Source organism: Bufo bufo, chromosome 2, assembly GCF_905171765.1.
Source record: "Bufo bufo chromosome 2, aBufBuf1.1, whole genome shotgun sequence".
In the NCBI taxonomy this organism is placed as follows: domain Eukaryota; kingdom Metazoa; phylum Chordata; class Amphibia; order Anura; family Bufonidae; genus Bufo; species Bufo bufo.
Window position 1 is genome coordinate 663,152,343 of NC_053390.1, and position 144,179 is coordinate 663,296,521.

General features: G+C 43.5%; 1 protein-coding gene across 2 annotated transcripts; it reads left to right on the plus strand.

The window, feature by feature from the left end:
* The first annotated feature begins 7,535 nt into the window (after nucleotides 1–7,535).
* Nucleotides 7,536–117,250, plus strand: GUCY1A1 (guanylate cyclase 1 soluble subunit alpha 1). Of its 2 annotated transcripts, XM_040418578.1 has the most exons (8): nucleotides 7,536–7,970; nucleotides 43,874–43,941; nucleotides 57,183–57,286; nucleotides 64,082–64,785; nucleotides 80,886–81,377; nucleotides 104,487–104,630; nucleotides 110,011–110,165; nucleotides 116,587–117,250. In XM_040418578.1, exons 1-8 carry the CDS (start codon nucleotides 7,716–7,718, stop codon nucleotides 116,768–116,770), a joined length of 2,106 nt encoding a protein of 701 aa, XP_040274512.1. In that variant the 5' UTR covers nucleotides 7,536–7,715; the 3' UTR covers nucleotides 116,771–117,250. The 2 variants fall into 2 exon arrangements, with proteins under 2 accessions (XP_040274512.1, XP_040274513.1); XM_040418579.1 differs by lacking the exon at nucleotides 110,011–110,165 and having other exon boundaries at nucleotides 116,587–116,703.
* Nucleotides 117,251–144,179: the final 26,929 nt, after the last annotated feature.

Consider the following 144,179-nt stretch of genomic DNA (forward strand, 5'->3'; position numbering starts at 1 on the left):
TAAAAAAAAAGGAAGGAAGGCAGCAAAATGTTGTACATGCTGGTTACAGTGCATTTCTCTCTGAACATGGGTCGTTCCAGACATTGTTCAGAAGAACAGCGTACCTTGATTAAAAAGTTGATTGGAGAGGGGAAAACATATAAAGAAGTGCAGAAAATGATAGGCTGCTCAGCTAAAATGATCGCAAATGCTATAAATTGGCAACCAAAACCTGAAAGACATGGAAGAAAGCTAAAAACTACCATTCAAATGGATAGAAGAATAGCCAAAATAGCAAGGACTCAGCTCCAGGAAGATCAAAGAAGGTCTAAAGTTACCTGTGAGTACTGTTACAATTAGAAGACGCCTATGTGAAGCCAAGCTATCTGCAAGAAGCCCCCGCAGAGTCCCACTGTTGAAAAAAAGACATGTGCTGAAGAGGTTACAATTTGCCAAAGAGCACATTGACTGGTCTAAAGAGACATTTTGTAGACTGATGAAAGTAAGATTGTTCTTTTTGGGTCCAGTGGTCGGAGACAGTTTGTCAGATGACCCCCAAACACTGAATTCAAGCCACAGTACACTGTGAAGACAGTGAAGCATGGTGGCGCAAGCATCATGCTATGGGGATGTTTCTCATACTACGGTGTTGGGCCTATTTATCGCAACCCAGGGATCATGGATCAGTTTGAATACATCAGAATGCTTGAAGAGGTCATGCTGCCTTATGCTGAAGAGGAAATGCCCTTGAAATGGGTGTTCCAACAAGACAACGACCCCAAATACACCAGTAAACGTGCAACATCTTGGTTCCAGACCAACAAGATTGACGTTATGGAGTGGTCAGCCCAATCCCCGGATCTTAATCCAATAGAAGACTTGTGGAGTGACATCAAAAATGCAGTTTCTTAAGGCAAAACCAAGAAATAGAGAAGAACTGTGGAATGTAGTCCAATCATCCTGGGCTGGAATACCTGTTCACAGGTGCCAGAAGTTGGTTGACTCCATGCAACACAGATGTCCAGCAGTTCTCAGAAACAGTGCTTATACAACTAAATATTAGTTAAGTGATTCAAAGGAAAGCAAAATCTTCAAACATTTATCAGTTTATATAGTGAATGTCTGAGTCTGTAAAGAAGAATACAAACACTGCTATTTTTTTTGAACAGTCTAATATTCACTTTTCTTCAATTTTTTTTAGAGGAACATCACAAATTTGATATATTTTTCTTCATGTTTTGATTTGGAATAGAATGTGTAGTGTTCCCAATGCATTTGTATGTATGGAAATAAACGCTATTAGAAGGATTTTAAGCTTTATTCACTTTTTCAAACACTCTGATATTATTTTCAACACAACTGTATTTATGGATCCTACCTGCCCTGCATTCATTTAGGAGGGCTAAGCCCAAGAGAGGTGAGCCTGTTTAATCAAAACGTGCCTCACATTTGCATGTATAGGAAATAAAGCAGTAATGCAATTTAAAATACTCCATATATTCCATTTTCACATATGTCTTTGTGCTCACAGTGTGCTGCTGCATTTTTTTTTGTTTGCTCCTGCATTCTTGCCACATCAGACTGCACATGCATATTTGCAGTGTCGGACTGGGATGCCTAGGGCCCACCAGTAAACTTCATTCTGGGGGCCCACTGTACAGCGACATGCAAATATTACCTGCCCACACAGAAGCAGACAGAAACAAGATGCTACAAGATGATTGATTTTGGGGTTCTCTGCAACAACTTCAAAAGGTGGATCCCAGGGAAGAGAAGATACTGGCTGGCCTGCCTCTATTCCTAGAGGCCCTCCTAACCTTCCCATGCATCTATAATAATAAACTGGATAGTCTACCCAGTTTTTTATATTGATGTAGGTTATTTCAGATGCTGTGCTGGTGGTCTGGGGGCCCAACGTGTGAATGGAGCCTTACACTGCTCAGTTGAGCAGACGATTGTTGGGAAGGACGTGTCACCTGCTCGTCAGTGAAGGAGACTGCTGCATTTACATGCAGTGATCTCCACAGTTCTTTGCCGTTAGCAGTGCTGTTTAGATGGCACGATATGCTGCTGGCAAACGATAATTTAGGTCAGGGGCGTTGCTAGAGTCTGAAGAGATCTGGGGCACAAGCCCATGTGAAACCACGCCCCCACCCCATGAAGCCACGCCCTCATCACCACCGGGGAAGGGTGGCCTTCACAGTAGTTATTAACCCCTTTCAGAAGTCCCCCCTTCAGTGAATGGGGGACTGCTGAATGGGGTTAATAACTACAGTGAAGGGCCTAGCCGTCTGGGCAACCCCACAGATCATCCATAACAGTGCCATCCACAGATCCCCCATAAGTGTCATCCACAGATTCCCCATACATGCCATCCACAGATCCCCATAAGTGTCATCCACAGATCCCCCATAAGTGTCATCCACAGATCCCCCATAAATGTCATCCACACATCCCCCATACATGTCATCCACAGATCCCCACAAGTGCCATCCACAGATCCCCCATAAGTGTCATCCACAGATCCTCATAAGTGCCATCCACAGATCCCCCATAAGTGTCATCCACAGATCCCCCATAAGTGTCATGCACAGATCCCCCATAAATGTCATCCACACATCCCCCATAAATGTCATCCACACATCCCCCATAAATGTCATCCACACATCCCCCATACATGTCATCCACAGATCCCCCATAAGTGCCATCCACAGATCCCCCATAAGTGTCATCCACAGATCCCCCATAAGTGCCATCCACAGATCCCCCATAAGTGCCATCCACAGATCCCCCATAAGTGTCATCCACAGATCCTCATAAGTGCCATCCACAGATCCCCCATAAGTGTCATCCACAGATCCTCATAAGTGCCATCCACAGATCCCCCATAAGTGTCATCCACAGAACCCCATAAATGCCATCCGCAGATACCCTCCCCGCCCAGCGCCGCCTCCTAGCTATTTTATTTACTTCACTTGCCTCTGTGTAATCTCGCACAGGCACACTGGCAGAGGCATCATCGAACGAGGTGCGCTGGAAGACGACGCATGCGCATTTCGCTCGACGATGCAGCGTTGTACTGTCTGGCGTTTCAATTGGGCGCTTTTTTGCAGTGTAATTCAAGTGAATGGTTCTGCATACAGGCAGCAAAAAATAAAATAAAATGGAACACGAGAAAAAATATGTTCGGGTGCATGAGCCCTTATAGAGGCGCTAGTGAAACACCTGAAAAAACCAAAATGGCAAGAGCTAGAACATGCTGTGTTTTTTAAAAGAAACAATTAAGACAAAAAACACGTGTCCTGCGTTTCATATTTCTCGTGTCACCTGCTCGTCAGTGAAGGAGACTGCTGCATTTACATGCAGTGATCTCCACAGTTCTTTGCCGTTAGCAGTGCTGTTTAGATGGCACGATATGCTGCTGGCAAACGATAATTTAGGTCAGGGGCGTTGCTAGAGTCTGAAGAGATCTGGGGCACAAGCCCATGTGAAACCACGCCCCCACCCCATGAAGCCACGCCCTCATCACCACCGGGGAAGGGTGGCCTTCACAGTAGTTATTAACCCCTTTCAGAAGTCCCCCCTTCAGTGAATGGGGGACTGCTGAATGGGGTTAATAACTACAGTGAAGGGCCTAGCCGTCTGGGCAACCCCACAGATCATCCATAACAGTGCCATCCACAGATCCCCCATAAGTGTCATCCACAGATTCCCCATACATGCCATCCACAGATCCCCATAAGTGTCATCCACAGATCCCCCATAAGTGTCATCCACAGATCCCCCATAAATGTCATCCACACATCCCCCATACATGTCATCCACAGATCCCCACAAGTGCCATCCACAGATCCCCCATAAGTGTCATCCACAGATCCTCATAAGTGCCATCCACAGATCCCCCATAAGTGTCATCCACAGATCCCCCATAAGTGTCATGCACAGATCCCCCATAAATGTCATCCACACATCCCCCATAAATGTCATCCACACATCCCCCATAAATGTCATCCACACATCCCCCATACATGTCATCCACAGATCCCCCATAAGTGCCATCCACAGATCCCCCATAAGTGTCATCCACAGATCCCCCATAAGTGCCATCCACAGATCCCCCATAAGTGCCATCCACAGATCCCCCATAAGTGTCATCCACAGATCCTCATAAGTGCCATCCACAGATCCCCCATAAGTGTCATCCACAGATCCTCATAAGTGCCATCCACAGATCCCCCATAAGTGTCATCCACAGATCCCCCATACATGTCATCCACACATCCCCCATACATGTCATCCACACATCCCCCATACATGTCATCCACAGATCCCCATAAGTGTCATCCACAGATCCCCCATAAGTGCCATCCACAGATCCCCCATAAGTGTCATCCACAGATCCTCATAAGTGTCATCCACAGATCCCCATAAGTGTCATCTACAGATCCCCATAAGTGTCATCCACAGATCCCCATAAGTGTCATCCACAGATCCCCATAAGTGTCATCCACAGATCCCCCATAAGTGTCATCCACAGAACCCCATAAATGCCATCCGCAGATACCCTCCCCGCCCAGCGCCGCCTCCTAGCTATTTTATTTACTTCACTTGCCTCTGTGTAATCTCGCACAGGCACACTGGCAGAGGCATCATCGAACGAGGTGCGCTGGAAGACGACGCATGCGCATTTCGCTCGACGATGCAGCGTTGTACTGTCCGGCGTTTCAATTGGGCGCTTTTTTGCAGTGTAATTCAAGTGAATGGTTCTGCATACAGGCAGCAAAAAATAAAATAAAATGGAACACGAGAAAAAATATGTTCGGGTGCATGAGCCCTTATAGAGGCGCTAGTGAAACACCTGAAAAAACCAAAATGGCAAGAGCTAGAACATGCTGTGTTTTTTAAAAGAAACAATTAAGACAAAAAACACGTGTCCTGCGTTTCATATTTCTCAAAGACCTTAAGCTAACATCTAGGGGGAGATTAATCAAAACTGGTGTGAAGGAAAATTGGCTTAGTTGGCAATAGCAACCAATCAGATTCCACCTTTCAATTTCCAAAGGAGCTCTGAAAAATGAAAGGTGGAATCTGATTGGTTGCTATGGACCAGTTTTCCTTTACACCAACTTTGATAAATCTCCCCCCTGGAGTGGGTATTTTTACTACAAAAAGTGCACCGAAAATTGCAGGAGCAAAAAGTGCCAGAAACCTGCACAAACCCTTTGTACCCAAGGCCAGTATTCACCTTCCGGACCAGGCAATTTTTTGCAAATCTGACAATTTTGGAACACTTTTACTTATCCAAGCCATTCTGAGATAGTTTTTTTTTGTGACACATTGTACTTCATGACAGGGGCCCACCGGCAGATTCCCCTGTTGACGATGCAAAGAAAATTTTGATTGATTCAAAGTTTTTTTTTTTTTTTTTTAAGTAGTAAAACAAAAAAAACTTATACAACTTTGGTATCACCGTATGCGTATTGAGCCCCAGGATAAGAATGTCATATAATTTTTATGCTGAATGCTGTGATGTCAAAACCCCAAAAACCTTCCAATAACAGACATGGTAAATTAAATGGTGCCCTTAAAAAATACAACTTATCCCACAAAAAAATAAGCCCTCATATGGCTATATGAATGGAAAATGAAAAAAGGTATGCCTATTGAAATGTGGGGGAGACAAAAACCAAAATGCAAAGCCAAAAATGGGCCCGGTACTAAAAGGGGTTATCCAACCCCTAAAATGCCTCCCCAAACACCCAGGTCCCTCACACAGGTTATACTCACCGCCGCATCCACGTCGCTTCTGAATCTCCTCGTCGTGCGGATAAAAACATCTGGTGTCGGGTGGGGGGCAGCCAATAGCAGGCCACGATGCTAGGGAAGCTCGTCCCTGTCGCGGCCTGCTTTGACTGCAATTTTTCTCCCCCCTCCCTATGTTCATCCGTGCGACGGAGAGATGTAACAGTGGCCGTGCGGGCGTCAGAAGCGAAACAGGTGACGGGGAGCCAGGTAAGTATAACCTATGTGAGGGGCCCTGGCGTATGGGGAGGCATTATAAGGGATGGATAACCCCTTTAAGGGGTTAAATGTAGGACAAAAATGTGATGTGAACCTAGCCTAAGGGTGCATTCACACAACCGTATGTATTTTGTGGTCCGCAAAACAAGGATACGCAAAAAATATACTTTAAGTTGGTGTTGCACCTGATTTTTTTGTGGACCGATTGTAACAATAGCTTTTTATGTCCACAAAATGCACACAAATCTTTTTTTGCAGGGCTGCGGAAGAGACATACGAATGCGGAAATTTTTTGTGGCCCCATCAAAATGAATGGGTCCGCACTTGATTCACCAAAAAATCAGGATTGGATGTGGACTGAAAATACGGTCATGTGAATGGGACCTAATAGTGTTTTTTACTAGAAAAAAAAGCGTCAGAGCCAAATTCATGCACAAAACCCAAGACCTGTATGTATTTTGCAGTCTGCAAACCATGGCTCCACAAAATACGGATACAGGTCATAGGCATCCCACGCTTTCCTTGGTCTCTATGACAGAAATGGCTATTTGGACAAGAATACATGTTTTTGAATTTGTGGAATGGCCACACGGACGTGGACCAAAAATACAATAGTGTTCATGAGCAGTGATGGCCAGTTCGCATTGTTCGCCCGCGAACACATGAGGGCTGCCATCTTTTCTCACAAGTCTGGCAAGGCACAGGTAAGTCCTTACCTGTGCGTGAGCCGGTCTGAAACAAATGCGGTCAGCGGGAGCAGGCAGTTCTGAGAATAGCCCGATGAAGGCCCCCGGCGTCTGTTCTCGGAACTGCCTGCTTCCGCTGACAGCATTTGTTTCAGATTGGCTCCCGGCACAGGTAAGGGCTTACCTGTGCCTCGCGGAACTTGTGAGAAAAGATGGCAGCTCGCATGTGTTTGCGGGCGAACAATGCGAACTGGCCATCACTGTTCATGAGGCCTAAGGGCCATGCGGACACGGAATGCACACAGCCGGCCATGCGGACACGGAATGCACACAGCCGGCCATGCGGACACGGAATGCACACAGCCGGCCATGCGGACACGGAATGCACACAGCCGGCCATGCGGACACGGAATGCACACAGCCGGCCATGCGGACACGGAATGCACACAGCCGGCCATGCGGACACGGAATGCACACAGCCGGCCATGCGGACACGGAATGCACACAGCCGGCCATGCGGACACGGAATGCACAGCCGGCCATGCGGACACGGAATGCACACAGCCGGCCATGCGGACACGGAATGCACACAGCCGCATTGAAGAGAATGGTTCTGCATACGGGCCGCAAAAAAAAAAATGGAAATAGGTTTGTGTGCATGATGAGCCCCTATGAGAATTAGGACCCAGCTTTCCCAGACTCTGACCTACAGCAGCAGCCATGTAATAAGAGAGAGTCCGGCTGTGTCAGGAAGGTGTGAGCCCCACAGCCTGTGGTGGCAGCTATCCAGCCTGTGTCTGGTGACACCAGCCAGTCCCCCACAGAAAGTGCAGAGGGTGGTGTGTGGCTGCTGCAGCCTCCCCGGTGCCTCCTCCTCTCCCAGTCCTCTCCTCCCCGCCACATCCAGCAGCCGTTCATATGAAACCCTTCCTGAGCCTGTCATGGGGTCCGGCTCCCGCTAGTCCTGCGGTTCCTCCAGAGGAGAAGAGCGCCTGAAGCCCGGGGAGGTGCGGCACCGCAGCCGCCAGCATGTTCTGCACCAAGCTCAAGGAGCTGAAGCTGTCTGGAGAATGTCCCTTCTCTAAGCTGACACAGACTAGCCAGGGCTCGGAGGACGACGAGGTGCCCGCCAGTGCCGCGGCCGCCGGACCGCCACCTATCTGCACGGACACCACTGTCCGGCAGCGGAGACCGCAGGAGGAGCCGCCGCAGAGGAAGAGCAGCCGCACCAGGGTCTATCTGCACACTTTAGCCGAGAGCCTCCGCAAGTTGATGTTCCCTGAGGTAAAAGGCGCACACTGTGGGGGGGAGGACGCGTCCACAAATTGTCCTCTGGAAGTTGCTTTGAGTCTGAAGGAATGGCGCGACTTGGAGAATTGTGTCGCCCCTGGGTGCCCTGTCTGTGATTCAGGTGACAGATCAGGTGTGCTTGTGGTGTACCACTAAAACGTCGCACGGCTCTTTGCTCACTTTCCGGTACCTGAACATGTCACAGGTAGCACAGGGAAGGACATTTTTTTTGGTCAGGTGTCAGAACAGCCTCTTGCTGTGTGGGGCTACCTAACCATGGCATCTTCCCTGGCACTGCCAGTAGGGCAGGGCACTAAGCAAATAGTAATATACAGTAGTCCTGTGTCCTTCCTTATGGTGCCACTCTGCGTTAAAAAATGGGACCGTGAAATAATCGTCTACCGTATTGCGCCTTGACTATTAGGAAGGGGTGCGGTTTATACGGCGCCCTCGTAGTAATAATCGCACTATTGTGATAAGCGCCATAGAAGTAAGTAAAATAAAGAACTGGCACATCCCACGTACATGATCTGCCTGCCATCCAGCTGGGCATCATGTCTGTGGATGGGCAGGGTGTGACCAACCATGGGCACCGCTCCTGTTTATTTATATGTCGTCTTTACATTGGATATTTGTACTGTAAACACACGGAGATTTGTTACATTGTTGCGCCCGCAGCAGTGCCAGGACTGACGCAACTAGTGACGCACTGCTGTTGGCATACGTGGTATTTGACGTTATTCTGCAGCCCCGCAGTCATGTCATTAGCATTTTTACGGTGCGACACGCAGCATGGAAACGTAGGCTGTTTATTTCTCTTCTCCATGCCAGGTACGGTATGTGCTGGCGTCTAATGCCAGCTCAGCTCTATCTTCTCTACCTGGGTTACACTTTGTTTCTCCACCATACACCCAGGGATTTTTCCGTATGTTTTTCCTGTCGGCTGTGACATACATTACACACTGCCGTGCAGTCGTCGGGGGAAGGAGTAGTCCGGGTCTGAAGATTGGCAGCTTCTGATAAAGGTTGGCATTTCATGCGCTAGTGATGAGAGGACGTGGAGGCTGGCACTTTGCTATAGGTAAACCCATTCAAGCTGCAAAATAATGAGCAAAAAAGAGAACAGTCACCAGTAAATATGAGCCAATCTATCAAATTATGAAAAGAATTGTATTCAGCGATTGTTTTTGGTATATAGGGTGCGATACAAAGCAATGTGGCTGCCATTGCCATTATTAGGGGAGGGGGGCGCTATACCATACTTCATCATATTTCTGAATGTTCAATCTGTTATACGCCCCTCATCCTATATTGTTTGATAACTCAATGCAAAAGATGGGCATCAACCCCTGGAAGAGGCTAAGATGGCAGCTATAATGCTCGTCGTCCAACTTTTCCAGTTGTGGATAAGATAAATAAGAAAGTACCGGAAAATAGTTTTTATTTTTGTTTGATTTTTAATAATTTTGCAGATAAATGAAGGACTGAAAGTGGACGTTTAGTGAAGACTCTGATATTATAAAGAGCAAATACCAAACCACCTGTAATTCCGATATCTGAGCTGATATCACTGCTGTGACAGAACATTGGGAATATACAACATACCGTACAACGTGCTGTGTGTAGTAACAGGGTGGTGTCACTTTCCTATAGATACACTGCACAGTCGCAGTATATATACCATATACAACGTGCTGTGTGTATTAACAGGGTGGTGTCACTTTCCTATAGATACACTGCACAGTCACAGTATATATACCATATACAACGTGTTGTGTGTAGTAACAGGGTGGTGTCACTTTCCTATAGATACACTGCACAGTCACAGTATATACCATATACAACGCGTTGTGTGTAGTAACAGGGTGGTGTCACTTTACTATAGATACACTGAACAGTCGCAGTATATATACCATATACAACGTGTTGTGTGTAGTAACAAGGTGGTGTCACTTTCCTATAGATACACTGCACAGTCACAGTATATATACCATATACAACGCGTTGTGTGTAGTAACAGAGTTGTGTCACTTTCCTATAGATACACTGCACAGTCGCAGTATATATACACCATATACAACGTGCTGTGTGTAGTAACAGGGTGGTGTCACTTTCCTATAGATACACTGCACAGTCACAGTATATACCATATACAACGCGTTGTGTGTAGTAACAGGGTGGTGTCACTTTCCTATAGATACACTGAACAGTCACAGTATATATACCATATACAACGTGTTGTGTGTAGTAACAGGGTGGTGTCACTTTCCTATAGATACACTGCACAGTCGCAGTATATATACCATATACAACGCGTTGTGTGTAGTAACAGGGTGGTGTCACTTTCCTATAGATACACTGCACAGTCACAGTATATATACCATATACAACATGTTGTGTATAGTAACAGGGTGGTGTCACTTTCCTATAGATACACTGCACAGTCACAGTATATACCATATACAACGTGTTGTGTGTAGTAACAGGGTGGTGTCACTTTCCTATAGATACACTGCACAGTCACAGTATATATACCATATACAACGCGTTGTGTGTAGTAACAGGGTGGTGTCACTTTACTATAGATACACTGCACAGTCACAGTATATATACCATATACAACGTGCTGTGTGTATTAACAGGGTTGTGTCACTTTCCTATAGATACACTGCACAGTCACAGTATATATACCATATACAACGTGCTGTGTGTAGTAACAGGGTGGTGTCACTTTCCTATAGATACACTGCACAGTCACAGTATATATACCATATACAGCGTGTTGTGTGTAGTAACAGGGTGGTGTCACTTTCCTATAGATACACTGAACAGTCGCAGTATATATACCATATACAGCGTGTTGTGTGTAGTAACAGGGTGGTGTCACTTTCCTATAGATACACTGAACAGTCGCAGTATATATACCATATACAACGTGTTGTGTGTAGTAACAGGGTGGTGTCACTTTCCTATAGATACACTGCACAGTCACAGTATATATACCATATACAACGCGTTGTGTGTAGTAACAGGGTGGTGTCACTTTACTATAGATACACTGCACAGTCACAGTATATATACCATATACAACGTGCTGTGTGTATTAACAGGGTTGTGTCACTTTCCTATAGATACACTGCACAGTCACAGTATATATACCATATACAACGTGCTGTGTGTAGTAACAGGGTGGTGTCACTTTCCTATAGATACACTGCACAGTCACAGTATATATACCATATACAGCGTGTTGTGTGTAGTAACAGGGTGGTGTCACTTTCCTATAGATACACTGAACAGTCGCAGTATATATACCATATACAACGCGTTGTGTGTAGTAACAGGGTGGTGTCACTTTCCTATAGATACACTGAACAGTCGCAGTATATATACCATATACAACATGTTGTGTGTAGTAACAGGGTGGTGTCACTTTCCTATAGATACACTGAACAGTCGCAGTATATATACCATATACAACGTGTTGTGTATAGTAACAGGGTGGTGTCACTTTCCTATAGATACACTGCACAGTCACAGTATATACCATATACAACGTGTTGTGTATAGTAACAGGGTTGTGTTACTTTCTTATAGATACACTGCACAGTCGCAGTATATATACCATATACAACGTGTTGTGTGTAGTAACAGGGTGGTGTCACTTTCCTATAGATACACTGCACAGTCGCAGTATATATACCATATACAACGCGTTGTGTGTAGTAACAGGGTGGTGTCACTTTCCTATAGATACACTGCACAGTCACAGTATATACCATATACAACGTGTTGTGTGTAGTAACAGGGTGGTGTCACTTTCCTATAGATACACTGCACAGTCACAGTATATATACCATATACAACGTGCTGTGTGTATTAACAGGGTTGTGTCACTTTCCTATAGATACACTGCACAGTCACAGTATATATACCATATACAACGTGTTGTGTATAGTAACAGGGTGGTGTCACTTTCCTATAGATACACTGCACAGTCACAGTATATACCATATACAACGTGCTGTGTGTAGTAACAGGGTGGTGTCACTTTCCTATAGATACACTGCACAGTCACAGTATATATACCATATACAGCGTGTTGTGTGTAGTAACAGGGTGGTGTCACTTTCCTATAGATACACTGAACAGTCGCAGTATATATACCATATACAGCGTGTTGTGTGTAGTAACAGGGTGGTGTCACTTTCCTATAGATACACTGAACAGTCGCAGTATATATACCATATACAACGCGTTGTGTGTAGTAACAGGGTTGTGTCACTTTCCTATAGATACACTGCACAGTCACAGTATATATACCATATACAACGTGCTGTGTGTAGTAACAGGGTGGTGTCACTTTCCTATAGATACACTGCACAGTCACAGTATATATACCATATACAGCGTGTTGTGTGTAGTAACAGGGTGGTGTCACTTTCCTATAGATACACTGAACAGTCGCAGTATATATACCATATACAGCGTGTTGTGTGTAGTAACAGGGTGGTGTCACTTTCCTATAGATACACTGAACAGTCGCAGTATATACCATATACAACGCGTTGTGTGTAGTAACAGGGTTGTGTCACTTTCTTATAGATACACTGCACAGTCGCAGTATATATACCATATACAACGTGTTGTGTATAGTAACAGGGTGGTGTCACTTTCCTATAGATACACTGCACAGTCACAGTATATACCATATACAACGCGTTGTGTGTAGTAACAGGGTGGTGTCACTTTACTATAGATACACTGCACAGTCACAGTATATATACCATATACAACGTGCTGTGTGTAGTAACAAGGTGGTGTCACTTTCCTATAGATGCACTGCACAGTCACAGTATATATACCATATACAACGTGCTGTGTGTAGTAACAGGGTGGTGTCACTTTCCTATAGATACTCTGCACAGTATATACCATATACAACGTGTTGTGTGTAGTAACAGGGTGGTGTCACTTTCCTATAGATACACTGCACAGTCACAGTATATATACCATATACAACGTGTTGTGTGTAGTAACAGGGTGGTGTCACTTTCCTATAGATACACTGCACAGTCACAGTATATATACCATATACAACGCGTTGTGTGTAGTAACAGGGTGGTGTCACTTTCCTATAGATACACTGCACAGTCACAGTATATATACCATATACAACGTGTTGTGTGTGTAGTAACAGGGTGGTGTCACTTTCCTATAGATACTCTGCACAGTATATACCATATACAACGTGTTGTGTGTATTAACAGGGTGGTGTCACTTTCCTATAGATACACTGCACAGTCACAGTATATATACCATATACAACGTGTTGTGTGTAGTAACAGGGTGGTGTCACTTTCCTATAGATACACTGCACAGTCACAGTATATATACCATATACAGCGTGTTGTGTGTAGTAACAGGGTGGTGTCACTTTCCTATAGATACACTGAACAGTTGCAGTATATATACCATATACAACGCGTTGTGTGTAGTAACAGGGTTGTGTCACTTTCCTATAGATACACTGCACAGTCACAGTATATATACCATATACAACGTGCTGTGTGTAGTAACAGGGTGGTGTCACTTTCCTATAGATACACTGCACAGTCACAGTATATATACCATATACAGCGTGTTGTGTGTAGTAACAGGGTGGTGTCACTTTCCTATAGATACACTGAACAGTCGCAGTATATATACCATATACAGCGTGTTGTGTGTAGTAACAGGGTGGTGTCACTTTCCTATAGATACACTGAACAGTCGCAGTATATACCATATACAACGCGTTGTGTGTAGTAACAGGGTTGTGTCACTTTCTTATAGATACACTGCACAGTCGCAGTATATATACCATATACAACGTGTTGTGTATAGTAACAGGGTGGTGTCACTTTCCTATAGATACACTGCACAGTCACAGTATATACCATATACAACGCGTTGTGTGTAGTAACAGGGTGGTGTCACTTTACTATAGATACACTGCACAGTCACAGTATATATACCATATACAACGCGTTGTGTGTAGTAACAGGGTGGTGTCACTTTACTATAGATACACTGCACAGTCACAGTATATACCATATACAACGTGCTGTGTGTAGTAACAAGGTGGTGTCACTTTCCTATAGATACACTGAACAGTATATACCATATACAACGTGTTGTGTGTATTAACAGGGTGGTGTCACTTTCCTATAGATACACTGCACAGTCACAGTATATATACCATATACAACGTGTTGTGTGTGTAGTAACAGAGTTGTGTCACTTTCCTATAGATACACTGCACAGTCACAGTATATATACCATATACAACGTGTTGTGTGTATAGTAACAGGGTGGTGTCACTTTCCTATAGATACACTGCACAGTCACAGTATATATAAGATATACAGCGTGTGTTGTGTGTAGTAACAGAGTTGTGTCACTTTCCTATAGATACACTGCACAGTCACAGTATATATAAGATATACAGCGTGTGTTGTGTGTAGTAACAGGGTTGTGTTACTTTCCTATAGATACACTGCACAGTCACAGTATATATACCATATACAGCGTGTTCTGTGTGTAGTAACAGGTAAGCAGAGAGGAAGTAAAGGTGTGCTCATACCCCGTCACACCAAGCACGGACCACGCCGAGAACCACAGCATTACTTAAATTGAAGAGAAAAAGGTCCAGCTCGGTTAAAAAATGTTACCTTTATTTTTCAGTGCAGATAAAAGCCAGTTACATGGGAGAGAAGAACAGAACTGGATCGCACATCCACAATGCTATGCTTTGATCTAACTCGCTTCTCAGCGCTATATTAAAGTGTACAGCCCCCCATACTGCATGCTGTACAAGAGGCATTAGTGCATGTTTTGATCAAAAGGCATAAGCCCACTCACCACGCCAAGGTCGCCTCTTTGAGTGGGACCTACTCTGACAAAAAGGCGCAGCGACAATGCGGTGACGAGGCGGCACTGCCCTAGTAGGCGGCGGGACCCAGGAGTCAAACAGCACCTCTGCTGTCTGACAATGCCACCCATGGCACTGGGTCCCACCAACCCACCAGCACAGCACCACAAAAACAAAGGCCACCACGCAGTACTGCACCATGTGAACAGTTGTCTAACACAACATGTCCATGCTATCAGGAGCTACAGGTCAATGACCACTTATGTGCAGACTTCTGTGATTAAAACCACCTGTGCCGAATGGGAGGAGTGCTGATACCAGTAATAAAGAATAAAGATTCAAATACCGTATATACTCGAGTATAAGCCGAGGCCCCTAATTTTACCCCAAAAAAATGGGAAAAATGATTGACTCGAGTATAAGACTAGGGTGGGAAATGCAGCTATAATGCAGAGTGTATGTGTATATAATGCACACACTCTACATTATATACACACATCTGCAAGAGGGTGACTCAGATTGATGGGAGTCTGACTCTGACTCCCTGTATTTAATGCAGAGTGTGTGCATTATATACATACACACTCTGCATTAAATACAGGGAGCCATCCACAGATCTCCCCCCTAAACAGTGCCATCCACAGATCTCCCCCTAAACAGTGCCATCCACAGATCCCCCCTAAACAGTGCCATCCACAGATCCCCCTAAACAGTGCCATCCACAGATCCCCCTCCCCTAAACAGTGCCATGATAGCACTGTTTAGGGGAGGGGGGATCTGTGGATGGCACTGTAGGGGGATCTGTGGATGGCACTGCCATCCACAGATCCCCCTACAGTGCCATCCACAGATCCCCCTCCCCGACGCTCACAGCAGTATATTTATAAACTACCGTAATCAGTAACTACTTTAATCATCGCTCATTGCTGAGCTCTTTACTCTGATTATTTGGATATCTTACCAGTACTTTGTCTTAGCTCCCGGTAATAGCAGGCAGTGCGGGGGGCGGCGCTCACTTACTGACGTCACGCGCCTGCTCCCACTAGGCGGCGCAGGCGCGTGACGTCAGTGAGTGAGCGCCACCCCCCGCACTGCCTGCTATTACCGGAGCTAAGACAGACCTAGACTCGAGTATAAGACGAGGGGGCTTTTTGAGCACAAAAATATGTGCCAAAAAACTCGTCTTATACTCGAGTATATACGGTAGTTATCTGGGGGAGAAGAACAGAACTGGATCGCACATCCACAATGCTATGCTTTGATCTAACTCGCTTCTCGGCGCTATATTAAAGTGTACAGCCCCCCATACTGCATGCTGTACAAGAGGCATTAGTGTGCATTTTGATAAAAAGGCATAAGCCCACTCACCACGCCAAGGTCCCACCGCCTACTAGGGCAGTGCCGCTTTGTCACCGCATTGTCGCTGCGCCTTTTTGTCAGAGTAGGTCCCACTCAAAGAGGCGACCTTGGCGTGGTGAGTGGGCTTATGCCTTTTGATCAAAATGTACACTAATGCCTCTTGTACAGCATGCAGTATGGGGGGCTGTACACTTTAATATAGCGCCGAGAAGCGAGTTAGATCAAAGCATAGCATTGTGGATGTGCGATCCAGTTCTGTTCTTCTCCCCCAGAAAGCCAGTTACAGTCATGAGCAAGGATCGCTACTGTCTCTGATCCGAAACGCGTAGACTGGACTGTAACTGGCTTTTATCTGCACTGAAAAATAAAGGTAACATTGTTTAACCGATGTGTGTAGTAACAGGGTGGTGTCACTTTCCTATAGATACACTGCACAGTCACAGTATTATACCTGTATTGATAAAGACCCTATAGTGTTCCCAGAAAGGGTGCTTCCGATAATTATAATACTCCCATAGAGCACACAGCAATTGTAATGCACCTAGTAACTTATATGCCCCTCACAGAGCCCCCAGTAGTTTAAACGCTCACCTATAGTGCCCTAGTAGTTTAAATGGTCCCCTATTTTTTCCTCAATATTTCAAATGGCCCCCTATAGTGCCCCCAGTAGTATAACTGGCCCCCTATGGTGCTCCCAGTAGAATAACTGGCCCCCTATAGTGCCCGCAGCAGTATAAATGTTCCCCTATAGTACCCCCAGTAGTTTATATGATGCCTGTAGTGGCCCCAGTAGTGTTAATAGTTCCCTATATGGCCCCCTTGGTCTGTATATCTATGCTGAAAAAAAGAGGAGAAAAAAAGAAATACTTACCTGATTCCTGCTCTCTGACGTGTCTCCATGATGTAGGGTACACATCTCTTCCAGGCCAGCCTGCAGCCAAAGTTACTTATCCTGGCGCAGGCGGTGTGAGATGATGTCATCACGCGGTACGCCGCCTGTGTCGGGATAGAGCTGCACCAGGAAGTAACTCAGGCTAAAGGCTGGGCTGGAAGAGGCAGCAACAAATCCGCATGCGCCGTGAATACGTGAGGTAATTCACGGACGACAGAAAAAAATACCCTATTTTTGCGGACTGTCTGTAAATCTACGGGCGGTTGGCAATTCTGGTGAGTAGTAACACAGGATCAGGTTTCTGTCCTACAGTTACTTTGCACAGTCACAGGTTCATTCCTTGCTGGACTATATATCTGATCAGTTTGACAGATGAATGAAGAGCTTTAGATACTGGACATCTATGGTGAACCTTGCCATCCTTTACCTCTGCTCTCTTGCTTTCAGACAATCTAGAATACCTTTTCTCATGGTCTTCTCTCCTCTGGTCGTCAGGCAGCAGGCAATGAGATGTTCAGATGGAAATGTAGTTTTGGGAGAAACGTCAGCTTAATGTCTAAGGGTACTTTCACACTAGCGTATTTACTGGATCCGGCAGGGTTCAGCAAAAACGCTTCCGTTACTGATAATACAACCATCTGCATCCTTTATGAACGTATCCTGTTGTATTATCTTTAATATTGCAAGGACGGATCCGTCGTGAACTCCATTGAAAGTCAATAGGAGATGGATCCGTTTTCTATTGTGTCAGAGAAAACGGATCCGTCCCCATTGACTTGCATTGGGGCTCATGCCGGATCTGATTTGCTCTACATCCCATGAAGGAAAGAATAATGCAGCATGCTGCCTTTTGCTCTCCGGTCTGGGAACGCAACCAAACGGAACGAAATGCATTTTGGAGCATTCCGTTCTGTTCAGTTTTGTCCCCCTTGACGATGAATGGGGACAAAACAGCGTTTTTTCCGGTATTGAGACCCTATGACGGATCTCCATACCGGAAAATAGAAACGCTAGTGTGAAAGTAGCCTAAGCTATGTATTCAGATATAGCTGCTTACTGTCAGCATGTAAATGCAGTGGGCAGAGTAACTCTGACTGACACCCCGTTATTGGTGTGCTCAAATAGATGTTACAGGAGTACTCTCACTTCAGCAAATGGTAGAGAACTTGAATACAAGGCACTTACTAATGTATTGTGATTGTCCATATTGCCTCCTTTGCCGGCTTGGTTAATTTTTCTATCACATTGTACACTGCTCATTTCCATGGTTACGACCACCCTGTAATCCATCAGTGGTGGTCATGCTTGCTCACTATTGGAAAAAGCATCAGCCTCTCTAGTGGCCGGGACAGTGGGAGTGCACATAGGCTGGTGCTTCTTCCTGTAGTGTGCAAGCATGACCACCACTGATGGATTACAGGGTGAGCTGTTTGAGGAGACCGCTGCATTTTGGTATCACATCTATGTTTGGTATCACAACTCAGTGCCATCCTGAATAGGACTGAGCTGCGTCTAGGGCAGTGATGGCGAACCTTTTACAGACCGAGTGCCCAAACTGCAAAAACAAACCTCACTTATTTATCACAAAGTGCCAGCATGGCAAGTTACCCTGAATACCACAGTCCAATATAGTATATCTTCCATGTACTTTATCATTTAGATATAACCACCTTCCCGCACTCAATGTGCTGCCTGCGCTGTTCATAGTGCGCCTTGCACTGATGAATGGCAGGAAAAGTTTAAGGCATATTGGTACGCCATAGACTTTTTCCAGGGTGCGGGTGCCCACAGAGGGGGCTCTGAGTGTTACCTCTGGCACACATGCCATAGGTTCGCCACCACTGGTTATGGACATGTGACCAATGAACCTAACGCCACTGGCCTAGGAAGACACCGCAGTGCACATTGGAGCTATGGTCTCTTCAAACAGCTGATCTGAGGATGAGTCATTAAAATCTCATACACGTTCTTAGTACACGTCTTTATGTTATTATTAAAGTGATACGATCCACATTCTAGTGACATTCTCTGCTAAAGGGTTGTCTCATCAGGACACTTCCCGAAGTCATGCAGTTCCCTTCATGTGAATTTGAATTGATAGAGGGAGGCTGTTATGGACACGAGACACCACGTTATGGGCATGTGTTGGAAGTAATGACATCCCCAACTACTTGGTGCTTTCTAGGCAGACATGATAGGTATCTGAATTTTCATGCAGAGCATGCTTTAAATCTGCACTCTGGGAACTTGAGGCACCACAAGGTCCCATTGACACTTCCTTTAAAAAAGCCCTGTAATCAGTTTTAAAATCAGCATGGCTTACATACCATGATTCCCACTGGCCCCCTGATCATTGCAGTGTTTGTTTGTACAGTCTGTCCCCTTGTTCTATATTTACGGCCCCCAATAACTTTTGGAGCTATCTATGCTAATGGAGCGCCAAGGTCCAAAGGGACATAGACCGCTCTCTGTTCCGTGGACATATGATATAGGACAGCGATACAGAAGCACAGTGTGATATCACGAGGTGTAACTAATATTGCAAAACCAGACTGTGGGAAAACCAAGTTCCAGTATTCAATGGCATTTGAAGCAGAGGAGCAAGAACTGGATTTCCCACAGCCTGATTTTGCCCCCATAGACCCTGGCTCTCTGTTAGCACATAGAGTGCCAAAAGGTATTGGTGGTCATAACTTTGGAGCAATGGGGGATGGATTGTAAAAAAAAAAAGATCAGGGGACCAGTGGGAATCATGTTATGCAAGCCATGTTGACCTCAAAACTGATTACAGGCCTCTTTTAAAGGGGTTGTCCAGGTTCAGAGCTGATCTGATGCTCTCCCGTGTCCTGCGCTAAATCGCGCAGGGTAAGGGCTTTTTCTGCAGATCCGGTGACGTACCGGGCCTCTGCTAGGCAGCATAGGTAACTTAACCGGCACTAATGGACGGGCTTTAACGTTGCCCTAGTCTGTAAAACGGCAGCATCCTGCTGGTTACCATGGCAACCGTAGGCCTTCACAGGCATCCAGGCTTGCCATGGTATCTAAGCCTGATAGGTCCTTCCAGAGGCAGGAGCCTGATCAGGCTTAGTGTGACTCACAATACACTGCAATACACTACAGTGTACTGCAGTGTATTGTAGAGGCATCAGACCCACTGGATCTTGAAAAAAATTTAAGTGTAAACAAAAATAAAACAAATGTCAAACTTTTTCCTATATTTGCACATTTCTAACGGGTTAAAAAAGAAAATAAAATAGAATACACTACACATGTTTGGTATCGCTGCGTCAGTACCGACCTGATCTATAACCAGTTCATGTTTGTCCATGTCACTTCCCAAAAATGGTATAAAAAGTGATGAAAAAAGTCATATGTACCCCAAAATAGTACCAATCAAACCATCACCTCATCTCGCAAAAAATAAGACCCTACCTAAGACAATCACCCAAAAATATGGCTTTCAGAAAATGGAGACACCAAAATATTTTATTGTTTCATTTAAAACTGAAATAAACAGAAAAAATTTAGGTATTAGGTATTGTCATGTCCGTAACGACCTTCTCTATAAAAATATCACATGATCTACCCCCAAAACAACCAATTTTTTGGTCAACTTGTCCCATAAAGTTAATATTAAATTATCAAAAAATCTTATGTACCCAAAATTGGTACCAATAAAAATGTCAACTCTTCCTGTAAAAACGAGACCCTGCACAAGACGATCAGCAGAAAAAAATAAATAAAAATGGCTTGATTTGTTTTCAAAAATGCTTTATTGTGTAAAACTGAAACAAACAAAAACGTTGACATATTTGATATGGTCGCATCCGTAACAACCTGCTCTATAAAAATAGCACATGATCTAACCTGTCAAATGAACATTGTAAAAAAACCAAAAATAAAAACTGTGCCAGAACAGCCATTTTTGGTAACCTTGCCTCACAAAAAATGTAATATAAAGTGATCAAAAATAGTATCAATAAAACTGTTACCTTATCCCATATTTTCCAAAATGGGTTCACTTGTTGGTTGTTTCTACTGTACGGTGTATCAGGGGGCTTCAAACGGGACATGGTATCTAAAAACCAGTCCAGCAAAATCAGCCTTCCAAAAACCATGCAGCGCTCCATTCCTTCTGTGACCTGCTGTGCGCCTGTACAGAAGTTTACCACCACATATGGGGTGTTTCTGTGAACTGCAGAATCAGGGTAATAGATATTGAGTTTTGTTTGCTGTTAACCCTTCCTATGTTACAGGGAAAATATTGTAAAATCAGTTTTAAATAACTTGAGGGGTGTAGTTTCTAAAATGGTGTCATTTATGGGTGGTTTCTATTATATAAGCCCCACAAAGTGACTTCATAACTGAACTGGTCCTTAAAAAGTGGGTTTTGGAAATTTTCTTAAAAATGTTAAGAATTGCTTCTACAATTAAAAGCCTTCTAACATCCCAAAAAAATGAAATGACATCTAAAAAATGGTGCCAACATAAAATAGACAAATAGGAAATGTAAAGTCATAACTTTTTTGTGGGGTATCACTATCTTTTTAAAAAACTGAGAAATAACATTTTTTCCAATTTTTTTGTAAATTTGGGATTTTTTTTATTTTTTTATAAAAAAAGGTGATTTATATAGAGTCAAATTTACCACTGTCATGAAGTACAATGTGTCACGAGAAAACAATCTCAGAATGGCTTAGATAAGTAAGTGTTCCAAAGTTATTACCACATAAAGTGACACATGTCAGATTTCCAAAATGTGGCCTGGTCCTTAAAGGGTTTGTCTCACTTCAGCAAATAGCATTTATTATGTACAGTAGGTTAATGCAAGCCACTTACTAATATATTTTTATTATTCATATTGCCTCCTTTGCTGTCTGGATTAATTTTTCCATTGCATTATACACTGCTTGTTTCCATGGTTACAGACCACCCTGCAATCCTTCAGTGGTGGTCATGATTGCACACTATAGGAAAAATTGCTGGCCTATGCACTCTCCCATGGTCTCTGCCATCAGTGAGGACAGTCCTCAGTGAGGACCTATAGTGTGCAAGCACGACCACTGCTGCTGGATTACAGGGTGGTCGTAACCATGGAAACGAGCAGTGTATAATGCAATGGAAAAATGAATCCAGCTAGTAAGGCAATATGGACAATCACAATACATTAGTAAGTGCCTTGTATTAACTTTTTCTACATGATAAGTGCCATTTGCTGAAGTGAGACAACCCCTTTAAGGTGAAAAATGGCAATGTCCTTAATGGGTTTTACAAATATTACATTCCTTACATAATATAAAACAGCAAGTTAAAATAACATACAAAACAATCAAAACAGTTATAAAATGAAAGGGCATTGTCCAGATGTATAAAAGATGGTTCTGCTATCTGGAAACAGTGGTGCCCCCGTCCTTGGGTTGTGTCTGCTATTGCACTGCCATTCTCCTTATTGGGAATGAGCTATAATACCAAAGACAAGCAATGGACAGAGGTGGTGGAGTTTCTGGAAAACAGCAGATCCATTCATCTAAAGCTATGATTCATTTACAGTATGTAGTTGAGTTTATGTGATAATTGGACATTTGTCTATATGTTCCAAGTGACTCCTATATACCGTGTTTTTCTTATTTTCTTCTGCCTTCTCTTCTTCTTTTTTTTGAAAGCTTTTGATGGAAAAACAATTAAAGATCTGTATATAAAAAGATATGAAATGACCTCCTTTGCTGTCTTCCTTGTCTACAATACTAATTACCTACCTCTTGTTTGGTTCTCTGTCCTTCTGATGTGTAACACTAGACAGCAGATTATGCAATTTGGTAATTACATTGCCTCTCTTGTTAAGAAAGTAATGATGTTAATATTTGCCACATTACCCTCCTGAACAACATGCTTGACTGTAGAGATTAAGCAAAACACATATTTATTAGTGCCATGATGTTCTGTATTAGGCTTCATTCACATCACCATTCATCCTTTCTGTTCTCCTGCTCCGTTATTGCAGCAGGAGAACGGAAAGGACGGATTCTGCACATAACTGAGCCCAACGGATCCTAAGGACCCCATAGACAATAATGGGGTCCGTTAGGTTTCCGCTCAGAAGATGATTTTGGAGCAGAGACAAAAGTAGCGCATGCAAGACTTTTATCTCTGCTTCAAAGATCTTCCTCTGAGCGGAGCAGGAGAACGGAAAGGCTGAACGGTGATGTGAACAAAGCCCTAACAGTTAATTCCATTCTTACAAAATCTATATTTAAAAAATAAGGGTACTTCCACATTAGCGGAAGGGGAGTCCGGCAGGCTGTTCCGGCGGGTGAACAGCCTGTCGGATCCATCCTGCCGCTTGGTCATGTGTGCCCCCGGACTGCCGCTCCGTCCCCATTGACTTTACATGGGAGCGGGGGCGGAGTTCCGGCGGCAGCACAGCAGCACACGTCGAGAGGCAGCCGGACTAAAAGTACGACATGCAGTACTTTTAGTCCGGCTACCTCTCGCCGTGCGCTGCCGGAACTCCGCCCCCGCCACAGGGAGAACCAGCTGCGGCAGTGCAGGGACCAGAAGCGGCACAGAAAGCGGGGAGCCAGGTAAGTAGATTCAGTGTGAGGGGCCTGGCATATGGGGTTGCTAGGGATGAGCGAATCGCATAGAACTTTGTTTCAATCCTGTACGTAGCGAGCGCTCCGTACTGTATTAGAATGTATCGGCTCTGAGGAGCCGAAGTTTATAAATTGATTTCTACTGTAAAGAACCATTTCCCAAACTCGGGTTTGGTACCTCTAGTAGTGTAGTGGTAGTGTTTTCAGAAATACTACCAGTGCCACAAGTGTCACCAGAGAGACAACAGGAGCTTAGGGAGTTAAATAAGTGGCTCAGAAGCTGGTGCAGGAAGGAAGGGTTTGGGTTCATGGAGAACTGGGCCGACTTTTTCAGAATTGGGGTTGTATGTTAATAGAATAAATTCCAAGTACTGAATTCAGCAGTGCTTTAATTTTATGATTGGTGACAGCGGGCCTGACTATGGGGCTAACAGTAGTTTAGAATCCAACTGAACAAAGGAGAGATCTCTACCTTACACGGATATCACCTTATTTCTCTTGCTTGGACTGTCACCACGGATTACACACCTAGAGAAACTGGGTTTAGTAAGGCCTCTTACACATGCAGATATGTGCGCAGAAGACGGTGGAGACACTGAGGGGCAGAATTATTAAAGTCTTTTGTTCCGTAAAAAAGGTTGCATATAATGGCTCATGCCATATTTGTGTCTTAATTTGAGACTTTTTGTGTTTGTCTTGACACTTTTCCGGTTAGCGAGAAAGAGAAAAGTGAAAGAAGTTAGGGGGAGGAGTACATGAACTTGCACAGTATTTACTATAATTTGCGCCAGAAACATGCATAATAGGTGAAATCTACTCCAGCTGATAGCTAGCATAGATTTCAAATTCCAGTGCATGGATTGGCAGAATATTTATGCCAACAGACTTTAGACTAAGACTGGTGTATGTAACACCAGTCTTACTATATCTGCGTGCTCTGTCAGGTGCTATATATCTACGAGAAATTCTCACCAAGATGCAATGTTTCTTGGCTTTGTTCAACAAAACTATCATTTGCATGAACACCAAGACCCAGAGACCTTAGGGCTTGTGCACACGACCGTATCTGTTTTCCAGCCCACAAATTTCTGGGCAGAGGGCATGCCAACATTTATTTTTGAAGAATAGGACATGTTCTATTTTTTTTTGGCGAGGCCATGGAACAGACATACGGATGCAGACGGCACAGGATGTGCCATCTGCATCTTTTATGGCCCTATTGAAATGAATGGGTCTGTATCCCATTTGCAAAAAATGCAGATGCAAACGTTTGGTCATGTGCATGAGGCCTAAGAGAGATTTCTTGGATTCTTATATTCCTTACCATTAAAATAAAACAAACATGTTAACATATAAACAATACAGATATATTTAGAGGATTTTCTTTTGTGACTTATGCAACGGATAGGTGATAAATGTTGATTGGTGGAGGTCCGACTGCAGGTATACCTGTGTCACTGGAGCAGTAGTGTCATGCAAAACCACCTCTCTTTTCAATACTATGGAAGATAACCTAGCACGTTACTCAGCAGTTGTATATATAAACAAATGGAGTGGTGGGGGCTTAGTGGTCAGACCCCGAGCAATCATGCATTTATCACCTATCCATAGGAATAAATGGTGGTTATGGGAAAGCCACTAGAGAATCTGTTAGCAGTTTTGAACATGCTAAACTGCTGACAGCACTAGGTAATACTGGGGAGAGCAGTAGAAACATAACTTTTGTGTACTTTTTATTATCAGGAGTAGTGTAAATATGAAACTTTAAACTGCCAGATTCTGCTCCTTAATGGGCCTCAGATTTGTACCTATAAAAATGGCTGAACTGTTGCTTGTACACTTGGCAGTTGAAGGCATCTATGTTGGTTCCATGTTCATATATGCCCGCTAAAAAGAATTATGTTTTAATATATGCAAATTTGCCTCTAGGAGCAATGAGGCTCTCATTTCTCTGCAACTGCCACATCCTCTCCGCTTAGGTTGACAGGGCCAGGTGTGATGATGTTCTACTGCCTGGTCCTTTCAATCAAAATGCAGCGGGCGCGGTAGTTTCAAAGAAAGCAGCGCCTCTAGGTGTAATGGCAACACCACCGTTGCTCCTAGAGGCTCATTTGCATATATAATTTTTCTTAGCAATGCAGGCACATATGAACATAGGACCAACACAGATGCCATCAGCTGCCAAATGCACATGCAACAGGATGCCAGTTTCATAGGTACAAATCTGCTGACAGATGCTGTTTAAAAGGTTTGTCCAGTTTCCCTATGCCCTGGACAGCGCTGTACAGAACAGAAAAGGCCCTCACTTGCTGCTCTGTTCCAGCACCAAGGGTTCAGTCTTATTCCTTGCAGTCCCCTACAGATAAACTGTCAGATGAGTTTACGTTTACTGCTGCAATCAATCAAAGGCCTCACTGGTGACATGTCCCCAACTAGCACTGCTGGGTCATATGCCACTTAGGGACATGTCACCACTCTATGCAAATTAGGGCTTCAATGCACTGCGGAGTGTGGCCAGCACTGGAAACCTGAGTAGCTGAGGTGTTCCGAGAGGCTAGGCCTCTACCTTAGGTGCACCAATGCCCTTATTTGCATAAAGAATAAAAGTCATTTTTTCTCGGGAACGCCGTAACCTGTTTTCACAAGACAGGTATCATTTTATTCAGCAGGATTAACCCTACAAGACACTGTGCCTGGTTTAACAGGCTTGAACCTGCTGACAGGTGCTCATCAAAGGCTATGTTCACCTTTATTGACCATTTTTTAAATTGGTCTTTATTACAAATATGGAACCCTTTTTACTTTACAGGGCTGAGATGCTCTAATAGAGGGATCTGAATTTTCTCTCTGCTCAGTCAGCCAGCTAATCTGACTCCTTATCTCTGCTCTCTAATATTATAAACACTCATTATAGCTCAGCTGTTATCTTAATGATAAGAATGTGGCTCCAGTGTTTATGACCTCTTAGTAAATTAGAGAAAAGGGTTATTAGATGACCGGCACAAAGTGAAAGTAAAATGTACGATTCATATAGCTAGATAAACAGTTAACCCATTGTGAGAGAACGGCTCAATATTTTTTATAAAAACCAATTGAAAAAATGATTTTTAACCACCAAACATGAGCAGCATGCAATCATAAAGAAAATTGCCTCTAAGGCTCAGTTCAGACCTGAGCGTTTTACAGCGCGTTCCTACGCGCTGTAAAACGCTCAACAAGGAGAAACCAATGCTTCCCTATGGGAATGGTTCTCACCTGGGCGTTTTACAGCGCGTACGATCGCGCTGTAAAACGCCCGACGCTCAAACAAGTACAGGAGCGTTTTTTTGGGCGCTTGTCGCGCGTTCCCGTACATAGACTTTCGGGAACGCGCGACACTGTGTGTACGCTTGTCTCTGTATGCGCGATTGTAAACGCCCGTACAATCGCGCATACAGAGCGCTCCTTTCAGAACGCTCAGGTCTGAACTGAGCCTAAAGGTTTACATAGCCTTTAAGTGCACTAGAGGTGGAACTTCACTGTAAAGCGCTCTCTCCATTGAACGGCTTCACTACCAATTAGAGTTGTTGCGATACCAAAAATTTTGATTCGGTTTCGATACCATAAAATAGTATTGCGATACTCGATACCATTCGATACCACGCGAAAAAAAATAAAACAAAAAAGCCACGTGCATTCCGCATTTTTATGGCGATGTTTATTTATTTATTGTTTATATATTTTATATGTAAAATTGGGAAAGGGGGCAGTGCCCCAGACTAAAAAAAATACCTAGTAGCCATTGGCTCCTGAACTGAAAAATTTAGGAGCCAAATTAAATATTTAGTCACCAAATTGAAACCGAATCAGATCGGCGTAGGGTTGTTTCGATACCAAAAAAAAAGCCGCGTGCATTTCGCATTTTATGAAACGTTTGGCCCATAATAGAACAGTCCTATCCTATTTTTTGGGGTGACAAGGTGACTAAAAAATGGCTAATCGCATGGTTTTTATTTATTTATTTCTGTTACGGCGCTCACCGAATAGGAGATATTTTTTAATAACTTAATAGTTTGGACTTTTCGGATGCAGCGCTATGTAATATGTTTATTTATTTATTGTTTATATATTTTATATGTAAAATTGGGAAAGGGGGGATTTAAATTTAATATTTTAGGGTACTTTCACACTAGCGTTTTTCTTTTCTGGCATAGAGTTCCGTCACAGGGGCTCTATACCGGAAAAGAACTGATCAGGCATATCCCCATGCATTCTGAATGGAGAGCATTCCGTTCAGGATGCATCAGGATGTCTTCAGTTCAGTCTTTTTGACTAATCAGGCAAAAGATAAAACCGCAGCATGCTACGGTTTTATCTCCGGTGAAAAAAACTGAAGACTTTCCCATAGGAATGTATTAGTTCTGGCATTCAAAATACCGGAATGCCGGATCTGTCCTTCCGATCTGTGCATGCGCAGACCGGTAAAAATGTGTAAAAAGATACAAGACGGATCCGTCTGTCCGCATGACAAGCGGAGAGACGGGTCCGTTCTTGCAATGCATTTGTGAGATGGATCCGCAGGCCTCTTTCAGACGGGCGTCACGTTTTGGCTCCGGATGCGTCCCGGTGCATTGCGGCAAACCCGCGCGGGTAGGTACGCAATTGCAGTCAGTTTCGACTACGATTCCGTTCCGTTGTTCAGTTTTTATCGCGCGGGTGCAATGTGTTTTGAAGTTCAGGTTTGGGTTCAAGGTTGTGTAGATGTAATTATTTTCTGTTATAACATGGTTATAAGGGAAAATAATAGCATTCTTAAAACAGAATGCTAAGTAAAATAGGGCTGGAGGGGTTAAAAAAATTAATTAATTAATTTAATTCGCCTTAATCCACATGTTCGCGCAGCCCGGCTTCTCTTCTGTCTTCATCTGTGAGGAAAAGGACCGGTGGTGATGTCACTGCGCTCATCACATGGTCCATCACCATGGTAATGGACCATGTGATGAGCTCAGTGACATCACCACAGGTCCTTTGACAGGTCCTGAAGAAAGAACAGGAGATCGGCAGCTACACGATCAATTAGAGGAGGTGAGTTAATTTATTTTTATTTATTTTTAACCTTCATTGGCACTGCGCCACCAATGTTTATTATACTGGGGTGTTGGGGGGGGGGGTGCACTGCGCCACCAATGAAGATAACTGACCTGTTAATACAAATACAGAATCAAATAGCCGGCACCCGACCTCTATGACAGGGAGCTGCGATCCGCTGATCACAGCTCCCTGTCAAAGGCAGGATGCCGGCTATGCGATTCTGCTGCCGGCACCTGCCTCCTGTATTAAAAGTTAAAGACGACCTTCTATGGGTTCGGACTTTGTTAAGCAGCAGGCTACACAGAGCGGCGCTATGCGCCTGTGCCCCATTACAGTCTCCTGCAGTCCTGCTCCATATGCTAATTACTATCGGAGCAATGGGGAGGAGACAGCAGCTTCTCTAGTGGGCGTCCCTTCTCCCTGTGCTGCGATTGGACAGCGCTACAGCCAGGGGAGAAGGAACGCCCACTAGAGAAGCTGCTGTCTCCTCCCCATTGCTCCGATAGTAATTAGCATATGGAGCAGGACTGCAGGAGACTGTAATGGGGCACAGGCGCACAGCGGGCGAACGGAGCGGCGCCCAGGAATAATAGTAAGTGCTATCATTGGGGGCGCAGTGCGCCCTCCGCTCCTCTCTCCCCATTGGTGGCAGTGGCAGCACAGGGGGGAGGGAGAGATTGCTTCCTTCTCCCCTGTGCTGCTGAGGGAACATGAGCGCGCTGACAGCAGCGCGCTCATGTTGAGAGATACTAGACTGCGCAGAAGCGCAGGCCAGTATCGAAAAAAATGGAAATCCCGGTATCGTATCGATACGGGGACAAAAGTATCGATTGGGTATCGAAATTTCGATACCTGCAACAACCCTACTACCAATTGCCTCTGCTCTGAATGACAGCTATACACTGCGTGCAGAATTATTAGGCAAATGAGTATTTTGACCACATCATCCTCTTTATGCATGTTGTCTTACTCCAAGCTGTATAGGCTCGAAAGCCTACTACCAATTAAGCATATTAGGTGATGTGCATCTCTGTAATGAGAAGGGGTGTGGTCTAATGACATCAACACCCTATATTAGGTGTGCATAATTATTAGGCAACTTCCTTTCCTTTGGCAAAATGGGTCAAAAGAAGGACTTGACAGGCTCAGAAAAGTCAAAAATAGTGAGATATCTTGCAGAGGGATGCAGCACTCTTAAAATTGCAAAGCTTCTGAAGCGTGATCATCGAACAATCAAGTGTTTCATTCAAAATAGTCAACAGGGTCCCAAGAAGCGTGTGGAAAAACCAAGGCGCAAAATATTTGCCCATGAACTGAGAAAAGTCAAGCGTGCAGCTGCCAAGATGCCACTTGCCACCAGTTTGGCCATATTTCAGAGCTGCAACATCACTGGAGTGCCCAAAAGCACAAGGTGTGCAATACTCAGAGACATGGCCAAGGTAAGAAAGGCTGAAAGACGACCACCACTGAACAAGACACACAAGCTGAAACGTCAAGACTGGGCCAAGAAATATCTCAAGACTGATTTTTCTAAGGTTTTATGGACTGATGAAATGAGAGTGAGTCTTGATGGGCCAGATGGATGGGCCCGTGGCTGGATTGGTAAAGGGCAGAGAGCTCCAGTCCGACTTAGACGCCAGCAAGGTGGAGGTGGAGTACTGGTTTGGGCTGGTATCATCAAAGATGAGCTTGTGGGGCCTTTTCGGGTTGAGGATGGAGTCAAGCTCAACTTCCAGTCCTACTGCCAGTTTCTGGAAGACAACTTCTTCAAGCAGTGGTACAGGAAGAAGTCTGCATCCTTCAAGAAAAACATGATTTTCATGCAGGACAATGCTCCATCACACGCGTCCAAGTACTCCACAGCGTGGCTGGCAAGAAAGGGTATAAAAGAAGAAAATCTAATGACATGGCCTCCTTGTTCACCTGATCTGAACCCCATTGAGAACCTGTGGTCCATCATCAAATGTGAGATTTACAAGGAGGGAAAACAGTACACCTCTCTGAACAGTGTCTGGGAGGCTGTGGTTGCTGCTGCACGCAATGTTGATGGTGAACAGATCAAAACACTGACAGAATCCATGGATGGCAGGCTTTTGAGTGTCCTTGCAAAGAAAGGTGGCTATATTGGTCACTGATTTGTTTTTGTTTTGTATTTGAATGTCAGAAATGTATATTTGTGAATGTTGAGATGTTATATTGGTTTCACTGGTAAAAATAAATAATTGAAATGGGTATATATTTGTTTTTTGTTAAGTTGCCTAATAATTATGCACAGTAATAGTCACCTGCACACACAGATATCCCCCTAAAATAGCTAAAACTAAAAGCAAACTAAAAACTACTTCCAAAAATATTCAGCTTTGATATTAATGAGTTTTTTGGGTTCATTGAGAACATGGTTGTTGTTCAATAATAAAATTAATCCTCAAAAATACAACTTGCCTAATAATTCTGCACTCCCTGTATTGGTCTCTTGATTGGATGCTATATCTGACACACAGAGCAGATGTAGGGTCTGTGAAGCAGCTCAGTGCACGTTACAATGAAGCTCCACCTCCAGTGCACTTGCATGAGTAGAATCTGACAGAATAAAAGTTCATGTTCTCACTACTCTTCATGATAAAAGCATCACAATAGTTGGATCAGCCCTCTCCATCCACTAATTAGTGCCATTAACAGTTAACAATGGTCAAAACTGCTGACAGATTCCCTTTAAGTATCACCCAAAAGCATATTACAGTTAGATATGTGCCCATGTAGCGAGTCCGTCTCAGAAATCCAGAAGTGGGTTTCTCTTAAATCATGCAAGGGTTATGTGCTGGGGCGTAGCTCTAGGGAAAGCAGGGGAAGCGGCTGCTTTAGGGCCCAGACCAACAAGGGGCCCCCTCAGAAGGAGGACTAAAAGATTTGCTTGTCAGGGCCCCCTCAACTGCATTATAATATGACATTATATACAGTAACACTGTGGGAAACGGACGGAGCAGCTGCCGGGCCTCGTCTGAGAGCTCAATCTTGAGTAGCCACAGAAGTGGAGGTTGCACATGAGTTGGGGTTGCGAAGAAGTTGCTGAGGCGAGACGGGACCCATTCAAAAATTTGCTGTGGGGCCCGGTCAGTTGTAGTTACGCCACCTGGTTACATGTATAATCGTTAGAAATTATTTAAAAAAAGTATTGCAAAATAACACGTATGTCTCATACAGTAGTTTGTAAGAACATATCATTATTCCACTTTCTTTTTAAATTCTGAAAATGCAAAAATATCTTCACTGCTGTATAGCATCATGTAAATCTACCTGTCATAATATATTACTTCTTGTTTAACGGGTTTTTAAAGTGACAGTTTACATAAGGGAATACATAAACATTTTTATAAATGAATTAATTTCTTAATCTGCACCTGTCATCATAAATTATATTAAAAGTCACTTGCACAGTTTATTACAGTTGCATTGGTATTTAATTATGGTAAATATATTTACTGTAAAAAATAAAATAATAAAATCTTTTTATCTCTTTTATCCAACTAGATATAGCTTTATTTTTTAACTTCAGTGCACATTATTCTATGTAATAAGTACATATGCAGTTGTAGAAAGCTCTGGGTCCCTCCCTTGACCCTGGGCTGTCTGACCATATAAAGTATGGACACCATTTGTGTCACAGGGATGGAGTATGAAGCAAAGTGGGGCCATTGTATACATATTTGCTTTTATCTTGCCATACAAGAGTTGGCACTGGATATCAGAAGATACTATGATCTCCAAACGTTGCCCTTAAAGCTGGAGTCGGGCTCCAGTCCATTCATTGGTTGCAGCCATTTTCTTAACAGTTCCACTTATTCCTGCCCAAGAAGTACATTTTCATGAAGAGGTGTTCGTTCAAGTAAACAAGCCCTGCTTTTGATGTCACCAGATAGCTATTTTATAAGTCCATGTTTGTGATAATTGGCAATGACATTGTTTGTATCGTTTTGGGTCATTTTCCCTCCTGAAGAATAAATTTGGAGTCAATCAGAAGACTCTGTGATGATGGATATGTATCTGCCTGTATTTGTCAGCAATAAGGGCACCATTAATCCTGACCACATTGAGGACACAGTGGTTGACCAAGGAAACTTAGTGCAGCAAATAAAAGACACATCATGCTCACTTCTCTTCGAAATCAGACAATGACAAAGTTAGAGGTAGGTGGAGCGTCCTTAAAAATGATTTTAGGGATTTAGGTCAAAAGCTTAGGGCAAGGACCTCAAAGGTAGTATTTTCCAAAATACTAATGGTACCACGAGCCACACAAGAAAGGCAGCGGGAGATTAGGGAGGTTAACAAGTGGCTCAAGAACCTGTGTAGGAAGGAGGGGGTTGGGTTCCTGGAGAACTGGGCCGATTTCTCTGTTGGCTACAGGCTCTATCGTAGGGCTGGGCTGCACCTCAATGGAGAAGGCACAGCTGTGTTGGGGAAGAAGATGGCTAGAAGGTTGGAGGAGTGTTTAAACTAGGGACGGGGGGGGGGGGGGGGGGGGGGGGGTAATTACGTTATAGGATGGGAAGATAGTACAGATAGAGACCGGAGGAGAGGTAATGGGACTGGGGGAGGAATGGACGGAGGGACTAGAACAGTTCAGAAGGAAAAGTGTAGGGTACAAAATATACATAAACCTCTTATGTATACTAATGCCAGAAGCCTGACTAATAAAACTGGGGAACTGGAATTAGTGATGTGTGAGGAGGACTATGACATAGTGGGAATAACTGCGACGTGGCTGGATGATAGCTATGACCGGGCGGTTAATGTACAAGGTTACAGTCTGTTTAGAAAGGATCGCCAAAACGGGAGAGGGTGAGAGTTCTGCCTTTATGTAAATTCCTGTCTAAAGCCCACACTCCGGAAAGATAAAAGTGAGGGACATGAACATGTGGAGTTACTGTGGGTAGAAATACATGGAGGCAAAAACAATAATAAATTACTAATAGGAGTTTATTATAAACCACCTAATATACCAGAGTCCACATAAAATCTACTACTAAATGAGATAGACAAGGCGGCAAATCATAATGAGGTTGTTATTATGGGTGACTTCAACTACCCAGATATAGACTGTGAAACTGAAACCTGTACATCTCATAAAGGAAACAGGTTCTTGGCAATAACCAAAGACAATTACCTTTCCCAACTGGTTCAGGACCCGACTAGAGGGACGGCCATACTGGACTTAGGATTAACCAATAGACCTGACAGAACAACAGATGTGCAGGTTGGGGGACACCTGGGAAATTGTGACCATAAAGTAATAACCTTCCAATTATCATTCAAAACAGTGTTTCTTCAGAGAGGAACAAAAATACCAAACTTCAAAAAAGCTAAATTTAGCCAACTAAGAGAGGCCATAGACCTAATTAACTGGGACAAAGTCCTCAAAAATAAAAATACAGCCACAAAATGGGATATTTTTAAAAGCATCCTAAAATCTAATTGTGAGAGGTACATACCTTATAGGAATAAAAGTTTATGGAACAAGAAAAAACCAATGTGGATAAATAGAACTGTAAAGAAAGCAATAAATTACAAAAAGAAAGCATTTAAATCACTAAAATAGGAGGGTAGGGAGGAAGCACTGAAAAACTATAAGGAAAAAAATAGAATATGTAAATAACAAATAAAAGCAGCCAAACTAGAGACCAAGAGATTAAAGGGAACCTGTCACCAGGATTTTGTGCATAGAGCTGGGGACATGGGCTGCTAGATGGCCACTAGCTCATCTGCAATACCCAGTCCCCATAGCTCTCTGCTCTTTTATTGTGTTAAAAAACCTTTTTGATCAATATGCAAATGACCTGATATGAGTCCTGTGTCCGGAGATGAGTCAAGCGGAAAGGAGCCCAGCACCGCCCCGCGTCCTCCGAATCTCCTCCTTGCTGGCTGACATCACAGAGCTGGAGCGCCGAAATCTCGCGATGCGCGAGCTAGCGCATGTGTAGTTCGTTCCCTGTGCTGATGCCAGCACAGGGAATGAACATGATGCCGACACTGCGCATGCGCTAGCTCGCGCATCGTGAGATTTCGGCGCTCCAGCTCTGTGACGTCAGCCAGAAAGGAGGAGATTCGGAGGACGCGGGGCGGTGCTGGGCTCCTTTCCGCTTGACTCATCTCCGGACACAGGACTCATATCAGGTCATTTGCATATTGATCAAAAAGGTTTTTTAACACAATAAAAGAGCAGAGAGCTGTGGGGACTGGGTATTGCAGATGAGCTAGCGGCCATCTAGCAGCCCATGTCCCCAGCTCTATGCACAAAATCCTGGTGACAGGTTTCCTTTAATTGCCAACGAGAGCAAAACAAACCCTAAAATGTTTTTCAATTATATAAATGGTAAAAAGTATAAATCTGAAGGTGTCGGCCCTTTACAGAATAATGAGGGGGAAGGTTGCAGAGAGCGTTGAGGAGAAAGCAAAGCTATTAAATATTTTTTTCTCCACTGTATTCACTGAAGAAAATAAACTGTCAGATGAAATGCAGAATGTAAAAGTTAATTCCCCATTAAAAGTGAGTAAGTAACTGGCTCAGTGATAGAAAACAGAGGGTGGTTATTAATGGTACACACTCAGATTGGGTCACTGTCACTAGTGGGGTACCGCAGGGGTCAGTATTGGGCCCTATTCTCTTCAATATATTTATTAATGATCTTGTAGAAGGCTTGCATAGTAAAGTATCAATTTTTGAAGATGACACTAAACTTGTGTAAAGTAATTGACACAGAAGAGGATCTGGATAGATTGGAGGCTTGGGCAGATAGGTGGCAGATGAGGTTTAACACTGACAAATGTAAAGTTATGCACATGGGAAGGAATAATGCAAGTCACCCGTACATACTAAATGGTAAAACACTTGGTAACACTGACATGAAAAAGGACCTAGGAATTTTAGTGAACCGCAAATTAAGCTGTAAAAACCAGTGCCAGGTAGCTGCTGCCAAGGCCAATAAGATAATGGGTTGCATCAAAAGGGGCATAAATGCCCGTAATGAGAACATAGTGCTACCACTTTACAAATCACTAGTCAGACCACACATGGAGTACTGTGTACAGTTCTGGGCTCCTGTAAACAAGGCAGACATAGCAGAGCTGGAGAGGGTCCAGAGGAGGGCAACTAAAGTAATAACGGGAATGGGGGAACTACAATACCCTGAAAGATTATCAAAATTAGGGTTATTCACTTTAGAAAAAAGACGACTGAGGGGAGATCTAATTACTATGTATAAATATATCGGGTCAGTACAGAGATCTATCCCATCATCTATTTATCCCCAGGACTGTGACGAGGGGACATCCTTTGCGTCTGGAGGAAAGAAGGTTTGTACACAAACATAGAAGAGGATTCTTTACGGTAAGAGCAGTGAGACTATGGAACTCTCTGCCTGAGGAGGTGGTGATGGTGAGTACAATAAAGGAATTCAAGAGGGGCCTGGATGTATTTCTGGAGTGTAATAATATTACAGGATATAGCTACTAGAGAGGGGTCGTTGATCCAGGGAGTTATTCTGATTGCCTGATTGGAGTCGGGAAGGAATTTTTTTCCCCTAAAGTAAGCAAAATTGTCTTCTACCTCACAGGTTTTTTTTTGCCTTCCTTTGGATCAACTTGCAGGATAACAGGCCGAACTGGATGGACAAATGTCTTTTTTCGGCCTTATATACTATGTTACTATGTCCAGCAGTGCCATCAGATGAGAACTGGCACAACCCGTGGGACCCAGGTGCGCCCATCTACTGTTCAGAGAAGTCTGGGCAGAAGTGGTCTTCATGGAAGAATTGAGGCATAAAAGCCAAACCTTCACCATGGAAACAAGGCCAAGTGACTCTACTATGCACAGAAACATTGGAACTGTGGCCCGGAATAATGGCCGCAGGTGCTCTGGACTGATGAGTTAAAACTTTAAATATTTGACTGTAGCAAAATGCAATTTGTTCATCGAAGGGCTGGCGAGCAGTATAATAATGAGTGTTTAAAAGAAACAGGGAAGCTTTGAGGGGGTTCCTTGCAAGTTTGGGGCTGCATTTAAGTAAATGGAGTTGGAGATTTGGTCAGGATACTTATCCATCATGCAATACCATCAGGAAGGCAAACCTCCCAGGCTGTGAGCTGTGCGCTGCGATTGGCTAGCGCTGCAGCCTAGGAGAAGGAGACGCCCACAGGACAAGGGCAGACACTGCCTACTATAACTTAGTGAGAGAAGATACCGGAGGGCATAACGGGAGAACAGGGCGGCGCCCAGGGATAATAGTAAGTGCAGTGAGATCCCCGGGCGCCGCTCTATATGGCAGCATACTTAGTTCACAATGTTTTTCCAGGTGAAAGGTCCTCTTTAATTTAGATTTCTCATTTTTGCATTCACTTTTGACTGTTAGTTTATTAAAAAACTATTAACACTTCTAGGGTTGTTGCGATACCAAAATTTTTATTCGGTTTCGATACCATAAAAAAGTATTGCGATACTCAATACCACTCCAAAAAAATAAAATGCCAAAAAAAGCCACGTGCATTCCGCATTTTATGGAACGTCCGGCCCATAATCGAACAGTTCTATTCTATTTTTTGGGGGACAAGGTGACTAAAAAAAATGGGGAAACACGCAGTTTTTTATATTTTTTTTCTGTTACGGCGTTCAGATTTTTTAAAATATTTTAGTAGTTTCGACTTTTCGGACGTGGCGATATGTGATTTGTTTGTTTATATATTTTATATGTAAAATTGGGAAAAGGGGTGATTTATACTTAATATTTTGGTGTGTGTTTTTTTTTTTACTTTTTATTTAATAACTATTTCCCCCCTTAGGGGCTAGAACCTGGGATCTTTTAATCCCTTGTCCTATTCACCCTAAGAGAGCTCTCTTAGGGTGAATAGGATCTTACACTCTCTCTGCTGTCCTGTGCTTTGTGCACACAGCAGCAGGGAGATTACCCTGGCAGCCAGGGCTTCAGTAGCATCCTGGCTGCCATGGTAACCGATCGGAGCCCCAGGATTACACTGCTGGGGCTCCGATCACAACTGCCACTGTACCACTAATGAAGAGGAGGGGAGGGGACCCTGTGGCCACTGCCACCAATGATTTTAATACTGGGGGGTTGAGGGGGTGGGGGCGCACTGTGTCACCAATGATTTTAATACTGGGGGGTTGAGGGCGCACTGCGCCACCAATTACTCTAATACTAGAAGGGGGGTTGAGGGCGCACTGCGACACCAATGTTTTTAATACTGGGGAGGGGAGGGAGGGCGCACTGCGACACCAATGATAATTAACATCTAATACAGATACAGGTGGTGGGTGCGGCGGCAGAATCACATAGCCGGCACCCGACCTCTATGACAGGGCGCTGCGATACAGGTGCGACACCCAGCTCCCTGTCACAGAGGTCGGGTGCAGGTTACGTGATTCTGCAGCCGCACCCGCCTCCTGTATCTGTATTAGGCCCCTTTCACACGGGCGAGTATTCCGCGCGGGTGCAATGCGTGATGTGAACGCATTGCAATAGTGATGGAGGGGTTACAAATAAAAAAATTAACTCACCAAGTCCACTTGATCGCGTAGTTGCGGATCTCTGTCTTCTTCTGTAATTTTGAGCTGCCGGCTAAGGACCTGTGGTGACGGCACATCACATGGTCCAATCACATGGTCCCTCACCATGGTGATGAACCATGTGATTGGACCATGTGATGAGCACAGTGACATCACCTCAGGTCTTTTGCCAGGTCCTGAAGATAGAACAGAGACCGGCAGCTATGGAGCAGGTAAGTTAACTTTATTTTTTATTTTTTAACCCCTCTATCCCTAATTTACTTTGCATTCTGTATTAAGAATTCTGTATTAACCATGTTATAAGGGAAAATAATAAAATCTACACAAACCTAACCCAAACCTGAACTTCAATGATGAAGTCCGGGTTTGGGTCTGGGTACCAAACATGGTGATTTTTCTCACGCGCGTGCAAAATGCATTAAAACGCTTTGCACTCGCGCGGAAAAATTGTGCATTTTACCTCAACGCACCCGCATCTTATTGGGCCCTCACACGCCACGCTCGTGTGAAAGAGACCTTAGACGTTAATTTTCATTGGTAGCGCAGTGTGCCCGCCCTTCTCTCCTCATTGGCAGCGGCGGCACAGGGGGAGGGAGCGAGAGACTCCTTCTCCCCTGTGTTGCTGAGGGAACATGGCGCGCACTGACAGCAGCGCGCTCCATGTTCTCTGATACTGGACTGCGCAGTAGCGCAGCCTAGTATCGATAAAAGGCAAATCTCGGTACCGAACCGATACCGGGACAAAAGTATCGATTGGGTATCGATATTTAATTACCCGCAACAACCCTAAACACTTCTATTATAGAAAGTATTCTTAGACTACATGCACATGAACGTATTTTGTTTCCGCGTCCGTTCCGTGTTTTTTTTGCGGATATGATGCGGACCCATTTATTTCTATGGAGCTGTTAAAAAATGCTGATAGTCAACCGTTTGTTTTCCGCGTCCGTTGTCCATGGTTCCATTCTGCAAAAAAAATAGAGCATGTCCTATTCTTGTCCGTTTTGCAGACAATGATAGGCATATACAATGGATCTGCAAAAAAAAAAGGATGCCATACGGATGTCATCCGATTTTTTTTTTTTTTTTTTTTTACAGATCTGCAAGTTGCAGACCGCAAAACACATACGGTCATGTGCATGTAGCCTTAGGCCTCTTTCACACGACAGTATGTCTTTTTCAGTGTTTTGCGGTCCGTTTTAAACGGATCCGTTGTTCCGTTTTTTGTTTCCGTTGTGTTTCCGTTTCCGTTCAGTTTTTCCGTTCCGTTTTTCCGTATGGCAAATACAGTATACAGTAATTTCATAGAAAAAATTGGGCTGGGCATAACATTTTCAATAGATGGATCCGCAAAAAACGGAACGGATACGGAAGACATACGGATGCACTACCGTATGCATTCCGTTTTTTTGCGGACCCATAGACTTTAATGGAGCCACGGAACGTGATTTGCGGCCAAATATAGGACATGTTCTATGTTAAAACGGAACGGAAATACGGAAACGGAATGCATACGGAGTACATTCCGTTTTTTTTTTGCGGAACCATTGAAATCAATGGTTCCATATACGGACCGCAAAAAACGGCCCGCAAAACGGAAAAAAAAAACGGCCATGTGAAAGAGGCCTTAGTTTGAGTATTTTTTCAATTCCTGTCTAAAACATTTGCGCAGCACTGACCCATAGGCTGATTTTAATTAGTGTGAGTATATAGCTTGGCGTGCTCTCCCTCACTCACTGGAAGCCATTTGGCACCAGGAGAGAGATAGTTTGTGGACTCTCATTGCAGACTTTGGTGGCCATTTGGCACCAGGAGTGGTGTGGAGTGGGCCCTGCATGCATGTTGGTACCTGCATTCCTTGGATATAATGGAAGCCATTTTGGCACCAAAAATGACAGAAATTGAAGCAGGCCCAGCATGCATGTGGAACCTACACTCGCTGAAGTGCATGGTAGCCATCATGGCACATAACAGGTAGAATTTAGTATTAGGAACCCGTCTTACAGAGATCGCCTTGACAAGTGCCACCCTAACAAATTCCAAATTCTCTAGTAGATATACTCGGGCATATTGTATCAAATATCAGCCATGACAACCTCCATGTTTCATCAGAACAAGTTCTCATTTTGTAATGTAAAGAGTAATAAACTGAATAGTTGTGTGTTGTGCAGTAAGAAATACATTAAATTGTTACTAATAATAGGAAACAGCTTATGTTATTAAGACAATAAGGGTGAGTTTAATCGTGTTTATGTCATACGTTTAACAAACACAAAAAGCGTATTTGTTAACGGATGCCTCAGACTGATGTCATACTGTGGCATCCGTCACCGTAGAGTTCCATTGTAAAAAAAATGTATTAGCTAATGTATGCGTTTTATTGCTTTACTTTGCAGGATGGAAAGGCGTGGTACACTACACTTTCCCATCCTGCAGAATCCTGCAAAAAAACGCATACATTAACGTATATCTTTGTCTTAAAAATGGAACTCTATGGTGATGGATGCCACAGTATGGCACCAGTCTGAGGCATCCGTTAATCCTTTCCTGATGTGGCGATTTTTAAATTTTTGCATTTTCCTTTTTCGATCTCTGCCCTCCCAGAGCCATAACTTTTTTTTTTTCCATTCACCTAGCCTTATGAGGGCTCTTTTTTGCAGGACAAGTTGTACTTGCTAATGCCACCATTTTATATTACATATGATGTAGTGGAAAGTGGGAAAAAAAATCCAAATACAGGGAGTGCAGAATTATTAGGCAAGTTGTATTTTTGAGGATTAATTTTATTATTGAACAACAACCATGTTCTCAATGAACCCAAAAAACTCATTAATATCAAAGCTGAATATTTTTGGAAGTAGTTTTTAGTTTTAGCTATTTTAGGGGGATATCTGTGTGTGCAGGTGACTATTACTGTGCATAATTATTAGGCAACTTAACAAAAAACAAATATATACCCATTTCAATTATTTATTTTTACCAGTGAAACCAATATAACATCTCAACATTCACAAATATACATTTCTGACATTCAAAAACAAAACAAAAACAAATCAGTGACCAATATAGCCACCTTTCTTTGCAAGGACACTCAAAAGCCTGCCATCCATGGATTCTGTCAGTGTTTTGATCTGTTCACCATCAACATTGCGTGCAGCAGCAACCACAGCCTCCCAGACACTGTTCAGAGAGGTGTACTGTTTTCCCTCCTTGTAAATCTCACATTTGATGATGGACCACAGGTTCTCAATGGGGTTCAGATCAGGTGAACAAGGAGGCCATGTCATTAGATTTTCTTCTTTTATACCCTTTCTTGCCAGCCACGCTGTGGAGTACTTGGACACGTGTGATGGAGCATTGTCCTGCATGAAAATCATGTTTTTCTTGAAGAATGCAGACTTCTTCCTGTACCACTGCTTGAAGAAGGTGTCTTCCAGAAACTGGCAGTAGGACTGGGAGTTGAGCTTGACTCCATCCTCAACCCGAAAAGGCCCCACAAGCTCATCTTTGATGATACCAGCCCAAACCAGTACTCCACCTCCACCTTGCTGGCGTCTGAGTCGGACTGGAGCTTTCTGCCCTTTACCAATCCAGCCACGGGCCCATCCATCTGGCCCATCAAGACTCACTCTCATTTCATCAGTCCATAAAACCTTAGAAAAATCAGTCTTGAGATATTTCTTGGCCCAGTCTTGACGTTTCAGCTTGTGTGTCTTGTTCAGTGGTGGTCGTCTTTCAGCCTTTCTTACCTTGGCCATGTCTCTGAGTATTGCACACCTTGTGCTTTTGGGCACTCCAGTGATGTTGCAGCTCTGAAATATGTCCAAACTGGTGGCAAGTGGCATCTTGGCAGCTGCCCGCTTGACTTTTCTCATTTCATGGGCAGTTATTTTGCGCCTTGGTTTTTCCACATGCTTCTTGTGACCCTGTTGACTATTTTGAATGAAACGCTTGATTGTTCGATGATCACGCTTCAGAAGCTTTGCAATTTTAAGAGTGCTGCATCCCTCTGCAAGATATCTCACTATTTTTGACTTTTCTGAGCCTGTCAAGTCCTTCTTTTGACCCATTTTGCCAAAGGAAAGGAAGTTGCCTAATAATTATGCACACCTAATATAGGGTGTTGATGTCATTAGACCACACCCCTTCTCATTACAGAGATGCACATCACCTAATATGCTTAATTGGTAGTAGGCTTTCGAGCCTATACAGCTTGGAGTAAGACAACATGCATAAAGAGGATGATGTGGTCAAAATACTCATTTGCCTAATAATTCTGCACGCAGTGTAGGATGGAATTGGAAACAAAAAATGCAATTCCGCTAAAGTTTAACGAGTTTTTTTTACGGCGTTCACTGTGCGGTAAAACTGACTTCTCCAGGTCAGTAGGAATCCGGTGATACCACATATGTATAGTTTTTCTTGAGTTTTAATACTGAAAATAAAAATCTAAACTTTTTTTGGGAGATATAGTGATGAAAAAACTGTGAATTGGCCATCTTTATTTATTTTTTCTGTCACTCCATTCAACATATAGAAAAGAGAGGAAGTCCAGCTTTTAAAACGTTGCATTTTATTTTGTTTGATTTTGGAAAAAAGTTTTAAACCGCAGAAAATAAAATACAACGTTTTAGAAGCTGGACTTCATCTTTTTTCTTCAAGTTTGTTCGTGTTTGTTCTGGACGTGTCCGTGCTTCGTAAATTGTGCACACAGGTGAGCGCTGCTTTATTTTGTCAAATTGTATTCCATTCACCGTATGGAATAACTTTTTTATTTTTATTTTAATAGTACAGGTGTTTTTGCCCTCAGTAATGCCCATGATGTTATTTTTTAAATTGTTTATTTATTTTGATTTTGGGGAAAGAGGGTGATTTGAAATTTTATATATTTTAATTTTTTTTTATATTTTTCAAAACTTTTTTTAAACGTTTTGCCAGGTGCCCAAGTGGATAATAACTTGTAACTATCAGATTGCAACTTGTACAGGATAATGGAATTTGCTCCATTGTTCTGTACAGAAATCGCTATATACCGATTCAGTGCTGCCACTTGCTGGCCTGAACTGGGATATACTAATAATCAGCCTGTAAGCGTAGTACAGGCTTTGGCTCATTATTTTCCCGATCCCTGCCGGGGGAAAGTGCGCCTGAAACACAAACACTCGCTTCCGCGTTTTAGCCCCCTTACAAGCCGTGGTCATATTTGACCACGGCATTTGAAGGGGTAATTGCCTGTGGTCGCCATTACCCCCGATCACAATAATTGAAACGGCAAGAAACCGGCTGCTATGGCGCTGACTCCGCTCTGGAGCGGGCACCATCTTTAAAGGCCTGACATGTTGGGAAGGGGTTAATGTATACATTTTTTGTGTATGTCAAATGAATGACAAAAACGTGATGTAAACCCACCCTAATTTGTGCTAATAAAAAAAAGCCAAAAATAACTTTCCAGCGTGTCATTGATGATATCACTTATCGGCACTAATGCCTGTTTTGCAGTTTGAAAGGCTGGATCTTGCTCTTCAGAGAACAGTTTCAAGACTGAAGGCAAAGTACCCGACCAACAGGTAAGCTACAATTACTCCTCCTTATGGCTGTGGCCTAGATTGATTTCATTTTGGCAATGAAGGCATTTCAGGCCGCAGAGTTCAGACCTTCCCCGTGCGCCTTCTGTTCCCTAGCTTTTTAGTTGTAGACAGTCAGGATATAAATAGTCCTGTAAAAGTCCTCTTAATTCTCCAAATAATGACCTGTCTTTCAGAACCATCTGAGCTAAAACTAATCACATTAAAAAGCGGCCGGCATGGTGAGTGCTTGCAATATTTTGCAGCTGCTTCAACCATTCACATGCTCTAAAGGCATTATTGTGGATCTAATGAAATGAATAATCATCTACGTGATGGCATGTTATGTGTTGGAACAGTATCAAAGGGTTTGTTGTGGCATGCAAAAAATGAATCCCTCTTTTACTTGACCTCTCTGTGCGAAGTGTATATCTAATGTGTGAGTTTTTCATATACTGCACATACTGTTGAACGTGATATTTCACAAAATTAAAAAGCCCAGCAGTCCTGGTTTCTGGCAATCTGCCTGCGGGTTCGCACCAGTGTTCACAACGCCACATCTTTGAAGTTATCACACATATGAGGTAAAGGTGCCAGGAGAAACTGATGCAAAATGTTGATTGGGGGTTTTGCAAGAATGGGAGGGTTTAGGCAAACCCCGCCTAAGCCTAACCTGTAAAAGGAAGATGACTTACCTGCTTCCTGGCGCTGCCTCCCAGCTCCTTCTCCTCTGATGCTCTGCTGGGGTCCTTCATTGTAAACATCTGATATCATCGGAGCCGATCACTGCCCACGACGAAGACTGGATCCCTTTGCTTCATGTGACCATTTGTCATGACGGAAGGGAAGCTGGTCACCACCTCGGCCAGGGATTGCCTGCAGCGATATCAAATCAGATATTTACAGCAAGGAAGCCCAGTGGAGCATCTCGTGCACGGAGGAGAAGGAGCTGGGAGCCAACTCCAGGAAGCATGTAAGTAATCTTTCATTTACAGGTCCAGCCAAGTGGGGGAGTTTGCCATAATCTCCCCCATTCTTGCACAACCACCTTAAGATAGCTGATAGAATTAAGGAACTCTTCCCAGATCTGCATGCATAAGTACTCCCTTAAACGTGTGTATAAAAATGCAGTTCAGATACAAATGGAATTCATTTTACGATTTGTTTCTTGGTTCTGTGTCGTATCCATTTTTTTTTTATTTTGCTATAAATTGCCAGTTTATTTTACCCATTTTTGTTTATTTATTTTAAAAGATTTTCAGCTGTTTTATTGCCTTTCTAATGTTGCTGAGATACTGATGAACAAATGTGTGTACATAAACTAGACAAATACGAAACATGCGTTTTAAATTCAACCCATTGACTTCTGTTGGCTAAAAACAGTACCTGTACAGCTTCTTTAAAACAAGCTACTTATTGAAAAAAAAGCCATGTGCATAAAAAAAGTCACTTAAATATATTGACACTCTTTTTTTCAATAAAAAAAAACTTACAGATGAATTACAGGAGTGTGAATGAATATCTAATAACAATCATACTTTGCAAGAAAAATAATAGGAGTGTATGTCCCTTAGGCCTCATGCACACGACCGTTTCGTTTTTTTTGCAGTCCGCAAACCTTGGATTCGCAAAAAACGGAAGCCGCCCGTGTGCCTTCCGCAATTTGCGGAACAGAACGGGGGGCCCATTGTAGAAATGCCTATTCTTGTCCGCAAAACGGACAAGAATAGGACATGTTGTAATTTTTTTACGGACCACGAAACTGAGCAACGGATGCGGACAGCACACGGAGTGCTGTCTGCATCTTTTGCGGCCCCATTAAAGCGAATGGGTCTACATCTGAGCCACAAAAACTGAGGCTCGGATGCAGACCAGAACAACGGTCGTGTGCATGAGGCCTAAGTTGTACTTGGAACATCCATTAGAAAGAAATATCTCTAATATATATATATATATATATATATATATATATATCTGCATTGGAATTTAGCTAGATGGAGAGTTTTTTTCTCCCTATACACACCACACCAATGATGACCACGCCTGAAAACGCAATTAAATGTATTGCACATCCAATTCTGACATACCGGTAGTTTTTCCCTCACATATTGTACTTTATTAGACTAATTAGACCAATACAATTTGCATTATTTACTAAAAACACGAAAATTGATAGTGATTTTTTTAAATGCATTTTTCTTATCTTTAACTGCAATATGTCACGTATCTACATACGGTACATACTATGCAAAAATATTATCAGATATATATTTCCATATGTTTACTTTATTTTAGATGCACTGTTGAAAAACGTTTTACATTTTTGAACAGTTTAGAAGGCTTACAATTTTTTTTTACTTTTAACAAAATTTTTAAAATTTTAAAATACAGTATGTTCTCCTGCACCAGAATGATTGAAAATCACCAAAGTGACAACATTTTGAATACTAGAACCCTAAGGCCCCTTGCAGACGAGCGTGTCCGGATTAGATCCGGATGCGTCCCGGTGCATTGCGGCAAACCCGCGCGAGTAGGAAAGCAATTGCAGTCAGTTTTGACTGCGATTGCGTTCCGATGTTCAGTTTTTATCGCGCGGGTGCAATGTGTTTTGCACGCACGTGATAAAAAACTGACTGTGGTACCCAGACCCGAACTTCTTCACAGAAGTTCAGGTTTGGGTTAGTTATAGTGTAGATTGTATTATTTCCACCTATAACATGGTTATAAGGGAAAATAATAGTATTCTGAATACAGAATGCAAAGCACAATAGGGCTGGAGGGGTTAAAAAAATAATAATTATAATTTAACTCACCTTAATCCACTTGTTTGCGCAGCCGGCATCTCTTCTGTTTTGTTCTGTGAGGAATAGGACCTATCACTATGGTGATAGATCATGTGACGGACCATGTGATGAACGTAGTGACGTCATCAAAGGTCCTATTCCTCACAGAAGACAGAAGAGATGGCGGCTGCGCGAACAAGTGGATTAAGGTGAGTTAAATTATTATATATTTTTTTTAACCCCTCCAGCCCTATTGTACTATGCATTCTGTATTCAGAATGCAATTATTTTCCCTTTATAACCATGTTATAAGGGAAAATAATAATGATTGGGTCCACATCCCGATAGTCACCTAGCAACCGTGCATGAAAATCACACCGCATCCGCACTTACTTGCGGATGCTTGCGATTTTCACGCAACCCCATTCATTTCTATGGGGCCTGCGTTACGTGAAAAACGCACAAAGAGGAGCATGCTGCGATTTTCACGCAACGCACAAGTGATGCGTGAAAATCACCGCTCGTGTGCACAGCCCCATAGAAATGAATGGGTCAGGATTCAGTGCGGGTGTAATGCGTTCACCTCCCGCATTGCACCCGCGCGGAATACTCGCCCGTGTGAAAGGGGCCTTAACATACTCATCGTGCGCACAATACATATGGCCCGCTCACGGACCGTATATCTCGGAGGACATATGGCCGTTTTGCAAGAGGCCTAAGGCTGTAGTGAGTATTTATTTTTTTGGGTAGAAATTAAAGAAGCAAGTGAAAAAATAAAAATGTAATTTTTTCTACAAATGTGTCCTTTTTAATGACAGATTTTTTACACATTGCTTATAAAAATGAAGAAATGCACCCCATATTTTATCACCCTACTTCTCCCATTTTCCGAAATATTCCCGTTGTGGCCCTAGTCCTTTGTTGGGACATATGGCAGGGCCCAAAAGGAAAGGTGCCCCCAGTTTCTCTCAGGGCACATATTTTATTTTCAAATATTTCAGGGCCCATTGCACACTTGTATAGGCATATAGCTGCTAAAATGATTAAAAAAAAACATAAATGATCCCATTTTAGAAACTACACCCCTCAAATTATTCACAACTCATTTTACACACCTTGTTAACCCTTTATGTGTTCCACAGGAATTAAAGTAAAATGGAGGTGACATTTTAAAATGTAATTTTATTTTGTAGCTTTTCCGGTTTAATCCACTTTTTCTGTAACACAGTAAGGGTTAGGCCTCTTTCACACTTGCGTTGTTGTGTTCCGGCATAGAGTTCCGTCGTCGGGGCTCTATGCCGGAAGAATCCTGATCAGGATTATCCCCATGCATTCTGAATGGAGAGAAATCCGTTCAGGATGCATCAGTTCAAGACCGGAACATTTTTTGGCCGGAGAAAATACCGCAGCATGCTGCGCTTTTTGCTCCGGTCAAAAATCCTGAACACTTGCCGCAAGGCCGGATCCGGAATTAATGCCCATTGAAAGGCATTAATCCGGATCCGGCCTTAAGCTAAACGTCGTTTTGGCGCATTACGTTTAGCTTTTTCTGAATGGTTACCATGGCTTCCAGGACGCTAAAGTCCTGTTTGCCATTGTAAGGTGTAGTGGGGAGCGGGGGAGCAGTATACTTACAGTCCGTGCGGCTCCCGGGGCGCTCCAGAGTGACGTCAGGGCGCCCCACGCGCATGGATGACGTGTCGCATGGATCACGTCATCCATGCGCATGGGGCGCTCTGACGTCATTCTGGAGCGCCCCGGGAGCCGCACGGACTGTAAGTATACTGCTCCCCCGCTCCCCACTACTACTATGGCAACCAGGACTTTAATAGCGTGCTGGGTGCCATAGTAACACTGAACGCATTTTGAAGACGGATCCGTCTTCAAATGCTTTCAGTTCACTTGCGGTGTTACGGATCCGGTGTGCACTTCCGGCAAATGGAGTGCACGACGGATCCGGACAACGCAAGTGTGAAAGAGGCCTTAACAGTAAAACAAACCTCAATATTTATACCCCTGACTCTGAAGTTTACAAAAAAAAAAAACATATGTGGTCATTAGTTGCTGGAGGGCATGGGAGGGCTCAGAAGGGAAGGAGCACCATATCGTTTTGAGGTTTTTGGGCGCCATGTCATAATAGAGGAGACCATGAGATACCCCTACAGTGGAAACTTCCCAAAAGTTACCCCATTTTGTGAGTTCTATGACTCAACTGGCATGTCACAGAATTTAGAAACACTTGGCCATGAAATTAAATATTAAATTTTATGGGCAATAAAATGTTAATTTAGCTCCAATTCTTTCATTTTCACAAAGGGTAATAGGAGAAAAAGCACCCCACAATTTCTTACCCATTTTCACCTGAATATAGCAACACCCCATATGTGGTCATAAACCGCTGTATGAGCACACGTGAGGGCTCAGAAGGGTAGGAGTGACATATTGCTTTCGGAGGGAAGACTTCACTGGAATGTTTTTTGGTACCATGTTGCATTTCAAGAGACCCTGAGGTACCAGTATACCCGCAAAAAGTGAATCCATTTTGAAAGTGATAGCCCTCTATGGATTTTTCGAGGCATGTAGTTAGCACTTTGTCCTCACAGGTGTTTCATAGAATTTTATTTAAATAGGAACATGAAATTACATGGGACAGCTCTTCAGTATTCACTTGAACATAGAAGTGAATGGGGACGTCATACTTGTAATTACATCTGCTCACCTCTGCAACTGCTGCGACAAGGAGGTAAACAGAGCAGAGAAGGTAGAGTTGGTATGATTGCTGCCTTCTCTTCAAACAGCTGTTCACCCCCGCCGATCTGATATTGATGATCTATCCTGATAGGTAATCAATAATAAAAAGCGGACAACCACTTTAATGCTAAGTCTTCAGGAGCCTAATTATAGCAATACACCAGGCTTCTCATTACTAAGAGTCATTCTCCTCAATATGTGTGCATCAGTTAGCTGTTAATCTTTTCTCAATGATCGTTTAGTAATCTGTTCTCTATAATCCTTCTGTCCTTGCTGTAATATAAATCAGCTCTCCATGCAATCTCTCTGTTGAGCCTGTGATAGATGCTTATACACAGAAGCTAGTCGGAGGAGGCAGGGCTACAGGACAAGAGGGGAGAGGACAGCAGTGTGATCCATTGATGAAACAGAGGGTGTGACCCAGACTACCTCAGACTCCCTGTAGGCACCGCAGCTACACTGTAGTCCTAGATCACATCTAAGCTGAGGGCCAAGCAGCAAGATCTGAGAAAAAAAGATAGCAGACAATCACCTCCAGTAGGTGCTGACTTACCTGTAAATATCATTTTTCAGGTTATGGCTGGAGAGTAGTTTTCTAGTACCTTATTCTGTAGCAATGCATAGACAACTCTTAGTGGTGCAGCAGATATTGCGCACTGTCCACTGGAATCATCTGTGATTTAACCACCTGGCAGTCACATGAAAGTTGGAAAAGCCCTCAGAAAATATCACTATTTATATTAGATTTTTACTTTATGTCTCAAATAAATATACTGCCGCACAACTCACTTAAGTGCATTTTAACCCCTTAGTAACATATCTGATTTTAGCCTCGAGACCAGAGTAATATTTTTCTTCCTCTGAGGTCTCAAGGTCATAACTTTTTTTTCTATTTAGCTGTATGAGACCTTGAATTTTGGAGGAACAGTTGTAGTTTTTATAGGAACCATTTGCTGGTACATATAATGTATTAAAAAACTTTTGTTGATTACTATGTTGATACTCAGCAACTTCAACATTTTTTGGGAGGGATTTATTTTTACACTGTTCCCTGAGTGCTATAAGTAACATGATAACATTATTCTGTGGGTCAGTACAATTATGATGATGGCAAATTTATGTATTATATGTGTTATCTAGAGTTGCCTCCTTTCCCACCAGAAAATACCAGCCAAGTTTACAAGGGTAAAAAGGGGTGTGCTTTTGGTGGTTTGGCTTTGTTATTTGACACTAATGTTTTGTTCATTTGTGTTTTGCGACACTTCTATTTCTTTAATTTTCCTGTCTTGTTTAAAATGATGTATTAGATACTTCTTATTGCAATTACTGCAGCATGTAATGGGTATTGCTACAGAAGTGTTGTGCATATTTTATGCTAAAGATCAGATATGGACACGATAGGGACAGTGTAAATGCAAACTCTATTGATATTTGTGTCGGGGGGGGAGGGGGGGGGAGGAGGTACAAGTGTTTGGTACGACTTATTTGATGCCGTGATCTTCTCATACATTTTCTGGGTGAAAAAAATTCTCCATATGTTCTAATCAGAGAACATGTATGCTGTCTGATTGATGGGGGGATTATTAACATGCACAGAAGCCCATGGTGCCCCCCCCCCCCCCTTTTGGGACATGTACATTTACACAGGAATAGAGGATCTATATCTCTTCTCCCAGCTGCCTGTCAGCAAGTCCACCACTGGACCCCCTTCTCCATTATCACACTGGCTGAGATCACAACCAGCTGAGGGGGGAAGGCTGCTTTAAAAATCTCAGGCTAGCTGCGATCTTGATCTTGCTTTGGAGCTGAAAATGTAAGCTTTAAAACAAGACCAGGATTGTGGTGCTTTCTGCCATACAACAAAGCATTCCACATGTAGAATTCGTGTTGATATTTATGTAGCCCTCACTGGGACCCATGTCTAAGGGCTGTATCTCTGGTTTTACGGCAGCAGAATCCTGATATTGTTTTAAAGCATATATTGGCAGCTTTAAAACAAGATCATGACTGTGACTGTAGCTCAATTGTAGCCTTAAACCAACACCTCAAAAGGTCCTCCCTCTAAAGTCACATAGTCCAAACACAGTTGTTTCAAAACAGTATGGTCCCTTCCTGCCTCAGCAAACTGTAATTGGGCAGACCAGTGTGTGTGTGTGTGGCTGGGGTGGGTGGGGGGGGGGGGGGGGGTGTGAAAAGACAGTAAGTAAGGGCTTTTACTAAATCAAATGTACCACTCAGCAGTCAAGACCGTCAAATGTAAATCGTACCAGTCGTTTTCAATCTTTGGTCCTGTAGGAGTAATGGTAACGCTCCTGTTGCTCCTAGAGGCTCATTTTCATATATTAAAACATCATTTTTCTCAGCAATGCGGGCACATATGAACATGGGACCACACAAAAGCATGGTCAGCCAGTTTCATAGGTACAAATCTGCTGACAGACGCCCTTCAACTTGGTGGAAATTGTTATTTGAATATTATGATATTCCCATAAGAAACGTGCCAGCTGAAGTATGTGACTGGCTAAAAAGTTCATTCCAGGGAAGGTAGAAAGACATCCAATAGTCTCATCTAGTCATTTCTTATATGATTCAACCAAGTGCTGCCTTTTAGTCCTGGGATTCCTTGGCCTTCAGTGTTTAAATGATACCTGGAGTGGGGAGATTGTGCTGTCTTCTACTGAGATGTTTCAGACTTGACTGCAGTAAGGCTTCTCTTGACAGCCTTGTCTGCTGCGCAGGGCACTCTCATAATTCACTTAGTCATCTGTGCATAGAAATACAAATACTGGCTCTTCTCTTCACCAGATCCCAGGTGATTAGGATTTGGTGGGGTGAGAAATCACTCTTAGGCCTCATGCACACGACCGTTGTGTGCACCCGTGGCCGTTGTGCCGTTTTCCGTTTTTTTTCGCGGACCCATTGACTTTCAATGGGTCCGTGGAAAAATCGGAAAATGCACCGTTTTGCAGCCGCATCCGTGATCCGTGTTTCCTGGCCGTGAAAAAAATATGACCTGTCCTATTTTTTTCACGGCCAACGGTTCACGGACCCATTCAAGTCAATGGGTCCGTGAAAGAACACGGATGCACACAAGATTGGCATCCGTGTCCGTGATCCGTGGCCGTAGTTTAGTTTTTATACAGACGGATCCGAAGATCCGTCTGCATAAAAGCTTTTTCAAAGCTGAGTTTTCACTTCGTGAAAACTCAGAACCGACAGTATATTCTAACACAGAAGCGTTCCCATGGTGATGGGGACGCTTCTAGTTAGAATACACTACAAACTGTGTACAAGACTGCCCCCTGCTGCCTGGCAGCACCCGATCTCTTACAGGGGGCCGTGATCAGCACAATTAACCCCTTCAGGTGCGGCACCTGAAAGGGTTAATTGTACTATCATATCCCCCTGTAAGAGATCAGGGCTGCCAGGCAGAGCCTCCCCCCCCTCCCCCCCCCCCCCCCCAGTTTGAATATCATTGGTGGCCAGTGCGGCCCCCCCCCCTCCCTCTATTGTAATAATTCGTTGGTGGCACAGTGTGCGCCCCCCCCCCCCCCCCCCTTCCTCCCTCTATTGTAATAAATCGTTGGTGGCACAGTGTGCGCCCCCCATTGCCCCCCCCCTCTATAGCATTAACAACGTTGGTGGCCAGTGTGCAGCCTCCCATCTCCCCCCCCCTCCCCCCCATCATCATTGGTGGCAGCGGAGTTCCGATCGGAGTCCCAGTTTATTCGCTGGGGCACCGATCGGTAACCATGGCAACCAGGACGCTACTACAGTCCTCGTTGCCATGGTTACTTAGCAATAGTACAATAGTAGAAGATTAATACTTACCTGCTGCTGCGATGTTCGTGTCCGGCCGGGAGCTCCACCTACTGGTAAGTGACAGTGACAGGTCTGTGCGGCGCATTGCTAAATGAACCGTCACTTACCAGTAGGAGGAGCTCCCGGCCGGACACGAACATCACAGCTCCCAGGTAAGTATGAATCTTGTACTATTGCTAGTAACCCGCTGCCACCAATGATCGGGGGGGGGGGGGGGGGGGGCGCAAGATGGGTGGCCGCACACTGGCCACCAATGTTGAAAATGCTATAGAGGGAGGGGGGCCAATGATTGCCACCAACGATTTATTACAATAGAGGGAGGAAGGGGGGGGGGGGGGCGCACACTGTGCCACCAACGAATTATTACAATAGAGGGAGGAAGGGGGGGGCGCACACTGTGCCACCAACGATTTATTACAATGGAGGAAGGGGGGGGGGGGGCCGCACTGGCCACCAATGATATTCAAACTGGGGAGGGGGGGGGGGGGTCTGCTGATCCCTGATCTCTTACAGGGGGATATGATAGTACAATTAACCCCTTCAGGTGCGGCACCTGAGGGGTTAATTGTGCTGATCACGGCCCCCTGTAAGAGATCGGATGCTGCTAGGCAGCAGGGGGCAGTCATGTACACAGTTTGTAGTATATTCTAACTAGAAGCGTCCCCATCACCATGGGAACGCCTCTGTGTTAGAATATACTGTCGGAAATGAGGTTTCACGATCTAACTCATATCCGACAGTATATTCTAACATAGAGGCGTTCCCATGGTGATGGGGACGCTTCAAGTTAAAATATACCATCGGATTGGAGAAAACTCCGATCTGATGGTATAAAAGGGACTCCGGACTTTACATTGAAAGTCAATGGGGACGGATCCGTTTGAAATGGCACCATATTGTGTCAACGTCAAACGGATCCGTCCCCATTGACTTGCATTGTAATTCAGGACGGATCCGTTTGGCTCCGCACGGCCAGGCGGACACCAAAATGACTTTTTTTTCATGTCCGTGGATCCGCCAAAAATCAAGGAAGACCCACGGACGAAAAAACGGTCACGGATCACGGACCTACGGACCCTGTTTTTGCGGACCGTGAAAAAAAACGTTCGTGTGCATGAGGCCTAAACATCATGAAAACCATTTTCAATTCTAGCATGAAGGTAGAGTGATGGAAATTCAATAATATATTATCAGATGGCTAAGGCTACACGATGACTGACAGTTGCAATAAAATTGGAGTTATGATGTGACTTCAATCAATCCCTCCGGGGAAATTATAAGCCACCTTGCAGCTATCACTAGAAGTTAGACACAGTGGGAACTTTTGCAAGGTCACGTGTGACTTTTTCCCCAAATTGGAAATAACTGAAGTGGTATAGCAGTGTGATTTTCAGTCTTTCATATGATGTGAAGTCCTAGTCTTTAAAGGGTTAGACTGCCACCAATCACTTTAGAAGTCTGCCCTATGGGTTTCCGGATCCGCAAAACACTTACGGACGTGTGAATGGACGCTAACAGCCACTTTTCCCTGATACTAACAGTGTCTCCCAGTACTCAGGGTACAAGGAATACTAAGGAATCTGGGTGAATATGCACAGAGCTCAGGCTTTACCTGGCAACTAAAGCAGAAAGCATGAGCATTTAAAAGAAGTCTAACCAATAACTTCTCCTAAAAATTAACCAAGCTGAATAAGGTGTTCCCCTGATCCAGAGATCAGGTGTACGACAGTGGGATAGCAGCTGCTCTAAACAATGTTAGTAATAAGGAGAAGACAACACAATTGGGAAATCCCTGCTGTTGATAACCATGGCTGCACAGTATACTGCCCAAGCAGAACCAAATACCACAGTGCGGTACAATATACTGCCCAAGCAGAACCAAATACCATAGTGCGGTACAATATACTGCCCAAGCAGAACCAAATACCACAGTGCGGTACAATATACTGCCCGAGCAGAACCAAATACCACAGTGCGGTACAATATACTGCCCGAGCAGAACCAAATACCTCAGTGCGGTACAATATACTGCCCGAGCAGAACCAAATACCACAGTGCGGTTTAATATACTACTCCAACAGAACCAAATACCACAGTGCGGTTTAATATACTACCCCAGAAAAACCAAATACCACAGTGCATTACAATATACTGCTCCTGCACAACCAGATAGCGCAGTGCAGTATACTGCCCCAGCGCAACCAAATAACACAGTGCAACACTATATACTTCTGCAACAGAACCAAATAGCACAGTGCAGTTCTGTATACTGCCCCAGCACAATACAATATACTGACCCAGCAAAACAAAATACCACAGTGCAGCACAATATACTGTCCCAGCAGAACCAAATACCACAGTGCAACACTAGATACTTCTCTAACAGAACCAAATAGTACAGTGCAGCACAATACACTGTCCCAGCAGAACCAAGATAAGATAGTATTTTGGGGCTAGAGCAGCGAGCCAGCTCTAGCATCCACATAGTACCTGCACAGCACTACCAAACATATAGGAGAATGCAGCACTACATACCTTTTACTTTCGTACACAACCTCTTTCCTCATTTTCTCTGTTTATCTCAGACAGCCATGATAAATGTTTTCAGACACATTGTCTCTCTGCAGAGTTTGCCACACAGACATCTCAGATTCCTCACTTTTTCATCATCCTGCTGCCACCCCCAAAACTGTGTCTGCAGTTGTCCCCAATGCCCCCAAATACTATACTGCTGAGAAAATAGTGCCCATAGTAGTAATAATGCCCCCTAAAATGTCTCCATTAATAATAATGCCTATATACTGCACCCCAGTAGTAATAATGCCCCCTAAAAGGCCTCCATGAATAATAATTCCTATATAGTGCCCCTCTAGTAGTAATATTGCCCCCTAAAATGCCTCCATTAATAATGCCTGTACAGTGCACCCACTAGTAATAATGCCCCTATAGTGCATTCAGCGATGATAATGCCCCCTATATTGCGCACCAGTAATAATTATGTCCCCTAAAATATCCCAGTAATAATAGTAATAATAACCCCATTGTGCTTGCAGTAATAATGCCTGTGTAGTGCCCCCAGAAATAGTCAATGAAATGCTCTTAGTAATAGAAATGCCCCTATATTGCCCTCAGCAATAACGGTCCTCATTGTACCCCAATTAAAAATGTCCATATAGTGCCCTCAGTATTAATAATGTCTCCTATAGTGCCTCCAACAATAATAATGCCCCCAATAATAATAATAATAATAATAATAATAATAATGCACCAGTACAAAAAAAATCCCCCTATAGTGCCCCAGTATTAATTCTCCCTGCTGACTCCAGTAATGCCTCTTATACTATCCCAAGTGCTGGCAGTAATATGCCCCACAGTGCCTTCCCAGTAGTAATGTCATCCCCACAATGTCCCCCCCAGTAATATTGTGCCCCCCAGTAATAATGTCCCCCCATGGCCCCCCCAGTAATAATGTCCCCCCCCAGTGTCCTGCCAGTAGTAATGTCCTCCAAGTGCCTCCCCCCAACGCTAGTAATGTCCCCCATTTACTTGAATGAGGCTATGCTGCAATTCTCTACACAGTTTGTGGTCAGTGCAGCGCTGTACAAGGCTAAAACTGTGAAAGGGACACAGTGCTACACTAGCTTTGCATCCCTTTCATTCTCGGGTTTGGGGGGCTCTGTCCTACAGACGTGTATTTCTTCACTTTAATATTTTTCAGCCAAGGGTGGAATACACAATTCAAATGAACAACTCTAATTTAATATCAATTAGTGTTACTTGTAAAATAATACAGTCGAACAGTTTGGCACATTCATGTTCACATTCATATATTTGTCACGTGTTCATTGTACTGATTCTAATTACTACACCTCATTGTTCTGTCCGCAGATCTACGTGTGTTACTTTCAAGCTGCCTGCTTTACCAGTATGTGGAAAAATTGCTGAGAAAGAGGACTTTGCAAAACTCGTTGTAGACCAATCAAGTGCCACAGGTAAGATTTTCTGCACAAAATGTAACCATCAGAGACCATACTGGGTCAAGATGTGTTGGCTGTATCAACTACCAAAGATTTCCTAGACTAAACTAACTGGAATCTGGCTGTTTGTGGGCCAAACATTCACTTCAATTTTACATTAGATTTCATAGATAAGCTCCATTTTGTGTTTTATTTTATAGAAGAACATAAAAAGCATCAGTTACAGGGGGGGACGGGACATGCTGATTTATTAAAGGGATTGTCTCATGAGAAGAACTCCTGTCCGTAAGTCCTATTGCTGCAGAGGAAATGTCTGGCTGGTCATGACTTCTCCTGGCAGATTGCCCTGGGGGCCCTGGAGAATCAGTTGATTGCCCCAGGGGCTGCATTATGAAAGGTATTGTCTCTATAGACAAGCCCTTCCTCCATGGTGCTGAAATTTGCTGACTTGTATAGAGTATGTACAGGCATAGGGCAGCAAAGGACTGTTTACGAGAATAACATATGCTGTCATTTGTATTGAGCGCCTACTGTGCAGTAGGACAGATAAGAGGACCACGACAGTATTATCACAGGAAGACAGAGCTCCCAGAAATTACCGACTTTGCATCACTGATGACTGAGCAGAGATAAAGAACAGATTAATGTATGTATTGTAGGTAGCTGTATTTGGCACGTTAAAGGAAACCTGTTACAATGAGCCCAAAATGCAAGCATCATATTATAGAGGAGCTGAGCAGATGGATATATAGTTTTGAAGAAAAAGAATTTGTATAACTTGTATTTTATTCATTAGAATTTCTGTTCATTGTATGCTTAGGAGTCCAGTGGGTGGTCCTATCAATGATTGGCGGCAATCTCTGTTTACATGTTTGTACAGGGAAAGCTGTCAATCATAGCGTCTCTCCCCCCACCACCACACAGGTCGCCATCTCTTCCCAAGTACCCCCCACATCTCCATAGGTCAATGTTTGCTTGAGAGCACCCCTCTCTACATGCAAAACCATAAACTTACCACCATGCTATAGCATAACCACATAGAGATGCATGTTTCTTCTATGCTTACAAAGCTAGCACATATTACTGGTGTCTTTCTAATCAGAAATTGTGCTTGTGAATAAAGCCGTAATATGTGCATTAGCTTTCTAAGCAGATCTCATTGTGGTGAAGCTATAGTACATAGTGTAAAGGATATGTACATGCTAGGATACAGCTCTTCCCTCAGCATGTCTAGCCCTGTCAATCAAGGGGAAATGGGAGTGTGCAGAGCACAGGGGGTGTAATAAAGCGGTGCTCAAAGGATTCAACTCTGCCTTCTGATGCTCCAACTTTTTATTTGCATATGAATAAAAACACAGATTTCTCAGCAGCTATTTAACATACAGACAAAACAAATGTATAGTTTTAATCAGCAAGATTAGCCTTGCCAGCCATGTCTGGTTTAATAGGGTTGATCCTGATGACAGAGCCACTTTAGGCCTTGTTTAACTCATATGCAATACTATCTTATTTGTGTACTAAATTAGCCATTCTTGAAATGGATTGTCTAAGTGGTCACTAAAATATGATAATGCATTTAGAAATACAGACCACAAGAGCTAATCCAGGGTGTTTGAGAAGCCAAAACTGCAGAACATGGATGCAAATGACACCATTCATTACATAACAATTTCTTAACAACTAATAATAAATAAAGACAAACAATATGTTGTGGAATAAAAATGGCCGCAATGCTTTATTAAGGGTAACCTTAAAATACATACTTCAATAAATAACTGAACCACAATTACAACCAACAGATCATTAAATAAACCCATTTGAAATAGTACTAATCACCGAAATCCACTCAGCAATAGCTGAGCAACACAGCCCCTCTAACAAAGCAAAGCGACAAAAGCATCAACACAAGGAGGGAGGGCGGGGCGACGATCCGGTCTTGACAACTGGCCCAGAAGCGCCGCCGCACCTGCAATATAACGACCGGGCACTTCCCGCCACAGCGATAGCCACCAACCAGGGTCCCTGAATCCCCTCAGCAACAGCAGCGGCCAACCAGCTGAGGTCCCAGCTGTCACCAGGGCTCACAGGTAAATCAAAACACTCAGCCTGAGGTAACCTGAAAGAAAAAGCGCGAAAAGAGACAGGAGAACAAGAAAAGGGGGGGGGAGGGATAGAAAGGGAAGCCATCCCAATAGTGTACTGTACACATATGTGAGGTGCCATTGCCCCCATGTGTCCCCCAAGCGAAACGCTCTGGGGGGCCCTCTCATTTGTTTGGTGGAACATTGGTTTGTTTGACACCTATTCCTTCAAACCTCCCCCCAGTACACATGTGCACGCATCTTGGCCTGGTAAGCATGTGTTCTCAGTAGGGAGAGTGAATAAGCCACTGCCAGAGACTTGTGGTGGTGGCTTATTTCCTTGAGATCTAAAGGATTGGGCAAGTTGAATTCCATCTGCTTTCGGGAGGATGATTACACCCTATACACATTAGATGTTGTTGTAGAAATATTAATAGTTGTAATCTGCTCTCCAATGTCTTTATGTAAAGAAAGGTAAAAATCTCAACCGCAGTCAGCCAAAGGTGTTTTCATGTTGAATTCTTGCTGAGAAACTGCCCCGCCCTGCTCAGTCTGTTCACTTATATTTACTCACAAAAGGTGTAAAAGGGGCTGTCCCATAACAAGGATGCAGGAAGTGATGACATAGGAAGATGAGAACATAGCCAGCTCACAAACACATGTATCCTATAACCACTGGAGCGAACTTTATCCAGCCTTGCTCAGTGCTCAATGCCAGATAAAGTTACTATGATCCTCATGCATGTTTATTTACAGGACAACATCATTATCTCCAGCGGCTGATCAGGCGCACTAGAGACAACAAACGCACGTTCCTCTCGTTATATATTGTTCTCTTAACAAATGCATCCACGCCAAGCCAATAAATCTGCATCTTGCGCGGGGGCCCTAGCCGGCGTCCATACATCAGCCAACAAAACACTGCTCTGCTGAACACATCAGTCTCCCTCGGCCCACAGCCCAGTGCTTAGCACATGGACCTTTCACCCCTGGAGACCTCTGCGCCCAGCAGCTGTGACAGGACATGCACAGGAAGATATCCACTCCAATGGTTTACCCTGACACTGAGAGACATGATGACAATACACAATATATTAAATACACATCCTAATAAAATTTCCACAACAATGTATAGTACAGAGTTTGGCCATCTTTCATCTAGTGCAGTGGTGCCCAACCATTTTTTGTCTGAGGGCCGCTCTAGATTTGGTATAAATTTTGCAGGTCAGAACCAGGTAGCTTTGCCAGAAAGAAATGCAAACACTGTGAGGGGGCACGTGTGAGCATTACTAAAATACAAAATACATAGGCCTTTATATATGCGTTGGAGGCTGCGTTTGGAGCCTCTGTTGCAGATTCTGTCGAAAGACCAGACAAAAAAGCCTTATATGCAGCACTTGTGTCCAGTAAAAAGACAGGATCCCGAACCGAAACTGAACGGATCCCATCATAGTCAGTGGAGTCTGTTCAGCTTCTTCCCTGTGGGGTGACAGGAGGAGGGGGGAGCACGGTCACTAGTGAGGTGACAGGAGAAGGGGGAGCAGGGGCACTAGTGAGGTGACAGGAGGAGGGGGAGCAGGGTCACTAGTGGGGTGTCAGGAGGACGGGGGAGCAGGGTCACTAGTAAGGTGACAGGAGGAGGGGGGAGCAGGGTCACTAGTGGGATGACAGGAGGAGGGGGGGGCAGGGTCCCTAGTGGGGTGACAGGAGGAGGGGGGAGCAGGGTCACTAGTGAGGTGAATGGAGGAGGGGGAAGCAGGGTCACTTGTAAGTTGACAGGAGGAGAGGGGAGCAGGGTCACTAGTGGGGTGACAGGAGGAGGGGGGAGCAGGGTCACTAGTGTTGTGACAGGAGGAGGGTGAGCAGGGTCACTAGTGAGGTGACAGGAGGAGGGGGGAGCAGGGTCACTAGTGAGGTGACAGGAGGAGGGGGGAGCATGGTCACTAGTGGGGTGAAAGGAGGAGGGGGGAGCAGTGTCACTAGTGGGGTGACAGGAGGAGGGGGAAGCAGGGTCACTAGTGGGGTGACAGGAGGAGGGGGGAGCAGGGTCACTAGTGGGGTGACAGGAGGAGGGGGGAACAGGGTCCCTAGTAGGGTGACAGGAGGAGGGGGGAGCAGGGTCACTAGTGAGGTGACAGGAGGAGGGGGGAGCAGGGTCACTAGTGCGGTGACAGGAGAAGGGGGGAGCAGGGTCACTAGTGGGGTGACAGGAGGAGGGGGGAGCAGGGTTACTAGTGAGGTGACAGGAGGAGGGGGAGCAGGGTCACTAGTGGGGTGACAGGAGGAGGGGGAGCAGGGTCACTAGTAAGGTGACAGGAGGAGGTGGGAGCAGGGTCACTAGTGGGGTGACAGGAGGAGGGGGGAGCAGGGTCCCTAGTGGGGTGACAGGAGGAGGGGGGAGCAGGGTCACTAGTGAGGTGACAGGAGGAGGGGGGAGCAGGGTCGCTAGTGGGGTGACAGGAGGAGGGGGGAGCATGGTCACTAGTGAGGTGACAGGAGGAGGGGGGAGCAGGGTCACTAGTGGGGTGACAGGAGGAGGGGGGAGCATGGTCACTAGTGAGGTGACAGGAGGAGGGGAGAGCAGGGTCACTAGTGGGGTTACAGGAGGAGGGGGGGCAGGGTCACTAGTGAGGTGACAGGAGGAGGGAGGAGCAGGGTCACTAGTGGGGTGACAGGAGGAGGTGAAAGCAGGGTCACTGGTGGGGTAACTGGAGGAGAGGGGAGCAGGGTCACTAGTGGGGTGACAGGAGGAGGAGGGAGCAGGGTCACTAGTGAGATGACAGGAGGAGGGGGAGCAGGGTCACTAGTGAGGTGATAGTAGGAGGGGGGAGCAGTGTCACTAGTGAGGTAACAGGAGGAGGGAGGAGCAGGGTCACTAGTGAGGTGACAGGAGGAGGGGGGAGCAGTGTCACTAGTGGGGTAACAGGAGGAGGGAGGAGCAGGGTCACTAGTGAGGTGACAGGAGGAGGGGGGAGCAGTGTCACTAGTGAGGTGACAGGAGGAGGGGGGAGCAGGGTCACTAGTGAGGTGACAGGAGGAGGGAGGAGCAGGGTCACTAGTGAGGTGACAGGAGGAGGGGGGAGCAGTGTCACTAGTGAGGTGACAGGAGGAGGGGGGAGCAGTGTCACTAGTGGGGTAACAGGAGGAGAGGGGAGCAGGGTCACTAGTGGGATGACAGGAGGAGAGGGGAGCAGGGTCACTAGTGAGGTGATAGTAGGAGGGGGGAGCAGGGTCACCGGGGACCAGTCACACGAGTCCACGGATACTTACCTCTCCAGTGGCCCTGTCCTGTTTCTCAGCGCGCCCCACTCTCTTTTCTACAGCCACCCCTGGAGCCGGCCCCTCCTCCTTTAAGCTTCCGTCAGCTTCCCCTGCCTGACCAGACCTGTTTCGCTCCGGCGCACGCCTATTCCAAAAAATTACAAATCTCTTTGCTGTAAGGAGCTTTGCCATTGGTTATTTCAGGCACAGGCAGCATCGCTGCGCTACCTGTGCCGTTCACAGCGCTCACTGCGCTGATGAATGTGAGGGAAAAGTCTAAGGCCCCTTTCACACGAGCGAGTATTCCGCGCGGATGCGATGCGTGAGTTGAATGCATTGCACCCGCACTGAATACCGACCCATTCATTTCTATGGGGCTGTTCAGATGAGCGGTGATTTTCACGCATTACTTATGCGTTGCGTGAAAATCGCAGCTTGCTCTATATTCTGCGTTTTTCACGCAACGCAGGCACCATAGAAGTGAATGGGGTTGCGTGAAAATCGCAAGCATCCGCAAGCAAGTGCGGATGCGGTGCGATTTTCACGCACGGTTGCTAGGAGACGATCGGGATGGAGACCCGATCATTATTATTTTCCCTTATAACATGGTTATAAGGGAAAATAATAGCATTCTGAATACAGAATGCAAAGTAAAATAGCGCTGGAGGGGTTAAAAAAATAAATAAAATAATTTAACTCACCTTAATTCACTTGCTCGCGTAGCCCGGCATCTCCTTGTGTCTACTTTGTTGAATAGGACCTGTGGTGAGCATTAAATACAGTTACAGGACCTTTGATGATGTCACTCCGGTCATCACATGGTACGTCACATGATCTTTTACCATGGTGATGGATCATGTGATGACCGGAGTGACGTCATCAAAGGTCCTCTACCCAGGTCCTAAAGAAAGAATACAGAAGGAGATGCCGGCTGCGCTATCAAGTGGACTAAGGTGAGTTAAAAAAATTTTTTAACCCCTCCAGCGCTATTTTACTTTGCATTCTGTATTCAGAATGCTATTATTTTCCCTTATAACCATGTTATAAGGGAAAATAATACAATCTACAGAACACCGATCCCAAGCCCGAACTTCTGTGAGGGTACCAAACATGCGTGATTTTTCTCACGCGAGTGCAAAACGCATTACAGTGTTTTGCACTCGCGCGGAAAAATCGTGGGTGTTCCCGCAACGCACCCGCACATTTTCCCGCAACGCCCTTGTGAATGAGGCCTAAGGCGTATTGGTACGCCTTAGACTTTTTCCAGGGAGTTGCACCGCATGACACAGCTTCCGTAGGTTGGGCATCACTGATCTAATGTGTGTGGCCACCTTTAGCTGATCACTGGGGTTGTATTTATTACAAAAAGATGTTGATTGTTTTGATTATGTCCTTCTTCATGACTGTTAAAACGAACAATAGCTATTGCATTTAATCTTACCTTCTTTAAAAAAATTTCTCATTCTAGGTATTCCTGTAGAAGATATTAAAGCATCTCTAGGTGAGGAGCTCTTCAAAATATGTTATGAAGAAGATGAACATGTTTTGGAGGTTGTTGGAGGGACGTTAAAAGATTTTTTGAACAGTTTTAGCACCCACTTGAAGCAGTGTGGGCAATCCCGACCACAAGATGGTGGTGGTCTTCAAGAAGGGTCAATTCTGTGCCTTGAAAAAGATCCAGAGTTCCTAAACGTATATTATTTTTTTCCTAACAACATTACTAATCTCATTCTACCTGGAATAATTAAGGCAGCAGCATATACTTTGTATGAAACTAAAGTGGAAGTGAAGTTGGTTCCACAACGTGTCAACGATGGAAGTGACTTTATCAAGGAACCTTATATATTGTATTCTGTGCACATCAAAAATACAAAACCTTCTTTATCTCCTTGCAAACCACAATCATATGTTGTCATTCCAGCCTCCATCTTTTGCAAGACCTTTCCTTTTCATTTCATGTTTGATACAGACATGAATATGTTACAGGTTGGTGATGGAGTTAAGAGACTTCTAAACAGAAAGGAAATTCCTGGAAAATCTAACTTTGAGGAATACTTTGAAATCCTTTCTCCAAAAATAAGCAGTACGTTCAGTGGGATAATGACTATGTTGAATATGCAATTCACTATAAGAGTTAAAAGATCAGAGAACACAATTGAGAATTCATCAAAGGTGAGACACATAGTAATATTTTACCTTATACTTACTACGGGTGTTGGCTTTACCTCTGCAACTTCCCATTAACTTTTTCAACTGCATCTTTTGATGAAAATATAGCACTTATATTATGAACTAATCCTTATAATAAGGTTTAGTCGATGAAAGTGCTGCACTTATTAACAATTGCTATGAATAAAATGGTAGCTAATTAAAAATAGCTTATATAATTTGTTACATGATCTTATCTGTTCATATAGGATTTAATAGGATGTTATACTCTTTAGATGTAGCTTTCACTTTTGTAATATAATTCTGTGCAAAATTCAGTCATTAAGTAGCCTTAAAGGGGTTTTCCGAGACTTAAATACTGATGACCTATCCATCGTGCAGCCCAAAGTCTGTTTGTTTACTGCCGGTGACGTACCGGCTTCACATCACTATGCTAGAAAGAGACTTCCTCCTAGCAGTCACTGACACAAAGGGGCGGTGTATAGAGCTGTCCTAAGCCGTTTTGGAAGTGGGTACTATGCAAAGTAGCATATACTCCTATGATCCACTCATATATATAGAAAAAGAATTAAAAAAATAGCTTAATACGGGTTGAGCCCTTAAGTTGCAATGTTGCCCCATTACAAAGGGCCATGGCCTAAATGAATCTCCGTGAAACTATGGCAACTTTTAGATGGCGTAAACATAGACTATACATTTTTTTGGGTGCTCAGCCAAAATTTTCGGTGCACAGAAAAAATTCTGGCACATGGACAAATTTTTTGACTGACATATCTAATTTGATAAATGTCCCCCTTTGTTTTATCTGTTTCCTGAGAAAATCTTTACCTGTATGATAAGCTTTTTGGGTTTTCTGTGAATTTAAACAAGCAATTTTCAATATACTTTTCTTTTTAATTATCCCTTGTTGCCCCATGGCAAAGGGGCATGGCCTAAATGCACCTCTGTGAAACTACGGCAACTTTTAGAAGGCATACACTTAGACTATACCGTTTTTGTTGTACACCTTTGGAGTCATTTTTTTTTCTGATTGCATTTAACTTATTTTTGGGTAAAAATCATATTTTCAATTGGCCTTTATTAAAAATATTGAGGTGTTCAGTCGTCAAAGGTTAATTGTTTTTCTTAACTGTGTGACTGATACTTTCACTTTCACTTTGTGCTGATCATCTAATTACCCTTTTGCCAGGGTTTCTCAATGGGCGTCTCCTTCTCCCTGGCTGCAGCGCGGTCCAATGACAGCGGAGAGCGTCACAGCTAGGGAGAAAAAAAAATCACGTTCTCCCTGGCTGTGACGCTCTCCAATGTGATTAGACCGCAGCCCAGCCGGCGAGAAGGAGACGCCCATTGAGAAACCCTGGCGTCTCCTCCTCCCTGTTCTGATGCTATTAACTAGCATACCAGGCGGGAGAATTTCACAGGGGCACAGCAGGCGAACGGAGCTCCACCCAGGAAAAATAGTAAGCGCTATTAGATCCCTGCTTTATGCCCTACATAACGTGCTACTTATTTTATAATGTCTGGACCCTCGAAAGGTCCTCTTTAAGCCACATATACAGTAAGATAAGTATTGAGCTTTAATGAGTGTTTATGATGTGAGAGAGCAGAGATAAGAAGACCGTCTGCTCCTCAGATGACGGAAAGGACAAAAAATCCACAGGCAGCTAGTAGAGCATGTCAGCTATGTACACAAAAAAGGATTCCATATCGATAATAAAGACTAATTGAAAAAATGGTATTTTTTTAGCTCAAAATAAGTATAATGCAATAATAAAAAAAATGCCCCCAAAGGTGTACATAGCCTTTAAGACTGTCCGTGTACCTGCACCAAATTTATAAAATGGTGCACATTTGCGACATTGTAAATGTGACATAATAAATGTGCCATCATCCAGGTCTAATCTCACTTTTAACCCTTAAAGGGGTTATCCGAAGTCTAAAAGATCCCCCGCAATGCCCAGGTCCCTCGTATACCTGTTCCCCGGCATCCGTGTAGCTTTGGATCCTTGCACAGGTGCCGCTGCATCTCCCTGTCATGCGGATCAAAACATCTGGCGATGGGGGGAGAGCAGCCACTATCAGGGCTGCTATTGGCTGCCCCCAAATACCCAAGGAAGACGACGCATAGTGTAATGAATAGGAAGACGATGCGTAGTATAATGAAGAGGAAGCAGCATCCTGAGGATTGTTCATCAATATATTTTGCTGCACAGACCCTTTAAGGTTGGCATTTGCGAGGCCCCACGATATTTCAGACTGATCACCATTACTGTAGGTCTGTTTTTTACAGCCTTATAAATGATATTTACGGATGGAGTAGAGTTAACACTCCTGTTTTGAGATTTCTGAGTTGTGTTATCTAATCTAAGCAAACACCTTTAATTGCTTTTCAATGGCTTTTGTCTCAAGATAACGGGATAAGTTAAGACCTGGAGTGCTAGCCCTGCTACGTCTGTATAAGAGCAAAAACAGTCCATATTGATATCTTGTCTTAGGAAGTGTGAGGGTTATATCTCTTTCCAGGGTCACGGTTACAGACTTCTTCTCAGACCACTTATTTTTCATATCAAAAATGTGCTTTATTGCGACAGAAGCACCAACGAAAACAGTACAAAACAAAAGCCTGTCCGTCTGGGCTCTACCTAAACACATTAACTAAAGCCCTGACTAAACCACAGGTTACAATTCATACCTGGCATAAGGCCTGGCTTTCCCAGCCAAACAGTTCTCCAGCCCACAGGCTGTACAAATACAAGTCCCTTTGGGGGATTGTGGCCCAGCAGTCCTCCCGACTCTGGCCTTGTGTCCCTTGTACCGCAGGCGTTACTGCATCCCCTAAATTACAGAGTGTCACTTAGCCTCATGGTCCCTTAGCCTACCCGGCTGAGACCACTCAAATCTTTGCAGGTGTCTGTTCCCGGATAACACACTCCCCCTAACTGACACCCTGGGAGGTGCTTTATCTCAGTCTAATTATCGCAGACCTCACCTGCGATCCTCTCTGGACCAAAGGAACACCCGTCCTAGAAGGGTGTGGATTGGCAGATCCCACTTCCAGTTCCATCTGCCAGTCCAGCTAAAATCCAGCCCAGAATATACCAAAAACAACCTTGTCTCAGTAACCTACATGCTGCTGAGACTATTGCATCCCGGATTTTAGCTATCCCACCCAGCTGAGGTATCTGAGTGGGATATACACACCTTCCCGTATTGTCCACCTTATCACAGAAGCTATACTTCCTTCATTCATTACTCACCACTTTTTATTAAAAAATAATTATAGTGAGTTGTTTTTAACTAAAAATACTTGTGTAGGGAAGGCACAAATTTGTAGATGGTGTAGACAGTATATGGAATATGTGAATGTTAAGTGGCAACTTTACTCTTAATTCCTTGCCAAAGTAATACGGCTCTGCTGAGTTTCACGGTTCATTGCAGTACTGATCATTAAAACTATAATTCAGCACCTCATTAGATTTGATACATACAGGCCGTAATGAAATGTGACAGATTTTTTATTTTTTTGTAAAGCTGAAAAGGACTTTCTTTTCTAGGTTTATTAAAATGTATGCAGATTTTTTTTTTTGGGGGGGGTATAAGTTATTAAATAGATTTATGAAAATGACGTTACATGACTGCTAGTCAGAAAATGCAAATATTCTTCTCACTCATAATGAATGTTTTGTAGCAGCATTCCAGTTTTTGGAACAGTTTATTCTCTAGACAAGTGATTATTTGTCTCCTGGCAGAAATCACTGCTGAAAAGCTGATGGCATTTCGTTTGACATGTTAAGATAGGATATAGCACAGCACCTGATGAAACTGTATGTCACATCATTAACTATGGTAGCATACTATCTTTTACTTTTTATGGTTAAAGGATGGCTCTAGTAAGAAACAAAAATCCTGTAGTGTTTGTATTCCTTACCTGCACATTTCTAAGACTTTGTGGCCCCTGTATTTGCTGTTACAGCACTCCAGCATTTTATTGGACATAAGACTAAGGCCTCATGCACACGACCGTTGTGTGCACCCGTGGCCGTTGTGCCGTTTTCAGTTTTTTTTCGCGGACCCATTGACTTTCAATGGGTCCGTGGAAAAATCGGAAAATGCACCGTTTTGCAGCCGCATCCGTGATCCGTGTTTCCTGGCCGTGAAAAAAATATGACCTGTCCTATTTTTTTCACGGCCAACGGTTCACGGACCCATTCAAGTCAATGGGTCCGTGAAAGAACACGGATGCACACAAGATTGGCATCCGTGTCCGTGATCCGTGGCCGTAGTTTAGTTTTTATACAGACGGATCCGAAGATCCGTCTGCATAAAGCTTTTTCAAAGCTGAGTTTTCACTTCGTGAAAACTCAGAACCGACAGTATATTCTAACACAGAAGCGTTCCCATGGTGATGGGGACGCTTCTAGTTAGAATACACTACAAACTGTGTACAAGACTGCCCCCTGCTGCCTGGCAGCACCCGATCTCTTACAGGGGGCCGTGATCAGCACAATTAACCCCTTCAGGTGCGGCACCTGAAAGGGTTAATTGTACTATCATATCCCCCTGTAAGAGATCAGGGCTGCCAGGCAGCAGGGGGCAGACCCTCCCCCCCCTCCCCAGTTTGAATATCATTGGTGGCCAGTGCGGCCCCCCCCCCCCTCCCTCTATTGTAATAATTCGTTGGTGGCACAGTGTGCGCCCCCCCCCCTCCCTCCCTCCATTGTAATAATTCGTTGATGGCACAGTGTGCGCCCCCCCCCCCCTTCCTCCCTCTATTGTAATAAATCGTTGGTGGCACAGTGTGCGCCCCCCATTGCCCCCCCCCCTCCCTCTATAGCATTAACAACGTTGGTGGCCAGTGTGCGGCCTCCCATCTCCCCCCCCCCCATCATTGGTGGCAGCGGAGTTCCGATCGGAGTCCCAGTTTAATCGCTGGGGCTCCGATCGGTAACCATGGCAACCAGGACGCTACTACAGTCCTCGTTGCCATGGTTACTTAGCAATAGTACAATAGTTGAAGAGTCATACTTACCTGCTGCTGCGATGTTCGTGTCCGGCCGGGAGCTCCACCTACTGGTAAGTGACAGTGACAGGTCTGTGCGGCGCATTGCTAAATGAACTGTCACTTACCAGTAGGAGGAGCTCCCGGCCGGACACGAACATCACAGCTCCCAGGTAAGTATGAATCTTGTACTATTGCTAGTAACCCGCTGCCACCAATGATCGGGGGGGGGGGGGCGCAAGATGGGAGGCCGCACACTGGCCACCAATGTTGTTAATGCTATAGAGGGAGGGGGGCCAATAATTGCCACCAACGATTTATTACAATAGAGGGAGGAAGGGGGGGGGCGCACACTGTGCCACCAACGAATTATTACAATAGAGGGAGGAAGGGGGGGGCACACTGTGCCACCAACGAATTATTACAATAGAGGGAGGAAGGGGGGGGGGGGGGCGCACACTGTGCCACCAACGATTTATTACAATGGAGGGAGGAAGGGGGGGGGGGGGGCCGCACTGGCCACCAATGATATTCAAACTGGGGAGGGGGGGGGGGTCTGCCCCCTGCTGCCTGGCAGCCCTGATCTCTTACAGGGGGATATGATAGTACAATTAACCCCTTCAGGTGCGGCACCTGAGGGGTTAATTGTGCTGATCACGGCCCCCTGTAAGAGATCGGATGCTGCTAGGCAGCAGGGGGCAGTCATGTACACAGTTTGTAGTATATTCTAAGTAGAAGCGTCCCCATCACCATGGGAACGCCTCTGTGTTAGAATATACTGTCGGAAATGAGGTTTCACGATCTAACTCATATCCGACAGTATATTCTAACATAGAGGCGTTCCCATGGTGATGGGGACGCTTCAAGTTAAAATATACCATCGGATTGGAGAAAACTCCGATCTGATGGTATAAAAGGGACTCCGGACTTTACATTGAAAGTCAATGGGGACGGATCCGTTTGAAATGGCACCATATTGTGTCAACGTCAAACGGATCCGTCCCCATTGACTTGCATTGTAATTCAGGACGGATCCGTTTGGCTCCGCACGGCCAGGCGGACACCAAAATGACTTTTTTTTTCATGTCCGTGGATCCGCCAAAAATCAAGGAAGACCCACGGACGAAAAAACGGTCACGGATCACGGACCTACGGACCCTGTTTTTGCGGACCGTGAAAAAAAACTCTCGTGTGCATGAGGCCTTAGTGTGCACACGAACGTGTGCTGGTCGTGCACGTGCTGCAGACTGCAAATTGCCAAAACAGAAAAAAAATTCAGGCGGCACTACACCCAATAAATCGCTGATAAGCACATAAATAGTCCTCTGTGTACACCGGGATAATATGCCAGCTTGCGGTGGTGCCTACTTAAGTATATTTTCGATTGAATACAATCCACCAGAAGAAAAAAATTGAAAAATCAGCGGCACTCACCAGCTGCAGGGTGTCTTCATTTCTTTCTTTATTGCGGTAGCAAAAAACATGCAGACATAGCAGGGCTGAGGCGGACGAGCCTTCACAACAAACAGCCGCCTGAGCGGCGAATGGCAGCAACGGCCGTTTCGCACGAATGTGCTTCTTCCGGCTACCTGTATGACGCAGACAGGTGTGCCAGCCTATTTAAGGAGGAGCGTGAGGTTAACCCTAAAAGGGCATAGATCTAAGTCCGCAGAGGACATCACCTGTATGCGTGTTACAAATCAATCAACATAGCAATCAAATTACATAATAAATAATAACATGTATATTTCAAACAAATACACTAAGGTCATTGCTGGTCGTGCACGTGCTGCAGACTGCAAATTGCGCTCCACAATGCACGGGCACCGACCGTGGGGATGCCAGTGACGTCATCAAAGGTCCTTTAGCCAGGTCCTTAAGAAAGTAGAAAGAAGAGGAGATCCGCTACGCAATCAAGTCGATGGGGTGAATTAAATTGGGGTGAGTTAGAATGCTATTATTTTCTCTTATAACCATATTATAAGGGAAAATAATAAAGATCGTCACCTAGCAACCATGCGTGAAAATCGCACTGCATCCGCACTTGCTTGCGAATGCTTGCGATTTTCAAGCAGCCCCATTCACTTCTATGGGGCCTGCGTTGCGTGAAAAACGCACAATATAGAGCTTGCTGCAATTTTCACGCAACGCACAAGTGATGCGTGAAAATCACTGCTCATGTACACAGCCCCATTGAAGTGAATGGGTCCGGATTCAGTGCGGGTGCAATGCGTTCACCTCACGCATTGCACTTCTGCGGAATTCTCTCCAGTGTGAAAGGGGCCTAACTCTCCAGCAATATTCTAGCTATGTAATTATTTTCAACCCAGTTCATTTCCATCCCTACTTGTTGAACCTTTTCATTATGGGCAGCTGTGTCATGTTATCCCAGTCTGACCACCAGTGCTGGGTTTGATCTTCTGTGTATTCAGGTCATTTTGTCCAGTGTGGCTGACTTCCTGTGAACTACAGTATAGTTGGCAACATTTCTAACTTTGGCAGGATTTTTATGACTTTTGAGACAAAAAGTCATAAAATTGTCCTAGGTCAAAACTGTATAGGATTTCTGTAAACCCCACCCAGAAGTAGATGTTCCTTGGGATCTGGGGCGAGGTATAAATGCCCGGATTTTACCAACAAAAAATGCTTGCACGCATGCTACAGGATTACATTATCATTTATTAAAGGGGCGTTCTGGTACCCCAACTCAATTTTTCAAATTCACCTGGTCCTACCTCTAATCCCATACTATGTTGCACCACAGGCTAGATGTTCAGAGGCCAAACCTCTGGACTCCTATGTTTTTCAGTGGCCGTTTCCCCCCAACCCCGTCATGCTGAGTGCTGACTCTTCATCCAGTGCGAGCTCCTCCCAGTCATGCTATCCCTCCAAGTCTACCACCTGCATCTCAATCCCTATTGTACAGTAAGCACCAGGACCCATGTATAGTGGTCTCTTCTTGCAGGCATTTGCCGAGGAAGCGTTTCTTCTTCTTTTCCTTCTATGCTTCCGGGCTGCAATATACATAAAGTCAGTCATGACACCGATAAATGCATGCCACGACCAGGATTTTTCTGGTAGTTTGAAAAAATTGACTGGGGGCATCACAGGACTGCATTGAAGATGCAGTTATAAGCGGCACTTGGAGGAGGTATTTATTAGAGACTCGTCTTTCTGCAGGTAGAACTGAAGGCTACCTTTTTATCTTATCGTGGAAAACCCCTTTAAATCCCTCCTGGCAGCTCTCAACCCCATCCACGCCATGCTTCACTTCTTGTTTCTTTGTATCAGGAGCAGACTGGCCATAGACCCCATAGGGAAATTTCTCAGGGGCTGATGCTCCGTGGGCTGCCTGAGCCCCCCTCACTGACACTGGCTGGGTACATAATGATCTGATGCTCTCAGTGGTAATTAACACTGGGAACATCAGGTACTTATGTACCTGGCCGGAGGCCGCAGATGCCCTTCTGAGTTCAATTGTATAGCTGTTCTCAGGAAGTTGAATATTGTGGTGCGGCCAGAGGCGTATCTAGTGAAAATGGCGCCTATGGCAAGCACTGAAACTGCGCCCCTGTCAAAATATTTTAAACCCATCTTTCAGATAACCTTAACAAAAAAAAAAACACGATAGCTCTTTTGTAGAACCCCCATAAAAACTTACAGTTACTTGACTTGGCCCTTGGGGATCTCGGACGCCACTTCAACACTTTGGCCGGGGGCTCGGCGGAGCTGATGTTGTGCTTTAACCTAATGAGAAAGATTTCATAATAAGGATTTGGAGAAAGGGCAGAGGGATAGCAGAGCAGGGAGAGGCTGGTGCTGCTACTAGGGGGTCATACCATGGGGGAGTAATAAAGCCCACCATAATGCCCCCCCAGTAGTAATAATTCTCCTTATAATATGCAAAACATTTGTAATGCCCCCAGTTGAGCTAATGTTCCCATAATGTGCCAATATAAAATACCCCTTCTCAGTGCCCCCGTAGATGACCCCCATAGTGCCCCCCCCCCTTCCCCATAGTACCCACCATAATGTGTCCCAGTATAAAATGCCCCTATACAGAGCCCCCATATAAAATATCTTCTTTTTTAGCCTCAGTAGATGCCCCTATAGTGCCCCCCAATAATCTGCAGTAAGATGTGCCCCCATAGATGCCCCCAATCATGTGCCAGTAATAAGAGCCCCCCCACCATCATGTGCCAGTAGCCAGAGCCCCCCCATATCATGTCAGTAGCCAGAGCCCCCCCCATATCATGTGTCAGTAGCCAGAGCCCCCCATATCATGTGCCAGTAGCCAGAGTGCCCCCAATCATGTGCCAGAAATAAGAGCCCCCCCACCATCATGTGCCAGTAGCCAGAGCCCCCCATATCATATGCCAGTAGCCAGAGCCCCCCCATATCATGTGCCAGTAGCCCCCCTTATGTGCCAGTAGCCCCCCTATGTGCCAGTAGCCCTCCTTATCATGTGCCAGTAGCCCCCCTTATCATGTGCCAGTAGCCCCCTTATCATGTGCCAGTAGCCCCCCTTATCATGTGCCAGTAGCCCCCCTTATCATGTGCCAGTAGCCCCCCATATCATGTGCCAGTAGCCAGAGCCCCCCCCATATCATGTGCCAGTAGCCAGAGCCCCCCCCCCCACCATCATGTGCCAGTAGCCAGAGCCCCCCCATATCATGTGTCAGTAGCCAGAGCCCCCCCATATCATGTGTCAGTAGCCAGAGTGCCCCCATATCATGTGCCAGTAGCCAGAGTGCCCCCATATCATGTGCCAGTAGCCCCCCATATCATGTGCCAGTAGCCCCCCTTATCATGTGCCAGCCCAGTAGTCCCCCCTTATCATGTGCCAGCCCAGTAGTCCCCCCTTATCATGTGCCAGCCCAGTAGTCCCCCCTTATCATGTGCCAGCCCAGTAGCCCCCCTTATCATGTGCCAGCCCAGCCCAGTAGTCCCCCCTTATGTGCCAGCCCAGTAGCCCCCCTTATGTGCCAGCCCAGTAGCCCCCCTTATCATGTGCCAGCCCAGTATTGTACCTATATAAAAAAATAAAAAAAAATAATACACTTATACTTACCTCCAGCAATGCGATGCGATGCAGGCCACCTCTTCCGTCTGTGTGTCCCTCGCTATACGGCTCAGGCGACGCGATGACGTCATCGCGCCATCACCGGCCTCTGATAGGCTGCCAGCACTAAGCCGGCAGCCTATCAGAGGAACAGGAGGGGACACACCTCTCCCTCCTCTGCCGCAGCACAGACAGGCATCTGTATTGCCGTCCTGAGGACGGCAATACAGATGACTATGGAGATGAGCGCTTCCGCAATGGAGGCGCTCATCTCCTGCTCTGCCCTGCCGCCGGCCGCGGCCCGGCGGCCGCCCCCACTTGTCACCAGGGCCGCAGCGCTGGGGTGCGGGGCCCGGGCACCCACTGCACCCCGTGTAGGATCGGCCCTGGTCGCCCCCCCCGCTTGGCGCCTATGGCACTAGCCATGGCTGCCATAGCTTGGATACGCCACTGGGTGCGGCCCTGGTGTTCATCTTCATAGGCCAAAAGCCACTATAAGAGGCAGTGTACAAATGGCACACAGACTAGGGTTGCACTGGGTATCGAAGTATCAATACTTTTTTGATACTTTGATACCCGGTTCGATACGATACCGGGTTTGGTATTTTTGCAAAACTATTAGAGAACATGCCGTGCACAAAGTGCAGTGTATGCCGTGTTCTCAAAAGCGGCCGCATAGTGGAGAAGGAGGGAGAGTGTCCCTCCCTCCTCACTGTGACGCAACTGGCCACTGCCACCAATGAAATCACGCAGTGGCTCAATGGGGAAGTGTCATGGAGGGAGGAAGCGGGGAGAATATGAGGGCAAGGTAATAGAAAAAAACTATAAAAACACAATTTTTGTCACCTTGTCCCCCCAAAAAAGTTGAATAACAGTGATCAAAAAGTTGTATGTACCCCAAATATGGTACCAATAAAAACTACCGTTTATCCTGCAAAAAAAAAAGCCCATATACAGCTCTGTAGACTAAAAAAAAAATACTAATTATGGCTCTCAGAAAAAGGCAATTTCAACGTTTTTATTTTTTTTAAGTAATAGAATAAAAAAAAATTCCATGGTATCGAGTATCGCAGTACTTTTTCTTGGTATCGAAACTGAATCGAAATTTTTGTATTGTGACAACTCTAACAGGGAAACTAGTGTCTCAGGCCACATACTGGAAAAGACCCGTCGCCTGCTCTGGAGATGACGACTTGGAATGGCATTCAGGTATTTTATTTTTTTCTTCTTTTCTTGGCCACTTGGAGCATACTGCAATAGGGGAATTCCAGGCAGCATGCTGAAGGTATGGCTGGCTTGGTGCTCTGCCTTCGTCTCACCTAAGCTCTCTGCTCCATTTCTTAGGACGAATGCACACGGCCGTGGAACACGGCCTGGCATCCTGCTGACAGCAGGAGCGCACGGCGTCATTGGTTGCTATGACGCCGTCCGCTGCACTACAGTAATAAACTCGTCTGATCTATTCGGCCTCAGTTAGAGACAATTGTAAGAGGAGGAGGACAGAACATGGCAGTGATTGATTGTCACCATAGATGGACAGCTTCTGGGGCAGTATTTTGTACTGCTCTGTGGTATTGCTGACCCTATTTGTTTTGGCTGCATCTACTTAGGCTGGCCCTGCCTATTTGCGCTGCCCCACTTTCTGTCAGTTTAGACCTGTCTACAACATGGGGCCACTTTTAGTTTTTTTTTCCACAGCCACTTTAAGTTCCCAGTCTGACCCTGCTGTGTATGAACCCCCATGCATAGAGTTCTGCTGAAGATATAATTTCTGCCTTATCTAAGGCTTCTTTCACACTTGCGTTGTCCGGATCCGTCGTGCACTCCATTTGCCGGAGGTGCCCGCCGGATCCGTAACAACGCAAGTGAACTGAAAGCATTTGAAGAATGGATCCGTCTTCAAAATGCGTTCAGTGTTACTATGGCAGCCAGGACGCTATTGGAAAGTCCTGGTTGCCATAGTAGTAGTGGGGAGCGGGGGAGCAGTATACTTACAGTCCGTTCGGCTCCCGGGGCGCTCCAGAATGACGTCAGGATGCCCCATGTGCATGGATGACGTCACTCTGAAGTGCCCCGGGAGCCGCACGGACGGTAAGTATACTGCTCCCCCGCTCCCCACTACACTTTACCTTGGAAAACAGGAATTTAGCGTCCCGGCAGCCATGGTAATGCGCCGAAACGACGTTTAGCTTAAGGCCGGATCCAGATAAATGCCTTTCAATGGGCATTAATTCCGGATCCGGCCTTGCGGCAAGTGTTCAGGATTTTTGGCTGGAGCAAAAAGCGCAGCATGCTGCGGTATTTTCTCCGGCCAAAAAACATTCCGGTCCGGAACTAAAGACATCCTGATGCATCCTGAACGGATTTCTCTCCATTCAGAATGCATTAGGATAATCCTGATCTGGATTCTTCTGGCATAGAGCCCCGACGACGGAACTCTATGCCGGAACACAACAACGCAAGTGTGAAAGAGCCCTAAGGGAACATGAGTACAGTGATATAGTAGGTGAGCTGAGGTCTGATTGAGGGTCTTATTAACATTGGGCGTCTGATCTGAGGTCTTATTGGGGTCTTATTAACATTGGGGATCTGATCTGAGGTCTTATTGGAGGTCTTATTAACATTGAAGGTCTGATTGGGGCTCTGAGCTGAAGACTGATTAACATTGGGGGGTCTGATTTGAGGTATAATGAAAAATATTAGTTTCTTATTCTTCTCCTCTAAAACCTAGGTGCTTCTTATGGGCAGGTGCAACTTAGGCCTCATGCACACGAACGTATTTTCTTTCCATGTCATATGTCCGTATTTCCGTTCCGCAAAAGAATAGAACATGTCCTATTATTTTCCGCATTACGGACAAAGATAGTACTGTTCTATGAAGGGCCAGCTGTTCTGTTTCGCAAAATATGGAATGCACACGGATGTCATCCGTATTTTTTGCAGATCTGTTTTTTGCAGACCGCAAAATACATACGGTCGTGTGCATGAGCCCTTATAGGGTGAGAAATACAGTACTTTTTCTCCTGTCAAAATCAACTGATCTTTGAGAGAAGTGATACAAACTGATCATGACGGTTTGCTTTCCGTCCTAAAATTCAGTTTTATTCCGTTATAACTCTGTTATAACAGAACCTGTAATGGAATTCCAATACACCAATGAGAACCCACCCTTACATGGGTTTTGTGCCGGATCTGGATTGTTCAGTTTCCTATGCCACACACAAAAACACTGCTTGAAGCGATTTTGTTTCCAGCATGGCAACACAACAAACAGGACCAGAATGCGTACAAACTAAGGAGGTCATTTATTAAGACCGGCGTTTTAGATGCTGGTCTTAATAACCCCTATATCTGGCGCAGGCCTCTACATAACTTTGTGCATCCAGCAGCAGTCTAAATTTAAGACAGCTGTAAGAAAATCATGAATGAGACGGGCCTGCCAGCCCTTCCCTTTTCCCGCACACGTCACGCCCACTTTTTTAGACCTGGCGTGATTGCACCAGAAATACGCCTAATATAGGCGTATTTCTGAATAATAAATGACCCCCTAAGTATATGATATGCAAGTCTTTCAGTTTGCATCAGCCGTATGAAAGGTCCTTTAAACGAGCGCGATCAACTTGGTATATTATCAATCATGCTGATTTCTGAATGTGCTCGTCCTTTATTATAGGACCCAATTTCTAGGGAAGAAAATCCGCCTGCCAGTATGTTTTTGGAGTGTGGGAGGTAACAGGAATACCCGGGGGAAACTATACTCTACATTGCAGCAGATATGCTATTTGTGAACATTGCCTAAGGCTGATTCTGTTCATTATTTCTTATCTAATCTAAAAACATTCTTTTGGTTCCTTGGATTAATTAGCTTGACTACATTTTGTTGAGGAAAGGAAAATCTAGAATTAATATTTACCCATTTTATCTCTTAAAGAAGTTCTAACTTTATCCTATTAGCTTTATTCATGGCTTTTTTTTTAGAGATTGTTACATACAGTATAAATAAATGGAAATATCTGCATTCTTCCAACCACACATAAGGGTACGTCTGTAAGCACCATTAGAGATCAGTGAATTGATCTAAACAAATCAGATTCATCTTGACTTGCCCACATTTTCATAATCTAGCTGAATTTGAATCTTTTTCCATTCAAATGAATCAGCTACTTTCTAAAAAAATCTCTTTGACACCATAACATTCGGGCACTAGCATAGGAAACCCCAAACCCCTTCATGTCTTCCTTGAGCACCCTGATTTAGTGTGTCCTTCTTCAGTGTCCCTGAATCTAGTCTGTGTATAGCAGCCACCGGCATCCACTGCATCCATGGCAATCAGGATATGGTCACATGATTAACCAAGTAACTGCTGCCCTGGATTCATCCATTTCTGCACCTGGGATGAAAGCATTCAGGACATACGCAGATACAGCAGATACTGCTCAATATATATATATACACAGATGATAAATGCATTCAGTGCAAGAGGATGCGTCCAGGGCAGCAATCACATGGGTTAATAATGTAACCATCATGATTGCCCTGGATGCCATCAGCTGCTGTTTACAAACTGCATCTATTGGCAGCGGGGACACGGAACTGAAATGCTCAGGTAAGACATGAGGGGGCATGGGCTTAGGGTATTATAGTGATTTTTCTTTTAGAAAGTGGTCACCCTTTAAGCATGAGCAGATGATAGATGGATGGATAGATAGATAGATAGATTCTGGATATCTTTCTGTTTTATGTCATTCCAATCTCTTTCAACTTGGAGCCTTAGTTGAGCACCAACCAGTCCAAGCCATTCTCGATGGCAGAGAGATCTGGCAACCAAGCTGGTCAGGAGAGCTGCTGGATACCTTGAAGAACATGTTGTGTAATGCATGCAGTGTTGTATGCAAGTGTTATCTTGTTGGACCACGAAGTCTCCTAACTGAGTCAAAATAGGCAATAGGACTGGTTCCACGATTTCCTGGATATGCTGAAGACTGGTCAAAGTCGTGGTAGCTATTGGCTCCTTACACCATGACATCTGGTGTTAGTCCTATGTTTCTCTGAATTATGCAAGATGGCAGTAGGCACTCTAGCCTTCCTGCAAACTGTGATGAGGCCTTCATTAGTAATGAGGCAGAACCTGCTTTCATCACTGAACACTATTGTGTGCCATTGATGGAAGCATCAGGAGGGCTGGGGAGTACCAACTGCCATCAAACAGGACCAACACCAGGTGTCTTGGTGTGGGGTGCCATTAGCTACCATGGCTGTTCCTGTATGGTACATGTGGAGGGAACGTTAACTAGCCTTCAGTATGCCCAGGACACACTACACTCCCGGGCCAGCTCCGTTAACAGATCTCTCCAATGTCTGGGACTGGGTGGGCTGATTCCCCATGTACAACAGCAAACAACCACCTTGGTTGAACTACGAATCCAAGTTGAAAGAGCTTGGAATGACATACCAAAGGAGAATATCCAGCATCTGTATGACTGTTACCATGCTAGAGTGGCTGCCTGTATTGCAACAAGGAGTGATGCCACCCAGTATTAATGTGACTTTGCCTGTACATATACCCTGCTGGAGAACCCAAAAGTAAGGGTGCACCACCTTGGTTGGGTGATCATTGACCAACACCACTACGAGTTTATACTTTGTCATTCTCAGCTCAATCGCATTAAGTTTTCCAGGTGTGCTTTTTTAAATTTTCTGTAGTATAATAATAATAATTTTCTGTAGTATATAACCTAGAGCTGCATTTAGATTGTCCTGGCTCCTAGTCAAATTAGTTGAAGCTGTTAGCATGCTTTAATTATGCTTGCTTTATTTCTTATACTGTTTAATACAAAATAGTTTAATGTGCTCTGTACTGTACATATTTTTAATACAGCTCTGTGTCAAAGGACATGTTGCAACCCAGGTACTGTAAAAGATATACTATTGGGCCATTTGGCCTTATTTAACTAAATGACATGTAGAAACCGCATACATTATGTGAAAACACTGTGAAATCTATGTAGCATTTTAAAGTTTTATTTTTTTCCTCTTGTGCAGTTACAGGCAATGAATCTGAAGGGCCAGATGATCTATGTTTTTGAATCAAACTCTATTCTGTTCCTGGGCTCCCCCTGTGTAGATAGATTAGAAGATTTCACAGGAAGAGGTCTCTACCTGTCAGATATTCCAATCCACAATGCTCTGAGAGATGTGGTACTAATAGGAGAACAGGCCAGAGCTCAAGATGGACTGAAAAAGAGGTTAGGAAAACTGAAGGCTACCCTGGAATGTGCCCACCAAGCTTTAGAAGAGGAGAAAAAGAAAACTGTTGACCTTCTGTTTTCAATCTTTCCTGGTGAGGTGGCTCAGCAGTTGTGGCAGGGACAAACTGTGAAAGCCAAGAAGTTTAACAATGTAACCATGCTGTTCTCTGATATTGTGGGCTTTACAGCAATATGTTCTCATTGTTCACCAATGCAAGTTATCACCATGCTGAGTGAACTTTACACACTTTTTGATTTCCAGTGCGGAGAACTAGACGTCTATAAGGTAATGTTTTACTGGTTATTTTTGCCATGAAAGAATGTTGTAGTCTGAACTGAAGGCTTTTTTTTCTTTCCCTTCTATAACTGTAGCTTGTTATTTTGTGTTTCCTTATGAGCAGTTATCATTATGTATAAAAATACTCAAGTTTCCCCCTACTAGGCATATCGGAGGATTCTAAGGAAGAATCCTCTTTAGCAGACTCGCCTTGTTCCTCATGGTTTTCTATTCATTTGAATTACAGCGCTTAAGGACTTGATGATGGTTAGAAGTTTGATTAAGGAGGATTTCCACCATTTTAGTAAGATAACACCATGCAACAAAAAAAAAAGTTATTGTCTGCTACTGGGCAAAAAACATTTGTCCTATACTAAATCGAGAGTGCGGATTACAAGTCCGAAGTCACAAAATACGTCACACAATTTTGCTTTGCATAAGTATGCCTAAATGAATTAATCACTTGGAAAGCATTGAATAATTTTGAACAGAATGAGTTTTACTCCAACAATTACCTACATCAAAGTTTTCTTAGTAAACAGTGTATGAAAATGTAATGGAATAACAATATTTCAAAAAGTCTCGTTTTTCAGTTTAAAAGTCTTACTTGAGCAAGGCTTAAAGTGCTTCAGGCATCTGCTTTTGTGTTTGTAAACGGTCATATTTTACCATTGCAAAAACCAGCAGTAGTCCCCTATCATGTTGGGATTTCAGCGGCCTTGATACCTGTCCTCCATTGTAGAAATATCTTTATGGAACCGCTCTCCATGTTCGTCACTTACGTGTGCCAAATTGGGTGGGAAAAGGTAAAGATGGGAATGTAAGAAATGCACTTTTCAATGACATTCGGCAGCCAAGTTGTTCATATGCTGTAAGCATGTTGTCTACTAATTTAGCATAGTTTGCAGCTTGTCTGTTCCCAAGGAAGTTCTGCACTACTAGCACAAATGCATCCCAAGCTGCAAGTTCCAGAGGGTTTTGTTTTGTTCTGAATGTGTCATCATGCATTAGTTTGTTGATTTCGGCTCATCAGTTTTCAGTGTGCTAAACTTCTCCTTCAAATACTGGACACCATTTCCATCACGATCAAGTGCAATTACAACATTTTTCATTAAACCAAGTTTAATGTGAAGTGGTGGAAGAAAAACTTGAAGTGGATTGACCAGTGATTTGTGTTGTACATTGTACTGACCAACTGTGTGCTTGACTCTGAGAGGCCACTGTCTAATTTTGTAATGATTGTTGTCATCACTACTGTTCCATAGGCACAAGAAACACATGCTTTGTTTATACTGTGTCTGCTAATCCTGTCTACCAGAGCGAAACCCAACAATAGGTGGAGGATGCGCGCATGATCAGTGAGGCTGGTTTCTGCATTTTTCAGGCACTGTTGTATGTTGTACATTAAACCAGCTGTATTACAACCAGTGCCCCACGACAAAATGGAGGCTGTTGTGAGGGCCCTCATGGAGGCTAATCTGCAGCAGCGATAGACAAACCTGCAGCAACGCGAGGCTAATAAACATCAGCAGGAGACTAACTAGTTGCTGCTACAACACGTGATGGCTTTGCAGACAGCAGGAGCAACCCCGAGCGTCCACGATGCCCGGAAAGCAGTCCGTGCCGCGATTCCTAAGATGACCCCCGCAGACGTCATCGAAACCTACCTGGCGATGTACGAGAAAGTGGCCATCAGGGAAAAGCTACCCAGTGGGCTGTCGTCGCTCCGTTCCTGGCATCCGATTCCCAGCGGGTGTATTTCGTCTTGCCGGACGATCAAGCGGCTGACTACTAGAAAGTCAAGGGTGAAATTCTGGCAAAACTGGGAATGAATGTGTTGGTCCGGGCCCAGCGGGTGCATCAGTGGGGGTTCAACCGGACTGAGCCTCCAGGACCCAGTATTATAACTTACTTCACTTCTTGCAAAAAATGGCTACAGCCTGACGTGCTGAGTCCCACTGCTATGCTGGATGGTATGTTAGGCGATATGTTCTAGAGGGCTTTACCATACCCTCTCCAGCACTGGATTGGTCAGGTGTCTCCTGGCAAAGCCCTTGAGATGGTGGACCTGGTGGAACGCTATGAAGCTACCAGGAATCTAAAGAAGGGTTCTGTCGGGAGGGGGTCGGCAAACCCCGGAAATCTCCACCCCAGGCCCAGAGATTTGAGCCGGTAAAATCTGCCCGGGATGTACCCACGGCAGACCTGGCTCTGATAGTCTGCTGGCGGTGTCAGGAGCCTGGCCATGTAAGGGCTGACTGTCCCCATCGGGTTGAGCCCATGGACACTAACTATGGCTACCGTCAGTCTCTATATGCCAGGAGGCTGTGTGCAACTGGTACCCCAGAGTCTCTAGATCATTTGTGCCAGGTGGAAGTGGCAGACACACCGGCAGAAACTCTGCTGGACTCAGGGAGTCTGGTGACCCTAGTAAGTGCTACCCTGGTGCGGTCCCCTGAGTATACTGGCCGGAAAGTCGGGGTGATGTGCATCCACGGAGACTTAAAAGACTACCCCACCGCGCTGGTATCTCTAAATACGGTGGCCGGTAGGTGGACCCACGAGGTGGCTGTCGCCACAAATCTACATTATGAACTCATAATAGGGAGAGACTTCCCGGGCTTCCCGCCACTGTGGCCTGCTATGTGACTGATACCCATGACACAGGGGTAACCCTAGCAGAGTGGCCTGGCTCAGGGGGAGGCCAGAACCCTGGGAACCTGAGACCAAAGGGCCAGCGGTGGAAGAGGCGGAGACAACCCTGCTAAGTGTGATGATGGGAGACATGGAGGACTTGCCGCCGGGTCCTGAATTGGCAGACCTCATGGTATCCGGGATAATTTTGGTACCGCCCAACGTCGGGACCCAATACTATCCCGTGCCCAAAAAATGTGTTAATAGTAGATGGTGAACCACAACAACCTGGGGCAGAGTGAGTGTTTCCCCGTTATGTGGTTCAACGGGATATGTTGTATTGGGTAAACCAACTACAGGGTGAGCCTATTGAACAGTTGGTGGTCCCCAAGGCTTATCACAAGCTTGTATTAGATCTAGCCCACCAACACGTTCTCGGGGGTCACCTGGGGCTGCAGAAAACTCAGGATCGTACTGTACTGCGGTTTTACTGGCCCAGCATATTCAAAGAAGTGGAAGAGTTTTGTAAGTCTTGCCCGACCTGCCAGATAACTAGCCCCCAGCCACATTTCCGTAGTTCCCTAGTGCCTCTGCCGATTATCGAAGTACTGTTTGACCAAATAGCTATGGACCTCATAGGCCCAGTACCGAAGTCCGCCAGAGGGCATCAACACATCTTAGTCCTTCTAGACTACGCCACTTGGTACCCGGAGGCAGTGCCACTGCGACATACCTCGGCCAAACTCATAGCTAAGGAATTAATGGAGATGTTTTCCCGAGTAGACTACCTAAAGAGGTTCTGACCGACAAAGGGACCCCTTTTTTTGCCTAAGGTGATGAGGGAACTCTGTAAGTTGCTGCACATAAAACAACTACGGACGTCCGTTTACCATCTGGTAGAAAGGTTTAACCAAACATTAAAAAATATGTTGAAAAGGGTGGTGGCTAAAGATGGGAAGGACCGGGACCTCCTTCTGCCCTATCTCATGTTCGCAGTGCGATAGGTACCCCAGGCCTCTACTGGGTTCTCGCCCTTCGAACTGCTATATGGTAGACACCCTCGCGGTCTCTTGGATGTGGCCAAAGAGGCGTGGGAACAACAACCCACTCCACATAAAAGTGTCACCGACTACGTTACCCAGATGCAAGATTGGATAGAAACAGTGTTGCCTCTTGTTAGGGAGCATATGGAGGCAGCTCAGTGAGCCCAAAGTCGGGTATATAATCGACAGGCTTGGGTCCGGATCTTTAACCCAGGTGATCAGGTTCTGGTTCTGGTGACAACTGTGGACAGTAAGTTCCTGGATAGGTGGCAGGGGCCCTACGAGGTACTCGAGAAAATTGAAGATGTAAACTGCAAGGTACACCAACCAGGGCGGTGAAAACCAGAGGAGGTTTACCATGTGAATTTACTCAAACCGTGGAAAGATAGGGAAACCTGTACAGAAGACAGCCTGCGGCCAGGTTTTCTAGGAGAAGAGGTACTGGCCCCTCTGTCTGATGCAAGAGAGGCGGCTGCCACAGTAAGAATTGCTGACAGCCTCTCCTCTAAACAGACTCAGGAGGCCAGGGAGTTCATTAGTCGGAACACGGATGTGTTCTCGGACCTCCCTGGACACACTTCCATAATCCAGCATGACATTGTCACTGAGTTTCAGGCAAAAGTCTGATTAAAACCATACCGGGTACCCGAGGCTCGGCGACAAGCCATATGGGAGGAGGTGCAGCTAATGTTGCAGCTAGACGTCACTGAGTAGTCAAAAGTGAGTGGGCCAGTCCTATAATATTGATACCCAAGCCGGACGGGACGTTGCAGTTTTGTAACTACTTTCGAAAACTTAACGAGGTTTCCAAATTCGATGCGTATCCCATGCCCCAGGTGGCTGAGCTCATCGAGAGGTTAGGACAAGCACAGTATTTTTCTGTTTTGGACCTCACGAAAGGGTACTGGCAGGTGCCCTTAACGGAGGCTGCCAAAGAGAAAACTGCCTTCATCATGCCTGAGGGGCTGTATTAATATGAGGTTTTACCCTTTGGTCTGCATAGCGACCCCGACACTTTTTTTTAACGACTAATGGACATTGTGCTTCGTCCACATCGTCGGTACGTTTCAGCTTACCTGGACGATATTGTCATCCACAGTACTGACTAGGAAAGTCACCTACCCAAAGTGCAGGCTGTAGTGGACTCCCTTCGGAAAACTGGCCTAACCGCTAACCCAAAAAAATGTGCGATAGGGTTAGAAGTAGGGATCGACCGATTATCGGTTTTACCGATATTATTGGCCGATATTCAGGATTTTCAAAGTTATCGGTATCTGCATCTATTTTGTCGATATGCCGATAACAAATCGGGAACATGGATTGCGCTGCTGTCAGCGCGATCCGTGTTCCCTCAGCAGCACAGGGGAGAAGGAAGCAGTGTCTCCCTCCCCCCTGTGCCGCTGCTGCCACCAATGAAAGGAAAGAGGAGGGGAGGGGCTGTGGTCACTGTGCCACCAATTATGTTAACTCACTTATTCATTCAAATTTAACAGGAGACGGGAGCTGGCTGCAGAATCATATAGCCGCACACAACCTCTATGACAAGTAGCTGCCATCCGCGGCAGTTAACCCCTGCCGCACCTGAGGGGTTAACTGCCGTGGATCGCAGCTACCACTCATAGAGGTCGGGTGCTGCTATATGATTCTGCAGCCAGCTCCCGCCTCCTGTATATGAATTAATGGGCGAGTTATCTTCATTGGTGGCGGAGTGCCCCCCCCCCTTCAAATGTATTAAAGGGAGTCTGTCACCAAAATATGACATTGTACACCACTTACATGGCTCTCTAGCACACTTATCCATGATTCAAATAGTACCTTTGTAATTTTCTTCTGAGTTTCACCAGCAGGAAAAACGCACTTTAATCCATATGCAAATGAGGGCTCGCAAGTGCCCAGGGGCGGCGTTCTGTGTGTAGGTGCCCAGGCTGCTCTGCCTTTTTACATTACTCCTCCCCAGCCTCTTCCTTGGCCCGCCCTGCAAGTCCCTTGCGTCATCCACAGGACCGGCCGATATACCATGCGTGCGCACAGGAATGAAACCAGTGACTATAGGGTGGACCAGAAGCAAACAGGAGGACTGGAGGCCCCGCACGCGGGATATCGGCCGGTCCTGTGGATGACACAAGGGACTTGCAGGGCAGCCAAGGAAGAGGCTGGGGAGGAGTAAGGTAAAAAGAAGGCAGAGCAGCCTGGGCACCTACACACAGAACGCTGCCCCAGGGCACTTGCGAGCCCTCATTTGCATATAGATTAAAGTGCGTTTTTCCTGCTGGTGAAACTCAGGAGAAAATTACAAAGGTACCATTTGAATCATGGATAGGTGTGCTAGAGAGCCATGTAAGTGGTGTACAATGTCATATTTTGGTGACAGACTCCCTTTAAAAACCGAAGCCCCCCAGTATTAATCATTAGTGGCAGTGGCCACAGGGTCCCCTCCTCCTCATTGGTGGCAGTGGCAGCTTCTGATCGTAGCCCCAACAGTGTAAGCCTGGGGCTCCGATCGGTTACCATGGCAGCCAGGATGCTACTGAAGCCCTGGCTGCCATAGTCAGCTCCCTGCTGATGTATGCACAAAGCACAGAGCAGCAGGGAGAGTGTAAAGTCCTATTCACCCTAATAGAACTCTAGGGGGCTAATAGTTAGTATAAAAAAAAAAGTAAAAAAAAAACACAAACACCAAAATATTAAGTATAAATGAAAAAGAAAGATTAACAAAAAAAAAAGCTACACATTTTCAGCAGAGTTGTGTAGGAATTTTTTGTTTTTTCAAAAATGAAAATGCACAGAATATCAGTATAAATTATCGGCTATCGGCCTGAAAGATCACAGATTATCGGTATCGGCTCTACAAAATCTATATCAGTCGATCCCTAGTTAGAAGAGACTAAGTACCTGGGGTATTTCATTCGGCGTGGAGTCCTCAAACCCCAAGTGAACAAAATAGAGGGGATACGGAATTGGCCCCGACCTGTCACAACTAGGCAAATAAAGTAATTCCTGGGAATTGTGGGCTATTACATGAGGTTTGTTCCCCACTTTGCTACTCTAGCCGCGCCCTTCACAGAACTCTTGAAGGGACAGAAGTCAATGATGGTTCGCTGGGATGATCGGGCGGAACAGGCTTTCTCCGCTTTGAAGTCAGCCCTGTGCGGGTCCCCGGTTTTGGTGACGCCCGACTTCAAAAGGGAGTTTATAGTACAGACCAATGCCTCCGAAGTAGGCCTCTGTTCTTTACTGTCTCAGGAAGTCAATGGGGAGGAGCATCCCGTTGTCTTCCTCAGCCGTAAGCTCACCCCAGCCGAGACCCTGTATAGTATAGTAGAGAGAAAGTGCCTGGCTATCAAGTGGGCACTAGAATCTCTCCGCTATTATTTATTGGGGAGAAAATTCTGCCTGGTGAGCTTACGGCTGAGGAAGACAACAGGATGCTCCTCCTCATTGACTTACAGGAGAGGTTTTGTCTGGGAAAGCAGGTATTTTCCTCCCAGCATGTGCTGCTGGGCTTATTTACAGCCAGGTGAGGTCAAATACCGGACCCGATTTTAAATGCCGGTCCGGGTTTTGGCAGCACCTGGCTGTCCGTAAATAGGCAGCTGGGCTCAGAAGCCAGATCTCTGTGTTGGGATCTGGGAGCCTTGTATCTGGATGAAGGCTTGCTACCTGTTTGGCGGGAAAACAGGTTGGTGCTGCTATGGTCAAGGACTCTTTGAGGCAGAATTGCCACATGGTGTGAACTACCACCAACACCGCAAGGTGACTTTTTGTTTGATTATGACTGCTTGTTTTGTCACTTGCCTAAAGTGTGAATAAAACACTGAACTGTTTGATCCAAAGAACTTATTGCCTCTATACTGCGTCCGCTAATCCTGTCTACCAGAGCGAAACCCCACAGTTCTGAGTATTTGATCATTTTCAAAGTAACTCCATAGAAGCATGGGTCTCTTTCATTCCAACTGCATGAGCCAATGGAACAGATGGTTTTTCGTTACCACTGTGCAACAAGACAGCTTTCAAACTTGTTTTGCTAGAGTCTATGAATAGCCTCCATTCAACGGGAACATGTGTACCATCGAAGTCCATCATAAGACCATTTACATCAGTACAGAAACAGACATCGCTTTCCATTGCATAGTATGCAGCTAACTTGGTGTGTTGATGATGAAAGTGTGAAGTTGTGGTGCCTCATCGTATCAAATTCCTTTCCTGAAGTCTAGAAGCTAGCAGTTCTGACTTTTCTTTGCATTTTCCATTCTTGACACCAGGCCATCTTCCAAAAGTCTTCGCCTCACTGTGCGTGCAGATGCGAACACCTGCCTGCTGCCATTCCTGAGCAAGCTCTGCACTGGTGGCACTCCGATCCCGCAGCTGAATCCTCTTTAGGAGACGATCCTGGCGCTTGCTGGACTTTCTTGGACGCCCTGAAGCCTTCTTAACAAGAATTGAACCTCTTTCCTTGAAGTTCTTGATGATCCTATAAATTGTTGATTGAGGTGCAATCTTAGTAGCCACAATATCCTTGCCTGTGAAGCCATTTTTATGCAACATTGCATAAACATGGCTGCACGCGTTTCTTTGCAGGTCACCATGGTTAACAATGGAAGAACAATGATTTCAAGCATCACCCTCCTTTTAACATGTGAAGTCTGCCATTTTAACCCAATCAGCCTGACATAATGATCTCCAGCCTTGTGCTCGTCAACATTCTCACCTGAGTTAACAAGACGATTACTGAAATGATCTCAGCAGCTCCTTTAATGACAGCAATGAAATGCAGTGGAAAGTTTTTTTTGGGATTAAGTTAATTTTCATGGCAAAGAAGGACTATGCAATTCATCTGATCACTCTTCATAACATTCTGGAATATATGCAAATTGCTATTATAAAAACTTAAGCAGCAACTTTTCCAATTTCCAATATTTATGTAATTCTCAAAACTTTTGGCCACCACTGTATGCAATATGAAATGGTGCTATTATAAAGTATAACTTGTCTCTCAAAAAACAATCTCATATGGCTATGTGAACTGCAAAATAAAAAGTTATGGCTTCTGGAACGCAGGGAGAAAAAAAAACGTAAATGCAAAAAACTAAAAATCTCCCAGTCAACCAAGGGATTAATGACCTATCCTATATATACAGTTGTGTTCAAAATTATTCAACCCCCAATGCTGTAAAGGGTTTTAGGGAATTTAGTGTACATTTGTAATTGTGTTCAGAATGAAATCTTACAAGGACTTTTTAAAGAACCAAATGCAACTAAAATGACATCAATAGTTTTTTTAATACAGTATTAAATGTTTTTTTTTTGTGATTTCTTCATTGACACAATTATTCAACCCCTTAAAGACTACCACTCTTAAGAACAGAGGTTCATTCAAGTGTTTTCGATCAGGTATTGAAAACACCTGTGGATGCCAAGGAGCAGCAATCAAGCATAATAAGCACCAATTAGGCAGATTTAAAAGGATTGTGATACTCAGCTCCTTCTAGACATTTACTGGTGTGTTTACAAACATGGTGAAGTCAAGAGAATGGTCCAGGAAGACAAGAGAAGAGGTGATTTCTCTTCACAGGAAGGGCAATGGCTATAAGAAGATTGCAAAGATGTTAAACATACCAAGAGACACCATAGGAAGCATCATTCGCAAATTCAAGGCAAAGGGCACTGTTGAAATGCTACCTGGTCGTGGCAGAAAGAAGATGCTGACTTTGACTGCTGTGCGCTACCTGAAGCGCAAAGTGGAGAAAAGTCCCCATGTGACTGCTGAGGAACTGAAAAAAGATTTGTCAGATGTGGGTACTGAAGTTTCAGCTCAGACAATAAGGCGCACACTGCAGGCCTCCATGCCAGAACTCCCAGGCTCACCCCCTTGCTGTCTCCAAAGAATAAGAAGAGTCGACTGCAGTATGCCAAAAGTCATGTGGACAAACCACAAACAAAATTAGAACTGTTTGGGCCCATGGATCAACGCTATGTTTGGAGGAGGAAGAACAAGGCCTATGAAGAAAAGAACACCTTGCCTACTGTGAAGCATGGCGGGGGGTCAATCATGCTTTGGGGCTGTTTTGCTTCTACAGGTACAGGGAAGCTTCAGCGTGTGCAAGGTACCATGAATTCTCTTCAGTACCAGGAGATATTGGATGAAAATGTGATGCAGTCCGTCACAAACCTGAGGCTTGCAAGACGTTGGACCTTTCAACAGGACAATGATCCCAAGCATACCTCCAAGTCCACTAGAGCAGTGTTTTCCAACCTTTTTTGTGCAAAGGCACACTTTTTTCATGAAAAAAATCACGAGGCACACCACCACTTTTTTGACTTAGCTATAAGTTCAGCAACGTGATAGCTAGCTTTAAGAGCTCTTTCATTTACCTTTGTGGTTTTTCTCATGAAAGTTGCCTGTTTCTCCGTGTTTTCACGCAGGCGAACAAAATAGTCCGCATTCTTGTTTTGAAGCGAAGGGTGTTTCGTTTGGAGATGGCGTTTAAGTTTACTTGGGACCATAGCACTGTTAGATAGCTTTTCACCACACACCAAGCACAGTGGAGTTGGTTTCTTTGCATCTCCGGTGAAAGTAAATCCAAATGAAATATAGCTTTCGCTATATTGCCTTGTGCCAGAGAATTTGCTTGAGCTAACCATCTTTGCTTTCTTTTGATCCCCACTCATACTTGGGCTCTCATCTGGCTCCGAATTTTGTTCAGGGTCCAGTTCTTTCCTTTTCAAAAACTTGTCCATCACTGTATCTGCTCCTGTCTCACTGTCACTCAGTACTTACTGTGCTTGTCTCCTCCAGATAGCCGCTGTCCGTCACACCTAAGGCGCTCTTCTCCATCCAGATCCATCAATCAGCGCTCTTCTGCTCATGTCTCCTCCAGATCCATCACTCAGCGCTCCTCTGCGCTGCGATGCGATAATCAGATCCATCGGCGCTCTTCTGCGCATCGGTGATCTACTGCGATGTCTCCTCCTGTCAGACTGTAACAGGACAGTGACACCGGAGCTATATAGTCCGTAACATGCGGCTTCAGCTCACAAATAGACCAAATTGGAATTTTTCCCCACGGCACACCAGACAATATCTCACGGCACACTAGTGTGCCGCGGCACAGTGGTTGAAAAACACTGCACTAGAGCATGGTTGCAGATTAAAGGCTGGAACATTTTGAAGTGGCCATCGCAGTCACCAGACTTAAATCCGATTGAGAACCTCTGGTGGGACTTAAAGAAAGCAGTTGCAGCGCGCGAGCCTAAGAATGTGACTGAACTGGAGGCTTTTGCCCATGAAGAATGGTCGAAGATACCTGTAGATCGCTGCAAGACACTTGTGTCAAGCTATGCTTCACGTTTAAAAGCTGTTATAACTGGAAAAGGATGTTGTACTAAGTACTAAGATTGAATGTCACTTGGGGGTTGAATAAAACTGATAATGATGTGAGCACAGAAAATACATTTGTGGTTATTTCATTATAAATGTTATGTTATATTTGTCTGACTTACAAGTGCCTCTTTGATTTAATTGTAAACAAGATGACTGAAATGATCAAAATCAATGTCAAACTGGCCAAAACACTCAATTTCAGTGGGGGTTGAATAATTTTGAACACAACTGTACACTGCGTGCAGAATTATTAGGCAAATGAGTATTTTGACCACATCATCCTCTTTATGCATGTTGTCTTACTCCAAGCTGTATAGGCTCGAAAGCCTACTACCAATTAAGCATATTAGGTGATGCGCATCTCTGTAATGAGAAGGGGTGTGGTCTAATGACATCAACACCCTATATTAGGTGTGCATAATTATTAGGCAACTTCCTTTCCTTTGGCAAAATGGGTCAAAAGAAGGACTTGACAGGCTCAGAAAAGTCAAAAATAGTGAGATATCTTGCAGAGGGATGCAGCACTCTTAAAATTGCAAAGCTTCTGAAGCGTGATCATCGAACAATCAAGCGTTTCATTCAAAATAGTCAACAGGGTCGCAAGAAGCGTGTGGAAAAACCAAGGCGCAAAATAACTGCCCATGAACTGAGAAAAGTCAAGCGTGCAGCTGCCAAGATGCCACTTGCCACCAGTTTGGCCATATTTCAGAGCTGCAACATCACTGGAGTGCCCAAAAGCACAAGGTGTGCAATACTCAGAGACATGGCCAAGGTAAGAAGGCTGAAAGACGACCACCACTGAACAAGACACACAAGCTGAAACGTCAAGACTGGGCCAAGAAATATCTCAAGACTGATTTTTCTAAGGTTTTATGGACTGATGAAATGAGAGTGAGTCTTGATGGGCCAGATGGATGGGCCCGTGGCTGGATTGGTAAAGGGCAGAGAGCTCCAGTCCGACTCAGACGCCAGCAAGGTGGAGGTGGAGTACTGGTTTGGGCTGGTATCATCAAAGATGAGCTTGTGGGGCCTTTTCGGGTTGAGGATAGAGTCAAGCTCAACTCCCAGTCCTACTGCCAGTTTCTGGAAGACACCTTCTTCAAGCAGTGGTACAGGAAGAAGTCTGCATCCTTTAAGAAAAACATGATTTTCATGCAGGACAATGCGTCCAAGTACTCCACAGCGTGGCTGGCAAGAAAGGGTATAAAAGAAGAAAATCTAATGACATGGCCTCCTTGTTCACCTGATCTGAACCCCATTGAGAACCTGTGGTTCATCATCAAATGTGAGATTTACAAGGAGGGAAAACAGTACACCTCTCTGAACAGTGTCTGGGAGGCTGTGGTTGCTGCTGCACGCAATGTTGATGGTGAACAGATCAAAACACTGACAGAATCCATGGATGGCAGGCTTTTGAGTGTCCTTGCAAAGAAAGGTGGCTATATTGGTCACTGATTTGTTTTTGTTTTGTTTTTGAATGTCAGAAATGTATATTTGTGAATGTTGAGATGTTATATTGGTTTCACTGGTAAAAATAAATAATTGAAATGGGTATATATTTGTTTTTTGTTAAGTTGCCTAATAATTATGCACAGTAATAGTCACCTGCACACACAGATATCCCCCTAAAATAGCTAAAACTAAAAACAAACTAAAAACTACTTCCAAAAATATTCAGCTTTGATATTAATGAGTTTTTTGGGTTCATTGAGAACATGGTTGTTGTTCAATAATAAAATTAATCCTCAAAAATACAACTTGCCTAATAATTCTGCACTCCCTGTATATGTAGAAACATGAAAACGAAGCCCACGATTTCAAATCCAGTGATATACATTACAGACCAAAAGTTTGGACACACCTTCTCATTCAAAGAGTTTTCTTTATTTTCATGACTATGAAAATTGTAGATTCACACTGAAGGCATCAAAACTATGAATTAACACATGTGGAATTATATACATAACAAACAAGTGTGAAACAACTGAAAATATGTCATATTCTAGGTTCTTCAAAGTAGCCACCTTTTGCTTTGATTACTGCTTTGCACACTCTTGGCATTCTCTTGATGAGCTTCAAGAGGTAGTCCCCTGAAATGGTTTTCACTTCACAGGTCTGCCCTGTCAGGTTTAATTAGTGGGACTTTTTGCCTTATAAATGGGGTTGGGACCATCAGTTGCGTTGAGGAGAAGTCAGGTGGATACACAGCTGATAGTCCTACTGAGTAGACTGTTAGAATTTGTATTATGGCAAAAAAAAAGCAGCTAAGTAAAGAAAAACGAGTGGCCATCATTACTTTAAGAAATGAAGATCAGTCAGTCAGCCAAAAAATTGGGAAAACTTTGAAAGTAAAGGGCTATTTGACCATGAAGGAGAGTGATGGGGTGCTGCGCCAGATGACCTGGCATCCACAGTCACCGAACGTGAACCCAATCGAGATGGTTTGGGGTGAGCTGGACCGCAGAGTGAAGGCAAAAGGGCCAACAAGTGCTAACCATCTCTGGGAACTCCTTCAAGACTGTTGGAAGACCATTTCAGGGGACTACCTCTTGAAGCTCATCAAGAGAATGCCAAGAGTGTGCAAAGCAGTAATCAAAGCAAAAGGTGGCTACTTTGAAGAACCTAGAATATGACATATTTTCAGTTGTTTCTCACTTGTTTGTTATGTATATAATTCCACATGTGTTAATTCATAGTTTTGATGCCTTCATAGTCATGAAAATAAAGAAAACCCTTTGAATGAGAAAGTGTCTAAACTTTTGGTCTGTACTGTATATCTGAAGTGTGCGTAATGAGATTAAGGTATTTTGCAGTTTTTGGGCCTCATTTTTTATTTAGCAAAGGCACACAGTGAAGCCAGTCATCGTTTGCATGAAGATTCTGTTTACCTTTAGGTCTAGTTATACTTTTTAGTCATGTTTTCCTTTCTTTTTGACAGACATAATATCATACTGAGGTATTCTATTCAATAAAAAACTCAAAAATTAAAACAAGTGATATTTATGTCTGTCATACCGTCATGGAAGCCATGACAGCTTTTTCAGAGCTATTGTGGAACCTTATCAAATATTTCTGTTATTACTTACATAAAATCATACTTGTTGTAATATTCATATGAGGTATACCAGAATTGACATTGACATTTGACATAATGGGACATTTATCAAAACTGGTGTACCTATAAGCCAGTCTTAATCTCCCTGCACTGGTTTGAGATGCACCTAATTTAAGAGGCAGATCCCTCTTAATAAATTAGCGCATCCCTGCCGTGTCTTGCGCCAGATACTGAAGTCTACTCCGGCTACAGTCTGACTTAGACTTCAGGTATTGTAACGGTCGCGTACACACACACACAGGGGGGAGGGAAGTGACCACTGCGCTCCACCCTTACCCCTGGCCCTGCCTACTTGCCTCACGAGTCCTAATGACAGGGGACAACTGGACGGCAATCCCTAACTTGGAATAAGTGCAGGGATGACAGACAGACAAACAACAGGACGTGAACGGACCGAGTCAATACCAGGAAAGCTACAAAGTACAAAAGGAGTCAGCAGAGGATCGTCAGGAGGAGGCCGGGGTCAAATACCAGGAGAGCAGCAAAGTACACTAGGAGCAGGCAGAGGATCGTCAGGAATTCAGCAGGAGGTAAGTACGCCAGGAAAGACCAAATCACAGGTGGAACCTAAATTAACAGGCAACTAGTGGCCAGCAGGCTGCCTGTATTTATAGAGGGGAGTGAGGGTCATGTGACGTGGCCAGCGTCACATGACCGACAGACCAACCAGTCGAGCACCGAGTGATCAGCTCGGCGCTCAAGGCAGACTAGGAGCAGGGAGCCACCCAGCTAGTAAAGCCACCCTGGGAATGAGGTCAAACACAGATCCTCATTCCCAAAGCTAAGCAACAGTTCTGCGGGTAATGGGGGACCGAGTGCACCTTCGGAACCCCGTTACAGGTATGATTTATGCCACTTTCTGGCAAAAGCCCCGCCTTTTGCACTAAGCCCTGCCCATTTTATAAGCTCTTTGGAAAAGTGCAGAGAAGCTTAAAAAATCATAAATGATTGCGCAAATATGGTGTGTGCCACAATTTCCTACTTTTTTTTACGCCACAATAGTGGAATAACACCTCTAGTAAATGCCTCCCAATGTTGAGCATTACTTTGCTTCCCATGACTGTCGATAAACTTTAGTGAGTAATAAGTGAGTGACCTTCCAAAAATAAATATTTAAAGGCTATGAACGCCTTCTACTTAAATGCATGTCTTTGTGGCCAAAAAACATTTTGGTCATAAATCAGCTCCACGTATATTCATAAAACCTGCGCAACGTATATGTACCCCCGAATTGTTAATTAAGTGGGAAGGAGAGGTTATTGAAAGCTCTCTACGCTTTATGCGCCTTCTGCTAGATCAAGAAAAAGTGAACCTGGAGAACGTCCATAAATCACTGAATAATCAGGTGGAGATAGCATTGAAATTTAAGGAAAATCTGGATTTCTCAAAAAAAGAATCTGAGTTGCAAGTGAATGTAGAAAGGTTTAAATCTAATCTTGTAGAGCGAAAACATCGCCAATTTATTAAAGATCTGACTGAATTCAGAAACAAAACGGCCTACACTGTAGTGCAATCTACTGAAAAAATCTCTGATCTAGAGCACTACCAGTCGCAGCAATACCAATACTCAGGTCGTAGATCTAACCGAAGAGGTAGAGGCCCAGGCAGAGGGAGGAATTATTATAATCCCAAATCTCAATCAAGGGGATATCAGTCCACAAATCTGGAACATCATGGGGCGTACAGGCCCCTCCCCCGGTGAGCCACAATACGGAGGCAGAAGCCAGGTTGGAACAAACAGAAGGAGTGACACTGATGCGATGGGGCAACCTCATTGGATGTCTCCTCATTTTCAACTTCTGTCAGTGTGCCTTTTTTAGGTCAACCTCTCCCAAATACATACGCACTGAGGGATCGAGCTCAAGTGCAGACCCAACCCACCAAGAGACACTGGGCCAGATTTATCATTACTCTGACAGCTCACTCCACTTTCATATATGGCTAAAGTCAGTTTTAGCCAAGTCAGATTTATGATCGGCCCTTTAAGACTGTAATAAATGTGGTTTGATGGTAGCAGTTTATTTGTCAGTAAGCAGCTTTACAAAAGTCGCACATCTTTACGAAAAAGTCGCACGTTTTTATGAAAAAGTCGCATGTTCTATTAAAAAGTCTCAGAAGATAAGCATGGTCCTCACTGGAGTGAAATTGGGACTTTTTTGCGACTTTTTTGCGACTTTTTTAAATAGTCCCAATAGTAAATCTGTCTAGAGATTCATTTACATAAGAAAACACGCCCACTTTCAGAAAACTGGCGAGCATAGTGCAGAGCAGAAAAAAGTCGCAAATTTGTGCGCAGTTTTAGCGTTTGGGACTTTTTTGGGACTTTTTCACTCCATTATTCTGACTTGAGCTAATGATAAATCTGGCCCACTGAGAATACAGGAAACACAACCTGTGATTCTCAACCTCTCTGGAGTTGAGTTATCAGATAGGAAGATGGGAATATTAACCAAGGGCCTGTCTTTTGTACCCACCACATACTTTAAGGCATTCGAGTGGTTAAAGGACCTCCATCTTTTTGTCAGAAAACTGAGGTGGCGCAAAATTTTTTTGTACTGCTGATAAAAAAAAGAAGCGCTGAGCTTGGGTTGGAACCGAGTGATCTGACGGGCTTCGATACCCTAGTAGAACTACTTGAGGATAATGATCGCCCGAAAGGCCAGGGCCCCTTCACCAATCTCAGAAACAAGAGTACCAGGATGCCTCCTAAAACATTGGGGGAGGCTCACATTGACTTGTTTCTGAAATCGGTCACTCGAGACATAGACAACATTGTATCAACCTCTAATAGAACTAATAAAAATTACACATCTATGGAGATGGAAACACTATATGTACTCAGCACAAATAAAAACTTGATCTTTAAACCATCTGATAAAGGGGGTAATGTGGTAGTGATGTCCAACCAGCAGTATAGGGACATGTGCCTGTCCCTCCTCTCTGATCGAACCAGCTACGAACTACTTAAATGTGACCCAACCGTAGGCTACACTCAAACACTATCCCAGATTCTACGGGAGGCCCTTGAGGGGAGACTCATTGATCGACAGGAGTGCGACTACCTTGGACCACCAAACCCCAAGGTGGCAACATTTTACTGCCTCCAAAAGATACATAAAGGAACCGTCCCCCTCAAGGGTCGACCTATTGTATCTGGGATGGGGACCCTGACTGAGCATGTGGGTACTTATATAGACAAGATACTACATCCCTTTGTCACGTCATTACCATCTTATCTGCGTGATACAACCGACCTCCTGAAGCGCATTGAGGGCGTAACGGTAGACACAGGGGTATGGTTGGCCTCCATTGACGTGGAAGCCTTATACACGTCTATTTCCCACAATAAGGGCCTTGCAGCTGTCAAATACTTCCTAGACTCCCGATCGAACGATCTCAAAGACCACAACCAATTCGTAATCCGGTTACTGGACTTCGCCCTTAATCATAACTATTTTGTATTTAACTACCACCAGCTCAGGGGCACTGCGATGGGGAACCCATGCGCCCCTACTTACGCAAATTTGCTCCTGGGCTGGTGGGAGGACACGGTTGTTTTTACTGATGATATGCAGAAATGGACAAGGCATATAATGTTTTGGTTGAGATTCATCGACGACATTCTGTTGTTGTGGTCAGGCTCGTCCGATGACTTTAAAGGCTTCATGCAGGATCTAAATATAAAACATATAGGCTTGTTTTTCACGTTTGAATTACAGCATCAGAGTATAAACTTCTTGGACGTACAAATCAACAGAAATGCGAATGGCATCTTAGCGACAACGTTATTCCGCAAACCGACGTCCACTAACAGTCTGTTCAGATGGGAAAGCTTTCACCCCAAACCACTGAAACGGGGCATCCCTAAGGGCCAGTTTCTGCGAATACGCAGAAACTGCTCAGATCAGATAGAATTTAGAAATCAGGCCTCCATATTATTCCATCGATTTAAACAGAGGGGTTACTCAGATGCCTGCCTGTATGACGCGTGGAACCACGCAGAGTCTGTGGATAGATCCACACTTATCCACTCTGTTGGGAAGCAGGGAAGCTTGAATGAGGTCATCAGGATCATAGGAACATATGATACGGAGTCCCAGCAGGTTCGGGAAATAATAGGACGCTATTGGTCATTATTAAAATCAGACCCGGACCTCACAGAGCTCCTCCCCGAACGCCCGTCAATTACGTTTAGACGGGGTCGGAGTATTGGTGATCAGTTGGTACATAGCCACTTTGAAGCACCCCCAGCGCAGAGCACATGGCTCACGAACAGAAGGGTTGGGACCCACAAATGTTGGAGATATAAGGCTTGTTCCTTTATTGAGGTAGGCAATACATTTTGCAACAGTAGCCGGGACCACACATATACGGCTCGCTCTTTTGCGAATTGCAATACTGCTGGCTTGGTGTATAAGGCACAATGTGGATGTGGACAGAGCTACGTTGGTAAAACGTGTTGGGCTTTTAAAAAGAGAATATTGGAGCATGTCGGAGATGTCCGTAATAAACGTGACAAACCATTGTCCAGACATGTTGTACTCCAACATGGAGCAGATCCAAATACGCTGCGTTTCTCTATGATAGAGACCATCAAACACTCTATCAGAGGAGGTGAAATAGACACCATTTTGAAGCAAAAGGAGTCCAGATGGATCCATAGGTTAAATACTATGTCACCACTGGGAATTAATGAGAACATTGATTTCTCTTGCTTCATCTAGTCTGCCATGAACTATCGATATAAGAGTGTGGTTATATTATAGATGGGGGTTGATTGTACTGGGGGGGGGGGGCTTGTAGCCATCTCCTACACCCTGCTATCCCATTTTCTCTTATAGTAAATAAAACAAACGTTAAAATAATATAAAACAAGAACAAGATCTAATTTAGCATAAAAATTAAAAATAAATATATACACGGGACTGACAGAAGTGTGTAGGACGCTAATTTAATACAACAATGTATAATTGTACGGTCAGACAGCAAGGGGTATACACTGCCCCTCTCCATTACAGACACTCTCATCTACACGTTAACCATATTATGACGGATGGGGCCATCATCTATATATGGTTGTATGATCAGATTTTCTACAGTCAATATATATAGGCAATAGGGATCCATCCCTGTACTTGGGCTATCAGCCAGACGGGTATATGGTATAGCTGATTAAACCAAACTAATCCATATGGGATGTATCTATAGTTATTATACTAATATGGGCCGATTGATATCCATATACTCCGGCTTTGACTGGGCGGTCTAGGACATCATGCATCTACCGTCTACCTACCAGCCTGTTAATGTGCCTACTAAATGGGAGCAGGTCCGTGGTTCGGCCAGTGACGTCAGGGGGAGGCGCGGCAGCTAACTACTGGGCGGTGCGAGGACGCAGAAGGGGAGGAGCGATAACGACGCTCCTCTCTGAGTGTCATGTGACCGGCGATGACACATGGGGCGTGGTCTCCTAGTGATGCGGTGACGCCTCGGAGGAGGGGACCATGAAACACACCCCCTGATCTGAGCGGCGCTCTGACCCCGCCCCCAACGTCAGCAGAGAGCGCTATTTAAACCAGGAGAAGCATACAGCTGGTTACTCCACATAGGATTCAATGGGGCACCGGTGCTGGTACGTCCTGCAGGGCACTGAACGGCCAACCAAACAAGGCTAATAATGTAGGTAAATAATATAGAAATGATGGCTAAGATGTACCTTTTTCTATTATATCTCCTGATAGATTATCACTGATCAAGCCGGAGTATGGTGGGCTGCGACATCATCTCATGGACGCACCTAACCTACCCCATATGGTGATTTGTGGGCACGCAAGTACCATTAACATCATAACTATCACCCATGTTTTTTGCTCACATGAAATAATCAAGATGACCATTATTGGTGTATCATGAGCAGCTACACTATTATTGTTTATATGGTGATATGTTTAGATGTTTGTTTCTATAGGGGAAACTGATCTATCCCCTAAATGCGGGCTTCGACCCAGATGCATGTGGTCTTGACTGTACCGTCCAAGAGTGTGGACTGGTGTTGTTGGGCTGTAAAGATTGAAAGCCTAACACTGGTGATAAGTCTAGTTTACTATCATCCATGAGGAGGAAAACTGTATCCTGCTCATGTTAACACTGATGCCTTTATATATCCCCTGATGAGCCCAGGTTATTGGTATGGGCGAAACGCGTTGGAATTATATATGTATACCAATAATATGTTCGGCATCGCAATGAACGGCTGCACTACAATTAGGCACTACTGAGGGTGTCAAGCAGCCATTTTGAATGTGTATCACATAATATCTTTCTTTTTTCACTCAAAAAACTACATTTTGGTTCTAGCATGTATCTGTATGATGCAAAACCTTAGGATATATCTTTATTATTTTTTCTGTATTTAGCCCAGGTCACCCCCTAGGACATTACAATTAGACCTAGTCCAATCACCATTGATAGGGATATACCAGGGTAATACAGGAGGTTCCGGAACACGGGATCGCCCCTATCGGGGCGGCTATTCCGTTTTTTAGGCAGGAATAAATATCTTAGGGCCACAACTAGGGATAGGCCCGCTTTAGATATCAGCATCCTGCCCGGTATCCAACGTTCCTCAGGGGTCCCTCCTGGATAGAGATATAACCTGGTACAGAGCACCTACTGCTGGTCCATCAAAATATTGTCGATTTTTGTTCTTTTTTCCTTTTTTGTGTGTTTGTTCTAAATGGGAGTTTGTTATTTTATGCGTATTATAGAATAAAGGCTACGTTTTAAGACAGGTGGTATCCTGTGACTACATAATATATACATACCATCCGTAATTTATCTCCCTCAGACGGGACATTGTCTTCACTGTGACTACATAAATCAGCTTAGAAAATCGTTTAACGGAGGAGAGAGAGGGGCTAATGACTGACCCATGAGGCATAGTCTCTGATTGATTTTACTGTGAGCGAGATTCTGTGGCTACTATGTGGGTCATTTACGAACGGTCATTTACGAACAACATGCACCATGTTGTGGCAGAATCTCCGACTTCTTCCATGCTCAGACCAGGTCTAAAAAAGGGGTCGTGGCATGGGCAGGGAAGGGGACAGGCCGGGAGGCCCGTCTCATTTATCATTTTCTACACCTGATTTAGGCATAGAAAATGGTCTAAATGTAACACAGAAAGGAAGCTGTCTTACATTTAGAATGAGCGGTGGATACGCCAAAGTTATGTAGAGGCCAGTGGCTCTACATAACTTTGGCAATCTACCGCCAGTGCAGGGGCTTATTAAGACCAGCGTTTTAATAAATGTGCCCCTATGTGCTATGATGCATAGAGGTTGCAGAAGCCAAATAGTGCAAACATTTTAATAAACAAAATACATTAAGTAAAAAATATTGTCCCAAAATGTGTCCATAACCTTTAAATGACAAATTTAGCTCACTACATATCTAATTTCACTTGTCGAAACATGTGATTTAGACACATATACACTCCTCAACATTGAAATTGCAACACCAAGAAGGAAAAGTGGTGGAATTATGAAAATGACAGCTTGAGAGAAATGTTAATGATATGCAAATGATAAAAAATGTAAACAAAATATTCAAAGCATCTCGATTTATTAAGTATCAAGTATGAGTGCCACATGCAGAAATACATGCACTTACACACTTTAGCATGCTGTCAGTGAGGTTATTAATGGTTGTCTGAGGAAGGCTCTGCCATGCTGAATGGACTTGGGCACGTAAATCATCAAGATCTAATGTTGGCAGCTCCCTTAGTAATTGCCAAACTATAACGTCCCAGACGTGCTCGATAAGAAACGGGTCTAGAGCCGATAAAGGCCATAGTAGCATGTTTAGGCCAAACAGGCTGCTCACGGTAGCTTGAGCAATATGCAGCCTGGTGTTGTCCTGGCACTTTGGAGAAATGTCCGTACCACTGGTTCCACTAGAAAATCATTGTAATGCTGATCTAATAGTGTACCTGAAATGAAGACTATAGGGGTCCAGCTACTGTCCATTATGCCACCCCACGCCATAATCCTGGAAAAATAGAACCAATGTGATATTCCTTTGTGAAGGCCTCTTTATGGCAGGGACTCATTCCTGAAGAGGACAGAAAACACCTTCTGATGGTTTGTGTAGACATTGTTTGTTACCCTAAACATAGGATGTGATGTCCAATTTCACTTGCAGTACAGAATAGATCACTATGCGCCATTCTTCCAATCAAATCCATTAGTGCAGAGGTTCGCCTCTGTGCACGTCTTGCTGTCATTCCTGTTTATCGTTGTTCTCCCAACTACCATGACACGCAACGTTGAACATTTTTCCTTTTTTGTTTAGGCGTGTAGTGATCCGCTGAAGTGATAAATCAAGGTCTTTCAGTTCAAGGATTCTGTCCCTTTCAGTTTGTGACAGTAGCGATAACTGGCATGTTTGCGAAAAGGAGGCATCGCACAATCATCCCACACAACCAAATGCAGTTTTTGAGGTTTCATGCGAATAAAAACATTTGTTTTCAGTCTGGCTTTGATGCCCCTCGTACATGCCAAAAATTGGAGCTAGGTGCTTAAAATTTTTTATCATCTGCAGATTTTAGCAACACCTGCTATTTCCTCGATTTTTACATCCTTATGGCTTGTCCTTGTTGGTGTTGCAATTTCATTCACTGGAGGAAGAACCAATCAAGCGTCATTAAAACTCTATTGCACATTTTTAATATTGTCTTAGTATAGTATGATTAATTAATATATATAACATATATATAAAAATATATAGGGATCATAGGGTTAAATATGTTCTGAGCAAATTATCTGAAATGGTTGCTTACAGAAAATAATTATCTTATTATTCTGGTCAAGCACAATAAATATATGATTGTGTATGGTGCATTATAGCCAATATTGACATTGAATTATTTCATTTTATTTTTATAGGTGGAAACTATTGGTGATGCTTATTGTGTGGCTGGGGGACTGCATAAGGATAGTGACACACATGCTTTTCAAGTTGCTCTGATGGCTTTAAAAATGATGGAACTCTCAGATAAAGTCACGTCTCCTCATGGTGAACCCATAAAGGTCAGTTCATATAAAGACACTTTTAAGTCCTCAGAATCCATACTTCTATTTGGCAGTTTTAGAAAACAACATCTCTTAGGGCTGTAATACACCAACAAATTATCTGACCATTATCTGTCCGATCAGAACAATAGTTGGTGTGCATAACAAAAGTTGTGTGTGTGTGTGTAATAGGCCATCTGACCAATGATTGGTCAGATATCTGTCAGATAATCTTTTGGTGTAATACATCCCTTAGAAAACAATGGGACATATTTATTAATAGGGATTGAAATGTTGAGAACATAAAATTAGACCTGTCAGACAGAATATGGGCCAAATTGGGCCAAGTTTATCACACTGTGTATACTGTAGTGTGCAGTGTGTGATAGTTTTGATGCAAGTTGGCATATTACACACTTTTTACTTCCTTACACCATCTTTTGGATGGCCTACCGTAGACCAGTATTTTATGCCAAAAGATTAGCACATGCTATTAACCCTTTCAAGAACAAGCCATTTTTGACCTTCGTGACCACATCTAATTTAGCAAATCTGATATGTGTCACTTTATGTGCTATTAACTTTGGAATGCTTTTACTTATGCAAACCATTCTGAGATTGTTTTCTCCTGACTTCTCGTGTACTTCATGATAGTCATAAATTTGAGTCAATATATTTCATCTTGATTTATGAAAAAATCCCAAATTTACCCAAAAATTATGTTTTTGTGTCTATATTCTGAACGCCTTATTTTTTATTTATTTTTCTGCCGATCGTCTTGTGCAGGGGCTCGTTTTTTGCAGAAAGAGTTTTTATTGGTACTATTTTTGAGTACATATGATTTTTTGCTCATTCATTATTACACTTTATGGTGCAAGGTGACCAAAAATGGTCGTGGTGGTGGTGTTGGTGGAGCCTCTGGTGCAGGGAGAGGACGTGGCCGTTCTGCCACAGCTACACGTCCTACTGAACCTACTACCTCAGGTCCCAGTAGTAGCCAGAATCTGCAGCGATATTTGGTCGGGCCTAATGCCGTTCTAAGGATGGTAAGGCCTGAGCAAGTACAGGCGCTAGTCAATTGGGTGGCCGACAGTGGATCCAGCACGTTCACATTATCTCCCACCCAGTCTTCTGCAGAAAGCGCACAGGTGGCGCCTGAAACCCATGCCCATCAGTCTGTCACATCACCCCCGTGCATATCGGGGAACCTGTCTGAGCCTCAAGTCATGCAGCAGTCTCTTATGCTGTTTGAAGACTCTGCTGGCAGGGTTTCCCAAGGGCATCCACCTAGCCCTTCCCCAGGGGTGGAAGACATAGAATGCACTGACGCACAACCACTTATGTTTCCTGATGAGGACATGGGAATACCACCTCAGCACGTCTCTGATTATGACGAAACACAGGTGCCAACAGCAGCGTCTTTCTGCAGTGTGCAGACCGAAAAGGAGGTCAGGGAGGAAGACTGGGTGGAAGACGATGCAGGGGACGATGAGGTCCTAGACCCCACATGGAATGAAGGTCGTGCCACTGACTTTCAGAGTTCGGAGGAAGAGGCAGTGGTGAGACCGAGACAACAGCGTAGCAAAAGCGGGAGCAGGGTGCAAAAGCAGAGAAGCCGTCGCCAAAACAGTTCGCCTGCTACTGGCCACCGTCACCAAGGACCGAGCACACCAAAGGCAGCTTCAAGGAGTTCCCTGGCATGGCACTTCTTCACACAATGTGCTGACGACAAGACCCGAGTGGTTTGCACGCTGTGCCATCAGAGCCTGAAGCGAGGCATTAACGTTCTGAACCTTAGCACAACCTGCATGACCAGGCATCTACATGTGAGACACGGGCTGCAGTGGAGTAAGCACCTTCAAAGCCAAGAAAGGGCTCATGCCCCTCCTGCTCCCTCTTCTGCTGCTGCCTCGGCCTCTTTCTCCGCCTCTGGAGGAACGTTGGCACCTGCCGCCCAGCAAACAGAGGATGTGCCACCAACAACACCTCCTTTGCCTGGCGCATGTGCTGAATTTGGTGGTGCAGAAATTCATTCACAACTACCCCGACATGTCAGAGCTGCTGCGTAAAGTGCGGGCCGTCGTGCGCGCTTCCGGCGTTCTCATCCTGCCGCCGCTCGGCTGTCTGCTCTACAGCGTAAATTCGGCCTTCCCGCTCACCGCCTCATATGCGATGTGCCCACCAGGTGGAACTCCACCTTGCACATGCTGGAGAGACTGTGCGAGCAGCAGCAGGCCATAGTGGAGTTTCAGCTGCAGCACGCACGGGTGAGCCGCACTGCGGAACAGCACCACTTCACCACCAATGACTGGGCCTCCATGCGAGACCTGTGTGCCCTGTTGCGCTGTTTCGAGTACTCCACCAACATGGCCAGTGGCGATGACGCCGTTATCAGCGTTACAATACCACTTCTATGTCTCCTTGAGAAAACACTTAGGGCGATGATGGAAGAGGATGTGGCCCAGGATGAAGAGGAGGAAGAGGGGTCATCTCTAACACTTTCAGGCCAGTCTTTTAGAAGTGGCTCAGAAAGAGGTTTTTTCAACAGCAGAGGCCAGGTACAAATTTGGCCAGCCAGGGCCCACTACTGGAGGACGAGGAGGATGGGGATGAAGCATGTTCACAGCGGGGTGGCATCCAACGCAGCTCAGGCCCATCACTGGTGCGTATCTGGGGGTATACAGAGGACGCAGACGATACGCCTCCCACAGAGGACAGTTTGTCCTTACCTCTGGGCAGCCTGGCACACATGAGTGACTACATGCTGCAGTGCCTGCGCAACGACAGCAGAGTTGCCCACATTTTAACGTGTGCTGACTACTGGGTGGCCACCCTGCTGGATCCCCGTTACAAAGACAATGTGCCGTCCTTAATTCCCTCACTGGAGCGTGATCGGAAGATGCGCGACTACAGGCGCACGCTGGTAGACGCGCTCCTGAGAGCATTCCCGACTGACGCCGGGGGACAAGTGGAAGCACAAGGCGAAGGTAGGGGAGGAGGAAGAGGTCGCCAACGCAGCTGTGTCAGAGCCAGCACCTCAGAAGGCAGGGTTAGCATGGCCGACATGTGGAAAAGCTTTGTCACCTCGCCGCAACAACCGGCCCCAACTGCTGATATGGAGCGTCAGCATTTGAACAACATGGTGGAACAGTACCTGTGCACACGACTACACGTACTGACTGATGGTTCTGCCCCATTTAACTTCTGGGTCTCCAAATTGTCCACATGGCCAGAGCTTGCCCTGTATGCCTTGGACGAGGTGCCCTGCAGCCAGTGTACTCTCTTAACGTGTGTTTAGCACGGCAGGAGGCGTCATTACAGACAGACGCAGCCGCCTGTCCACAGCCAACGTGGACAAGCTCACGTTCATTAAAATGAACCAGGCTTAGATCCCTCAGGACTTGTCTCTACCTTGTGCAGAATAGACAGTTCTAACAGCCTCAACCATCCATCCTTGTACTCAAGTGCACTTATTCCTTTTTTTTTTTTATATGCCCCAATATTTTAGGGGATACCCCTATGTAAAAATGCTAAATAACACACATCTGTGTTGGCTACCTATTCCTCCTTCGCCGCTTCTTCCACCTAGACCACCACGTGAGCCTACACGGCCACATCCACCCATTCACCGCCTCCTCAACCTAATTTTTATTTTTTTAAGGTCTTTTATGTTTTTTTTTTATTCATTTCCCTATCCACATTTGCCATGCTCTTAAGCACATTTTGCTGCCTTTTGCAGCCCTCTAGCTCTTTCCATGACATTTTTACAGCCATTTTAGTGCTCAAAAGTTCGGGCCCCTATTGACTTCAATGGGGTTCGGGGTCAAGTTCGGGTACCGAACCCAAATTTCTTTTTCAAGTTCTGCCGAACCCGAACATCCAGGTGTCCGCTCAACTCTAGTAGGGGCTCATTTTTTGCAGGATTAGGTGACTGTTTTATTGATACCAATTTGTGGGACATACGCCTTTTTGATCGCTTGGTGTTGAACTTTTTGTGATGTAAGGTGACAAAAATGGCTTTTTTTGACACTGTTTTTATTTTTTTTATGGTGTTTATGGGGTGGATCATGTGAGATATATATATATATATATATATAGATAGATATATAGAGCCAGTAGTTACGGATGCGGTGATACCTAATATGTGTAGTTTATTTATGTTTTTCATTTTTTTATCTCTTCTAAATAATATAAAAAAGGCAATTTATTTTATTTTTAAGTTACATTTTTATTTATTTTTTTCTTACTTTTTTTTTATTTTCACGCTTTTTTTTTATTTTCACACTTTTTTTTATCAGGTCCAACTTGAATTTCGAAGATCCAGTGGGGCTGATGGCTGTACTATACTTTGCAATGCTTTTGCATTGCAAAGTATAAGACTATCAGTTTTACACTGATAGATGGCAACACTGGATGCCTTTGCAAGGCATCTGGTTGCCATGGCAACCATCGGGCCACTGCCATCGCAGCGCAGCAGCCCGATGGTTAAGAGAGGGAGCCCCCTCCCTCTGTTTAACCCCTTGGATGCCGGCATCTAAAGGGTTGAACCAGAGTGTCAGCATACAGCTGACAATCGCTGCTGATGGCGGCGGTTCAGGAATGGAGCCGCCGCCATCAAATACAGCAGGGGGACCACATCAGGGGCAGGAGGCACAAATGGGGGCAGCGCTGGAAAGGGGGGTACGGCCAGCATAGAGGGGGCACAGATGGGGCACAGTCAGAACATAAGGGGCATGTCCAGGACAGAAGGGGCACGGCAGAACATATCAGGGGGCACAGATTGGGGCACAAATCAGCAGATGCCTGATTTCAGGCTCTGATCTGCAGAGTGCAGATCAGAGCCTGAAACCGGCATTTTTACACTGCCTCGATCCGATTGGTTAGTCTGCATAGACTTACCAATTGGAGCGATCGCCGACAAGGGACCACTCTGATTGGTCCCTTGTCGGCATTACTGGACTGTACGCTGTCCGTGACAGCAGCAGTTCAGGGGCAGAAGCTTTAATCCAAGCGCTTTGCAGAGCTTGGATTAAAGAGCTACCATGACGTTTATATACGTGCTATCTGCACGGGGTATGTGCAAAAAGCACGTAAATAGCCGTATGGCCATCGTAAAGGGGTTAATAAATGTGGATCATTTGATGACTCCTCTTAGCCAAGCTCCCATTTTCTAGACACTTTCAAAACTGTCTAGTGAGGCACAAAAACTTCTAAAACACATAATAAATGGAGCGCACATCATATGTGCCAGTTTTTGTTGCAATTTAAGCCAAAAGTCTTGTGCATTTTGGATTGGTAAATCTGCCCAAGTGTCTCTGATATTTTCTGCTTTGTTAATACAAAATGCTTATAGCTGTAATGACTATCAGTAGTTTTGTCTTTCTTTTTTCTCTTATAGATGCGCATAGGTCTGCACTCTGGTTCAGTTTTTGCTGGTGTTGTAGGTGTAAGAATGCCACGTTACTGCCTTTTTGGAAATAATGTTACACTTGCCAATAAGTTTGAATCTTGCAGTATACCAAGAAAGATAAATATCAGCCCTACAACGTATAGGTAAACTTTTTGTTTGTATTTTAATCTGTAACAATATATAGAGGCAGAGCTCTCACTGGGCTGGCTGTACTAAGTGGGCTTCTGAATAAGTGGGGTTTAAAGAACCGGAGTTTAAAGAGGACCTTTCACCGATCCTGACATTGTGAACTAAGTATCATGACATATACAGCGGCGCCCAGGGATCTCACTGCACTTACTATTATCCCTGGGCGCCGCTTTGTTCTCCCGTTATGTCCTCCGGTATGTTCGGGGACTTGGCGGAGTCTGCCCTTGTTCTGCGGGCGTCTCCTTCTCCTAGGCTGTAGCGCTGGCCAATCGCAGCACAGAGCTCACAGCGTTGGAGGTTTTTTTCTTCCAGTGCCACGAGCGTCACCAGAGAGACAACAGGAGCTTAGGGAGTTAAATAAGTGGCTCAGAAGCTGGTGCAGGAAGGGTTTGGGTTCATGGAGAACTGGGCCGACTTCTCGGTCGGTTACGGGCTGTACAGTAGCGACTTGCTCCACCTTAATGGGGAGGGTGCAACTGCCCTGGGGAAAAAAATCGTTGGATGGCTGGAAGAGCTTTTAAACTAGGATCTGGGGGGAGGGTGGAGGATCATACTAATAAGGGAGTAGAAAGTGTAGATAGAGAGTGGGATATAGTAGGGGACAGTGGGGATTTAGTGGGTGCTGCGGTTAGTGAATAAATTAGGGAGAAGACTGGGCAGAACTATACACCGATGAAATATAGAACTGCTGGTAACAAGAACCTGTTACATACAAACATCAACCAAGGTAACCCGAAAATCCCAGATATTCACTTTACAGGTAATAGTAATTTAAAATGTATATATTATATGGTATGAGACTGGCACTCCCTCGCATGGAAATAGAGCAATAGTAATAGTGTTGTTAACCAATATTTAATTGGCAAAATATATTAAAATACAATACAATACAATATTAAAATGACAATCGCTGCAGCGGAAACAATATCAATCCCTAAAAATACCTAAAATCTAAAACTTGAATAAAAACTCAAAAAAAAGTCCAAAAAGAAGCAGTATTTATTCACGTGGTTCTCAGTGATGGTTCGTTCGTCACTGGTCTCTCTCGTTCGTTATCCACAAATCTCGGAACCGGTTATACGATCAGGGTGTAATATCGCGAGAGGTGAACTTATTCTTGTACTGTCTATTAATATCCGGAGATATACAAAGAAATCAGAGCGCTCCAAAGATAAAGACCCGGAATTTCAGCCATTCAAACTGGTCAGTACAAGTATAAGTTCACCTCTCGCAATATTACACCCTGATCGTATAACCGGATACGAGATTTGTGGATAACGATCGAGAGAGACCAGTGACGAACGAACCAGGTGGGACGCTAATCACTGAGAACCACGTGAATAAATACAGTGAGTAAAAATCAAAAGGATTGAATATTGGGACTGCAGCATAATCGACATTCACCTGTGAGTAAAAACTTGGTGTCCGATTGGATACTTTATCGAATATTTATATCGGACAATTCCGAATATTTGAAAAGGTGCCTTGCATGGATTTTGCATGGTACATTGCATATAAGAAAGGAATGCCAATACTATTATAAGGAATAGACTGACACTTTTGGCTTGCGATATTTTTGTACATTCAGGACGTATGGTCCGCTTCTTTTTGGACTTTTTTTTGAGTTTTTATTCAAGTTTTAGATTTTAGGTATTTTTAGGGATTGATATTGTTTCCGCTAGCAGCGATTGTCATTTTAATATTGTATTGTATTGTAATGTTGTATTTTAATATATTTTGCCAATTAAATATTGTGTAACAACACTATTACTATTGCTCTATTTCCATGCAAGGGAGTGCCAGTCTCATACCATATAATATATACTTTTTATTACGCCTTTGTTGATTTGAGTGAATCAATTTGAGACTAGAGCACCCAATCCAGAATTGTAAGGAGAGTGAGCGGTTTGTCTATACTACTTTAGTAATTTAAAATGTATTTTCACAAATACCAGAAGTCTAGCTAGCAAAATGGTGAAGCTGGAGTCTATGTTACTAGAAGAACACATAGATGTAGTTGGTGTGGCTGAGACATGGTTGGACTCTTCGCATGACTGGGCTGTAAATATTGACGGTTTTACACTATTTAGGAAAGACAAGGTCAATAGAAAAGGCGGTGGCGTCTGCCTGTATGTTAGGAGTGATCTGTAGACAAGTGTGAAATAGGCAATTGTGGGTGAGGATGTTAAAACCTTATGGGTGGAATTTCAAAGGGATATAAACACAGAAAAAATAATGCTTGGTGCAATCTATAGACCCCCTAACATCACAAAGGAGATAGAAACGCAACTGTATAACCAAATAGAGCGGGCTGCACAGGCTGGCACAATGGGAGATTTTGACTTCCCAGACATTGACTGGGGTCATGATTCTGCCTCAACCGCAAAGAGGAGAAAATTCCTCTACCTGCTGCAGGACCACTTTATGGGCCAGTTGTAGGCAACACTAGGGGCAATGCTCTGTTGGATCTGGTAATTTCTAATGACGCACAGCTTGTTGGAAATGTTACTGTTCGAGAAACACTAGGTAATAGTGACCACAATATAATTATATTCCCCCTAAACTATAAGAAGGAAACTCTGTCAGGCAGAGCAAAGACACTGAATTTTAAAAAGGCTAATTTCCCTGGGTTGAGGGCAGCATTTCAGGGCATAGACTGGGAGCAGCTACTGTTACACAATAATATTGAGGATAAATGGGAGAGCTTTAAATCCACATTTAGTAATTGCAGTAAAAAAAATGTATTCCTTTAGGTAACAAGTATAAAAGGCTAAAATTAAACCCACCCATTGCTTACAGCTACTAAAAAAAGGACATTTAAAAATACAAATCTGAGGGGTCAGCTGTAGCGTTTGAAGTTTAAAAAGGGCTTAATAAAATCTGTAAAAAGGAGATAAAATTAGCAAAAATACAAAACGAACAGCAGGTGGCAAAAGAGAGCAAAACAAATCCCAAAAGATTATTTAAATATATAAATGCAAAAAAAACAATGTCTGAGCAGGTAGATCCCCTAAATAATGGTAAAGGGGGGTTAGTCACTGAAGATAAGTAAAGGGAAGAGTTACTGAATGGGTTTTATATCTCTATATATACAAAAGAGAAAGGAGATGACATCTGTGGTGCTGGGGCTGTTAGTACATCCAGTAATATACTCAATTGGCTAACTGTAGATATGGTCCAAGATAAGTTAAATTAGGTAAATGTGAAAAAGGCCCCGGGTCCAGATGGATTAAACCCAGGAGTGTTTAATGAGCTCAGTTCAGACATTGCTGTGCCCATCTTTATACTTTTTAAAGATTCTCTAGGTAGTGGTACAGTGCCAAGTGATTGCCGCAAGGCAAATGTGGTGCCCATATTCGAAAAAGCATCTAGGTCCTCCACAGGTAATTATAGAACAGTTAGTTTAACTTCTGTTGTGGGAAAATGTTTGAATGACTCTTAAGGGACTATATACAGGAGTATGTGATCGTAATATTATAAGTGATAACCAACATGGGTTTACCAAGGACAGAAATTGTCAGACTAACCTGATTTGTTTTTATGAGGAGGTGAGTAGTAGCCTGGACAGAGGGACGGCTGTGGATGTAGTGTTTTGGATTTTGCAAAGGCTTTTGATACTGTCCCTCATAGACGTTTAATAGGTAAAGTAAGGTCTATAGGCTTGGAAAGTTAAGTTTGTAATTGGATTAAAAACTGGCTGAAGGACCGTGTCCTGAGAGTTGTGGTCAATGATTCCTATTCAAAATAGTTCGGGGTTATAAGTGGTGTACCCCAAGGTTCAGTGCTGGGTCCTCTATTATTTTATTTATTATTGATATTGAGGACAGGATTAATAGCACCATTTCTATTTTTGCAGATGACACTAAGCTATGTAGTACTGTACAGTCTATGGAAGATGTCCATAAAATACAAGCTAACTTGGACACTCTGAGTGATTGGGCATCAACTTGCAAATGAGGTTCAATGTGGATAAATGTAAAGTTATGCATCTTGGTAGTAATAATCTACGTGCATCATATGTCCTAAGGGATGTAACACTGGGGGAGTCACTTATAGAGCAGGATTTGGGTGTTCTTGTAGATCATAGATTGAATAACAGCATACAATGTTGTCATTCATTAAACGAGGCATGGACTCGCGGGGGAGGGATGTAATATTACCACTTTACAAAGCATTGGTGCGGCCTCATCTGGAATATGCAGTTCAGTTCTGGGTACCAGTCCATAAAAAGGACGCTCTGCAGCTGGAAAAAGTACAGAAGAGACCGACTAAACTGATAAGGGGCATGGAGGGTCTTGGTTATGAAGGAAGATTAAAATAATAGAATTTATTTAGTCTTGAGAAGAGACGTCTAAGGGGGACATGATTAACCTGTACAAATATATAAATGGGCCATACAAAAAATACGGTGAAAAACTGTTCCATGTAAAATGCCCTCAAAAGACAAAGAGGCACTGCCTCCCACTGGAGAAAAAAAAATTCAGTCTCCAGAAGCGTCAAAGCTTCTTTACTGTAAGAACTGTGGAATAGACTTTCTCAGGACATGGTCACAGCAGGAACAGTGGACAGTTTTAAAAAGGGTTTAGATAAATTCTTTAAAGGGACACTGACAGGCCCTATAAACATATTTAGTTATTCCTATGCAGTCATAGATCTATTAAAGTGCATTCCAATGATATAAGAGTACCCCCTGTCCGCATTGTAAACCATGTAAAAACAACTTTATATTGATCTGTCAATCACATTTCTTTATGCCCAAGGGGCGTTTTTCTCATACCTTTGTGCCCAGCCGCGCCCCAACTGTCGTTTCCTACCGCTGCCCAGCTCATTATTATTATTCACTGCGCTGGGCGGCTCTTACATTCCCCGATCCTGTCAGTTCCCGCGCATGCCCGATAGATACCTATGGGCATCGGCCTCAATCGGACCATCTGCGCATGCGCCGGCACTCTCCCAAGCCTGTAATTGAATCCGATCTCTCCTCCAAGGCACTAGTATCCAGCGCTTCTCTTGGGTGACAGGATCGGGGAATGTAAGAGCCGCCCAGCGCAGTGAATAATAATGAGCTGGGCGGCGCTAGGAATCGACAGTTGAGGCACGGCTGGGCACAAAGGTATGAGAAAAAACGCCCCTTGGGCATAAAGAAATTTGAAAAAACGCCCCTTGGGCATAAAGAAATGTGACTGACAGATTAATATAAAGTTGTTTTTACATGTAATGTTTCAATGGATTTCAATGGCTTTTGTCACGAGATAACCAAGATAACACTGTGACATGTGTTATCAGAGTCGAGTTTATCTACATCTGTACTTTAAAATTCCTGGGACCTAATAGTAGCAATGTGATCATATATTCTGGGTTGTTGGATAGTCCTTTAGGCAGGGGCGGACTGCGAACTTAAAGTGGCCCTGCAAAAAATACTAAAAGTGGCCCCATTTTGTACTTGGGCCCAAATTCATGGAAGGCAGGGGCAACACAAGTAGGGGGGATAGCAATACCATATTGTGGAACATTATTCCACCCCAACAGAGCAAAATACCACAGCCCATCATAAAATACTGCCAGCAGCACAAAATACATCCCCAAAAACTTCTACTGGCCACCCGTGAGGAAGGCCCAGGCAGCCCCCTGGACATCGGCCCACTGGGAAGATTTCCTGTAAGGTCTATGGCCAATCCGCCCCTGCCTTTAGAAAGAAAGGCCTAAATCATATTCTATAACCTTTTATATTTTTTAATAAAGTAATTTCCTTATTGATCCCACACAAACTGGACAACATCGCAATAGAATCTGTTGTCCAATGACAAGAATAAAGCAAGTAAGGGACTTGCCTGCCTCTGGAAAAGACCCGTAGTAAGATGGGAATATCAGGAACTCCATCCTCACTCCTGTACCCTCACATTCTCCATTTTGTAAATTGAAAAGAATACTGTATGATTAGGAATTCTAGGAGGTTACAAGAAAAGATTAATCTGACAACAGGGGTGTAAGTATAATTCATAAGGCCCCATAGCAAAAGAAGATGTAGTTCCCACCACCTATTGTAAGAGTGAAATAGCAGAATAAGTAGCAGTAATCAAACGTATGTATAATAGTACCATACATCAGAAAATCTACATTATAGCATAAAGCTATCATATTGTTATTACCTATGTACGTGATTGGGCTCCCTTCACCTCTGGATCCCATAGCAAGTGCTATGGCTATAGTTACACCTATGCCTGCCAACATGTGGGGCATGTCCCTGAGATGTAATCAAGTGTTTGCACACTGCTTTACAAACACTAACATTATGTACTAGTCACTGGTGAACATTATAGTATTTATTTGATTTGCATACTGTTTTGTGATTCTTATTATTAAATATTCTTCCAGCTTGCTTAAAGATTTTAAAGGATTTAAATTTATACCTCGATCAAGAGAAGATCTTCCACCAAACTTTCCAGCTGAAATTCCAGGAATCTGTTATTTTCTTGAGGCTTTAGATCAAGACATGTTGACCAAGACTTGGTACCAGACAAAGCCGGCAGAGGATTTACATTTCAGCAAAACGAAATAGACCAATTTTATCTATTCTTGTTGTGTATATTGTGTATCAGACTTTCTTTACATGACATGGTCTTCCTTTAAAATGACATTCTTAAGTACCATCTCCATTCCAGCGTGCTTGTAAATCACAATATTGCTTAGTTGCACACAGAAATGGGCTCTAGAGATCAGATATGGAAGCTGCATCCTCTAAGCTAGATATTATTAAAATTAGAAGTATTTATTCATGTTCAATAAGGTTATATGTCCGGTAGATATTGGTTGTTGGTGGTGTATTTGCATTATGTTTATGTTAATTTTCAAAATGTGATGTTGGCAAAACAAAATGTTTTCACTGTTGAAACTAATATTATAAAAGAATACGTTTAACAATGTTACATATTTAAAGTTTGAGAACAAAGCCCTATCCAATCCAGATTTTTTGGTTATGTAACATCGTTCTCATTTTCTTTAAATTCACAGTGTTGAAAAGTTAGCAGGTCTAAAATCTAAGTAAGGCCCCTTTCACACGGGCGAGATTTCCGTGCGGGTGCAATGCGTGAGGTGAACGCATTGCACCCGCACTGAATCTGGACCCATTCATTTCTATGGGGCTGTGCACATGAGCGGTGATTTTTCACGCATGGTGATGGATCATGTGATGGACCATGTGATGAGCGTAGTGGCGTCATCAAAGGTCCTATTCCTCACAGAACAAGACAGAAGAGATGCCGGCTGCGCGAACAAGTGGATTAAGGTGAGTTACATTTAAAAAAAATAAAAATTTAACCCCTCCAGCCCTATTTTACTATGCATTCTGTATTCAGAATGCTATTATTTTCCCTTATAACCATGTTATAAGGGAAAATAATACAATCTACACAACCTTGAACCCAAACCTGAACTTCTGTGAAGAAGTTAGGGTCTGGGTACCACAGTCAGTTTTTTATCACACGCGTGCAAAACGCATTGCACACGCGCCATAAAAACTGAGCAACGGAACGCAATCGCAGTCAAAACTAACTGCAATTGCGTACCTACTCGCGTGGGTTTGCCTCAATGCACCGGGACGCACCGGACATAATCCGGACACGCTCGTCTGCAAGGGGCCTAAAACTCTATTGATATGAACTAATTTTTTTTATTTATTTTTTACTCTATTGATTCATATAAAGACAAAGAGATAATCAACAAACTATTGTCATAGTTATCATATCAATGAGATCTTTCTCTTTACAAAAATAGAAAATATGAACCTACAAAGAAACATTAATCCTTTCAGTGTACAAAATACAGTCAGGATGAATTTATAGTATATAAAGTTCAGTACAAAAAACAAAGCTGACGTCAACCCAGTGAGAAAAAAAGAGAAACTAAAACAAATCTCTTATTTTGTATGGAATATGTGACAGGGGTTGTCCGGATTCAGACCTGAACCCCGACACAACCCTATCTGCACTCATTCACCATGAATGAGTGGAGCATCTGAGCTTTTTATGCTTTGATGCTCCCCCTTGCCCTGCATTGCGCTGGACAAGGGCTGTTTGTTCACATTTGGACACTGCTAGGCGGGGCTTCCACCAAGCAGTGGTCTCAATGACTTCACCGACTCTGATGAGCGGTCTTTAGCATTGCCCTAGTCTGTAAACACCTTAAGACCGCCCATTAGTGCTGGTGACGTCACTGGGCTCACTGCTAGACTGGGCATCGCAGGGCAAGGTGAAGCATCGGAGCGTTAAAAGTCCCCATGCTCCACTCATTTATGGTAAATGAGTTTAGATCGAGTTGTGTCCCCATGGACAATGTAATCTAGGCAAGACAGTATATTTTATTGAGTGTACACATTTTATATTCCAAAACACAAAAATCATAATGTAAGCCCACTATTTTTCTTACTATCCTTGGAACTGTCCATTTATCTTGATACCTGCTATGATCTGTTTAACTTTTAATATCCACTGTAACCCCGCATACATACAAGGTTATGTACAATATTCTTAGCATTTTCCTATATTTTAGAAATCACACCATTTTGAATTGTTGAATGTTTAGCTTTATATTGTTTCTTTATATTGATTTTTTTTTTTTTACTACATTGTTCTATCTGTACATTCTAAGCATAAGAAATGCTTCCTTCTGTGTAATCAGTTTCAGTTATACACTCTTAATAGAAAATATATATATTTAGGTTGCCAAAAAAGAGGCAAAGTTAGTAAGAAATCAATTCAAACGTATCTCTAAATCCCAATTTAAATTTAAACTAAGGTTATGTTGTTATTTATCAGTTTTTCTACATTTAATTCATCTGGTGCTAGTCATATACAATATAAATAAACCCTTCAGTTTACACTTAAGAACATTTAGGCATCCAATATAACTGTCTCTCCCAACCCCTCCATAAACATGCATGCATGTGTCCTGAGGAGGGAGAGCCATGCCAAACACCTCTGGCAGTGGGTTATCTCTTTGAGAACAAAAGAATCCATCAGCCCAATCCTTCTCTTTCCTGATCCCTGCTGCCTGGGGAGAGTCGGGGGAGCCCCATCCTTAGTAGATGATTGGCTAGTCCCACCAAAATCATTAGTTGTGGCTGATATACATCTAATGTGTATGGTCAACTTTACAACTGCAAGATTATTTAAAAGCCTTAGTCCACCTTTGCACCCTACCTTAGATAAACAGTATCTAATCTGTATAAAATGTTGAATAATTTTGTAAATACTTTTTACATTATATATTATATACTGGTACACAGTCACAGGCTGTATTATAGTCTAAAGTTACATTCACTGCTCTACTGGTTAATAGGACTGGTCAGCAAGCTTGTTATCAGAAACTACCCCTACAGATAAGGCAACTTTCACACTTGCGTTTTGTGCGGATGCGTCTTGGACGTTTTGGTGTCCGTCTCCAAAGCGGAATGGAGACTCAACTGATGCAAACTGATGCATTCTGAGCGGATCCTTTTCCACTTAGAATGCAAAATGATCCGTTTTGGACCGCTTGTAAGAGCCCTGAACAGATCTCACAAACGGAAAGCCAAAACACGAGTGTGAAAGTAGACTTAGCTGAACTTTGTAGGGAAGAAGGACATTTAGTTTCAGATAACTATATGGTGTGTCTGGTGTACAGATACCACTTCTCAGAATGCAAACCCCCCAGAACTAGCTTTGTACAGCATTGAATAATCAAGGAATATCAGACTATTTAAGCTCTGACGTCTGCAGAATTGTGGATGTAGCTCTGGACTATAATATAGGTTGTAACTGTACTGTAAACACGAAAAGTACCTTATTTTATGATACACTATACTCTTATGTTTAAATAATAAGGTGATAGATTTTGGGCGTTTTTGTTGAAAATTACCCTATTAAAGCTGGTCTTCATTTGTTAGTGTAATATATTTTTGTGATCTTATATCTATTTATAATATTTGACACTTCTATATATACAAATAAATACATGTTTACCTGCATGCTATAAAGAAAGTATATTTTAAAAATAGTAATTTATTAATGTTAAGCTTTGTTGAATATTATTATCTATATGTAGTCAGAGTGTCAGAGATTATGCATATAGAAATTTAACAAAGTCTTCCTGCTGGTTTTGCCAAAAACTGATAAAATAAGCAGCTTCCAAAAATAATTTGTATTTATGTTACGGTGTTGATTCTTCAGTTTGTAGAGGTATTTAATTGGAAAGTCTTTCAGAAACAGCAAGTGATTATGTAATTATGTTGATATCTCTTATTATATGGTATAATGTTGCAGTACAGGCAATTCTGCATAACATGTGTGTCACCAAGAACTTGTCAGCTATAATATCACCGCTAGAATGTGTTTCTACTTTTGTTCCCTAGAATGTACTTGTTACGAGACAAGCATAGGCTTACTGGATGTGAACATCAAGCAATATGTGCTTTGTAGGTTTATGAAGCTCTATTTTGAAATTCATATTATAAAGTGTAAATGTCCTAGCAATAAATGTTTTTTTTTATTCTATTTCATAGCTTGTTTTATTGGTTTTTATTTTGTCTTAAGTAGCAGTTGTCATGTTTACGTATTTTTATTAGTAGTATTAGTGATATAAAAATAAAAAAAATCTCTTATTGTACAAATGCTACTTAAAGTGACTGCCCAATCATGATCTCAAAAATGTTATGTACATCAAGCAGAGCTGTGACCTGTGACTACACTGCTTGAGGTAGTCTGAGACACATACTCTGTCTCATTATTAGGTCAGACAGCAGCTCTATCCCTCTTCCCCCCCCTTTGCAAATGTGCCTCCATAGATTGGCTGCCGTGTGTAAACACAAGTCTGTCACAGGATCATCAGGAAGCCGATGCTTGGAGAGCTGATTTCCATGACAGCAAGGTCAGAATGATGATAAAGTACAGATTACTAAACCAGTGAGAAAACATGGCAAACAACTGCTGAGACAAATAACTTTAGTAATGGTTCACCCCTTTAAGTAACAAACTTGTTTAAAGAGGCCTACTGTACCAGAAGAAATTTACTGAAAGCCGTTTAGATTACATATTCTGACCCCCATTATATTTACATCTAAGAAGCTATATGAAAGCTCATTTTTGGGGAAGTGATCAGTAGTTTTTATTAATGCCATTTTGAGGTTTGTAAGATTTTTTGATCACTTTAAAAAAAAAAAATTTGAATTGCCCATTCAGATTTTTTTTTCCCATTACGCTGTTTTAATATACCAAACAGTTTCACACAGCAGACACCCGAGGTTAATGTCCACAACTGGCGGTAATGCTGATCACGGACATTCTACCTCTCAGATGCAGTGGTCAAATGTGACCACGACATCTGAGAAGCCGGAAGCACATGCTTCATGGACTGGAACGCCTTCCCCCAATGTAAATTGGGGAAGGTTTTTATTCAAAGTAATGAGCCTTTATTAGGCTTCCAAGCTTATTTCTTGTATATTACAGTTCAGACCAGCAGATGGCAGCACTGAACTGTAATATACCTATTTCTGTATAGCATAATGGAAAAAATTCCATTACCCTATACAAATTGCATTCTGATGATTGCATGTTGTGGTCCACTTGGGGACCTAATAAAAAGTAAAAAAAAAAAAGGTAAAAAAATTTATTAAAATTAAAATTACCCCATCTCCCCGCCGCATGCAATGCATTAAAATATAAATATATATATATATACCATACGAGGAATGACGTAATGGAAAAAAATTCAAATGTCCGATTTGCCATCTTTTCAGCACTTTACCTCCCAAAAAAATTTGAATAAAAAGTGATCAAAGTTATACACACATCTAAATAGTAGTAGCAAAAACTACAGATCATCCCACAAAAAAATTAGCCCTCGCACAAACATAACTATTAAAAAGTTATGGGGTCATATGGCGATGAAAGGGGAAAAAAAATTCTAATAATTTTTTTTTTTTCAGTATTTAAAAGGCATGGAAAACTACACATATGTCGTATGGCTGTAATGGTACTGACCTGGAGAATGAAGAGCACAAGTCAGTCAATGCTGTAAAAATAAAACCTGGAAAACTGTGGTGGAATTGCATTTGGTTTTTGAAATTCCACCCTATTTGAAATTTTTTCCTGCTTCCCACTACATCCTATGCAATATTAAATGGTGGCATTAGGAAGTACAACTTGTCCTGCAAAAAGAAGCCCTCACACATCTATGTGAATGGAAAAATAAAAAAAGTTATGGCTCTGGGAAGGCAGGGAGCAAAAAACTGAAAACCGCTAGGGGTTAATACATAGGCAAGGGGTTAATACACAGCAATGCAAGGAGAGGAGTGATGCCAGATAAAAGTATATATAGTTAAAAAATTATATTCTATATCACTGATACCCACAGGGAAAACATACAGCAACTGCAGTAATTGAGGAATAAACTTTCTCAAAATGAAAGTATATGTTTGAAAATATACTGTACACACAATAAAAAATAATTAAAGTATAGGGTTAAACTAGATAACATATATGGTCATTCACCACCATAGATATAATTGGTGCCATTCCCAAATTGCAAACTATTAAAGAATTTAGGGGGCACAAAAATGTTTATTTTTTAGGTTGGTTTAAATGAGATATTTCATTGACTAGACCAATTATGCAAAGCCCAGAATTATCTTGAAAGAACTTAACATCTGGGTTTTGTCACTATTAATATCTCACATATTCCAATTTTGACAAACTGGAAATCCGTAGATCGTCCCTCTATTCTTCACAGATTTTTAGTTTTTTTCTACTAAGAAGGCCAACACATTTTCAGACTTAAAAACTTTAATTATTAAATATTATTCATAAGGAAAACCAGAAGTTAACCAACATAAAAAAAGAAATGACCATAGAAAAACAACAGCGGTTTGCGCTGCACAACAGTTTTCACAGTATAAAATTACTAGTTAAGCAATGAACAGCATTTCAATAAAAAATATTACACAGTTGACTACATATAACTAGAGAGAGGATTCTATGTGATCAATAATTTAAGTACTGTAGATCTGATTGGTATGAGTTGCAAATAAATCTGAACAGTTTACTTAACTTAATACAAGGCATTAATATATCTCACCAAACATCACAGCTTTTATCCCATATTGTAAGCTTAGAGATGACACTATTTTTTATGTAAATCATTTGAAAATTCTTTATATCACATTCCAACTTAGAAAACACAATCATGGCCCTCTGCGGATTATGGAGCGTGGGGGATTTAAATCCTTTGTGGTTAACACTAACAACTTTTGGCCAACTTCCCAGGAACGGGGTATATTCAGCTTAGATTTCCCAGGACAGACAGATCCATTGCAGCACACTAATGAAAATGTTCTCACGGTCCTCTGTTTGTGGTCTCTGGAAACATCAAAAATGGTAAAATAGTTAACTTTTCTATTTCTGAACTCAACACGCTTACTAAAGCAATAAAAGATGGCAGATAGCCTAAAACTGTGCTCTGGAATCTTAATGAAAATAGCACAAATTAAAAACACACAATAGCCAAGTATATGGTAATTTATAGAGCAATTACATTTTAAACAATTTATCTAGACTAGCTTTTTGTGCCTATAAAAGAAACTTTTATTTTTATAGCTTTTATTTAAGTCTATTTCTGTTGTGACTGAAGTTCATAGTTTATTATTTTCGCATTTCTTTTCTTTTAGAATCATGTAGAAAATAAATGACCTAAGTTAATACAACCAATTGTATGTTAATTCAAATATTTTGCAGCCATTAAAGTGATTGTCAGTGGCTTTAATATGGCACAAAAATATCTTCTCTATAGGGCCAAACTCACACTTATTATTTACCGTAGATGTAGATGAGTGAAGTTTAGAAAAATTCAGTTCAGTCGATTTACTGAACTTTGACAAAAAATGTGATTAGTTACGAATTAATTTGTCACGAATCGTGATAAATCAGGTATACCCAGGCCACTCTGCCTAATCATATTCAGCCCACTTGGTGGCCCAATCTCATTATGAAGACTTGGAAGTTAAACTGCAGGGAGAGTATATCGCCGTGCGCATTATGTTCTAGTGCACCCACATTCATAGTTGCTCCATTCTGTAGGTACTGGGAGTAAATGAGAAGATTGAGCAGCTCTCACCTGCTGCACCTGTGGTGAGCACGGTACCAGCCTGGACACGGCCGTGACAGCAAATCAACAAAAAGAGAAAATCCGGCTCTTGAACAACAGGAGACACTTTATTTAGCGGTAAAACAACCAATCCTCATAGGCAAGGGTATAGTAAACGCGTTTCGGACCTTCGTGTATCAGTCCTTAATCATGATGTCATGACGTGTGATGGAATAGTAGTATATGCAAATCTACTGTGAGACAGCGATTTTTTTTTACATTGGAACAGTGACCCGAACTGGCAAAGTACACTCTTTTTTTCTTTCTCGCCCAGTCTCCAGTGTCATCTTGGCAAGACTTTTTAGTGCCACGGGGGGCGTGGTGATACCCAAACGGTCCAAGTTATCCTCAGCCAGTGTCCAAAATATCACTTATGTCAAAATGAACCAAGTCTGGATTGGGGAGGATTTTCACACTCCTCTGGCTAAGGCCAATGAATAGATCTGGCCTTGCTAGCGGTGCCCCATATTACCATTGTTGCTGTCTGCCTGCCTTCCTTCCTACCATCATGTTGCCTGTCTACCATCATAATCTGTTCGACTGCTGTGGCTGCCTTCATCATGCCACTGCTGCTGCCTGCCTACCATCATGTTCCGTAAGGCTGCTGTGGCTGCCTTCATCATGCCACTGCCTCCTTGATGCCTCTGCTGCTGCCTGCATACCTCATGTTCCGTACTGCTGCCCGCCAACATGTACTGCTGCTGCTGCCACCACCACCTCAGCTACTACTCCTTGCTGCTTATCCTTTACTACATAGTCAAGAGCGGTCAGCACTTTCAACCTCGTGGGACGCCAAAATGGGAAGGAAGAAATCCACAATGTAGCAAAGAAATCCCAGCTGACGAAGGCTGGATGGGTCGAAACGCATCCATTGTTACATTGTTACAAAGATGAAATAAAGGATACATGAATTGAAGATTTAGCGCGCGCTGGGATTTCTTTGCTATTCCTTACTACAAGCACTATTAATGCTAAGCATCTGCCACTACTACCATTACCACTACTACTAGTATTACTGCTACTACCACTACTACCAACCATAGACAGCTGATCTACTGCCTTGTATGTTCCATGCTATGCTGCTACTGCTGCACCTACTAATGTGCCTCTAATACTACCCTACTACCCTTTCCACATCCACACCGTACTGCTGCTGCTCCTGATTAAAAGGGAGAATTTTTATAGGCTGGTTCACAACCAACTTTTTCTTCTGACAATTAACACTTGTCATAATGGAAGGCATTCTGACCCCGTCAAGGCATAATTTTTGGATGCTTGGTCCCCCAACAATCCAAATGTTTTTTTTTCTTCCTCATAACTGTGTGTTTAAACACCATCTACCCCGGATAAGGGACAATTTCGGAAGCTTTTGAATCTGAAATAGCTTTGTTTAGGCAGGCATTCTGACCCCATAAAGGCATCTTTTTTGGACACTTGGTCCACCAACAATCCAAAAGATTTTTTTTTCTTCCTCATAACAGCATGTGTTTAACCACCTCCGGACCGCCTAACGCAGGATCGCGTTCCGGAGGTGGCAGCCCTGCACAGAGTCACGCATATATGCGCCATCTCGCGATGGCCGAGATTTCCTGTGAACGCGCGCGCGCTCACAGGAACGGAAGGTAAGAGAGTTGATCTCCAGCCTGCCAGCGGCGATCGTTCGCTGGCAGGCTGGAGATGTGTTTTTTTTAACCCCTAACAGGTATATTAGACGCTGTTTTGATAACAGCGTCTAATATACCTGCTACCTGGTCCTCTGGTGGTCCCCTTTGTTTGGATCGACCACCAGAGGACACAGGTAGCTCAGTAAAGTAGCACCAAGCACCACTACACTACACTACACCCCCCCCCCCCGTCACTTATTAGCCCCTGATCACCCCTGATCACCCCATATAGACTACCTGATCACCCCCCTGTCATTGATTACCCCCCTGTCATTGATTACCCCCCTGTCATTGATCAACCCCCTGTAAAGCTCCATTCAGACGTCCGCATGATTTTTACGGATCCACTGATAGATGGATCGGATCCGCAAAACGCATCCGGACGTCTGAATGAAGCCTTACAGGGGCATGATCAATGACTGTGGTTATCACCCCATATAGACTCCCTGATCACCCCCCTGTCATTGATTACCCCCCTGTCATTGATTACCCCCCTGTAAAGCTCCATTCAGACGTCCGCATGATTTTTACGGATCCACTGATAGATGGATCGGATCCGCAAAACGCATCCGGACGTCTGAATGAAGCCTTACAGGGGCATGATCAATGACTGTGGTGATCACCCCATATAGACTCCCTGATCACCCCCCTGTCATTGATTACCCCCCTGTAAAGCTCCATTCAGATGTCCGCATGATTTTTACGGATGCACTGATAGATGGATCGGATCCGCAAAACGCATCCGGACGTCTGAATGAAGCCTTACAGGGGCATGATCAATGACTGTGGTTATCACCCCATATAGACTCCCTGATCACCCCCCTGCCATTGATTACCCCCCTGTAAAGCTCCATTCAGATGTCCGCATGATTTTTACGGATGCACTGATAGATGGATCGGATCCGCAAAACGCATCCGGACGTCTGAATGAAGCCTTACAGGGGCATGATCAATGACTGTGGTTATCACCCCATATAGACTCCCTGATCACCCCCCTGTCATTGATCACCCCCCCTGTCATTGATTACCCCCCTGTAAAGCTCCATTCAGATGTCCGCATGATTTTTACGGATGCACTGATAGATGGATCGGATCCGCAAAACGCATACGGACGTCTGAATGAAGCCTTACACGGGCGTGATCAATGACTGTGGTTATCACCCCATATAGACTCCCTGATCACCCCCCTGTCATTGATCACCCCCCTGTCATTGATCACCCCCCTGTCATTGATCACCCCCCCTGTCATTGATCACCCTCTGTAAGGCTCCATTCAGACATTTTTTTGGCCCAAGTTAGCGGAATTATTATTTTTTTTTCTTACAAAGTCTCATATTCCACTAACTTGTGTCAAAAAATAAAATCTCACATGAACTCACCATACCCCTCACGGAATCCAAATGCGTAAAATTTTTTAGACATTTATATTCCAGACTTCTTCTCACGCTTTAGGGCCCCTAGAATGCCAGGGCAGTAAAAATACCCCACATGTGACCCCATTTCGGAAAGAAGACACCCCCAGGTATTCCGTGAGGGGCATATTGAGTCCATGAAAGATTGAAATTTTTGTCCCAAGTTAGCGGAACGGGAGACTTTGTGAGAAAAAAATTAAAAATATCAATTTCCGCTAACTTGTGACAAAAAAAAAATATTTCTATGAACTCGCCATGCCCCTCATTGAATACCTTGGGGTGTCTTCTTTCCAAAATGGGGTCACATGTGGGGTATTTATACTGCCCTGGCATTCTATGGGCCCCAAAGGGTGAGAAGAAGTCTGGTATCCAAATGTCTAAAAATGCCCTCCTAAAAGGAATTTGGGCACCTTTGCGCATCTAGGCTGCAAAAAAGTGTCACACATCTGGTATCGCCGTACTCAGGAGAAGTTGGGGAATGTGTTTTGGGGTGTCATTTTACATATACCCATGCTGGGTGAGATAAATATCTTGGTCAAATGCCAACTTTGTATAAAAAAATGGGAAAAGTTGTCTTTTGCCAAGATATTTCTCTCACCCAGCAAGGGTATATGTAAAATGACACCCCAAAACACATTCCCCAACTTCTCCTGAATACGGCGATGCCACATGTGTGACACTTTTTTGCAGCCTAGGTGGGCAAAGGGGCCCATATTCCAAAGAGCACCTTTAGGATTTCACAGGTCATTTACCTACTTACCACACATTAGGGCCCCTGGAAAATGCCAGGGCAGTATAACTACCCCACAAGTGACCCCATTTTGGAAAGAAGACACCCCAAGGTATTCCGTGAGGGGCATGGCGAGTTCCTAGAATTTTTTATTTTTTGTCACAAGACTTTGTATGAAAAAAAAAATCATCATTTTCCACTAACTTGTGACAAAAAATAAAAAATTCTAGGAACTTGCCATGCCCCTCACGGAATACCTTGGGGTGTCTTCTTTCCAAAATGGGGTCATTTGTGGGGTAGTTAGACTGCCCTGGCATTCTAGGGGCCCAAATGTGCGGTAAGGAGTTTGAAATCAAATTCTGTAAAAAATGACCTGTGAAATCCGAAAGGTGCTCTTTGGAATATGGGCCCCTTTGCCCACCTAGGCTGCAAAAAAGTGTCACACATCTGGTATCTCCGTACTCAGGAGAAGTTGGGGAATGTGTTTTGGGGTGTCATTTTACATATACCCATGCTGGGTGAGAGAAATATCTTGGCAAAAGACAACTTTTCCCATTTTTTTATACAAAGTTGGCATTTGACCAAGATATTTATCTCACCCAGCATGGGTATATGTAAAAAGACACCCCAAAACACATTCCTCAACTTCTCCTGAATACAGAGATACCAGATGTGTGACACTTTTTTGCAGCCTAGGTGGGCAAAGGGGCCCATATTCCAAAGAGCACCTTTCGGATTTCACTCGTCATTTTTTTACAGAATTTGATTTCAAACTCCTTACCACACATTTGGGCCCCTAGAATGCCAGGGCAGTATAACTACCCCACAAGTGACCCCATTTTGGAAAGAAGAGACCCCAAGGTATTCGATGATGGGCATAGTGAGTTCATAGAACTTTTTATTTTTTGTCACAAGTTAGTGGAATATGAGACTTTGTAAGAAAAAAAAAAAAAAAAATCATCATTTTCCGCTAACTTGTGACAAAAAATAAAAAGTTCTATGAACTCACTATGCCCATCAGCGAATACCTTAGGGTGTGTACTTTCCGAAATGGGGTCATTTGTGGGGTGTTTGTACTGTCTGGGCATTGTAGAACCTCAGGAAACATGACAGGTGCTCAGAAAGTCAGAGCTGCTTCAAAAAGCGGAAATTCACATTTTTGTACCATAGTTTGTAAACGCTATAACTTTTACCCAAACCATTTTTTTTTTACCCAAACATTTTTTTTTTATCAAAGACATGTAGAAAAATAAATTTAGAGCAAAATTTATATATGGATGTAGTTTTTTTTGCAAATTTTACAACTGAAAGTGAAAAATGTCATTTTTTTGCAAAAAAATTGTTAAATTTCGATTAATAACAAAAAAAGTAAAAATGTCAGCAGCAATGAAATACCACCAAATGAAAGCTCTATTAGTGAGAAGAAAAGGAGGTAAAATTCATTTGGGTGGTAAGTTGCATGACCGAGCAATAAATGGTGAAAGTAGTGTAGGTCAGAAGTGTAAAAAGTGGCCTGGTCTTTCAGGGTGTTTAAGCACTGGGGGCTGAAGTGGTTAAACACCATCTACCATGATAAGGGACAATTTTGGAAGCTTTTGAATATGAATCATAAGACATGCCACAGCACGGTGCGTTTTAAACACGCTGTTCATTTATGCCTTCAAATATTTTTTAACCCATACCTATGTATGTCAGTGTCACTCAGACATGATTTACTATTGCTGTTATTGCGTTCAAGAGCTTAGTTGTGTGGGGAGGGGAGAGAAAGCAAAAATTCATAAAAAATGAAGGAAAAGATAACCTGTTTTCCTAAAAACATAGGGGTCATTTATTAAGACCGGCGTTTTAGACACTAGTCTTAATGCGGTGTATAGGACCTTTATGGATCCAAGTTATATGATTTTATTGTATGTAATAAAAGTTACATTTTAGATACTTGCCTTCAGTGATATCCAAGTCTTAATAAGGCCCTGCGCTGAAAGTGGTCCGCCGAAGTTATGTAGAGACGCTCCTTGCTGCCATAGATTTAGACTATTTTCTACACCTAAAACATGATGAATGAGACGCTCCTGCTGGCCCATCCTCTTCCCTGACCAGACAACTCTCACTTCCTGAGACCCGGGGTGAGCACGGAAAATCTCAACAGGTTTGCTCATTTCTAACTGTAGCTATATGATCTTGCATCTGGGACACATGTTCTATGACACGTCTATACAGAGTAGACTTTGTCGCCCATGTTTCCTTGTCAATATAAATATATATAAACACCTTGGGTGACGGCCATAGACTGATTCAAAGGCAAAAAACCTTGTAGAAGCTAAGGACATATCTCTTGTAGAAAACATTAAGTATGGTAGCAGGCTGTAATGACTTCCGCCAACAGATGTGCTTCGCCTCAGTGCTGCCGGCATCTGTTTTTTAGGGAGGCAGCCGGGTCTCCCAGTGAAGGAGCGATGACCAATCAGAGTATTAAACATTAGCATATAGGAGGTCAAGTGTCCTATAATCCTCTTTAGAACATTTCACATACTGTTAAAACTTTGGCAGCGAGAAAGCATCCGATACCTAATTTAAATCACCAGATATAACCAACAGAAAGAATTAGGATGCTGCATTTGCATTCTGTCATTCTATTCTTTGTCAACCTTCAAATGTTTTTGCAAAACAATGGGATGATAATATCTAGAGATGAAACCACTCTAGGAAGGAATGCAAATCTAGTTTGAAAACCAGTTTATCTTTAAAAAATGAAAGTAGGGAAAGGAGATATTTTGTTCCTGCAACTCATTTAGATTTGGGTCTGAATAAAATATATCTGAATCAAAAGTGCTCTGATTGCCTGGAAAAGTCTCTCTCTCCTATCCTTTATTCTCCCAACTGATTCACAGAAAATTCTGATTCTAATTAATAAAAAAAAAAAAAAAATTTCAGGGTTGAATTTCCAAATTTTAGCAGGGAGTCATCTTTGTTCATTTACTCTTTAGTTATCTCCTTTAGCAAACAGGCAGATATATGAAGAGTCTGAAATCTGGATGATGAACTGGGCCCTGGGTTAGGAAATTTGGAAGGAGAGGAAACAGCCCAGAATCTTGGATGCTCAGACTCATCAGAACTCTAATCCAATCCCCCCTACTTTTTGCCCACTAGTGAACCTCAAAAATGACATTATATCTTGCTGGATTTTCTGAATTACTTCTGCAGTCATGGGAAATAGAGAGAAGGCATATACTACATTAGAAGTTTATTTGATCTACAGCTTCCACTGCAAAAGGTCTGTCTCTGGGATTCAGGAAACACAAGCGTCGTACTGTACAGTTCTGTCTGGTTGCAAAGAGGTCTATTTGTGGAATTTTCCAATTGTTGGATAGAAGACGATCCATTCAGGATTAATTGTGTTCCAATTCAGAACGTTCACTAACTGATTTTTAGAATTTCTGAGGTGGACTTTTGATAGAGACAGAAGACATTCTGTGTGACTGTGACATTCTGACCACATGAGAATTCCTTTGGTTGGTCGTAAAATACAAATATCTTGTTATTACTTGATGCTGAATGTACCTAACTGTTGTTAGATTGTCTGAATAGACTTTTAGATGTTTTCCAGATGATCTTTTGTTTTTTCTGAATGCTGCTTATGTTGCCCACAGCTAGCTGTAAATGAAATATCTCTTGATGTTTAGAGGAAACCAAGATGCTCAGATTCCTCTCCCATATCCACCATTGAAGTGACAGTCTGACTTCTAAGGAAATAATTAAATATCAAACTAGAGATGTAAATTTCTTGTACCAAATTTCCATATAAGTTTCTGCAGAGGTCTTGAATGAACTTGAGCCCAAGAAACAACTTAAATAGACAATGTCATGTAGGCTATATTACTACAGTGTCCCTGATTGCAAATCTCAGGTATCTGCATTGTGATGGATGTATGGGCAGATGCTAGTACACATCATTGACATCTAGCATAATCATTTGAGCCTTCTTCTCTAAGGGGAATAGCTAATTTGATCAAGATCAAATGGACCCCAGGCTGTATGGGAAGCACGGACCACTCTCCAGTTCAATATTTTAAAATGGTTTTCCACATACCTATGTATATTCACTAAATTATATACAATTTATATACTTACATCTATGTGCATCTTCAGTATATACAGTACATTAACTATTTAAATACATAGAGTATGTAGATTGAGGTCATGCAATTTGGAGTTATGCACATGATGCATGTAGTTTAATCTCCAAACCTTTTGTCTAAATACATAGGTCTAGAACATAGATATACAGTATCATAACCAAGCATTGCGCATAGATACTGTAACAGATCAAAGTTCATTATACATGTATGGTACTAGAACAGAGATTATGTGCTGTATCAGAAGTTTTGTGCTTGGATATGTTAAAAGAAACAAACTTACTGCATAGTTAAAATACAGGAACACAATTACTACATAGCTACTGTAACAGTACCAAGCTTTCTGTGTGTGTATATATATATATATATACAATAACAGAACCAAGCTTACTATATATTACTGTATATAGTGTACCAGAACCAATCTTGCTACCCATATATGATATCAGAACCAAGTGCAACGTGCGCCGCCCCCCAGAGCCCTCTATTGTGTCCCAGGTGAAGTAGGGAATGCCAAGTGGTGTAATAGTGCGGCCTAAATGTCTTTTATATTGTGTCACGGTGCTCCTACCTGGATACTGCTGGGCCCCAGGCTTTGGCTCTGAAGCAATAAAAAGGGGGATAATTGAGGGATTTGAAAGAAAGATTCCAGACCTTGTATGTAGTTGTACAGCAGCTTTACTTGAATAAACGTTCGTCAACAACAATCTTCAGGCTTTGTCTTGGTCCCAGGAGGCTTTAGCATAAACTGGCAGGCTTTCTCAATACCTCTGCTTGCTTTCTCTTTCTCTGCTGTACTAACAGGCTTGCGTAATACTCTGCTTTACTTCTTTAAGCTGCACTAAACACTGCTTAAGTCTGGTTACTGTACTTTAGGACTGTCCTGGTATCTTTGGATAGGGTGCTGTTGACTGTTATTCCCCTCCTGACACTCAGTAAAACTTATATTCAGCTGAAGAACTCTTCCTCTTGCTGATACTGAGTTCTCTTATGGTGGCCGAAGAACTATTCCTCTGGCCCCTATGGCTTCCAGACATCTGTCTTCATGGCCAGCAGAGCTTAGGGTGCTCTGGCTGGCACAGGCATGCCTGAGCGTGCCCCTGCTCATACTCCTCTCCTGTCTAGAACTATTTAGAAATCTCTGTTCCACCCTTCCGTCAGGAAGCAGGACTCGTCCACTTCTACCCAAAGGGGGGAGAATGGAATGGTAGGTTCCATTCTCTGTAACTATAGCTCTGCCATTTGCACTGCCACCTGCTGGTGAACCAGGCACATTACATGTAATAAAACAGTTGCATAAAGATATTATCATTGCACCATGTAGAAGACCTGGACAGAAATACGCAGATGACATTCCGGTTAGCCCATTAGAGATAGTAGCCGGATGCAGGAGTGGTAACACCACTTCGGGGTGTTACACAAGCTATCTGCATAGATACTATAACAGTTAGTAGAAAATTGCAGCACACAGTATTTTTCTTTGCCGTTAGGTTATGTTTTAATTGTATATCATCATATGATCATCATGATCCAGTGCAATTACAGGGTATATAAGACAGTCATGTACAAATCAATGTGGCGACTGGACGTTTCGGCCTGTCAGGGCCTTCTTCAGCGGTCTATAATCTGTAGCTGGCTTCCTGTAGTAGGTGGCGCTGGATGCGGCAAGAAAACGGCAAAGAAAAATACTGTGTGCTGCAATTTTCTGCTACTTGATTACGACTAGCAAGTCCTTGCTGGCACCAGCAATAACGGTGTGCGGTACTCCAAATTTAACAGATAGATACTATAACAGGACCAAGCCTACTGCATAGATAACATAACCAAGCTTACAGCATAGATAGGGAAATAGAACCAAACTTACACATGGTAACAGGGCCACACTTACTATATAAATATTATAACAGAACCAAGTGTACTGCATAGATATGGTAGCAGAACAAAGATTACTGCATAGATACAGTAATATCACCAATTCATGTACACAAAGACAGCTAAGCTAAATGCATGGACATAGTACCAGAACCAAACTGTATGCATACAGTATATACTATAACTTAACCATTCTTAGGGGTTCTCCAAGATTCTGATACTTTAACTTTAGGATGAGACCAAAGACCAGCTCAGTGAATGCAGCAAGACTAGGCAGTGTGGGTAGTAGTGGATAGCAGACATATTTGAAATATTCTTGTTGTCCTCATACAGATACAATATTTTCTCTGAAAACATACACCTACATTGAACTTGTGCATTAAAGAGTTTTTGAAGATATTTTAAAGATTGACAGAAATCAGTGGGTGGTATAAATAAATTAAAAACCTCACTCACCTTTTAAAAATGTCTTGCAGCTCCATCACTGCAGCTCTGGTCCCTGCTGTTCCTGTTCTCACTGGGCCTGCAGCGGTCTTTCATAGTTCAAATGACCGCTGCAGCTACATGAATGGCACATGACCACTGAGGCCATAAAGTGAATGATGAATGACACTTACCGCTACTGGCCCAGCGAACACTGGACCGACAGGGACCAGAGTGGCAGTAATGGAGAAGCAGGATATTTAAAAGGTTTGTTTCTTCCTTTTTTTTATACCACCTCCTGCAGGTTTGCTGGAGAATTCCATTCCATTCATTAAAATCGGGCTTGCAGAAATCCCCATGCTTGCTACCAAAATAACTCCATTCAAATGAATGGAATTGATTTTCAGTCACAGAAATTTCTGCAACTGATTTTCTGTCTGAGAAAGACGCCCTAATAAGCACACAAATCATTTAAAACCATGTAAAATTTCATAGTAGAGCTGGGAAGTCAATACCTGCCACACTACAATATTACATATCAAGCAGTTGAAGCATAGAAATTATAACTAATTAGACAGGTACCATGGAAATTACCATATAGATCCAATGTTCCCTAGTAAAAATTAGCATTGTGGGATTAAGGTACATCAAAAATTGAGAGACAATTAGAGATGTCGCAAACATAAAATTTTCAGTTCGCGAACGGCAAATTTCCTCAAATGTTCGCGAACGGGCGAACCGCCATAGACTTCAATAGGCAGGCGAATTTTAAAACCCACAGGGACTCTTTCTAGCCACAGTAGTGATGGAAAAGTTGTTTCAAGGGGACTAACACCTGGACTGTGGCATGCCGGAGGGGGATCCATGGCAAAACTCCCACGGAAAATTACATAGTTGACGCAGAGTTGGGTTTTAATCCATAAAGGGCATAAATCACCTAACATTCCTAAATTTTTTGAACACCGTGGTTTAAAACATCCAGTGTGTGTATACGATCAGGTATGATGTTGTATCGATCAGGTAGTGTAAGGGTTACGCTCGCTTCACAGACATTGACAGACCAAACTCCCCTTTTAATGCACTGTAAACAACCGCAAACAGTCCATTTGCCCAACCGCAAACTCCCCATTTGTACAAGGTTGGATACCAAGCTAGCCATGTCCCGTTGATGTCCTCCACCCAGCCACGTACAACACCAAGGGTCCCCGAAAGGTGAATTGAATAGATTTTTCGAACGGGGAGATGGTTAAAAAAACGCTGGCTCCCTCCCCTTTGTTTGAATCCACTGTCACTGCGTCTGCGCCGTGCAATTTAATCTCACACCCGATATGAGTGTTATTTTCTGTAGCTCTCTTCTTATCAGTTTAATCCCTGTTACGTCCCCAATCTGGAGTCCATTTATTAAATTGATTTTTCGAACGGGAAGATGGTTAAAAAAAACGCCGGCTCCCTCCCCTTTGTTTGAATCCACGGTCACTGCGTCTGCGCCGTGCAATTTACTCTCACACCCGATATGAGTGTTATTTTCTGTAGTTCACTTCTCATCAGTTTAATCCCTGTTACGTCCCCAATCTAGGGTCCATTTATTGAATTGATTTTTCGAACGGGGAGATGGTTAAAAAAACGCTGGCTCCCTCCCCTTTGTTTTAATCCACGGTCACTGCATCTGCGCCGTGCAATTTACTGTCACACCCTATATGAGTGGTATTTTCTGTAGTACTATTCTCATCAGTTTAATCCCTGTTACGTCCCCTATCAGGACGTGTATTGAATGGATTTTAGACAACCGCAAACAGTTGTCAAAAGTTGACAAACTCCGTGCAGAAATGTGATTTATCTGTGTGCGTCCTTCTTGTTACTTCCAATTTGGGGCACTGCGCGTGTGCCGTGCAATGTACTCTGCCACACGGTATGAGTGGTGTGTTAACTAGTACTATTCTTATCAGTTTAATCCCTGTTGCGTCCCCTATCCGGGGACTTGTGTTGAATTGATTTTAGGAACCGGGAGATGGAAAAAGCAGCTTGGTCAGTCCTCTTACTCCCAAGTTGGGGCACTGCGCGTGCACAGAGCAATGTGCTGTGACACCCTATATGAGTGGTGGGCAGTGGGCACAGTACAGTCTGTGTGGGCCTGACACACACTGGCTTGCAACTGCAATTATATCACAGAGAAAAAAAAAATTGACTTTAGTTTTATCTGCAAGGTATTGTGACATCCTGTAACGGTATGAGTGGTGGCCTGGCCAGTGGCCACAGTACAGTCTGTGTGGGCCAGACACTCACTGGCTTGCAACTGCGATTATATTTATTGCAGAGAAATAATAAATTGACTTTAGTTTTATCCGCAAGGTATTGTGACACCCTGTAACGGTATGAGTGGGGGCCTGGCCAGTGGCCACAGTACAGTCTGTGGTCCAGACACTCACTGGCTTGCAACTGCGATTATATCACAGAGAAAAAATAAATTGACTTTAGTTTTATCTGCAAGGTATTGTGACACCCTGTAACGGTATGAGTGGGGGCCTGGCCAGTGGCCACAGTACAGTCTGTGGGCCAGACACTCACTGGCTTGCAACTGCGATTATATTTATTGCAGAGAAATAATAAATTGACTTTAGTTTTATCTGCAAGGTATTGTGACACCCTGTATGAATGGTGTGCACACAGTACAGTCTGTGAGCCTGCAGCCTCTCACTGTCTGGCAACTGCGATTATATAAAAAAATTAAATATTGACTTTTTTTATCTGCAAGGTACTGTGACACCCTATATGAGTGGTGTGCACACAGTACAGTCTGTGGGCCTGCAGCCTCTCACACACGGGCAGGCAACTGCAATATATATATATATATATATATAAAAATAAAAAAAAAGCAGACTGATGTACCAGCCCTAATAAGGGCTTTTTGGGGTGCTGTCAGGACGCTGTCCTTACAGCAGATGACTCTGTGGACACAGAACACTGCCCTAGCTAACGTTTTCCCTATTAAATCAGCAGCAGCAGCACTGTCCCTCCTCTCACTAAGACTGCAGCTTCCGAATGAATCTAAAATGGATGCTGTCCAGGAGGTGGGAGGGTCTGGGAGGGAGGGTCTGCTGCTGATTGGCTGGAATGTGTCTGCTGACTGTGAGGTACGGGGTCAAAGTTTGCTCAATGGTGATGTATAGGGGGCGGACCGAACATCTCATATGTTCGCCCGCCGCGGCAACGCGAACAAGCCATGTTCGCCGTGAACTGTTCGCCGGCAAATAGTTCGGGACATCACTAGAGACAATAAGGTACTAACCAGTATGAGACATGATAAAATGCACCAGATAGAAGCCTTTACTTCAGGCGTCAATGGGTGCTCTACTTTTCTTGGTTTTCAAGAAAATACCTTTAATAATGGCCTGTCTACCATCCCTGTTCTAGAATTTGTTGGAAGGCTTGCCAGAAGTTCTGCAATTATTATTTACAGACTTTCCAGAAGCCTGAAGACTTTCCTAGGGAACTTGAGCATGCAATCATTGGATCACATATGCCATAGACTGCATAATATACTATTTCAGTCTATAGTAAATTCTCAATGTTCCTATTAAGCACTGCCTGATGCAGGGTTAATAGCAACTTTACAATTGCAGGCTTTGAAGCCTTCAGAAGGCCCTAGGCTGCAATAGTACACAAACAGCTATCAAAATCTAATTGTGGGGAATGAAGGGATAGATTGGTCACTTAGATGCAACCTCACCCTCAAAATTACTGCTCAGATAGCAGTTAAAGGGGCTGTCCTGGTTCAGAGCTGGACCCGGACATACCCATATTTTCACCCAGGCAGCCCCCCTGACAAGAGCATCTGAGCATTTCATGCTCCGATGCTCTCCTTTGCCCTGCGCTGAATCGCGCAGGACAAAGGCATTTTCAGGAGATCGGGTGACATACCGGGCTCTCCTTAGGGCTGCCAGGCAGAAGCTTATGCCCAGTGAGCCCGGTGATGTCATCGGCAATGATGGGCGGGCTTTAGTGCTGCCCTAGCCTGTAAAACGAAGCTTCCGCCCAGCAGTGTATTATTGTAAATAAAACAGCCCTTGTCCTGCGCGATCCAGCGCAGGGCAAGGGAGCGCATCGGAGCATGAAATGCTCTGATGTTAAAATCAGGGGGGCTGGGTGAAAATAATTATAGATCACATTACGACTGCCACAACTAGATCCAGTACAGCTGACCAACTTCGTCCGCTCTTCCGACAGTTCTACTGTACTAGACCTATCACCTATGGTGATCTAAGTTCAGTTTCATAGAACTGCTGGAGGTCCAAGTGCTGTGGCCATAGTAAAGTTGTTAAAATGCAGCAGCTTAAAACTAACATTTTTCTGTAGAACACTCTGATTGTTCCCAGACCCACATGACTAATTGTAAAATAATTATGTAGTTAGGTTCACTCTGCATGATGCTAGTTTTGATTTTAACCTGTCTGTCTACTTCTCTTCAGTAAATGGTCCACTAGACTGTGGCTAAACTGCTATGTAAAGTTTTTTATATCTGCTTCCTACTTTCTACTTTTAACCCTCAGCAACACCCACTGCAGCTAAAGGGTTATCATAATCTGCCATACATGTATGGTGCTGTGATGATATGGCTCATAGGCTCTTGGCAGAGGAAAGAAACAATAGGATAATAGTACCCTAGTGGAACAGTAACAAAGCTGATTGTTTGCAAGACTACACAACTTTATTTCACTCATAGTAGTTGCTTTTCTGAAGTCTTATACAATTGTTCTTTGTACTTAATATGTAAAAAAAGGTTGAAAGAAATCCAGCTCCACTTGAATAAAGGAATGTCGATTTATTTAGCTTGCGGTAAAAACTCATCCATGAATTACAAAATTAGCAGTCTTGTCTACGCGTTTTGGGCTACCAGAGACAATTCCAGCCCTTCCTCATGAGTCATGAGGAAGGGCTGGAATTGTCTCTGGTAGCCCGAAACGCGTAGACAAGACTGCTAATTTTGTAATTCATGGATGAGTTTTTAACGCAAGCTAAATAAATCTACATTCCTTTATTCAAGTGAAGCTGGATTTCTTTCAACCTTTTTTGCATATGCTGCCCGTTACCTGACACGGGTTTTCCGTGCTCACAGCTGAAGGAGGGGCAGGTGAGAACTGCTGAACTTCCCTTTTCTTCATATTTTGTACTTAATAGTACAGAATTACACAAGAAAAGGACAGTCACAAACAAAGATTTAGGGTACGGCTACATGGCAACACTGGTCTCACAACAGCTGGATCGCAACACAGTCAGGATCGCAGAGGAGCGGTGATCACATAGAAATGCATGGGATGGCTGCGCCAGTTGCAAGAAATCACGCAGTGATCAGTGTCATCATGTGGTCGCAGCCTTATGAAGCACGCATTAGACAACAAATACAGAAAAGTAAACTCACTGATGGATGATAGAGAACTAGATGAGATGGCAATGGAAAGTTTCTTCTGAACTGCGATACAAAGTGTTCAAGGAGCATCATGATACTGTCCTTGCGGGACATCCTGGAAGTAGATCCACTGTAGATCTTATTTCCCGGAGATGGTGGGCCGGTGGCCTGGGTTGCGTAAAAGTGTTGAGAGTTATGTAGCAGCTTGTGAGACCTGTGCACGCGCGAATGTGGCGCACACTCGGCCATCAGGATCCCTTCTTCTTTTGTCCATCCCATCATGTCTGGAACTTCCGCAGGCCTGGAAGATACATAATGTGTTTCACAGGTCCTTGTTGAAGAAATATGTGGAACCTGCAGAGCCATCTCCTTTGCCTCCTCCTCCTGTTTTGGTTGATGTTAATCTGGAGTTTCAGATCTCCAGAATTCTCAACTCACGTGTTCTTCGGGTTTCCCTTCAGTACCTGGTGCATTGGAGGGGATACGGTCCCAAGGAAAGAATGTGGGTTCCGGCTACCGATGTTAACGCTAGCCGCCTTGTTAATGCCTTTCACAGGTCACCAGTAGAGGGAGGGGGGTACTGAGACGATCTGTCAGAGTTGCTGCACGTGACTCGATCTGACAGTTTGTTTTGTTTTGGGTTTGAACAGAATCCCACCTTCTATCAGGTGTGGTTCGTTTGGTCATTGGGGAGGCTATTTATTCCTCCCTCTCCCTATAGCCTTTGCGGGTTATACTTCTTCCTTGTTTGTGTGCTGGAAGTTTTGGTGGATCATCTGCTCCAACTCATCTAAAGATAAGTCCTTTTCCCTTTTCCCTTCTGTGTCTGTTTTTACTAGGCCCCTAGAGTGACGCTAGCTCCTTCGGTGGTTAAAGGAGCTGGTAGTCTCTTTCCCTTTTCCCTACTGCTGAGGGTTTGGTCCAGTGTGTTTCAGCTTAGGTATGTGGGCATGTGCATATCTACCATCGAGATATGCACATGGGCATAGAAGCGTAGGGAAAGTCTTTTAGGGATTGCTAGGAGGTGACCCCTTTGTTCCCTAGCTTTTGGGGCCTAGTCAGTTGTTTTGTTAGCTTTGCCGTTTCCTTCCCTTATCTTACCTACCGTGACACAACCATTCAATAACCGCTGGGTTGCTGGTCAAGACACGACCGCTAGATGACACAGGGAGCTCAGGCCTTCCGCTGCGACGCCTGCTGCCATGCCCCTTTACTCTGCTGCGACCTGTGCCTGGACCAGAAACATTTAGGCCTCTGCCACTCCCCTGTGCAGGGCCTGGCACTTCTTTGTCTGACATACTGTTAGATCAAATAAATAATTAAAAAGGAAATTAAAACACCCCTAAAAAGTCTGTAATTTTCTCACTTCACCACACAACGGCTAATAAGCCCATTTTTTTTGTGGCACTAATACACGCAAAAAAATTGCTTTAGAACATATAACTGCATCGCTGAACGGCAAAAATATATTTTTTTGCCACTAATACACACCAAAAAGGTCTTTAGAACATATCACCGCTGAACGGCAAATAGGCTCTTACTTTTTTCCACTTATACACTCCACAAAAGGTTTCAGAACATATAACTTCACTGCTGAACGGCAAATAATATATATTTTTTTGCCACTAATACATGCCAAAAAAGGCTTTAGAACATATAACTGCACTGCTGAAGGGCAAATAGGCCCTTATTTGTTTTCACTTATACACGCCACAAAAGGCTTCAGAACATATAACTACACCGCTGAACAGCAAATAATAATAATTTTTTTGCTAGTAATACACACCAAAAAGGGCTTTAGAACATATAACAGCACCGCTGAAGGCAAATAATATATATTTTTGTGCCACTAATACACGCCAAAAAGGGCTTTAGAACACACAACTGCACCATTGAACGGCAAATAGGCCCTTACTTTTTTCCATTTATACACGCCACAAAAGGCTTTAGAACATATAACTACACCGCTGAAGGGCAAATAATATATATATTTTTTGCCACTAATACCCGCAAAAAAGTGGTTTAGAACATATAACTGCACTGCTGAATGGCAAATAATATAGATTTTTTAGCCACTAATACACACCAAAAAGGGCTTTAAAACATATAACTGCACAGCTGAACGGCAAATAGGCCCTTATTTTTTTTCCACTTGTACACGCCACAAAAGGCTTTAGAACATATAACTACACTGCTGAAGGCAAATAATATATATTTTTTTGATACTAATACGCTCCAAAATTGGGCTTTAGAACATATAACTGCACCGCTCAATGGCAAATAGGCCCTTACTTTTTTCCACTTATACACTCAACAAAAGGCTTTAGAACATATAACTGCAGCCTGAACGGCAAATAATATATATTTTTTTGCCACTAATACACACCAAAATTGGGCTTTAGAACATATAACTGCACAGCTGAACGGCAAATATATATATTTTTGCCACTAATACACACCAAAAAGGTCTTTAGAACATATCACCGCGGAACGGCAAATAGGCTCTTACTTTTTTCCACTTATACATGCCAAAAAAGGCTTTAGAACATATAACTGCACTGCTGAAGGACAAATAGGCCCTTATTTGTTTTCACTTATACACGCCACAAAAGGCTTTAGAACATATAACTACACCGCTGAACAGCAAATAATATATTTTTTTTTGCTAGTAATACACACCAAAAAGGGCTTTAGAACATATAACTGCACCGCTGAACCGCAAATAGGCCCTTTTTTTCCATTTATACACAACACAAAAGGCTTTAGAACATATAACTACACCGCTGAAGGGCAAATAATATATATATTTTTTGCCACTAATACACGCAAAAAAGTGCTTTAGAACATATAACTGCACCGCTGAATGGCAAATAATATAGATTTTTTAGCCACTAACACACATCAAAAAGGGCTTTAAAACATATAACTGCACAGCTGAATGGCAAATAGGCCCTTATTTTTTTCCACTTGTACACGCCACAAAAGGTTTTAGAACATATAACTACACCGCTGAAGGCAAATAATATATATCTTTTTGCTACTAATACGCTCCAAAATTGGGCTTTAGAACATATAACTGCACCACTCAATGGCAAATAGGCCCTTACTTTTTTCCACTTATATATTCTAAAGCCTTTTGTGGAGTGTATAAGTGGAAAAAAGTAAGGGCCTATTTGCCATTGAGCGGTGCAGTTATATGTTCTAAAGCCCAATTTTGGTGTGTATTAGTGGCAAAAAAATATATATTATTTGCCGTTTAGCGGTGCAGTTATATGTTCTAAAGTCTTTTGTGGAGTGTATAACTGCACCGCTGAACGGCAAATAATCAATATTTTTTTGCCACTAATACACACCAAAATTGGGCTTTAGAACATATAACTGCACAGCTGAACGGCAAATATATATATTTTTTCGCCACCAATACACGCCAAAAAGGGCCTCAGAACATATAACTGCACTGCTGAATGGCAAATATATATTTTTTTGCCACTAATACACACCAAAAAGGTCTTTAGAACATATAACTGCACCGCTGAACGGCAAATAGGCTCTTACTTTTTTCCACTTATACACTCCACAAAAGGTTTCAGAACATATAGCTTCACTGCTGAACGGCAAATAATATATATATTTTTTGCCACTAATACATGCCAAAAAAGGCTTTAGAACATATAACTGCACTGCTGAAGGGCAAATAGGCCCTTATTTGATTTCACTTATACACGCCACAAAAGGCTTTAGAACATATAACTACACCGCTGAACAGCAAATAATATATATTTTTTTGCTAGTAATACACACCAAAAAGGGCTTTAGAACATATAACTGCACCTCTGAAACGCAAATAGGCCCTTTTTTTTCCATTTATACACACCACAAAAGGCTTTAGAACATATAACTGCACCGCTGAACGGCAAATAATATATATTTTTATGCCACTAATACACGCCAAAAAGGGCTTTAGAACATACAACTGCACCATTGAACGGCAAATAGGCCCTTACTTTTTTCCATTTATACACACCACAAATGGCTTTAGAACATATAACTGCACTGCTGAACGGCAAATAATATATATTTTTATGCCACTAATACACGCCAAAAAGGGCTTTAGAACATACAACTGCACCATTGAACGGCAAATAGGCCCTTACTTTT

What these genes read in the sequence shown, in the direction of transcription:
- GUCY1A1 (XM_040418578.1), top strand. Translation starts at nt 7,716, where the DNA reads ATGTTCTGCACCAAGCTCAAGGAGCTGAAGCTGTCTGGAGAATGTCCC. An exon ending in GCAAAGTACCCGACCAACAG is followed by an intron (nt 43,942 to 57,182) that starts GTAAGCTACAAT and finishes TTCTGTCCGCAG; the next exon opens with ATCTACGTGTGTTACTTTCA. An exon ending in CTCATGGTGAACCCATAAAG is followed by an intron (nt 104,631 to 110,010) that starts GTCAGTTCATAT and finishes TTTCTCTTATAG; the next exon opens with ATGCGCATAGGTCTGCACTC.